Source organism: Papilio machaon, chromosome Z (genome assembly GCF_912999745.1).
Source record: "Papilio machaon chromosome Z, ilPapMach1.1, whole genome shotgun sequence".
Lineage (NCBI taxonomy): Eukaryota > Metazoa > Arthropoda > Insecta > Lepidoptera > Papilionidae > Papilio > Papilio machaon.
The window spans coordinates 1,438,817-1,544,628 of record NC_060016.1 but is presented as its reverse complement, the minus strand read 5'-3'; the positions used below and the strand labels follow the sequence as shown (position 1 = coordinate 1,544,628).

General features: G+C 33.6%; 7 protein-coding genes across 7 annotated transcripts; 5 read left to right on the top strand and 2 right to left on the bottom strand.

Annotated features, from left to right (window-relative positions):
* The first annotated feature begins 4,329 nt into the window (after positions 1-4,329).
* On the top strand, positions 4,330-8,560 carry LOC106715908 (guanylate kinase-associated protein mars). The gene is made up of 7 exons (XM_045686090.1): positions 4,330-4,486; positions 5,335-5,432; positions 5,847-6,429; positions 6,775-6,905; positions 7,408-7,566; positions 7,976-8,144; positions 8,355-8,560. Exons 1-7 carry the CDS (start codon positions 4,483-4,485, stop codon positions 8,558-8,560), a joined length of 1,350 nt encoding a protein of 449 aa, XP_045542046.1. The 5' UTR covers positions 4,330-4,482.
* Positions 8,561-8,726: 166 nt separating this feature from the next.
* Positions 8,727-10,121, top strand: LOC123723488. Its single transcript, XM_045686271.1, has 3 exons — positions 8,727-8,891; positions 9,194-9,354; positions 10,054-10,121. The coding sequence occupies exons 1-3, from the start codon at positions 8,762-8,764 to the stop codon at positions 10,111-10,113; spliced, it is 351 nt and encodes a 116-aa protein (XP_045542227.1). The 5' UTR covers positions 8,727-8,761; the 3' UTR covers positions 10,114-10,121.
* A 4,280-nt stretch (positions 10,122-14,401) lies between these two features.
* Positions 14,402-20,824, bottom strand: LOC123723445 (paraplegin-like). Its single transcript, XM_045686049.1, has 15 exons — positions 20,498-20,824; positions 19,840-19,992; positions 19,509-19,649; positions 19,080-19,217; positions 18,886-18,979; positions 18,047-18,180; positions 17,764-17,928; positions 17,183-17,334; positions 16,814-17,036; positions 16,589-16,722; positions 15,952-16,088; positions 15,433-15,635; positions 15,034-15,153; positions 14,777-14,959; positions 14,402-14,686 (listed from the first exon to the last, which is right to left on the bottom strand). The coding sequence occupies exons 1-15, from the start codon at positions 20,675-20,677 to the stop codon at positions 14,468-14,470; spliced, it is 2,376 nt and encodes a 791-aa protein (XP_045542005.1). The 5' UTR covers positions 20,678-20,824; the 3' UTR covers positions 14,402-14,467.
* Positions 20,825-21,116: 292 nt separating this feature from the next.
* LOC106715933 (chondroitin sulfate proteoglycan 4) lies at positions 21,117-43,163 on the top strand. The gene is made up of 25 exons (XM_045686006.1): positions 21,117-21,520; positions 21,644-21,780; positions 21,925-22,071; positions 22,326-22,469; positions 22,784-22,965; positions 23,421-23,628; positions 25,813-25,968; positions 26,217-26,444; positions 26,629-26,919; positions 27,290-27,487; positions 28,337-28,443; positions 29,157-29,292; positions 30,138-30,313; positions 32,901-33,060; positions 33,151-34,356; positions 34,430-34,611; positions 36,714-36,867; positions 37,372-37,866; positions 38,107-38,302; positions 38,374-38,529; positions 38,610-40,468; positions 40,644-40,882; positions 41,391-41,526; positions 41,804-41,963; positions 42,780-43,163. Exons 1-24 carry the CDS (start codon positions 21,466-21,468, stop codon positions 41,900-41,902), a joined length of 7,047 nt encoding a protein of 2,348 aa, XP_045541962.1. The 5' UTR covers positions 21,117-21,465; the 3' UTR covers positions 41,903-41,963; positions 42,780-43,163.
* A 6,898-nt stretch (positions 43,164-50,061) lies between these two features.
* Positions 50,062-53,995, bottom strand: LOC106715914 (alpha-tocopherol transfer protein-like). The gene is made up of 7 exons (XM_014509284.2): positions 53,890-53,995; positions 51,672-51,860; positions 51,259-51,418; positions 51,126-51,187; positions 50,855-51,048; positions 50,526-50,730; positions 50,062-50,279 (listed from the first exon to the last, which is right to left on the bottom strand). Exons 2-7 carry the CDS (start codon positions 51,853-51,855, stop codon positions 50,077-50,079), a joined length of 1,008 nt encoding a protein of 335 aa, XP_014364770.2. The 5' UTR covers positions 51,856-51,860; positions 53,890-53,995; the 3' UTR covers positions 50,062-50,076.
* A 6,318-nt stretch (positions 53,996-60,313) lies between these two features.
* LOC106715906 lies at positions 60,314-83,624 on the top strand. Its single transcript, XM_014509272.2, has 4 exons — positions 60,314-60,573; positions 82,051-82,224; positions 82,403-82,695; positions 82,918-83,624. The coding sequence occupies exons 1-4, from the start codon at positions 60,364-60,366 to the stop codon at positions 83,600-83,602; spliced, it is 1,362 nt and encodes a 453-aa protein (XP_014364758.2). The 5' UTR covers positions 60,314-60,363; the 3' UTR covers positions 83,603-83,624.
* Positions 83,625-84,097: 473 nt separating this feature from the next.
* LOC106715872 (galactose mutarotase) lies at positions 84,098-89,524 on the top strand. The gene is made up of 10 exons (XM_045686195.1): positions 84,098-84,411; positions 84,723-84,816; positions 85,034-85,197; positions 86,281-86,490; positions 86,638-86,725; positions 87,217-87,364; positions 87,628-87,733; positions 88,046-88,153; positions 88,626-88,736; positions 89,430-89,524. The coding sequence occupies exons 1-10, from the start codon at positions 84,109-84,111 to the stop codon at positions 89,520-89,522; spliced, it is 1,425 nt and encodes a 474-aa protein (XP_045542151.1). The 5' UTR covers positions 84,098-84,108; the 3' UTR covers positions 89,523-89,524.
* Positions 89,525-105,812: the final 16,288 nt, after the last annotated feature.

Below are 105,812 nucleotides of genomic sequence, written 5' to 3'. Positions count from 1 at the left end.
TTGTATACCTAGATTGCAAAGGTGGGCATTAACTCGTTAATCCGTTAATCGTTAATTAACGAAGTTAACATTTTCCTTAACGGATTAACTTTTAAGTTAAATTCAAAAAGTGTTAACGCTCTTGTTAACTTCCGTTAAATTCTACTTCCGTTAATTTAGTCCGTTAATTGTTACAATAGACACTTATTGACGTGTTGTCATTTTATTTAAATTATGCATCAGGCTACATTCGTAAGTTCGGCTATGTTCGGCGACCGTCGGCGAGTCGAATGGTGAACGAGAACGAGAGAGAACGAGAACGAGCGAGTGTGATGCATGTTATACAATACACCAAGCGGCCGGGATAGACGTGATCAAAAGCGTACCACAGAATCCTTGTTAGAAAATAGTGACGATTTAAACAAACTTACCTCTATCAACTATTGCGAAGTTTAGGCGCTAGCCACCTTCAAAGTTTATTAATTATTTCACATTTACACAAATATCTCGAAAAGTCTTTATTACATTTTATTCACATTAAAACTGGTTTTCATTTATTTAACATCACTTTTTTTAGAACAAGACTTTGTTGTTATAAAATCAACATAAGGTTCGAAAACACTTTACTTTTAATACAATAATTGTTATACGTGAGACGAGAAAATCTATTAAAAAAGATAAACTCTGCATTGAATTGCAATCAAAATAATCGAGTGTACATTACTCTTCAACGTCGTACCTAAAATACAACTAAACTTTGTTGCAGACAAAAATTTTTATTTTAATGTTGGAGTTTAAAGACAACAAAAAATGTAAAAAAAAATAGTTTATGGTTCATTTGAAAAAGCGTACAAATAGGATTTTTTTGTCATTGCGTAGATAAGAAACAAACAATGAAAAATAAATTTAAAAATTCGAAAGACGAAATGTGTACGCAATAAACGTTCCGCAAAAACAAAAGGGATTTAGGTGTTTATTACCGTCGTTTGTTTTTTTGGGGCTTCTTCATGGTCAACGAAAAATAATTTTAACAACAACAAAAATATGAACAAAGGATCAAATGGACAGCCGCACAGAGAATGCGATAACGAACTCGATGGTTTATGGCCCCAACCCTTCTAATGGTCGGGGATGCACGTGCGCTGCGCAAAGACAATAGCGAAGATAATTTGTTTGTTTACAAAAAAAGTATACGACAAAACGAGAAAGAATGAGGAAAAAGATAAAATAATTATGTTAGTGAAATAATGTTAAACTGTGTTATACTAAATTTAATATATGAAATGTCGCCACAAGTGACCTTTACAAAAAGACATCGATTTTTTTACGTATATCGAAAGTTTATTTTAAAATTAATCGAATGTCGTTGAAAATAATTCAAAATATATTCTTACTAATTAACTATAACGATTTTATAGGTGATAAGAAAGAGAGAAGACATCACCCGCGATCGGTTGTTTTCGTTATGTCGTGTAACTTATGTTCTATACACTGAGAGTAATTTAACTTGATTTAACATATAACAATAGATCGGACGATAGATCATTAGATGATAGAAGTTATCGAAGGCATCTCAGTTGTATGTTTTGATGCGTTGAGATGTATCACTGGATTGGTTATATAGTTTATTTATCAATGTTATAATAAGTTTCCTCTGATGTTAGAAGTTTTATTAATAAATCTATATTAATAAATAAAAAGTACGTAAAAAATGATAAGTCTGTTCGTGGGTCCTTAGCTAAAATAAAATAAAAAAATATTACCAAATTATACATAAAATTAAATGTTCAGTTGTTGGAGTATGAGCAAATGAATATCCGGTTGCAAATAGTAACAGATAAATGTAAATACTGCACAAAAGTTTTGATTGTTTTCTTTTGAATATTATCACATGTCTTACTGTTTAATAGATAATTTGTTTTGTCTAAATTTAGTTAGCTCTTTAATTCCGTGACGTCCTATTGTCGATAAAAAAATTGACTGAAAAAGTCAATTGTCCATCATTGTCAGTGAAGTATATAAGTGTGTGTAACTAGTGCATGCTATGTCATTATTATGGTACAGGCATTAGTACATCGCTCCTATTGTCTAAATTTTATTTTAGTATATTATATAACTAAACTATAGATAGGATTAGCGATCTCCCGAGATTTCGTAAGCGCAGTAAAAAAATAGCCTAAGTTCTATTGAAAGTCTCGACAAAATCGGTCCATACGATTCGGATGGCCATTTCCCGCTTGCGCCTTATACTCGTAATATAAACAAAAATTAACTTTAACTGTTAACTTTAACTTGCGTTAAATTTTGGTAAATTAAACGCTTTAACGATTAACGAAGTTAAATTTTTATTTAACGAATTAACGATTAACGAAGTTAACTTTTTGATTAACTGTGCCCACCTATGCTAGATTGTATGATGACTTTTGTAGTATTGAATTATTCAATGTGAAAATGAATTAATTCTGAAGACTGTTACTATTTTATTTGTATTATTATAATTATCCTCTATAACGTAAGAAATGTATCTTAAAATGTACAACATGTATTTGATGTAATACAGATTTTCGAAGATTATTGTAGATCTTATCCGTTAATTCCATACCTTCAAAAACAGTAATTAAATCAGATCTTAAACAGATGAAAGTGAGTAATTTTTTTTCGCCCTTTATACATCTTAATGGTAAAGATAATACTTCCTGGAAGTGCAAGAATATATTTTATATTACCATATTACAGTTTTCAGAAAAATTTACATCCTAGGTCTAACTACACTCTCACATTTCCAAGACTTTACTGGCCTTGTACTGGCTATAAGTACAAGCCAGAAAGTAGCCAGCGGTGCAAAAAACAACCTTAATAAAATTTCATTAATTTTAATTGCATCAGTATTTATCGGGGCATAATGCGTCGCAATCCCTTAAGCGGGCGACCATCATTGTCTAATCATCGAGGACATATTATTAGAAGTATAGGGCTTAGTGATTGTCTAATTGGCCACATTAAAGTGGGTTTCGACTGCCTTGACACTTGTTGTTGAGATAACAATATGTTTTTGTACAGATGTTTCTGTATTAGAAATCCACTGTAATCAATGACCAAAGACAGATATGGCCCGCTTAACGGGCTACAGTGCCTTAAACCCAGACCGTAAATTTTGAATGGCGAAGCACTTATCACTTACATAGGAATAGTATTGCTATCTCCGTTATATCAAAAATAATGAAATATGATAATGATAATATTGTAATACGAGCATCTGTCTTAACACTAAGATTCATTGTGATACTCGTAATTGTTTTAGACAACAATAAACATGCTTTGATACGAAATTAAACAATATTTCTTTAAGATAAATCACTTAATACATCCAATATATTTAGATATATAAAAATAATAAGCCAAAACACATTTTTATCGACACCGCTACTAACGTAACGTAACAAAATGGCCTGTTCAATTTATATGGAGAGCAGTGATCTATAATTAAAAATGTTCATGATTCATTTATTCGTTATATTTTTCAAAACAATAATTATTATATAGTAAAGTCTATCTCTCTACTCTATTTACAAGTTCAATAGACAACAGAGTTCGGTCATAATGGCAACACTAAACATAAGATGGATGACTAGTGACTACGAAGTAGTTACAATCAGTGTTACCAACCCTACTGTTTTAACAGTAGATTTGCTGTTTTCACATTGATTTCAATGTTTTGTTTCATTCCTATTTTCTACTGTTTCAACTAGCGTTCAGCTTCACCTATTACACGGCTATGCAAAAATTTTTTAAAAACCGCTACGTAATAAAACGCAATGACGCTAGATGGCAGTATCTTCTTTAGTTGGAATTCGAAGGAATTCCTGACCACATTGTATGTGTTTGACAATCATATTTTTATCCACGTGGAAATCCCAATTTATGAATGACAGCTACATGCCTATTGTATTGCGTATTGTTTTATAGTCACAACGCCTTGAACAGTTTCTTTGAATTGCGGCGTCTATTTAAAAAAAAACAATAATTACAAAGTTTTTGATAAAATGAGTAGTGATTCATCGACTGGGAAAAGTCCTCAGAAAAATGAGTGTGAAAATATTATAATGAAGCTGAAAAATCATTTTACTTTGATTTTTGTTGTTGTGATTATGTATGTGTGTTCTAGTAACTAAAAAAATTGTTTGTTATTTAATTATATGAGCAAAATTATGAAATCTGCCTTTTTCTCTTTACCTACTGTTTTCTACTGTTTTTTGGCGAGTTGTTGTTTCTTAGTTTTTTGAGGTTGGCAACACTGAGTTACATTACATACTCATTGGATTACTCTTTGCTCATTGGTATGTGGTTTAAGTTAAATCCGTTACGCCTGCGTCGTGTTAATTTAAAAATTGATTTTGTGATCGCTTCGGTATACGTCTGTTTGTTTTACGTTAAGAATAATCTCATCTTAATTTAAAGTAGTGCCTCGTTGCTGCCAATTTTGATGTGTGTGTTTTATTAACCATGGGTATGTAAATTATTGTGAATGTGCACAAATTATATTTATAAATCTTATAGAATTAAGTTACATTTTTCTGCTCTTTTTTAACCCCGCTATGTTCTTTAAAGCCACTAAAGGGATTTAAAAAACAGAGAATTTATTCTGGGTGGAAAACCAAAGAACCTGGGTGGAAAGAATATAAAAATATACTGTTCGTAAGAAACGGGATTCTTACCACGATTAGGCTGTTTGAGCTTATTTGAGCTTAATGTGCAGTGAGAACGCGGACAGTAGTAGTGGTCGCCGAATCAGAAAGAAGGTAGACCGATACGGCTATCTTAACATTTTTACACTACCGCACAACACCAGTCAACTCGTGAACATGGCGCATGCAACTGTGCCGAAATATCGGGAGCTCGAACAGCCAAATCGTGGTAAGAATTTTCTTACGAACAGTATATTAGTAAAAACCACGAAAGTCCGAAGTTAAATATAATAATATTCTATCCTATTCATCAAAACCAATTTATGTCGGTCCGCAGCATGACATAAAGCAGGAAATTCTTGTTAACATAAATAAATTGTTGAGAAAACCATAAAATAGCGAAGGCAATTTAAATAATTCGATTCTAAATTCAAAGTAATTTGCGAACCATTTTGCCTTCTATGGACCACTGCTTGGAAACCATTGCTTTTGAGAAACCCGAAATGACACCTCACTTATCAAAATCAAGTTATTTAGGCTAAAGGCAATCATAATAGAATTTACATATGTACCCATTAATATAAAATCATACTGATACATATGCGGCAATAACTTTTCTCCTGATAAACACAACAAAAAAAAGTTAAATAACATTTCACTTAACCTTTAGAATTCAGTTTTGACCTCCTGTCTATGCTGAAGAAGGTGAAGGTGGATCTAGCAAAGAAACAACATAAGCCTGCACCGCAGTTCAGCATTTCCGAAGGGGTAAGTTATTCTACATAATTGACTTAATCATTAAAGCTAAACAACTAGTTGACAAATTTTCCTTACCTCCTATATTGGATGTATTTGATTATATTAGCTAGCTCATTACATCAGATTTTTAACAAGATAACTAAATATAAAAAAATTTGTTTAACAATAAAACTATATTAGAAACTGTCTGTTAATCTGTTCTTGTCAATAGCTATTTGCCATCATTCTAGATAGTAATGGTTTTTGCTTTCCTAGCACCTCGGGCAAGATATCTGCAGTGCCCTCTTTTTTTACCATGCTTTTGTTGATATATAGGTCAAATGCTTAGACTGCATTAACAAACCATAAAAAAGTTAATTTTTTTATAAATATGTTTGCCTTTTTTGTTTGTCACTTTTTACTCCGATTTATATGCATTTTTAGGTATCAAAAAGAACACAATTACTAAATAATTTAAGGAGAAAGTCAAGATCATTGATTTTGGATGCCAATAGGCGTTTACAAGTGCCCAATAAGGAACGTGACACGTCCAAGAAACTTGAAGAATTAGAAAAACGTAAGAAAAGGCTTTTAGAGTGGAGAAAGGAAAAAGAGAGGGAAAAAAAAGAAGCTGCAAAAAAAGCAAAGCCTTTCCTAACTGGAATTGCTAAAGCTCCATTGAGTTATGTTCCACCACCACCACTACCCAAAGTTAAAAGTAAAGAACCTGCCTTCCAGGCAAAAGCTAAGGTTATGGATAAAACAAAAAAAGATTGTAAAATTTCAAATAACAATACAAATAACATTAAAAGTAATAAACCAATTTCAACTTTGCCAAAGAAAAAAGAGTCTAACTTAGCCCCTAAGTCTAAGAAGCCTCCATCATCTAATTCGGTACAAGAATGTTCAAAGAAACCGCAAATGGTTTCCAAGACGTCAACATCACAAGCCGGTCAAAGTTATCAGTCAAAAGGTAAAGGGATTGTGAAGACCAAGAAATGCTTAGATAAGGAAATAACAAAAAAAGGTATTTTTAAGTTTTTACTTTAATACTTTTTGTTTGACATGCTGAAATATATTAGACATGTAATACATTGACAGTGTTATAATATTGGATTGTGTTGTGCTTTAATTCAAATGATTCTATGGCGGACACGTCGGAGCGATGGTCAGAGCATCGGTGACTCAGGGGTTAAGCACTTGACTTGCAATCTCCAAGTCTTGGGTTCGAATCCCGCACTGGGCATGCATGGTTGAATATGGCCTAGTCACCTCTAACTTGGGTTAGGCTCCGATCCCCTTGGAGGGATGTATATTGAGCTGATAATGCTGAATGGTGGACACACAGTTAATTGATTATATTTCATACTAGGTATCTCCAAAGAAGATGTTTCTGTCTCAAAGTTTCGAGTACAATTAGATTCAGAGGTTGATCGAATTCTCAAGATGTGTAAGTCATGGGACAGAGTCTACAAGACAACAACCCTTCCTAACTTTGCACAGGTAAATATTTTTTATCAAATCATTTTTTTAATAAACATGTACATTTTATACTAAACTATGAATTTACTTATCTATAGTTTTAGATATTTAAATTGACTTCTTGTCTTGTCCACTAACAGTTTTGCCAAGTTTTGTCTTGTGTTGTGTATGAAGACAATGGTTAAACAATGAATGTTATTATTTTGTGAAACTGTCCTTTAATCGCTGAAAAGCCATTATAGTCTCCTGTAATACTTAAAGTATTTTTGGTTTAAAAGAACATGAAAAACAAAAACTGACTGAAAATTTTATAAAGTAGTTTTTCTCTTACCAATTGTTTTCCTATAAAGTTTAGAATTCAATGTAAATGCTATTTGCAAATTATGATACAAACATGTCTGCTTTTAATAAGTCAGCGATTACAGCATTATAGAGGTTAAAAATTGTTTGGATAAAATGAGAGAAGCCAGTTATAAATATATTTTAGTTTATCATATAATATGAATGATGATGTTTGTCACAGGAGCTAGTGATGTCGGCAACGGGGCAGGGCAGGCTATTGGTGTCGCAAAAGATGAAGCAGTTCCGCTCGTTGGTGGACTCTTGCAAGCAAGGTGTGTCCGGCCCCGGGCGAGTCACGCCGCAGGACCTGCACGGCTTCTGGGACATGGTCTACATCCAGGTTGTTGTTCTTTCACATCATACTCCTGACCTCTACATAACTTGTACATGTCTCTCCAAACAATATATCTGCTTAGTGCCCTCTGCCTGCATCCCCCAACGCCCCGCTACACCTAACATTAAGTTCTGCGCAGCGACTTGTACGAAATTATGAGCCACCAAGATATTTGAAAAAAATATACTAATAAATGCCAAAATTAACGGATGAGTATTTCAGAATATGCTTGCAAAATGTCCAAAGTAATGAAATGAAATTTGGCATCTCTATGCCAAATTTCTGAAGTAGCGCATAGGCTACTTAATCATCATCAGCTCACCATACATCCTCATCGAGGAGCTACTATTAATTTTGTATTTCGCTCGGACGAAGTCACGGGCACCAGTTAACTAATAAATGAATTGTTGAACAGGTCTTAGATATAAACAAACGTTTCAAACAACTGGAACAATTGAAAGCGAACAATTGGAAGGAGAATTCAGACGAAAATAAGAAGCAGTCTAAAAAGGAAAAAACCAAAGATAATTCAAAGCCTCAAAAGAAACCAGCAGTCCAAAGCCGCATTCGTGGGTTAATTTCAAGTAAGATTATAAACTATAAACAATGTTTTCAAATAAAATCACAACATTAAACATGATTTTTTTACTGTCCTTTCCTTTTCATTGTACCAAATACATTAATAACTAAAGTACAAACAATGTCTTTGCTTTCTTTGTGTAGCAACTAAAAATTGTTGTGGGTTGTATGTGTAAATTGGTAGATTTCTTTTCACTTTGTTTTTTTTTTTTCAGAAATGAGGAAGAATAAAAATTCAACGGATATTCCAGATAATGAAGATGTAAAAAATGTTAAGACCTTTGATGCTGGGTCCGCTGTCATACATTCACCAACTAAGTCTAGCACCCTTTGGCCTAGCCCTTCTAAACATAAAAATTCACTGTTAGTTGCAGCTTCTACCTCTGAACAACCATTCAAAGGCCAGGTAAAATATTCATAATAAAGTACGATTCCGATGGTAGACATCATTATTTTGCAGTATTTATTCCAGCAGTTTGCTTTTAAAACAATGTTAAAAGTCTAAATATCAAGTTATATTTTTTTTAATTCCACTCGGACTTTGTCGCGGTGGTCAGCTAAAAAGTCCTAAAGCAATTGTATCTTGAAACAGGTTGAAGACATAAATAAATGTTCCGGACAAATGGAACAATTGAATTTGGTGGAGAATTCAAAGGAAAGTAAGACACCGTCTAAAAAGGGCAAAACCACAGATACTTTAAATTTACGAAAGAAACCTACAGTGAAAAGCCGCATTCGTGAACTAATTTTAGGTAAAATCATAAATACTGTTAACAACATTTTAAAACAAGTTATGATTAAAAAATATTTTTTGTTTTGAATTGTGTTTTACAACATTGTTCTTTTAAACAAATTTAACTTATTAATATTTTTCTATGCCCTTTCTACTTCTATTTCTTTTATTCATTATAAAAAAATATCAATAAGAAATACACCGATTAATTTTTCGCTTTCTTTTTCTAGATGATTAAATTTTTTTATAAAACAGATCCTTCATCAATAATATCCACTGTAATAACTTTTTTGTTCACTTTATTAATTTTTAAAATTTCAGAAGCGAGAAAGGCAAAGAAAATGTCAGGTAAAGAAGATAAAAATGTTGACATATTTGATGCAGCCTTGCTTAGTGTACAATCACCAACGAAGCCCAGCATTTCACGTAAAAATTCCCGGCTAGTTGCTGAATCTCCCATCAGAACACCATTCAGGGAACAGGTAAAATAGTTATATTACTTATTTTGACTGCAGTAACACTTATATAATAAATTAGCTTTTACCCGCGACTCCGTCCGCGCGGAATAAAAAATAGAAAACGGGGTAAAAATGATCCTATGTCCGTTTCCTGGTTCTAAGCTACCTCCCCATCAATTTTCAGCTAAATCAGTTCGACCGATCTTGAGTTATAACTAAGTCGTGTTTCTTTTATATCGTCGACTTTCTTTTATATCTATATATATAAAAGAAAGTCGTGTAGTATATAGATTTGTTTCTGTTTTGTGAAAAACAAAGAAAGGGACAATCTAATATATAAAATTCTCGTGTCACAGTTTTCGTCACCGTACTCCTCCGAAATGGCTTGACCGATTCTCATGAAATTTTGTGAGCATATTCAGTAGGTCTGAGAATCGGCCAAAATCTATTATTCATACCCCTATAAAGATTTTTTTAACTGCGCGCGAACGGAGTCGCGGGCGACAGCTAGTATGTATTATATTAATACAAGTATCAGGCAGTGGACATTTAGCATTACATCTACTTGTTTGATTTCACCTCGATCACTTTAAAAATTAATTAATTTTATCTTATTTGAATTAAAAAAATGCCATTTAAGAAAAGGATGGTGATTTTAAATTTATTAATCTTATAGATTGAAGAAAAATGAATAGAATAATGTTTTTATTTACTAATTCACAGAATCGTGTATCAAGAGCTATACTTCGGGCATCTCTTATCGGAAAGTCTGTAGAAAATTGATTGGAGCGTTATAAAATTTTAATATATTAACTTAAGATATAGTATTTTTATCTCACGAAACTAAGCTTATATCTACGTTAAGAATGTGTGAAGTCGTGAATAAATATGATATTTATAATCTTTATCATACTGCCTTTGTTCTTATTAAGGATCAAGACAGTATTTACTCTTCCATAGATCTTTTACTGAAATTATTTCCTTTTTATGCATATTCTCTTTTTCAAATCATTCTATTTTACACTACATAATTTTATCACATGTATTTTTTCTATATTTTTTATACAATGCACATTTACGACTTCAGCCGTGTCCCTGACAGTACTGAGATCTTTTACGCTTGCACAAATATTCAGTGTGTATGTAAACTTAAACAAGTAAAGCATTCGTCGTTTCGTGTGATAAATATACTATTTTATAATTTAATTTTGTTTTTGTAATTACTTGACTTCGTATTTTTATTATATAAAATAAGTTTATAATTATTGTGAACATATAAATTGACGTGGTATTAATATTGTACCTATAAATGTAATTTCAATTCAGTCTGATTAAAAAATAAATAAACAAGGAATAATTATGGCTTTTTATTTCATATCTGATTTATTTGACAACAATAAAAACTCTCCCCTAGCAACCCACAATGACATACATATAAACTATAATAATAAGGCAGTTATTTTGGAAATTGCATGCATAGTGAGGAGGTTCCTGTCTCTGTAGTCCTCATCACTGGTTGCTTGAATCATGGAATTCTGTAGCCGGTGGTATACTATTTTTTTTTAATATTTTATTATTTTTTTATAAAACTAGCTTTTACCCGCGACTCCGTCCGCGCGGAATAAAAAAAAAAGAAAACAGGGTAAAAATTATCTTATGTCCGTTTCCTGGTTCTAAGCTAACTGTCCACTAATTTTCAGTCAAATCGATTCAGCCGTTCTTGAGTTATAAATAGAGTAACTAACACGACTTTCTTTTATATATATAGATGTATTATATACATAATAAGGTAATAAATTAATATGAAATGTAATAATAATAAATAACTGCTTTATTTTAACTCATACACAATTATGTGGTAGCCTTGAGTTCCTGAATTAGGGCAAAGGCCTGTGTATCACGAGCCAATCCCTTCTCCCTATCATTAAATTGATTTTACATTTAGTGACAAAAGTAAAGAAACAATTATTTATAATTTTGAAAATTAAGTTGAAAAAATTAGTGTATGTATGTTTGTGAGAGTGTGAGAAAAACTTTATACATATATCAGCATATAAAACCTTTTTATAAAAGATCAATACATGTTACACTGCCCCCCTCCTAGAGATATTTCTTCCCGAAAGGTCTTCAAGTGCTACATAGGACTGCATTCAACTAATTTACAATATTCTTATGGTTCCCTGCATACGACGCTAAGCAATTAAAGTGAACTATCCTCGGTTTTCCACGCGGCGACTTTTGAATTCTGTAACAAGTATCATTAATACGCTCTAAAACTTTATAGAGTCCTGCCCATGCGTTCTGTAAGCCGACAAGCCTCTTCTACGTTGAGGATTATAGTTATAGAGTAAATCTCCGTTTGAAACATAGTCGTTTCCACAGGTGGGCACAGTTAATCGAAAAGTTAACTTCGTTAATCGTTAATTCGTTAATTAAAAAATTAACTTCGTTAATCGTTAAAGCGTTAAATTCTCGAAAATTTAACGCAAGTTAAAGTTAATCGTTAACAGTTAACCATACAAAAATTATACATACTAATTTCGCATATTTATGTGGCGAAACTTGTTTAAAATAGTAATTTGACTATACATTCTATAACACATTAGTATTAGAGACAAGTACATATGAATGCATTATAGTGTATTTCATTACGAGTGCGGAAAGCCTGTCATTGCAAAGAGTTCCCGACAAATGTCTACAAGTTGACAGTTGGAACAAGTTGTAATGACAGTTTCGCACGTGTACTAAACAACTATTTTTGATACAGTTGCGAAAAAATGAAGCAATTTAATAGAATAATAAAAACACAATAAACTCAACCAACTAAAATGTTTGAAAAATGGCGCCAACCGTAAAAGAATACAAAAGAAGATTTTTTTTTTGTTTTCTTCACCCATTCTGGGTAGGCAAAGGGAACTATGCCCAAACAGCCAAGTCTTCAGTAGATTATTTTTATTCATATGAAATGAAAATGAAATTTAATGATATTAAATAAAATGAAACCTAACCTAATTAATTAAATCTGATATTGTAACAAATTAGGAGCTTCTTTTTAGAAATATTTGAATGAATCATAAAAACTTCAATGATTTTATTTTTTGTAAAAACTTCGTGGTTGGTTTTTTCTTTTTAATGGACGTTATTTTGACAGTTGGGAAAGAGAACCCACGAGTTTTGAAAAGCTAAAGAAAAAGCACGAGTAAAAAAGTGTTTTAATACAGTTGCTCAAAAAGTGGCGTATTGCAGGGACGAAGAGCGTTCGGAATGTGGGCTATTACATACTCTTGCTTTTATATACTCGTAATGAAATATACTATTTCGAACCTTCTTTTAATATTGTCCTGTTGGTCACGTCTTTCCCGGACGCTCTGATGCATCACACTTGCACGCGAACTTCACATATATCAATTATCAACTCGTTCGTTCACCATTCGGGTCGCCGACAGTCGCCCAACATAGTTAAACAAAATGACAGCACGTCTCCAAGTTTATAATTTAACGATTAACGGACTTTTATTAACGGAAGTTGAGTTTAACGGAAGTTAACAAAAGCGTTAACACTTTTTGAAGTTAACTTAAAAGTTAATCCGTTAAGCAAAATGTTAACTTCGTTAATTAACGATTAACGGATTAACGAGTTAATGCCCAGCTCTGGTCGTTTCTTTTTTGTAAAAGATAATGACAGGGATAACGATAACATATTTTCGTACACTTCGAAGATTTTGTCGTCAGAAACCAACGGTACATTTTCGATGACTGTCAAACACTGTATCTCTCTATAAATGGTCTGGCTATACGACGTAGTATTTTGTGCGTATTTGATTTTCGGCAATTTGGCGCCGATGGTAGCAATTTGTAGCAGTGGTGCACATACGAACTAATAATTTATATACTAATTAACATCAACGGGCGCTTTCAAATTGAAATTTAGTGACAGCAGTCACTTCCAAGCAATCGCCTCATCGATTTATAAAGATTAATGCTGTTAAATATAAGCAGGCGAGCGATGCGCGCGTCCAAATGCTTGCTTCGTGTTTCACCTCCTTCATCCCCCTAAAAAACACGAAAGTCCAAGAAAGCAGCGCCTTAAAAGAAATACTTTTTATATCTAATATATAAAATTCTCGTGTCACAGTTTTCGTTCCCGTACTCCTCCGAAACGGCTTGACCGATTCTCATGAAATTTTGTGACCATATTCAGTAGGTCTGAGAATCGGCCAACATCTATTTTGAATTTTTTTTTTTAACTACGCGCGGACGGAGTCGCGGGCGACAGCTAGTTACTGTATATATGTTTAAAAGATTTCTCGTTTTTAATAAAAACAATTTTATTTTGAAACAACACTTTTTTTATTTGTGATAGTACCAATGATAATAAGTTGACAATACAGAATGTTACATTTTTACATCTTTAATGGTGTGAATAGATGGACTAACCCCAAAAAACATAAAAATCATTAATAAAAAAACATGGTGTCTTACATCTATAGTATTTCAAAAATAAATATTATAGTTCATAGTAGTTATGGGGGGATAATTAACTACCAACTTCAGTGCGGTTAATTGGTCTGTACAATATACACTAAGGGTACTTAACGACCGTGGGAGCAATGCACCGACCTCTATAAATATGGACAGGTCGATGCTTTGAAGACTTACTTCTTTTTACCATTGGTTTCTAAGACCAAAATCCCTGTACAATACAAAACGTCATCCCTCTCATTATCTATATATATAAAATAAAGTCGTGTTAGTTACACTATTTATAACTCAAGAACGGCTGAATCGATTTGACTGAAAATTGGTGGGCAGGTAGCTCAGAACCAGGAAACGGACATAGGATAATTTTTACCTCGTTTTCTATTTTTTTTTATTCCGCGCGGACGGAGTCGCGGGTAAAAGCTAGTCTTAGATAAAGGAGATATAACAATATGTTTTATACGGAGATTTAAGTCTCGGAAACTAATTAAACTCACATAGTAATGTTATTGACCATATCTATTTATTAATTCTAATCTCACCACCGATAACAACTGGCTTGTGTTTAAGCCAAAATGAGACTGAGAAATAAATAAAATAATAAAAAAACATGGTATAGCCTGTCCATATATAGAGGGTCAGTGGAGGTATATAATGTTTATATAAGATGGTCAATGCCGGGTCGACTGTCTGGTTTTGCGGACGGTGCGCCGACATTGGGAGACTCCTGCGGTGTGGCGGCTTGCTCTAAACTCTTTAGATTGTTCTCAAATTCAACCGGGTCTATGAATTTCTTTCTGGGAAACGGCGGTGGACCCAATATTGCTTTCACATCCTCAAAATTAAGAGTCTCCTTCTTTAAAAGTTCTTCAGCGAGCTGAAATAAAAGTGTATAGTGAACATTAATATATATATATACTAAGTATCATTTAGTAATCAAAGAAGGTGATAATAAAGAAATATTTACATTGATTAATTTATCTTGATTTGCCTTGAGAATGTCTTCTGTGCGATAATATGCGTTCGCGATTAACTTGCGAGCTTCGAGATCGATGAGGTTCTTTAGTTTGTTGCTGAACGGACTCTTGCCGGTGTCTTTATCAGGGAACGAGACCAAACCAACTTGCGGTGACATGCCGTAGATTCTTACCTGACGATAAAAATATCGATTAAATGATCTGAACGTATAAATGATTACAATAGCAAAATAATAGTATATTAAACCTGAGCGTAGGCTATCTTGGTAACTTTTTCGAGGTCATTTTGTGCGCCGCTCGTAACCGAGTTGAAAGTGATCGCCTCCGCCGCCCTCCCGCCCAATGCCATACACATACGGTCGAACAACTGCAATATTTATTCAAATTATTGCAATAAATCATGGTTTTTAATTTATTCTTTAAAAAGTTTATACAGTATATAAAAAATATCACTTAGGTACAATACCCTAGTTGTAGATTATGTCATAAAAAGTACACCCTATACTTTTTATCTTTTGGCATTAAAAGGACAATTGTTGTCTGTTTCCAAAAGAAAATGACAGAGACAAAAATATTACAATACAAGTGTGTCTTCAATTAAAAGCTGTAAATTAAAAAAAAATGGAATTGAAGCTAAGGGTTATACCTCTTCCTTGGTGTGCAACTTCTGATCAGAGCCGGTGTACTGAGCAAAACCTAGGGCGAGGTTTGTTCGCGGCACGATGGTAACCTTGAGCAACGCCTCAGTATGCTCAAGTAGCCAGCCAGCGAGCGCATGACCCGCCTCATGGTACGCCACCACGCGCTTCTCCGCCGGCGACATCGCGTGACTACGTTTCTCTGTACCACCTATTTAACATTACTAGATTCATACAAGAACTGTTAGGATAGAACAATATAGTACTGCTATTGTTGGAACGCATACAAATACTTTCATAAGAGGACAAAACAGTGAGAAAGAACACTAATATAGTAGACTATTGCTGTACTGTACTACTTTTTTGCTGTCGCCATTTGCCTTTAAACAAATACATTACACGCAAGGCGGAACCAATATTCTATCCTTGTAACTAGCATTAAGCTTAAAACATAATATCCGATCAGAACCAAAAGTTATAAAATCATGACTCGATATGAGATGAACTGTTGTTTGCCGACAACTTACCGACAACTTTCTCAATAGCGTGCTGCAAGTCCTGCGCGCGCACGATGTTCTGTTTGTTGGTAGCCGCACGCAATGCAGCCTCATTGCACACATTAGCTATGTCCGCACCGCTAAAGCCCGGCGTCAAATACGCCAGCCTACATACAATTACATATATATAGTTACTATCTGCAGCCCGCGACTTCGTCCGCACGGAATTTAAAATAAACTTAATAATTAACAGACTATGTTCTACATCTGTGAAAAATTTATTACAATATCTTCAAACAAACATCCATCCATCGGTAAATTTAAACATTCTCATTTACAATATTAGTAAAAGTGGAATTAATAAATAGCAGTTAACAACCTTTGCGCTATTTTACATTGTAATCTGTATCAAATTTATTTTCTGCTTTCTAATTTTTTTATCTGCTTCGTTGAGTTGTTGTAGAGTTACGAGGTGTAACACCACATTAGTATAGACTAATATAACACATAAGAAATAATAAATAAGATATCAGTTGGCCGCGACTGTATAGATATACAGTTTAAGACTTCATTAAATTCCCCATGTTAGGTGTAAATTACGATGTTAGATTCGGGACATCCTAAATTCTAGCCTTACTGTGGTATGTTAAAATAATCTCATACTTACCGCTTAAGATAATAAGGCGGCAATTCTTCCAAGACGATGCTTTTACAATGCCGCTCGAAGATTTCCTCCCGCTCTTGCAAGGTCGGTAAGTCAATCAGGATGTGTCGGTCAAAGCGGCCCGGTCTTAGCAGAGCCTGCAAATTAAATTATAGAAAAAGGCAAGTGTTAAGTGAAAGAATAATTTTTTGACTTAACGTGTGGAAGGAGAGGGGGTCAAAGTTGTACCTTGTCGAGTACGTCAGCGCGGTTTGTGGAGGCGAGCACAACAACCCCGTCACGACTGCGCATGCCGTCCATCTCAACGAGCAGCTGGTTGAGGGTCTGCTCGCTCTCGCCACCGCCAGGCCCCCACGACCCGGTGCCCGAAGACCGCGCGCGTCCCACAGCGTCCATCTCATCTATGTAGATGATGCACGGAGCCCGCGATGCAGCCTCTTTGAACAAGTCCCTGAAATACAAGTTTAGTAATCCATTTTATAATAAAAAATGTTCCCTCGAGAGAACCAATTTTAACAGAGATAAACAAAAATAGTTTAACTTCGAATATTGCCTTCGGCCATTACAAATAGGATAAAAAGGATAAAGAAAAATTACCGGACTCTAGCAGCTCCAAGACCTCCAATCATTTCAATGAACTCCGAACCATTCATGGAAAGAAAGGGCACATTGGCCTCTGTGGCCACGGCCTTGGCCAGCAATGTCTTGCCACAACCCGGTGGTCCCAGCAGCAGCGCTCCCTTGGGCACCTGTAACACACCTACATATTTAACACTGGGCCTTCACTTCACAGCGTCTTATCTTTTACTATATTTCAAATGCACTTACACTTGTATAAATACATATCCATCACCCTCACATTCTATTAGACAACAATATGTATAAAGTTTAGTTTTAAGTTAAATAAGTTCAGTAAAGCAAACATTTTTAGATTATTCCAAGCCACCGGAGATCGTTGAAATAACGAAGTGATTGTTACTATAAGTAATTTAAAGGCTACAATAAAATTGCATCTTGCTTACGTTTAATGAAGGAAGAGAGAATTAATAGACTGGATATTTCCGTCTCATCTTATTCTAACAATCACATAATTAAAAAAAAATAGTTGTACATTGTGTCCTCTTCGTTGAATTCGATTATTATTAAAAACAATTAAGCTAGTTATAAATTCAACAAACCTTGGCCCCCAGGCTCTTGTAATGTTCAGGTCTCTTGAGATAATCAACAAACTCCATAACTTCGATTTTGGCCTCCCTTAGGCCTGCCACATCTTCAAACTTCACCCCTTTGCCTTGTCCACTCATTGAATCAATCAAGGTAAATTTGGCTCGGCTTAATTGGCTCTAAGATAATATAAAAAAAAAACAAATAGTCAATATAAAATGTAGCACATAGTATTAAGTTAATTGTAATCAGCTTTTTTTTTTTTTCTAAGAAATTGACAGTTACGACAATACTAACAAACCCTCCAAGATTTATGTTCATCCTCATGTTCTTACTGGAGTAGAGTAGTGAGATGACCAGTGCCGCAATCAGCATAGTTGTAATCACTTTGCTGGCTAACCCACCATTCCTATCATATATGACTCTAACACCTACAAAAAAAAAGTATATATATATCACTTAATTATGGCTAGTACATATTTTTAAGTGTCATGAATCTTGTCATGTTATTGATTGAAGTAGATTCAGAAGAATATTGGTTTTTCGTACATATTTATCATATGAACGTAATTCATATTTGTATTCTTCATCTGAGTGCCGGAGTTACTGATGGTTTTGATGTGAAACATCTATAGGATCACTTGTAAACCGAATTGTTGGCGTGGCGACGCTTGCCGTGGCGACGGGTCGCCAAGCTATACTAAGGTATACATACATATATATATTTTATGTGTTTAGTTTAATAATATTTAATATCTTATATATATATAAAAGAAAGTTGTGTTAGTTACACTATTTATAACTCAAGAACGGCTGAATCGATTTGACTGAAAATTGGTGTGCAGGTAGCTTAGAACCAGGAAAAGGACATAGGATAATTTTTACCCCGTTTTCTTTTCTTTTTTTTTTTATTCCGCGCGGACGGAGTCGCGAGTAAAAGCTAGTTTTAAATATTATTATTATCATTATTTTCATCATTATTATAAATATCTTTATCATTACTATTATTATTTATTTAATTATAATATTTAATATTTTATGCATATCACTTGCACACACACAATGTTTCACATCTGCCAGGTGTCCCATGACGGCTCACAAGTTTTTTTCTTTTTAATTAAAAAACAATATATCACCTTCTTTAACACCCAGGCTCTTTTCAATATCTCGTAGTTTCTCCTCAAATCTGTGGATATCACCTACATTCATGTGATGTACTCGATGTGTTGCCTGTAAAAGGACTTAGTAAGATAATCTCTACATTAGATAGGTCCTAAGTGACCGATTAAAGAATTCTGAATATGATAGTTATTTGAGTATTTGTACTTACCCTCTTACCCTTTATAATAGCACCTTCATAAAGAATGATAGTGACAACTTCTATATCAGGCCTAACAATTAGTTGTTCCACTTCCCCCTTGGCCAACATATTGTACACAAATTCATTCCATGAAACATATCGAACAACCTATAACATAACAATAATCGTATCATAGGTAAAAGTTCAGCAGTGTATTTATATAGTACTAGCTGTCGCCCGCGACTCCGTTCGCGCGCAGTTAAAAAAAAATGGGGGGGGGGTATGAAAAATAGATGTTGGCCGATTCTCAGACCTACTGAATATGCTCACAAAATTTCATGAGAATCGGTCAAGCCGTTTCGGAGGAGTACGGGAACGAAAACTGTGACACGAGAATTTTATATATTAGATGATAATGATTGAAGTAAATTGAAAATGTCTTCCTACAACAAATTATACCTCATTTGGTGAAGAACTGTCGGCGGGAACCATTAGACTACTCATTATGATAAAAATGCTTGTCGCAATCATCCAAAATGCGGCTTTCATAAATAATGAGGACAATGTGGCATCATCTTGTTTCTTCTTGTCCTTTTTATTCTATAAAATAAGTAACAAAAGTAAATTTGAATAAAAAAGATTGTTAAAATGTTTAACCCACAACAAACAAGTATTGCTTAGAAATTCATCAATCTGTAGGCATCCATCTATCAATCTCTGAATTTTTTTTTTTAAATGGCTTGAAATCACATGGGTAATAAACACAATGTTTTTTTTTTTAGTATCTCACCTTGTCGTTATCAACATTTGGCTGATTGTATCTAGTTGAGCTGGTGTGTATGCTTCGAGATGGATTATTGAATAGTGCAGAGATTTGTGGCAAGTTTGACCTTCTGAACAGTGCGAGAGCAGCTTTATATTCAGCATTGAATTTTACTAATTGCTGTAAAAAATAATGGAACACTGTGCAATATACAATTTAAAGTATTGTTAGGATGTAAAGACTTGCAGGGGGTAAGGCTTGATCTTTTCTGCAAACAAAATTTTAATGTTGCCAAAGGTAAAAAATCAACTGTCTTTTGTAATACAACGTTTATGGCAAAAAATACAAATTCTGATCATATACAGTGAAGCCATCATTAGTACATTTTGACTAATATATAAGTTTGCCACATGTGAAGACTACTTTATCATATTATCTCTACCGTAGGGAAAATACTTGCAGGTACAATAATCCAAGATTAGTAAGCCAATTGAAGAACAAAATTTATACAAATAGCTCTAATCAATAGTTAACTAAAATATTTGTAACTAGGATATATAAAAGTACAAAATTAGTTAAGTAAATTGAAACATTATGAATAATAATGCTATTTATTTCTATTTAAAAAAATACCCTCATATAAAATTTCATGGCGTAATATGATGTAATAAAATATTTTTCTTACCGGATGCTTCGATTTATGTGTTAAATTATGTAATGTGGACAATGATGAGCATAACTTAGAGACACTTATGCCACAATGTTTATTTATTTGCCTTTCTAAATAGCCATTTTTCTGATTGCAACGTACGTTTAATTGTATTTTACTGGCAGTAAAGTTTGATAATCTCTTCATTGATAGCATGATGGAATTATTAAAACTAAAACTTCAGTTGTTAAGTCTTGCTTTCCAAATAATCTACTAGCAAATTACAATTTTGTTTTGAATTATATTTTGTGTTTGAGGTTACGTTACGGGTTATGAATGACATTGACATTGACAGAAGGGAGATAGAGTATTGGATTGTGACGTCACCATTCCTCAAATCTTGCTCTGAGAAAACTTTTATTTTTCTATTATCAATAAAGTATACACGCACGTTTGATAAAGTTAATTTTTAAACAAATACGAACACATAGTATTAATAATCATACAGTGACATCAAAACATTTTCTTGTTTAAAAATAAGTCAACTTCGAAAACTTTTACTATCAGGTGGTATATCAGTATTACGTACTCTTTGGTTTCCACTGATGATGTCATTTTGACAAAGGATGAAAACTATCAAATCGATCAAGCTATTTATAACAAACTAGCTTAGACTTAGATTTTATTATTATTATTAGTTATGTGTACAGTATCCATGTTTGCAATACAGTTGGTTTTTGTTCAAATATTGCGTTGTTTTAACATAAAAATGCATTTACTTAGTGTATAATAAAACTAATTGCGGTTTGTAACACAAAGTCCGTGTAACGCCACGCCTCCAGCCTCACTGTGAATTTGGATTTGAACATGTCTCCATTTTTTCATATTTTTGACAACATACGATTACAAACTTTTCCATCACTTATTCAAGCATAACATATTTTTAATAAATTGAGTTTCGAGTCGGTATTGCGGTTACTTCTTACAGTTAAATTGATTTGATAATGGAGCTACTTCTAGTTGTGTCACTGTTTTCTTTGGTTCTGGCTTACGATAAAGGTGAGTATAACGAAACGATCACAAGTTTACATTGGTTTAAACTTGCTATCCTTACCTTGTACTGCTGTAGTTTTTATGTTTATAGTTTGTATAATTGTTAAAGTAAAGTAAACATTTGTGCAGCATCTTTCTATGGAGCAAGTTACATAGCATATCCTCTCCAAGAAGCCAAAGGAGCCACAGATATTAGCTTCAAATTCCGCACCCATTTGTCAGATGCTTTACTTCTTCTTGCTGCTGGAAAAACTGATTACTGTATGGTGAGTTGATTAAACTTTGATTTTTCATTGCTGTGCAAGCATAGACTTAATATTAGCATCTAATATATTTGTTGATAATATTTTACATTTGGCTACTGCTTTGTTTATTACAGCAACTATTAGTTTTATGTTATTTGATTGTAGATTCGTCTGGAGAGTGGCCGTTTAAAACTGCATATAAACCTTGGTGCTGGTGAAAGTGAGCTTTCCTCACCTAAAGGAATACATTTAAATGATACTCAGTGGCATCATGTCAATATTATTAGAAGGGAAGCAAATCTCACAATGAAGGTAAGTATTAATAAGTTTGGTTGTATGATTTCAGACATAACATTCCATGTCAATATAATTATTTAGTATGAAAATGAAGTCAGATATTGTTATTATCCATGATCATTAATTAAAGTTTAACAATATATTATTGTATTATACACAATTATCTTTATAACAAATATATAGATAAATATAAAACAGTGTTGCCAATATTTTACCCCCCTCATATTTCAAAGTTGTAATTTTTAATGCAATCTTTATCATTTTTTTAGATTGATGAAAGTACAGTGAAAAAGCGACTACCTGGAAGGTTTTTTGAACTGAACATACACTTTGGTATATTCCTTGGTGGACAAGGTGACTTCTCTGAATTGTTTCTTGGCCACATGGAAAATTTTCGTGGATGTATAGAAGATGTAAGTTAAAATTTTTTGAATAACCTAAAAGTATAACTATTTTATCAAAATAAATGCATGTTGTATTCCTTGTTTTGATTTGAAACCTAAATTAAGTAAACAAAAGATCATCAAATTCCTTACATGGCGTAAATTTATAAGAAAAAGAGAAGTAATATTGTAAAATAAGGCTAGCCAATGTTGTATAGCGTACCAAAGTACCGTTCCGTAGTGAAGTGTAACACCTGTAGTGTTTTATAATTTATGCATTTTAGCAAAATTACACTTTGCATATGTAATTTTTTTGTGGTTGCCATAATAATATTATTCCTTAGGTATACTACAACGGAGTTAAGATTATTGAGAAAGCACGAAGCCGCAGTGGTTCAGTGCATGTAGAAGGCGTTACTTGGAACTGCGCTCCGGAGTTCGACGCCGACATTAACTCGGATATAAGTTTTGTTGACGAAGGCGCTTATTTGATTTTACCGAGAATTAATTCAAGAGCTGGTGGGCGGTAAGTAAACATTATAAGAAAAATTTCATTTTCAGATTTTACCTTTATCTTAACACAAAACACTTTTAATATTGTTTTAATTAGACAGTTCTTGTGAAGTGAGGTTATAATCTCCGATTTAAATAAAGCAAAAAAAATATTTTAACACCAGAGTTATACTTTGTAATCTTTGTACTTATATTAAACTAGCTTTTACCCGCGACTCCGTCCGCGCGGAATAAAAAATGGAAAACGGGGTAAAAATTATCCTATGTCCGTTTCCTGGTTCTAAGCTACCTGTCCACCAATTTTCAGTCAAATCGATTCAGCCGTTCTTGAGTTATAAATAGTGTAACTAACACGACTTTCTTTTATATATACATAGATTTGTACTTAAATATTGCTTTTCTAATTAATTTTTAATTGATGCAATGATCAATAAATCTAGATATGAATTTTTACTGGCATGTTTTTAGATGGCAGATAGAATTCAAAACAACAACTCCAAATGCTATAATCCTGTATAATTATGGCGGAGGGCGTGGCTCTGATTTTTTAGCAGTTGAGATCTTAGAAGGAGTGGTTCGTGTAAAAATGGCAAAAGGACAGATAGTACACACAGTCAGAGTTAATGATGGCCAATGGCATAAGATACATTTGCTGTTTAACCCCTCGCTTATTGAGGTAAGATAGCTTGCGAATTTTTATTTTTATTTTGTGTAGTTTTTGTATATCTTATTGAAAAGAGGACAAGATGGAACATTTAACAAATGCTATTGATAAATCAAATTATTGGAATTAACTTTTAGGTTAAAATCCTCATCTTTGCACACATTTATTTATTTCCTTCGCTCACAATTTGTTTATTTTTAGTACCAAAATAAAATGCTTCTTTTAGTTAAACTTTCAAGTAATGTTTTTGTACGTGTATATTACAAAGTAGGTGTATAATACAAAGTATCAATCATATTTGCTTTCATTTTCATTATTTGCATTCATATGTTTGTGTAATGAAATTGCTTTACACTTTGCTTTTACCTTGAAATTTCGAGAAGACTATAAAAAGTCAACAAGAACGAAGTTGCAAGTGTTAATGGCTTTCTCATTTAGCACATCATATTCTGATAAGGTTGCAAGTAGCGATCGTAATTTAATGTTAACCATTTCAATGCCACGCTATCGCCTAGCGAGTTCACTTACATGCCAGAAAAAAACGAGGTAGCATGTAAAGTGTTAAGATAATGTGATAGGTTTGTGACTTGTTTTTTAAAAGAGGATATATTATTTTGATTTTGAGTTATTTCATTTCTATGCTTAACTGCCACACATTAAAGTTCACCTTAGTGTAATTTTGTATAGTAAGGGTCTCCTTAAATAACTTATTTTAAGATAGCATTGCGAATAAAATTAAGACAAGAATGTTATAATAAGTATAACGAGTTGCGATGCAGATGCAATCTTTACTTAAACATGGCTTGCGGTTGCGCTAGTTGTTAACCTAGTTTAAAAATGAAGGCTCATTAGAGTTTTCGTTCGGCCGGTATTTTATAATAAACTATTCCCGTTTGAAATAAATGCATCAAGAGTTTATTGAAAATTGAAAAGTGCTTTAGGAAATTTATACCTTTTTTTATTGGAATGATCATAATACTGGATAATGACGCGCAAAATTATTAAAGATAATACCTATATTAGCCAAACATTTATAGACATTAACTAAACTATATGGTCGTCAGAAAATTGCATAAAAAACATACATACGAACATGTTAAATATTAATAAAACCATCTAAGGTCACAGATATTTGCCTAGGCCAGGAATGGGGTACCAATGGCGCGACTAAATATTTTTGTCACGTCACTGATCAAAAAATGTATTATGCATTACAAAAAAAGTGCGATTGCAGAAAAAAAAATGGTACATCTATGACATTAATTTTTCTCTATACAAATGACATGTTAATACGTAAAGGTTCGTCATCTCTGCCTTATGCATTTACTTATTTAATATACATATATAACCAAAACAATTGCTTTTATAATTTGTCAATTTACCATCAGAGAGTGTCAAAATACTTTGAAGCTCAGCGACCTAAATTCCTAAATTTCCTGATATTTTTATGTTTTTTACACTATAGCAAAGTAATATGATTGGCAATAGCAAATAATATTTATCTCTTTGTTAACCTTTATTTACTACAAGCTGTCGCCCGCGACTCTGTCCGCGCGGAATTAAATAAATACGTAATATGTAGCCTATGTGTTCTTCTAGACAATGCTCTACATCTATACCAAATTTTATCAAGATCCGTTGAGCCGTTCCGGAGATACCTTGAAACAAAAATCCATCCATCCATCCAAACATTATAATATTAGTAAGTAGAATTTAAAACATTTGATGCGAAATCTATTAAATCCAAATTTTTTAATCATACCTAACAATTGTAGGCATTGATTTGAACTCATTAATTCAACTTTTTTTCGACATGCCCGTTTATTTTTTTTCTATACACTGCGAAATTTAAGTGTTTTACTGGCTATGTTAATAGTATGCAAGATTTAATCTCATCTGATAATCTTCAAAGTCTCTCTTCGAAGTAGGTCAAATAAAAACTATGTATATAAAAAATAGATTTTTTTAAGTTGGTCAATCACGTGACTATTACTTAACGCCTCGGTACCAACATATGATATATTGAAGTGGAATCATCTTGATCATCTTTTGATGAAAATTATTGAAAAGATTTGATCAAAGAGAATAGGAAACGTTTGCGAAGATATGCGCTGACTAGTTTTACATATGTAAAAGGCAAAGAGGTCTTTTACTAATATGTATATTTAAATAAAGTCATTTCTTTATTTTGTTCAGCTATCAGTGGACAATATAGCGATGAGTACTCGGATAGAAAGCGGGGGTATGCGGTATCTGGATCTCTCCGACTCATTCTATCTCGGAGGGATAGAGAGTGAGAAACGACAGCGTGCTTTCGCTAAAGGCATCAAGGCTGCCGATTCTAGTATAATGGTAAGTATAATTGAGCTAATAGATGTAATGTGTGCTCAAGTGGTTATCAATAGAGCCACTTAGTGGTTATTTCGTATGAAATAACTATACTAAAGGGCACTCTTAGTGAGCACTTAACATCTCTGAGAGTGGGAGATCCCATATCTGTTTGAGAAATTTCATTTTAATATAAAGCCTCTAGATCAAAGAGGCTTCGCATTTTAAGATAACAATGTGGACTGTTAAATATTTCTATTTTATATTAACAGGGTTGCATCAAACCTATTGAAGTGGATGATAAATTGTACGGCCTACCAAATGCAGTGGTGACATATGGTGTAAGCCCTAAATGTGTTTGGTGGTACCCATGCCACGCTAACCCCGCCAACCCACCTTGTCTGCTCAACGCCGTCTGTGAACAACATGGCCTGGACCATTTTACATGTAAATGTGACTCCGAACTTTGTATAAACCCTGACTACGCTGAAAAGTATAAGGTGAGCATTTTAAATGATAATTATAATGGCATTTAACTTGGGGCACGTTGTGCATATTTGTCAAATGAAAAGCTGGGTAGTATTTTTTTTCTCTTATTTAACGCATAGTTTGCGGATTACTAGATACACTTTCTCGTAGTAAGTGTGTAGTTTACTTCTTAATAAACTTTTCTTTTATCTCCAGGTGTTTTCAAAATCAAGTAGTGAACTGGAATTAGTTTCCTTGTACCCCCTGACAGTACAAGAAGGTGGGGTAGCGGTGATAACAACTCAGAATATAGACGTGGTACTGGATCATCACAAGTATGGAGTGAGGCCATCGGGTGTGGTACTACACGTAGCTCAGTCACCAATGCACGGACGAATCGCAGTTGATCTGTCACTGCAAAGGAATCTACCTCAGTATGCTAATTATATCGATGGCGAAGGGAAATCGAAACAGTTCTTTACGCTCATGGATTTGTCGAGAGATAAGGTATTTTTTTTTGTCCTACAGTCAAAAAGTTCAAGATTATATATGTAATAAGAATATGGGGATAGACAAAATGGTAACTTTCTCTAATGTTGTAGAAGGTTGGGCACATTTCTCAAGTGTGAAGTCAACCAAACCGCACTTGGATAGTATGTTTTACTATGGTATAGTCACCTCTCAGCTCAGTAGGCTCAGTGCCTCTCGTTTGGGACATATAGTGAGGTGACAGCGTTAACTAAAAAATATCTTTTTCACCATTTAGAACGAAAACAGTTCTAATCAGTCAAAAATCGAAAGATTTTTAATACTTTGATCCGTGGCGAGTTCACTTTTATACATCAAAACCGTGTTAACACAATAACTATTTCTTTAGGTGCGCTACGTTCATGACGGTTCCGAAAACCATCAGGATGCTATAGTGGTGGAAATGGAGCTGGTGCCGGAAGCTCGGTTCACCTTACCCAGTTACCTTCAAGGTCGGCATGCGTTTGCACTTCACGTCAATGTCACCCCAGTCAATGATGCTCCGGTACTGAACCTACCCCCGGGGAAAGTGTTACGGCTCACACAGGTTTGGTTTTACTTGGATTGATATAAGATAACCGATAATCGTAGAACCTTGTAGCAATAGATTACAGTCAATTATTAGTCTTTTAACATTTTTTTTGGTTAGGTTAGGTTATTATATCATGTCTGTAACCCAAAGGAGTAGGCAGAGATAGTGGACTTTTATTTGCTGCTGTCTTTTGTAAATCTTGCAAATATTTAAAAAAAAAAAAATTTCTTGTTTCAAAATATGAACATTAAAAAAAAAGTATTCTGTTATCATTTGAAATTGCCTGTTTTATCTTGTTTTCAGTTGTTGCAATGTTTATTTTTTTTATTTATAATTTTACTTTTCAGTGCGGCAAAGCGATTCGATTTGTTTATTTGGGTTGCTTATCGTAGTTGCATGCTTTGTTTGCTACAAACCTGCTGAATAACTGCATCTAACATATTAACATTGAGTGAGTATTAGTTGTTTATTTTTATCATTGAAAATAAAAATAAAATCTTTGACAGCTTCGAGAGTTCTTGTCTTCTGAATTAGGTAAAGATATATGCGTGATAAAAGTTTTGAATAAAGCCATACATTAGTCAAAGAGTTTTAAAGATCCTTTATTCCACTATATTAATAGTTATCTTTTTTTCAATGTAATTCCATATATGCATGGTAAATAATTCAAATATATTTTAGTTTGCAATAATTAACTTAATCCTTAGTTTTATTTGTTTTTTTTAAACATTACCTTATATAGTATATGAAATATATAGCACGGCATGTCACTTTTTAAATGATTTATTGTACTAAAACATTAGAAATCTAACTCAATTTTTAACATACATAAATTCGCAATATTATTAAATGTAATTTGTACAGGGTACCCGTAAAGTTATAACATCGGAGATACTAAAAGCTGAAGATCCGGATACAGCGCCCGAAGATTTACTGTACACTGTGTTACATGGAAAGAATGAAGCGAGCAGGTAATTTATGAATAAAAATCGATTGTACTAAAATTATGTAATTTATAGTGTAAACTAGCTCTCGCACGTGACTATGTCCGGAATTAGAACATAATTAGTATGTGTTCTACCTGACTATATCTGTGCCAAATTTCATCAAGACTTGTTTAGTCGTTCCGGAGATACCTTCTAACTAATATCCATCCATCTGTTCATCCGTACATGTAATCTTTCGCATTTATAATATTAATAGTATTTAATTTATCTAAATGCCTCGTAATTTAAAAATATACTGATGAATTAATAATTTGACGGTTTTCTAGCCAGATTCTTATATTCTTAGATATACTTTAGCCTAATGGTTTCTCTCAAATCAAACTAGTGTCATAATTTTTAAGAGTACGGACTAATGATCTAATCTTACCCTATTTTATAACAATATTAGTCAAAATATTAATGAAATTATAGTTAAAATTATGCAGAATATCAGCGCTTATTTCTGAAAAGTAATAAGCACAATGCTGTGTGAAAGCCTTGTCCATTCAGCATTGCAAATCTAATAGGATCTTTGATTTTTTATACTTGTTAATATGTACATGCATGTTGTTTTTTTATATATTTTATATATTTTATTATTTTATTTTATATATTTTCCTGTTTTTTCCCTCCTTTCAGTTTTTTTTTTTCACATTATTATTGTTTACTTTCTGAATGAAATATTTAATTAATTTCAGTGGTCATATTGAAATGTCAGGTCAGCCTGTTGATTCTTTTACCCAGCATGATATTGATGCGGGCGTTGTGTCATATGTCCACGGCTCAAGTGGGGATAAGCAGCTGAACAAAACATCCCTAAGATTGACGTTACAGGTAAGAATTAAAAAAAAAAAACTATTGTCATTAAATATGTAATGTATAGACACAAAATATAATTTAGAATTTCAATCAAAATTTAATTATATTAAGTACTAGCTTTTACCCGCGACTCCGTCCGCGCGGAATAAAAAAAAGAAATAGAAAACGGGGTAAAAATTATCCTATGTCCGTTTCCTGGTTCTAAGCTACCTGCCCACCAATCTTCAGTCAAATAGATTCAGCCGTTCTTGAGTTATAAATAGTGTAACTAACATGACTTTCTTTTATATATATAAATTAGCTGTCGCCCGTGACTTTGTCCGCGCGGATTTAAAAAAAAGCAATATGGAGCCTTTGTGTTCTTCTAGACTATGTCATAACCTGTGCCAAATGTCTCCATCAAGATCTGTTGACCCGTTCCGGAGATACCTTCAAACAAACATCCATCCATCCATCCATCCAGTTAGCCATCTAAACATTCGCATTAATAATATTAGTAAGATTGAGGAATAATAATATGCTAGAAATACATTATACATATATTTAATATAATAGTCTTGAAAAATTACTGTGTAAATTCTCATTTAGTTGTCCATTTTATAATCCATAAAAGTAAAGCTTATGTTATCTATCTATATATATAAAAGAAAGTGGTGTTAGTTACACTATTTATAACTCAAGATCGGTCGAACTGATTTAGCTGAAAATTGATGGGGGGGGGGGTAGCTTAGAACTAGGAGACGGACATAGGAACTTTTTTATCTTGTGTGCATTTTTTTTATTCCGCGCGGACGGAGTCGCGGGTAAAAGCTAGTTAGCAATAAAATTATCACTTAATATTGTTCCTTGTTATTTTGTAGGTATCAGATGGTATTGAAACCAGTGGTCCAAGTGTCCTACGTATATCAATTGTACCTCTACAAGTGCGTCTTGTTAACAACACGGGTCTGCAATTAGTACATAATTCATATGCAATTATCACAGCTGAAAATTTAACATTTGCAACCAACGCTGAAGAGAGCAATGCCCAAGTTCGGTGAGTGTTCAAACAAATAAACTGTCTATCTTTTTATTAGCAATTATATACTACTTATATATAACGGCCGGGGTGGCTCGCTATCAGAATTATTATTGATTGAGATCACTTGTGGGCGGCTGTGGGTAATATCGGATTCAAGGAATACACTGCTTATCACTTCTCAACTCGTTATAATTGATTCACAGGCTCATGTACAACAAACAATGCTTTAGCTACGAACCATATTTCCAGAATGACCAATGTCAGACATACATCGTACAAGAAGTCTCTTCGAATACAGCTCGTGTTCTAATTTCGATTTATTAAAGTTGATTTCTTCTTCAGAGAGATATATATATATATATATATATATATATATATGTGTGTGTGTGTGTGTAGTGTATATATATATATATTAGGGTGTTTCAATAATAAGACTTTTTTTTTTTTTAATGGTGTCGAAAAGTTGAAAGTACACATAAAAACAAAAATTTTAGCGCCTAGTAAAGCCCTTAATATTAATATTAAGGTTTGCCTCTATTCATTCGTAATTTTTCTATTTAAATAACACGGGAAAACCTTTTTTTTATTTTAAAATTTTAATTACTTTGGATTGGCTTGTTTGCGCTACATCTCAAAGCAAGGGTCTATAGGAAATTTCACGCTCTACAAAAAACGTCTGATGGTCAAAGTTCCTCAGATCAACTGTTTCAAAGATATCTGCGATCAAAAATAACACTAATCAAAAATTTCAAATATTTTCCAATAAAACTGCAAAAAAATATCATACCCTATATTTATCTTATTTTTTTCTGTAAAATCACTTGAATTTTGTTTGCTTGAGACGGTTAATTTTTTTTTTGCTTATTTACTCAATACGTAACTCACAAAAAGCACAAATACATATAAATATAAAGGTTAAAAATATCAAATAAATGATTTTTGGGTTTATTTTATGACAAATTTATTTAATTTTCCACCGAATACTAATAAATTTTATTGAACAATCAATTTTTTATAACAAAAAACAATATTCAACAACAAGTAATAAAATTTATATATAATATATTTACGCAAATTAAATTAATAATATAACGGATTTAAAAAACAATCAGTATCAATGAAGAAAGACAATGACGAGAAGATATAATAAAGCGTTAAAAGCAGAGCAACAAAGTGAAGTTGGTACCGAACGGCCAGTCTTACCAACACAGAGCTTATTAGCTACACTACTCAGATCAAACGATTATACTACTTTTGTCGACAGAGCTAAATAAAGCTCTGTCGAATTTTTTGAATGGAAAAATTGATCAAATTTTATAGTTGATTCAATTGATTTAAAATATTTACATAAATTTTTTATTATTTTGAATAAAATGCAATGATGAGTGCTTGGTTAGTTAATGTAATGAGGAACTTTACATTTTCTTCTTACAAAAATTTATGAAGTTTATGACACATAAAATAAATTTGCTATAAAATAAACCCAAAAATCATTTATTTGATATTTTTAACCTTTATATTTATGTATTTGTGCTTTTTGTGAGTTACGTATTGAGTAAATGAGCAAAAAAAAAAATTACCATCTCAGGCAAACAAAATTCAAGTGATTTTACAGAAAAAAATAAGATAAATATAGGGTATGATATTTTTTTGCAGTTTTATTGGAAAATATTTGAAATTTTTGATTAGTGTTATTTTTGATCGCAGATATCTTTGAAACAGTTGATCTGAGGAACTTTGACCATCAGACGTTTTTTGTAGAGCGTGAAATTTCCTATAGACCCTTGCTTTGAGATGTAGCGCAAACAAGCCAATCCAAAGTAATTAAAATTTTAAAATAAAAAAAAAGTTTTCCCGTGTTATTTAAATAGAAAAATTACGAATGAATAGAGGCAAACCTTAATATTAATATTAAGGGCTCTACTAGGAGCTAAAATTTTTGTTTTTATGTGTACTTTCAACTTTTCGACACCATTAAAAAAAAAAAAAGTTTTTTTATTGAAACACCCTAATATATATATACTAGCTGTCGTCTCTTAATTATTAGCCTATATGTTCTATCTCTATGTCAAATTTAATCGAAATTTATTAAGTCGTTTTGTTGATATCTTGAAACAAACGTAAGATTTGCTTCAAATCTAACTGACTAATGATATCTGTAGGTGAAAAATCCAATTTATCTTTTATTGTGATGTGTATTTATGAATTCCATATATATATGATGTAAATAAAATAATCTATATATGTTAAGAAAATAATTGGTAAATTAAATGGTAACTTAATATCCAGTTTAATTATTCATTTATGTGTAATTTTATGTTAGTATAAGGTTATTGTTTTTTGGTTTAATCTTTTTGTGTTAATAAAAAACTTTCTTTCTTCTTCTTCAATTGAATTTTTAGGGTTGCAGCCAAGATGTATGATATATTTAATAAAACACTCATAATAGCTCACTTAGGCTCACGCTTAACAAATAACGATTTTAAGTGTGGCAATTATTTTTATTAGTCATTTATTTGTTACGAAGTGTATTTTATCAACTGAATTTTATATTATTTATTCCTTTTACCGTTTAGAAATTAGTTTATATGTTATTTTTCAGCTATGATATAGTAAAGCCGCCTCAGTTCGGTGTTGTGGAGAGATTGAGAGTGTTGGATGGCACTTGGCAGACTGTGGACTCCTTTACGAGTGAAATGATCAATTTTGGTCGAGTACGGTATATGCATCTGTTGGGCAATCCTTCACATGACGAGTTTAAGGTTTGTTATTTATAATTCTTATATATTGCTTTATAATTTTTTTTTCTGGTTCTGTTTACTGATATAAATAACACTATATTTTTTTTTCAGTTCAAAGCGTCAGTGGGTGCGATACGAACAAATATTCTTTACGATTTTCGAATGACTTTCATTAAACTTGAATTGTATCAATCTACAAATGAAGAGTTGGTGTTGAATAATACAAGAGAAGCTTTCATATCGCCTCTGCATTTACGATTCCAAACCAGACCGATCCCACTATCGGCAGATAGAATCTTGTATACGGTACTCAAGCCTCCTAAATATGGCATTCTGCATCTGTCGTCGGGCAAACACCATCTTTTAATGTATGGTACTTTCACCCAACAAGATATAGACACAGATCAATTATGGTACAGATTGCACAGACGGGCCTATTCACATATACATGATGAGTTCGCGTTCGTCGTGGGCGCTAACGAATGCGAAAATGTGACCGGAGTGATGACAGTACGACATACACCGAGCTATCTCACATCGGACCACTCTCAAAGTAGACTGCACACTACATTAGAGAGGCTACAAGTCATGGAAGGCTCCAGAATGGCGATACCAGCTAGCCATCTCGACTTCCGAACGGACACCGTCACCAATTTGTTGTTCAACATCACCCATGCACCGAAACATGGCAAGATCGAAGTTATCAATGACAATCTCAAAGTGATCAGAGATAATACGACATATTTTACACTGCAAGAGCTCAACTCTGACCGTGTATATTATGCGCACGATGATTCTGAGAGTAGACACGACTCCTTCCATTTCATGGCTCTGAGCCCGGAGCCGGAAGACTTTCAGTACGTCGGCGTTTTCCACATAGATATTATATTGAAGAATGATAACAGTCCGGTCCGTGCCAATGAGAATATTTTCCACATAGTTCACGGCGGCGCGAGACTCATAACGGCGAGAGATCTCAGTTACACCGACGCCGACTTGGATACGAGGCCGTCGGACATCATTTATACAGTCCAGAGGTTCACAAAAGACCCACCCAACGGTGGTATCTTTCGCGCCGACAACCCTTCGGAGCAAATCGCTCAGTTTTCACAAGATGACATCAACAAGAACTTAGTGTTGTTCAAACATCAAGGCAAGGAATATGGCAAAATGGCGTTCTGGATATCGGACGGCTTGTTCGATGTCAACGGCAACTTGGAAATACAAGCGTCTCCTCCATTCATAAGGATGTATCCGACTAATGGATCGATCGTTGAGAATGGCAAGGCTGTTGTGATAACCACCAGAGATATGCAGGTAATTTTTCATTTCCTTTTGGTTCGTATTCATCAAAATAGCCATTTTTTTAATATTTTTCCTGTAAATTCAGGTGGATACAAATATGAATTGCCTCGAAGAAGACATTCGATACGAGGTGACACAGGAGCCAAAGCACGGTACTATGGAAGTAGGTGAAGGTGTAGGCGCGTCTACCTTCACACAACTTGACGTGGCAGCTGGCAGGGTTGCCTACAGACATACGGAGCCCAGCGTACCGAGTGATTGCTTCCGGTATATATTCACAAACCAATTCTATATTTCTAATTACAAGATTATTAACACACTTCTACTGTCATCGATAAAAAAATAGCCGTCTAGTATAATGAAATTCCAAAAGTATTTTAAAAATTTAATCTAACGCCGGAATAACGACTTGAACTATAATTCTATGTAGTCCTTGCAATAATATAAACTCAACTGCTCGTAAATAAACAAAAATGTCAGACGTTCCGCAATGACAAATGGAAAAAGACTGCCATGAGCAGCGCATGCTTCCTTATAAAATCTTTTGTGAGACTACCCTCAACAGTAATTCCGTTCCTAATACAGTATTATTCCAAACAACATGGACGCCGCTGTCCTACCTTATCATTTGACAAACTCACTAAACAAACTCACTAAAATAACTGATTAATGATAACAAATAATTTAAATGAATTAATATTTTGTAAATACTAAACCGGTAGTGTACATCTTCTCAAAAATCAACACTAGTAAAATTCCTGTCAAATTTGAATAAGCCTTTTGCAGATTGCAGACAGACAGGCAGACAGGATATTTTAAATATTGATTTTTTTGCAGCGAATATATGTAGTCATATTCGAGAAATAGATATTTTTTATATGTAAAATAAAGACACTTCAATTTTATTAGTTTTTTTTAGATTAAATACTGCATTTATTTAAAAGGGATTCAAAAATCTTAAAGCTTTTCGCGTCATCTATTTCAGACATTATTAATAATAGCACGAGAGCTCACGACCAAAACCATGTCTCATCGTTTTACGTCCAAAACTGTATAATACCGTTAGAGTAGATGAATCTGAACCCGGCTAAGTGCGCAGTACCGGCTAGAAACGTCGCAGTTTTATGGGGGGGGGGGGGGGGCATTTCTGCTACGTTAAAAAAAATAGGCAAACAGTTTTATCACAATATGTCTGATAATAAAAATGTACATAGGTTTTGTCATTTTATTACGAAAAAAATTGTTTTCAGACATTTTGCGCGTCACATGTGGCCTAAGCGCATTTTCGAAAATGTCAAAAAATTTACCCGACCTGTCTCATAGCAGCTTGGTTCATTTTTTTTAATCTTTTGTATGGCTGCCAGACTTATGAAAAAATCGTTTTCAGACATTTTAAATGTCACCAAAAAGTCCAAAAACGAAGAGAACGTTTGTGAGTCGGGCGGTAACGTGCGGTGCTTGCTACGTCCCTATCCCTGGCTAGCTACAGCGCAAGCGTCCATCAGCTGTTCTGACTATACGAGTAGCAACGGTTTCAACGACGCTCACTTTTCAATAAACACTATTTTTCAAACGTTATCCCAATTTCCTTTTGTCCTATTTATGAACAATGTCCTTTAATTTTAGTTCGATGGTTTCGAGTGAGCTCTTTATCGATCATCATCTAAGAATTTGCGAGTTGCAGCTTATTCATTTGTATAACAGATGTAAATACGCCACAATACGATTTTTTTATAATTTCTGACTCGAAAAGTTATTTGAAGTACGACACTAAATTTGTCTGATATAATTTTTTTTGCATCCAGGCAACTTTTCATGATGTAGAACAGTTTTCAGACAGAATGCTATGGAACATATCGGTAAAATCTTTCAACACGTTCAAAATGGTTTCAATGCATAAGCTGCTCACACTTTCTCCTGAAAAATGATTAATTCGCATCAACTGACCAATGTTCACTTGAAAATAAGATTTCCAGACGGTTTGCTATAGTTTTTTTGTTTACCTCATTTTTAATTTATTCAAATGGTGTCCTGGGTACGTGTGACACTTGTGGTGTCTGAAAATTGTGTTTTCAGTAACCAAAATTTATCGTTCAACTACATTCTGAAAATCAGACAGATTACTATGAAACAGTTCGGTAAAGTTTTTTGACATCTTCAAAAATGCGGTCAGGTCAGACGTGACGTAGAAAATTTCAGAAATTAGTATTTTTGCAAGCAAAAAATCTATCGATTTTATACAGTTTTCATCGTAAAACGATAGGGCAAAAATTTTGGTCGTGGCCTCTCTAACTATAACGTTATTTTAGAAGAATAGCGTTATTTGCTAAGAAATTATAGTCTCTTATAATATTATTTTTTATTTACAGTTTTAAAGTGATGTGTTTGGATACTTTTGGAGAGGGTTCATATCCGATTAAGATATTTCCATCTAGTTATTGGGAGCCTCTACGAGTGACAACAAATAAACCACTGATTGTCGAAGAATCAACTAGTGTTAATATAACAAAAGATATTTTAGAGGTATGTACACATTGAATATTTCAGAAATATTCATTTTTGTATAACACAATGTGTTTATTTTACTCCAATTCTATGTTACAATTTTTAATCGCTTAATTAGAATTATGTTTCAAAACCTATTAATTATGATTGATTGCTACGAAGTAATTGCATTTTTTAAATTAAAAGAATAACATTAATTAGCTAGCTGTCACCCGTGATTCCGTCCGCGCGGAATTAAAAACAAAACTTAATTAGTAGCCTATATGTTCTTTTAGACTTTGTTCTATATATATATACCAAATATAATCCAGATCCGTTGAGCCGTTCTGAAAATACCTTCAAACAAACATCCGTCCATCCATCCATGCAAACATTCGTATTTATAATATTAGTAAAATTAGAATCAAGTATTTAAATATAGTTCTTGTAAATGGGACAAGTATCTACCTTCTCTATAGGTTTAAAATAAAAAAAATACGTCAACACTGCTTTATTTTTTGTTTGTTTTTTATCCTTCTTTAGGTGATGCATCCTCAAATAGAGCCATCAAACATTTTATATCAAGTTACAGAAGGTCCGTACTATGGTTGGCTTGAAATTACATCTACTCCGGGCACAGTTGAACTGGAGAATTACAACGAAGAGCCAGTTCACACTCGAGTATTTGATCAATCTATTATAAATGTAAACAGATTAACATATGTACAATCAGGTGTAAATCGTACCAGAGATAGGATAAAAATGGACGTTACTAATGGAATAGTATGGCTTAGAGGCGTTGAATTGACCGTTATAATTATCCCTGAACATTTTTATGTCAGATCTTTAAACCTAACAGTAGTGGAAGGTGAAGCTGTAAGTTTAAAGCCGGGTTTATTTAAAACGATAACAGAATATTATCGCGGGAAAGTTGTATCTTATAAAGTGATTGAGAAACCAAAGTTTGGTAAGATTGTAATGGGTGATCAAGATATTGGACTTTTGCCGGTTTTGAAATTGAATTCTGGAAATATACAGGTGAGGAAATTATACATTTTCAAAGTAAATAATGATTGATTATTATAAAAGATTACTTCTATTTACTTTAATTGTATATAAGGATATATATCAAAAGTAATATTAATTTTTCTATATTTATATATTTTTTAAAAAATAAATTTAATATTTTTCAACTCAAATTTTATACATTTATTACAATAACGTCTTTTAACATATTTTTTTAAACCATTGGATTCTAACTAATCTTTTTTTTTTTAGTATGTAAACGATGGTTCAGAAGAATCTAGTGACGCAATCAGGTTAGTCGCAATAACTGAAGGTGGAAAGGAAAGTGAACCATTCTACTTGTACGTGAACATATCTCCAGTGAATGATGAGACGCCAATAGTGGCAGCGAATACCGGTCTCTGTGTATGGGAAGGTGGCACATTTACATTCACTAGGAACGAATTATGTAAGTTAATCGTTCATTCACCTTTCTAAGTTGTTTTTATTTGATTGTTTCAACTATAAGTTGTATTATAGATGTGAACGACATTGACACACCGCTTGAGAACGTAACAATTCGAGTGGTGGACATACTGTCAGGTTATATCGCTCTCAAACACGATCTGGACACCCCCCGGCACAGCTTCACACAGGCAGACATAGACAGGGGACGAGTCATCTTCGTACATACAAGTATGTATTATAATTCTGTGTATCGAGAGTAAAAGGAAACAGTAAAGAAAAAGCTAAAGGTGACTGTTTATTATTTTCAGATGGTACCAAAGGAAAAATGATATTCAACGTCACTGATGGTCTTCACGAACTGTCAAAGATCACTTTTCTTATATCGACGAAGTCCGTCTCATTAAAACTGGTGCGGAAACACAACCTGCGCGTGTTCCCACTCATGAGAGAGCCTCTCAACAACTACTTTCTAATGGCCAAGTGCTCAGACCCCACCAGAACCATAACGTACAAAGTGATCCGAGCACCAAATCTCGGCAGACTTATCATGCTAAACGGAGACAACCATCACAGAACCATTAAAATGTTCACACAAGAAGACATCAACAATACTCTGGTGTATTACGAACACACTCATCCCTTCTCCGATTTATATACGAACGACTCATTCGTATTTAGCATAGAAGCCGCTCTCGCGAAATCGATCACCGACCAAACGTTCAATATAGACATATCAGTGTCGTCTGGTGGACTCGCTAAATACGTGAATATACCGCAAACAAAAGTGCAAGAGGGTGATAAAGTGCCTATCGTTGTAAATGTTACTAATGTGATAAGTTATCTCGAGAGTCAGGCCGGCGTGAGGCAGCCGCAAGTGGAAGGGCAATGGTCGCAGCCCGCACATGGCGCACTCAATCCTTCCATGTCTTCCCTCACGCAAGCTCAAATGGAGACGGGCGTCGTTAGCTACGAACACGACGGCTCCGATACCTTACAAGACAAAATAGACATGTCTCTGTACCTCTTGCCAGATTACGTCCTCCTCTGTAACGTCACCATACCTATAACAATAGTGCCCGTCAACGATCAACCTTTCAGACTATTGACGGACACCCCACAAATACAAGTAGTTCAAGGAGAAAACTATACGATCACCAAAAACGACCTGTCGACAGAAGACGCCGATACGGAACCTTCGGGCATATTGTACGACATAATTAGCGGACCGACTCAAGGCAGAATAGTTATGCTCGATAAAAACCAATCGATGGACGACGCTCATTCTATTAACAAATTTTCACAGGAAGATATAAACAACGGTCTCGTGGTTTACGAACATTCCGGAATGTTACAAACTGCTACTTTCTACTTCAGAGTATGGGACGGTCAATTCAAACCTACCTACACCGTGTTCACAATAGATGTGATCAAAGTGATTCTGAATGCAACATCTCTTCATCCTATTTATCTACAACAAGGTTCCAATGTGGCTACCGTCACCAACGAACAAATACACGTAGATACGAACGCTAAGAAATCTAAAGTGTGGTATAATATTACAAGACAACCTCTGCATGGAATGATCTATGTCGGGAGGAGTCCGGTCACTTATTTCTCACACAAAGATTTAATGGATAAAGTTGTCATTTATATGCAGAACGACATGACAGTTGCCAACGATAGTTTTGAATTAATAGCGTATGCGCACAATACAAATTCAACTTTACCCTTCGCTATAGAGGTGATCGTTCAGCCTCTGATGATACTTGGAGAATTGAAGGTAGATGGAGATAAAGCGAAGCTAAATTTGAACATCATGGACGCTACTGAATTAGCAAAATTGACTGCCAGCGATCCGGTGTATACAATCATAAAGAAGCCAAGATATGGAACTGTTAAAAAGATTATCAGATCTTCTGGAGAGAAGACCAGTGCTAGAGAAAGGGAAGTGACATATTTCACGCACGAAGACGTGAAAGCTGGCGTCATTTACTTTGTTACCAAGAAGAAAATAACCGATTTGAATGGATACGAGGATAGTTTTCGATTCCTTTTAGCTGCATCGATATTTCAACCAGCAGCTGGTGATGTCAAGATATTAATCGGTAGTAGATCGAAGAAGAATTTACCCGGACCTAATGACCCTGAGAGTCACGAAGGTGTTCTGGTGAGTCAATCAATGCTATAAAGAAAATAACAATTTTCCAAAAAAAAAAAAACACGATAGTAAAAAGTAACAAATAATCTGAACAACTGCTATTAATTGAATTTAATCACAGTTTCTTAATTTATTCTTTATGAAATTTGTACACAATATAACCTAAAATCTTTTTTTTTTGTAGGTAAACAACGGTGAATCAATGTCGTATTACATGATGATAGTGATGGCTCTATCAGGCGTGGTGCTGGCTATCATAGTGATAGCAGGTCTGATCAAATGTCGGAGATATTTGTCTCGAGAGAGGAACGCACTTGTGAAGATACACGGCCAGGGTCAGGGTGCAGTTGCGCCTATACCACTGCCGCGCCCACCGGAACACTTGATGCCGTCGCCTACGCAAGCCACACCCCCAATTAAACGGTATATACTTATAAATATTTTTTTTATTAATTGAATTATAGAGATTTTTTAATTTTTCTGACTAATTGTTTTTGTGGTAAACATCTAATGGTCATTATTATAGTACTTTATTTGGTAAAATTTTGATGGCAAACGAGCAAACTGCCACCTGGATGCCACAACAGCGAGGCGACCTTTGCCCATAGACATCCGCAAATACAGATGCGTTGCCTTTAATCAACGAAAAAGGGGACGCACAAAAAGAGGATATTTCTCCTTCCTATGCGTCCCCTCTTCCGCCAAATCCACTTCCTAAGTCCCGACTAAAATTATGCCTCCGGTACCACACTCATCAGACTGTACTTGGAATTGCTTCCACTTGACGCCAGTCTTTTGTGTGGTCGTGGTATTGCACCAGGCGAGGCCCATTCGTGCACCAAACAAATATTGTTGTTGCGGGATCTACCACTGTAACATTCTGAACAATATTATCCTAAATTTCTAGTGATTAATTTACTAATTATTCTAGGTACGTACCATCAGAGCAGTCAGGTACGACAGGTGCAAGTACACCACTGCCGTCCGCAGGCAGCGTTGCCTGCAAAGTAACTCCCCTGCCGGACGCTCCACCGGACCTCAACGCACGATACCCATATGGCGCTGATGTGAGTTATTTTTCAGTTAAATCTTTATTAATTACTCCTTAAACTGTACTTAAATTATTATTTTTTCTTATGATACGAGTATTAAGAGCACCCGAAACTGACTTGCATGTATGCGTAGATGTATGAATGTAGAAGAAGCGAGAGAGGTATGTCAGGACAGTGCCAAATGGAGGTCCATAATCTTTGCCTACCACTCTAGGTTGTGGGCAACATCTTTTGACAGGTTTTCTTTAGGAACTTTATAGTTACAAGAATTATCACAACATGTGATTTGCAGGCGGAAGAATGGAGCAACTATGAGGCGAGTGAATCAGCGTATGCGGGCGTTGCGGTTGCAGCGAACCCAATGCTGCGCCGCAACCAATACTGGGTCTGACCCGCAACCCCCTTGACATCTGCGACACACGCGCGTACGCTGCCCTCTGCGCGTGCGCATCGTACGTATACCTACACTTTTTTATTTTAATAATGTATCTATGACTAATACATTTTTAATCATAAGTAACTCAACTAAAATTTATAACTTAAAGTTGAAAGGACAATGGGCATTTTGGGCCAAGATCTCAACAGTGATGAAAGCCATGCCATTTGAAAGATTATGGGGTGTTATTTAATTCATACTATGGCAGCCATGTCGAAATCGAGTGCGAACATGGTGTTTTCGAGCATTAAAAATATAATAATTACTATGGGAGTTAGTAGCATTAGCGTGTTGTGTTTTATATTTAAGAGAAAAAAAACAACACGTTTGTTTGTTTATTGCTCTATTATCATTTATTACATAGATTTAAACATTTTTTCGAACTACAATAATATTTGTTATATTTAATAAAATCTGTTACATTTTTGTTTTTTTACCGAAACAAAAATGTAACAGATGTTTGTATATTATTAAAATATTATTGTTTTTTTTCTCTTAAATATAAAACACAACACGCTAATGCTACTAACTCCCATAGTAATTATTATATTTTTGAATGCTCGAAAACACCATGTTCGCACTCGATTTCGACATGGCTGCCATAGTATGAATTAAATAACACCCCATAATCTTTCAAATGGCATGGCTTTCATCACTGTTGAGCATTTAGCCCAGACTCCATACAAATTTGCCCATTGTCCTTTCACAAAAGGTTAAGTTAAGTTACTTTTTTTTTCTCCAAAATGCATAAGTATTAATCTAAAGACAAAAAAAAATTACACAATTGAATTCACTGTTTACAAAATAAACTATTTTTTGTTTTTAATTCTAGCACCAGGAGCCGGGCATGATTATTTCCTTTCTTTAAACCGGAGTCAGCTTCGTCGTCGGCCTGAATTAGTTCCTACGCCTTTTTTACTTAGCAACTATGGCGTTAAGAAACACGTCATTTGCGAAGTTACCGTTTAACAAATGGACATTCTATTTTGTTACATTTAAAATCACTTAATGGTTATTACCACTCACAGTCGTTAAAGACGTCCCTTAGTACACATTTAAAGACCACTTTTGAGTTTAACAGTTAACTAGTTCAAGATATGTTGGAACATACTCTACGTTATAATTTGGTATGGAACATATTTAACGTCTCTTAACGTGTGTTTCTACTGTAGAAACAACTTTATAAAAACATACTGTGGATTGTGGACAAATATGTTTTTGTACGAGTGTTTTTTTGCAGAGGAAATTCACGATTATATTACAATAAAATGTACCTTCTTAATACTTTGAAATTTAAATATCTAATTTCTATTAATTAAAATGGAACACCAATAAAGCATATATGAGATGATTTTTCAAAGCAATAATTACGTGTTGTTGAATTGAATTATAAATATAATTTTTTTCTAATAATAAATATAATTAAATGTACGAATTTTCATCTATTTACTTAAAAAATAATGTACTTAATGATACAACTTTTACAATTTTATGTGAGAGAATTAATAAATTGTTACTAAAATACAATATTAATGGTCACTTTTTAAAGAATTAAGTATAAACGCGAAGTAAAACGCGAGTTTAAAAGCAATTGACTATATGTTCCTAGACTGTTTAAACTTGGCAATGGCTATAATACTGCCAATGTGAGATGTTTGTTAATTGAAAATGGAACGCCTAGAGAAATGTTAGTTTGTACTACTTTTAGATTTGATAGGTTTATTCTGAGGCAAATTAGTTGCAGGGTGGGGCATTAGACATAGTGAAAATAACAGATTTTTAAATCAGTGAAGTTACACTTGACACATACTGTTATCTCTTACTTTTTAAGGGGAATGTAAGAGATGGCAATATCTCTGTCGATATATACAGTAAATTCGCGAACATTTAGCGAGTTTTTTTTTCTCTAAATGTTGCCAAATCACGTGCCAAATAGTTATACACATGTTAAAATAGTTTGTTAGCAATTTACAAATGTATTACTTTCATTGTATTATTAGAATATTTAGTTTTAGATTTTGAAAATAAGTTGATTGGTACTGAAATTATTTAATATTTTAGTATGTAAGTGTAATAACGCCATTTTTTTTGTCACGTACATATATTTAAAGAAAGTCGTGTACTTTCTGCTGATTTTTTTAAATGTAATAATTTTATTTATATTCTAAATTAATGTAAACATATACAAGTTAATGTTGAATTTTCTTACATAAACCCTCATCCCCATATCTTCCCTATATCAATTAAAAAAAATCCTCCTACATCCCCTTCCCTTGGACTTCTCAATATTTACAACCGTGATTAACTTATTTAATACATTCCATAATATTTAATTACAAAAAAAATATTGTATCTTTATTTTCGCCTACATTCATTGGAAAAATAGAGATAAATTTCCCTTTATATCTCTCTATAACTATAATATAGTCTATGTTGTCTCTTTCATATAATTATTAAACATTTTTCCCGAACACTTGTATAATAATTCTCAGCCTATATTGTAAAATATCTATTTGCTAACTATTCGTAATATAATAAAGGTTATATGAATTATTTATTATCCAAAATACAATTATTATTTATGTATTATATATTTGTAAATTTTCTCTCATATTCATGAATTCCAGATTTACATTACATCATATTCCATTACATATATCTTATATATAAAATTCTCGTGTCACGGGGTTCGAACTTGAACTCCTCCGAAACGGCTTGACCGATTCTCATGAAATTTTGTGAGCATATTGAGTAGGTCTGAGAATCGGCCAACATCTATTTTTCATACCCCCCCCCCCCATTTAGTATTTTTTTTTAACTGCGCGCGGACGGAGTCGCGGGCGACAGCTAGTATAGTATATATATATATATGTATATATATATATATATATATATATATATATATATATATATATATATATATATATATTATATATATTGTTAGGACTGTTGAGGGTAGCCACACAAAAAAAAAGGTTTTATAAGGAAGTATGCGCTGCTGCTCGAGGCAGTCTCTGTCCATCCGTCATTGCGGAACGTCTGACATTTTTGTTTACTTACGTTCGGTTTGAGTTTATACTACAGCGAGGATTATTATGAAGTAGAGTTAAATTCATTATTTCGCTGTTAGTTTAATTCTTTTAAAATACTTTTGCATCAAATATCTTACATCAGAAGTGGGATAGGATCCACGTGATTCTATCCACTTTGCTCACTCTGTGTTTGTGTTTGCATTTTCGTAAAAAATAAATGCAAAGAGAAAAATGTCAGATCGTTACCGTGATAATTGTTGTAGTCGTAGCAAGTTGAGTCGATATCAAAGTCGTACCAGTGTTCGCGAATCAAGGGTAGCGTGGACCTAGCCGTGTATTCTGCATGGGAATATGTGAGTAGTAAGGCTCACGCATTGTCTGTGTATTTCACAGCAGACAGGATTGTGGACACGATCTATTCAATTTGTACTGCGGTAAGATCGAACCAATATTTTTATATTTCAAGTTTTGATGCCAAATAAGTCAACATCAGACTTTTCAATTAATTTAAATATGTGTTCTTTACTAAAGACTGAAATTGAATACCTCGATCAGTTTATTAGTGAGGGTCAGGTAAAGCCGAGTCGTGGCAAGATTTAACACGTTACATGCCAACATGATTTTTCCATTTTAAAGTGAACTTGTAAGGCTAGTCGGTTGCGCTGAGCGTGTTAAGCCATTACCTGAGTCAGATGTATGTCATTATGTCGTAATAGTCATTGATGCCCTTTATTAGTTCAGTTTGCTTTGTCCATGTATTGTCGAGATGCTCTGCGTTGCGTAGACTGCGGGATACTCAACTGCAGAAGTGAGATTGTGAACGGAATATGAGACGTTCTGTATCAGGAGATGCCTCTAGGGTATCTTCTGGGCTGACAAACTGCGGGTTGCCATTAATATCATGTAGAGGACGGACTGCGGGACGCTCCTATCGGCAACGGACTGCGGGACGCTTGCCCTACATGGTCTTGTGAAGTAAGGTGTTGAACGGACTGCGGGACGTTTAGCATCTGGCATACTGCGGGTTGCCATTAATATCATGTAGAGGACGGACTGCGGGACGCTCCTATCGGCAACGGACTGCGGGACGCTTGCCCTACATGGTCTTGTGAATTAAGGCATTGAACGGACTGCGGGACGTTCAGCATCTGGCATACTGCGGGCTGCCCCTGATGTCATGGCTCGCATGGTCATGTGTCGAATGTTTTGAAACCATAAAGAGTTATGATCAAATAACCGAGGACACCATTATTGATATAGATGCAGATTTGGTCGGGTCTTGTGTCCCACTATGTAGCTGTGTTGCGCACCGCGCCGCAGCTGCACGTGTCTACAAGCAGCGCGCCACAGCCGCGCCTGTCTACAATCAGCGCGCCTGAGCGGTGCCTGTCTACAATCAGCGCGCCTGAGCGGTGCCTGTCTACAATCAGCGCGCCTGAGCGGTGCCTGTCTACAATCAGCGCGCCTGAGCGGTGCCTGTCTACAATCAGCGCGCCTGAGCGGTGCCTGTCTACAATCAGCGCGCCTGAGCGGTGCCTGTCTACGATCAGCACGCCTGAGCGGTGCCTGTCTACGATCAGCGCGCCTGAGCGGTGCCTGTCTACGATCAGCGCGCCACAGCCGCGCCTGACGACGAGTAGCGCGCCAGTGCAGCGCCTGTCGCGAGCAGCGCGCCAGTGCAGCACCTGTCGCGAGCAGCACGCCAGTGCATCACCTGTCGCGAGCAGCGCGCCAGTGCAGCGCCTGACGACGAGCAGCGCGCTCGCATAGCGCCTGCCAACGAGCTGGTATCGAAAGACTCTATGCCATTGTTACAGACGAATTCCAGTGTTGAAGATGCTGGAAGAACGAGCCCGAGGACGGTCTCATGTCAGGAGAAGCCGTGTTAGGACTGTTGAGGGTAGCCACACAAAAAAAAAGGTTTTATAAGGAAGTATGCGCTGCTGCTCGAGGCAGTCTCTGTCCATCCGTCATTGCGGAACGTCTGACATTTTTGTTTACTTACGTTCGGTTTGAGTTTATACTACAGCGAGGATTATTATGAAGTAGAGTTAAATTCATTATTTCGCTGTTAGTTTAATTCTTTTAAAATACTTTTGCATCAAATATCTTACAATATATATATATATTTATACAAAATATATTTTACCATATTTATTCTCCAAGCCATGTGGAATTATGTTATTGTAAGTTACATACGATGATTGAAAAAAATGTAAACCAACTTAATTTTGTCATAAGTTCTTTCACCAAGTTGGAGAAGAATAATTAAGTTAATTGGATAAGAGTACAATTGAATCGGTCATTTCAAAAACCACTTAAGTCAACATTTTTTCCAACATGCTTTTTTTTACAGAAAATGGTTTTTCAAAGGTAGATGTGTATTCTGGGTGAAAACAACTTAAGTCAAAACATTCCTTCCTCTTTTAATAATACCGATTGATTGAACATTCATTCTCATTATTGAAGAAAATAACAACTTCTGTTTCACTTCCATCAACGAAAGCCTATAATTTGAAAGTGCCCATCAATAAAAATAAAATAGACGATTTAAAACTAGTTCAAGATAGCATTCCGGAAGAGCATATGCCATTTTATAACAACATTTTTAGCTGGCCAACTGCAAATGTTGAAGATAATCCAGATGAGAATGATGGAGAATATGACTATGTACCATAAAGATATTAAAACATGACAAATTAATACATGTGAAATATTAATAAGATTATTTTTAAGTGTAATTCTTAATTACAAGCAATAAAAAATATGATTACTACAATTTTTTTGGTTAAATTATATACCACTAAACCTATTTCTCGCTAAAACAACATAAGTCAAGAACTGTTTATCAGGTTTTTTTCATTATTTCTATTAATAAAGCGAAAAGATTATACGCTATTTTAATTTTTTACCCCTCGAATACTAAATTAACCATAAAGAAGCTCTTCAAAACTCATTTGTTTGTGTATGAAACAGTTTTTATTGATTTCTGAAAAATTATAATTTTGTGACTTATGAGGTTTTTGAAATGACCGATTCAATTAATTTAAACTGTATCATTACTTTAGGTCAAGAGCCAAGGTAAACGTATGATTTATCAACATTTTGTAATAAATCATTACGACGTACAAATACAATATAGCAATATTAAATGAGCGAGATTTTCAATTAGTATAGGGATTTTTTTTTTTTTACATTTACTTATGTTGTTTGGTATTTAATTGGATTTAGTAATGATAAGCATTGTGCCTGTAAAGATGTCAAATATGCGCTTTATGTAGGTTAGATGGGAAACTGTCGTAGAATTAAAAATATTAATTAATTAATTTAAAAATATATTTAAAATTCTAGATTCTAGATGAAAATCAAATATCAAATATAAAACTAGGTTAACACAATATTAAACAGTATGTTGCTATCTCGGTCTTTTCGATGGTTATGAATGAAATAACAATATTATCTGTATTAATGTTTTGTCAGTGAAAACTCGTTAAAGAATCAATGTATCTATCCATTCGCAATAGTATCTACTTAAGGAAAAATCTACGACAGTATTCGACCTAATCTCAACCATTGAAATTAGCAATAGTTTATTGTAAAATAATTCTGTGAAAGAGATACATTTATATTTTGGATTTTTTTTCATGATAGCGTCAGGAATTGATTAATTCCTGAATTGTTAATTCGCTAAGTATTGAGAATGTTCAATTGTTAAAAGGGTTTAAAAATATTTAAGAGGGTGAATACTGTCATTGTGCAATTTACAGCTGGACCCAATAATCGTTAACGGAGACGCGAAAGACGAGATTATATACGAGTACAAAAACGAAAGATAGATCAGTTATTTCCATATTATTTCGATCTTTAAAAATGCTGACACAAGCAAAAAATAGTTCCGTAATCGGTTATTGGGTTTTACCGTCAACAAGAGATTTTGTGGATTTTTGCACACGTAAAACGTTATGATAAAGCAATTACAATCGGTTCCTATTCTTTGTGTAAGTCAAAGGGCTTTCATAATAATAATGTAGTGTATCTAATTCTGCAGTGATATAATACATTTTAATTAGGCTACATGTATGTGGAATGGGCTTGTTATCCGTGAAGTAAATGCTGTTAACCCTATTGTCGATTTTTACAGCATTATCAAATACACGTCCCTAATTTCGAATGACAGATCTTGTATAAAAATGCATGTCCCTAGTTGCCTGAAACGGTTATGTTAGATCACGGTGGAATCAACACAGTTATTTCTTTTCCAACATTTCCAGTCTACTAGTGAGATATTTGAAGACTCTGTAATTTGCAAATCCGTTTTTTTTTAATGGGATGATGTATAAACTTACATAAAACAATGATCCGTAAAAAATTAAAATTACAGTAAAGAATAAAATTTAGCCTTTTTTTCACTAACTCATGACTTACACTGGCGAGGCATTCGTGACTTAACATCGTATTTAATTATAAAATTGTGTGCAAGAACCCTAATAGTTAAACAGCTGTTGATATTACTGGACGTTTTATTTAACTCGTACCAAATGTTGTAATTATAAAATATGAATGCATTTTGTATGACATTTGTTTCCTAAGCGCAGAGTCAATAACGATTTGTGTATTTCTACCAAATAGATATTATTATATGAGTTTCTAATAAATAAAATAAACTAACTCGCATTTTATTAAGTTTTTATTTTTGTACTTTAATTAAAATATCTATCAATTGTACCTTATTTAACATTATCATTAAAACTAATAACAGTTAAGTAGATTTTTGTTTCAAAACCTTTTTTTGAGAATATTTCTCCTTTTACCTTTCAACATATGTGAATTTCTTATGTTATAAATTTTATAAACTACCTACACCTATACAATTAAGTAGTAATTACTGTTGAAATCAGTCGTGTATTTAATACAGGTTTTTAATTTCAAATTCCGACTTTTACAAATTGACTTTAGTATTGTTCAATTTTTAAATGATACTCGTGAATTTGACATTTACATTCAGTTTTATAAAAAAATATAATATATAACTTTAGGAAGATTTCGATTTTTTAAAAATCAGAATTTGATTTGTTAAAGTTTGAAGTCAAAAATATATTAATCAACTTCTAGCTTTCTAAAGTTGCCAGTTAGACCCCTCATGGCATCACCGACTGCGTCGTTGTTGCACGAAGTGGTGCCACGCAATGCAGACACAGCACCCTCTCGCGCCGCTTCGCTGTACATTTCCAAACGCACCCCCATTTTGTCGTTTAACAACAAAATGTCGCGCTTATCTGATAACTCTTTCTTCCAGAGCTCTGTAATTAAAAAATGACATATTAATTACTAACACGACCATTGCTAGATCTCTTAATTAATCCTCTAATAAAGTTATAAAATCTATATTTCCTACCTCCAGCCAATAACTTTGGATACATCACGTGGTTGTGACGTGTTTATATACACCTATATTTTTATACATTTTGATGATTCGACTAGAGGTACCGCTATTAAAATATTACTTTGTCTACAGAGGTTGGTGCCAGTATTATATGAAATCTTACCGATCATGTCTTTCATCGGCATTATGCCTCCATATTCTTTTGGCAGCAGTTTCTTATCGATCTCCACGTCCTCTACCGCTGTGTACAGTCTCACTCGCTTCCTTATCTTTTCTGATATCAGACCCATACCGAAGTCGAGTGCGAACTTTACAGTTGGATGCACGTTTACACCGTAGATCTCCTTGTGCCTTAACGGGATAGTACGCTGAAAAGTTTTTTTAATACAGTTCTTCCGTAATTAGAGTCTGAATGGTTATTTAATCAAGCTCGGTGAATTTACACTAATGCTTAATTATGCTGGATGCAGCTTGTACGAATTTAAAAGTTACCTCGCCATTTTTAACAATTCTCACAGCCTCCTTTGGAGTGAACAATGTGAGATGAGGAAAGCCAACACCGCCGCCGTCTGCGAAGTGCACCAATCCGCGGACCTGTGTCTCTTCATCCTCCATTAACGTCTCATAGCATATTCCCATCACACGACACATATCCTGGTTCGTGTATTTATATGGATCAAATACACCTGTGAAATTACGCATGTTGGATATACTATATCGCTTACATATATGGGATAATATCGTTTTAAGTGAATATTCTTACCTGGTCTGTATATGACCACACGTCTACCCGCCTTGTCTTTGTATGGACTCACGAAGATATATCTGAAAAATTCAAATTATTTAAGTAAAACTTTTAATAAATTAGACCTATGAGAGAGTAAGGAAATAGTTACCCTAAATCAATGAGTTCTGCCATAGTTGGCAGCGTGTGGTCGAGCTGGTTGAAGGCGATGCCCCAGGACTGACGCAGCAGTACATAACGCTCGATCGCCTCTTGCGCCATCGGGACGCTGAATTTCTTCGTTCGGAGGAAGCGAAGCAAAAATACAGAATCTAAAAGATACAAACAATTAAATCAACTTAAAATTATATTTCGTAAAGGGAAATACATCCTTCTTGGAAGTTTTGTACAAGATTGTCCATAAACTGTAAAAAATCCCAGTTACTTTTTGTTACAAGAGTGAGATAAAAGATGTACACTCAGTGCAGAGAAAAAGAGAGCTACAAAGATTTCAGGTCAATATCACATTAAATTAGCCAAATACCGGCTTTAAAACCTAAAAACTCATTTTGCATTATAACATACCCATCCTAACAGCCATGAACTTTGGGTTCTGTTCCAACCACTTCCTAAGGGCTTCGAGTGCCTGAGTTCTTGCGTTGTCTGTTTCTCGGAGTTCCTCCAATGCCACCGCCCGAGTATCCGCAGATAGGGGACACTCGTATTTGTCTGATGGGGTCAGATAACGTTTTGTCAGGCGTTTTGACATTGCTCCTGAAAAAAATAAACAGGATATAATTATTATAGATAAAAAAGTTTAATTATTACAATATATGTATTATACTGATAGGATTATTCATTAACAAATCAGGGAACACTTCTAATAATAATAAATAAATAAATAAATAAATAATTAGGTAAACGTAAGAAGCTAGATTACTTTACTAACAGATTCATCTTATTTTGACATGTCTAGATTTATCATTAGTCTCTATATTATGTAGTAGTCAAAAAATAGATAGAATAGATAAAATTAAAACAACAGAAAAACATTGATTAGATTAACAAGAATTACATAAAACCTTTATCGCTACATAATATGGTAGTTAGATGTGAAGTTAGTCAACGCGCATAATTAAACTAACCCACATACAGGCCGCATGCAATAAAACCTGGCCGCATCGTGAAATAACCTGATGATATCAATAATGTGGTAAATTGAATAACATGTTGCGATATACATTTCTCCCTACTCCATCAATTTATATACAGTAGATCGTTCTGATAGTTCATTTGCGTATAAAGTACAAAATAAGGAGTGTTATTACAAAATAAGCCCCCTTAAAAAAATGTCATGTACTCAGATATGAATGATCGATTAAATTGAAAAAAAAAATCAACTTTTTGACTACAAAAGTCCTTATTTGATTAGCGATTTATTCGAATCACAAATTACATAAAAATGTTGCTTTTGAACTTGACATGGTTATGTGGAAATTTATGATGAATCATTGGTCGACCCTCTTTAAATTGTTGTGGTTCGTTACATTAATACTACAGGCCGGCTCCGAGCTTTAGAAGCTTCAGACGCAATTTACTTTCACGCAATCTTATTGCTACATTTGACATATTTCGCATCTAAGGCCCAATGTTTCGAAAACCTTTCTAACCACTAAGATTAAATAGAAAAGACTCATTTTCATTCTTTGGCCTGCTTCGACCTATAAAGTGCATCAATTCATAGCTTTTTTTGCGACTGGCTTGTAATTGTTTTTTTTTAAACACACTTTTCACTAAGTGATTTGAGTATCTGGCCGACACCTATTTTTATTATGAAAATAATTACATATATACCATTTCCAATGGCGCTGCTGTTTTTGCTCATAATATTAGCAGTCCTGCGCGAGTTGTCTTTTATTTATTTAAATATTCGCTTTGTGTGGATTTCCTAGTGGCCAGTTGTATTTAGACCGAGTAAATCAATATCGCATAATATCTATCTATCTATTCAGGCCCGTAACGCCAACTGCTGAGCATGGGCCTCCCCCACAGATCGCCACGACGATCGCATAATATATTGAGAAATATTCACAAGTGTATTGCATTCATTTCTTAACAGTAATAAAAAATACTAAATTTCATTCCTATATGTAAAAAAGTGAGGAAATTTCATGTAAAATATTCATTGAATGTAATATCCAGTTCCATTATAACATATTTTTCAATTTTATAAGAGCTGATCTCAGCATGCGTCGTAGTCCATCTATTCCCCATGAAATGTTACCCTCAAGGGGTAATAGATGTATAAGATTAACCCCGTAAAATCGAACACACAATTATTACTAAGGAGGTACGGTACACACACACATTCCGACGATAGGGCAGCAAAAAATTAACATTGTTTTACTACTTCTACGATCTGCTTCATTTGTATTACCTACATATTTTTGTTTTGTTGCTCAAGTAGAAATCTGAAGTTATAGACGGGCACTTATTATATATTCCAAGCAAAAAGTTTTATTGCGACAACTTAGTATTTAGATTTTTATACCTTATTTAGCATCCTAAGAACATCTTCACTTTAATCACATTTTGTTTAGTGGTTTATGAACGAAGTGTTTAAATTTTTATTATAGTCTAAATATATTAAGCGAAATGTCGCCACTACATAAAATTTACTGTTAATATAGGCAACATAATTTTTAAAAATAAAAAAATTACAATTTGAAAAATTAAAATAGCGCTATTAACATAAAAAAATCGCATAGCTTATATAGAATTCGCATTAATTCATTTGACTCACCTGTTATCGGTTCAGAATCAATAAAATTATAAATTAATAAATCAATGTTTAACTTCAACACGTGCTAACCCGACAACGCACTCCACTAGACTGCGATCTGCCGTCGACGGACACGATATTTTGCACAGAAAAGCACAGCACTTTGGGTTGTAATATTTTGGCTTCTCTTAGATTGTCGCATATATCGTAAACATTTTGAACATCAACATAAGTCCGCGCTGATTACAAAAATATAGGAACAAATAAATATAGAATATGTTATTTAGTGATACTGTAGATTTCTGGTAAAATATTTTTTTTAATCGGTGCAGTAATTTTTTGACTGTATTCATTACATACAACAATACAAATCTTTCCTGTTTTTTTTATTATTAGTGTAGGTACACAAAAGTCTTTTTTCTTTAAATACTTCGCAAACTTAGTAAGAGTATAATGGAATCTGGGGGAAGTGAAATTACAATATACCTATTAGACTACTAAATATTAGGATTTGTATAAACATTTCAGGTAAACGACCGTAAAACACTGGGGTATTATTAGCCTTTCCGAAAATCTTGACGGCCCAGGGTGATAGGCTTGCTGCGCAGTGCTCTCCCCCTTCATCACGTAAAAAAACTTCAAATAACTATTTAATACTTTTTAATTAATAGATAATCCTATTCTATCTATCTATTGAACCATTTTTCTGTTCTTACGGAATTCTTGAATTTATTAAGTCCACTTAAACAAATCACTTTGCAATATATATTAAAATGTTTACTACTTCTGCGACTGAACAAACGTAACAGTTGCATAAATTTTAAATTATAACATTTGAACATGACGTTGCATAGTTATTTTTCTTTTTTTTACAACAGATGAAACAGCAAGATATCAAAGCAGATTGTAAATAGGTGTTTTTTTTTAGATACCAGAAACATGACAAAAAGGATTTATGTTTGACACGTTCCTTACAAATAATAATGCAAATCGCCATTTTATGTATAAACATTACACTAATATTGTGTCCTTGTCTTACTTCTATTAAATATAATATGTAAATAATAGTTATATAATTATATATACTAATGATACTGCAATAAAAATAAAGATTTGTTTTGCTACTGAGTTCAGTATTATTATAATAATTATATTGGAAAATAATAGCATTAAATTACAGATTATTGTTGATACTGATTGATAGGATAAGCTATAACTAGAGATATTTAAAAAAAACATTTTTATTTTAAACTCGTGCACGGACGACTGCATATTGTGGAAGGCCTATGTCCAACAGTAGACTGACACAGGCTGATGATGTTTATGTTCTTCTCAAAGCCAATATACCTATTATCTTTGAAACAACACAACAGGATTTACTATTAGTAACCGTCCAATCTCTACCTATCTTCTACTTTGCGATATGTGTAAGATGTATCGTTACTTAGTCCAGAGGCTCTCAAACTTTTTTGACCTTAGATTCATTAGGTTCAATTATTCTAGACCATAGAATTTGTAATCCTTATCTTGCAATCCCAGTTCCGTTCCCAATCTAACTTTTTACGAAATGTTTATCAATTGACGGATTATTCCTCTGGAACATTTTAGTATTTTTAAATTACTATCAGTTCTTATTTTCTTTGTTGACCTCCACAAAAGCTTTGCGGAGCCTATGGGTTTCGTGGAGCACAGTTTGAGAATCGCTGACTTAGTCAATACAAAAGTTAACCTTCACCTGGTAGCCAAAATAAGATGCAAATATACAATTAACACGTGTCGAAAAAAGAGGGAAACCTTAACGAGATGAGACGGTTATGTAATGTTAAGTCTACTGTCCTACTTTGGCACATACTTTACTGGTTTTCGGTTCGATTACATCGATCTAGCGTAATTCGTATTTAAAAAAATGACAAATATCGATTGACAACTAAAGTTGGGGCGAGACGCTTAAAGCTTACAAAGTTCTCTTAACACGTTAGCTGCGAGGCCATTTTGGCGGAACTTTCAGCCAGTGCGTTTGAGGTCTGTTCGTGGCAAAGTTGAACTTTTTTCCAGTGCTATTGAGGCCTCTCCTGCCTCACAAAATTATGTTTTCGAAAAACATTTTTAAAAAGTCCAAATTAGACGATATTTGCTTGAAACTTCACTCTTATGAACTTAAATATGTGCATAATATGAATCTAGCTTCGCCTGGAGTTAGGACGTTTCGTTAATGAATAAAGTAAAATTAAAAATTTGTCATCGGTTCTGCCTCAAATCGCACTGAAAGGAAGGTCAATTAATGCCTCGACTAGTGATGGGATTAAAAGAGAGTTGTAGTTACGATAAATGTTTATTGAGTATTAATCACTGAAAATGTTTTTCATTAAAACATGGTAAACAAAAAGATTTGTCACACTGGACACAAAAAGTCACAATTTTTTTAGTTTTCTTAGCAGCTTGCGTGCCATTCAATGTCAATCTTAATTTTTCGTAGCAACCTACGCAGCGCTTTCTTTGACCACCTCTTTGGAACAAATTATCAGCACATCTGCCGATAGGAAATCTTGAAATAAAATATATATTTTAGATCTCTTGTGTGTGTGTGTGCGTGCGTGTGTGTGTGTGTGTGTGTGTGTGTGTGTGTGTGTGTGTGTGTGTTTGTGCGTGCGCGTGTGCCTGCGTGTGTGTTTGTTTGTGTGTGTGTGTGTGTGCGTGGCTTTGTCTGTGCGTGTACTTATCCATTCATCGATTTTAGGCATATATGGTACAAATTATGCCCTAGCGCGTAGTTATTTTACTATACCTGAAAGGAAAGGAAATTTCCTTTTTTTTTGAATTTGAGTTTTGTTGTTTATTTTGGATTTCGTAAGTGTTTTTGCGTTTACTTCTTTTTTTTTTACTCACAAGTGTGTTGAAAAACATCGTATGAGGGAGCATGATGATTGTTGGTCGCTCGGTTTTCTTGTAGAGGTCGCCTTTGAACAATGCCACCTCGCACGCAATAATCAACTTTGCTACCTAGTAGCATAACATACTAATATATGTCTTGTTTGCGTTTACGTTACCGCGTAGTACATATGTGAGAGTGTGGGTCTGTGTGTATGTATGTATGTACCTAGTCTTACTAATTTCAGTATAGCAGCCGTGGCCACCGAAGAAACAACTCGAACTTTCCAAAAGAAGATAAGACTTCCTACTATTAAGGAATCTGGAATTGTAAACTCGAAATATAAATATAACATTAAAATATATGAGTAATAGGTACATCAAGTCCCATGCTGCAGCATTAGCAAAACAATCCACACTTAAAAAAGGGCAAAATTGCAAAGGGGATTTTTGTTATTGAAATATTGGATTTTAGTCATGGTGTGACGAGAGCAAGCTTTTGCTCTCGTCTCAGCGAATAATCAGCAAAAACATTCAACGTTCTCTGTACAAAAACGATGATCAGCACACAATGGTAAAAATTGCCACTATGGACTAAACTTCGAATGGAACTGTGACTTGCTTAAAATAACAGTGAAGAATAATCCACAACTGAGCACACATTTTAAGGCAACACCCATGTGCAAAACAAAATAATGATGATAATTGAGTATTGTTAGTGGTGAATGTGCGTGCGTGCGTGCGTGCGCATATTATATTAAGTATAAGACGTATTAATCGTGCTATTTAAGTAGAATTAGTTAATAGTAGCTTGGCTATTAGTGTTGTGTTTCTGGCTCGTAAATACATTCTGTGTCCGATTTATGCACTTTTGGTTCATCATAGACATAGGCCACCCCCTTAAAATTCAAAGTTGCAGTAATTTAGGTTTTGTATGGTATAAGTAAAATTTTTACCGAGGTCAACATAGTTTCTCATAACTCCAATAAACATTTTCAAATAAGTCAGATGAGTACTTCATCTGACTTATTTGGTATTATTGGTTTAAAACGTTAAGGATTTTAAAGTAAAGTTCTACGCTCAATCTTTAATAAATCCTGCCAAAACGTCCTCGAAACTCGAAACGTTATCGAATCTTTCCACAACACTAAGCTAGGATGCGCGGCGCCCGCGCCGCCCGCGCTTCGTGTAGTGCGGCCATGAGGCCTACAAATTTTGAGATAGATTTGACCTCAATCCGCACTAGTCGTAATTAATTTCTTTTCAGTGCGTTTGGGGCCTGTAGGACCTCATTTTTATCTAATTACGCCATTGGGCTAGATATCGCAAGAGAAACATTTCTATATATTTGACTCTGTCGTACTCATAGAAATACTGATCTAGTAGCCTCCCGCACAGAGCGAAACAACCCGATTTTGACTGCCGCACCAGCGAGAAGTCACGCTTTGGGCCTGTTCTGCCTCAATCCGCAGTTAACGTGTTAAAAATGGGTGTTTTAAAATTTATATAGCTGTATAACCGTGGGTTACTACTGGAACTATAGAAAAACATCACGGTTTTTTTATTATCTGTTTTATTTCCAAAGAGAAAGAATGCATATCAACGTTTGTTAATCTTAATTTATCTAGACTTTACCTAGTCTAGGTTCTCTTGTTTTGTCAAACCGAGCGTTGGTTACTGTTGGGTCACGTGACCGATTGCACGTTACGCCTCGCGAGTCGCGAGTGACGACATCGGTAAAGCGTCAACGACTGTCCGCGAAAGGCATTCTCTTTCACCGGGCCAAGGTTGTCCGGACATAAAGGGCGGCCGTCTGTTACATTACATTACCAAATCGTTACACTTAAGTTAGAATAGATGCTATACAATCTAATTTTATGTAATATAACGTAACTATTTCACAAACCAATGCATTAAGTTAGAGTATTATTAAATTCCCATCAAAAGCGATGAAATGAAAAGATGGACGCTTAAAGTTAATCATTAATTTCTTATTTATTTTCATAAAAGCGAACAGTCGTTGCCATCACTACTTCTATTGTAGTCGCGAATCTTATTTCCACTGGCTCGACTGCGATCGCTATTCAAAATAGAGGTTTTAAGCAGCTAGTCGCTTAGGGAATAAAGGGTCTAAGCAAGGCGAGCTAGGCTAGCTCGTTAACTGAATATGCTTTGTAAAGGAAAATAGCGACAGTAGCATTTTTTTTTTATCTCAATGTCTTTAAGTGTGCCAGTAACCGTATCGAACAATGCACCGACAAACTACATACCTAGATACACTTATGTAATGTTATAATCTACGAATTGAGAAACTTAACCACTCTCGACCGTTTTTAATAACACTTTGGCAATATTTCAGTGTTGCAATACTAGCGGTGTCATACTTCTCGAAGTACATAGTTGCATGGTCAATATACTTACCACTACTTGTGGTCGAGGAGTACAAGTTGTTTTTTTTTTTATTGTATTTAAATAGCCTTTATACAGCTATTCAAAATACACAATAAGTTAACTTGATTATTTTTCTTTTTCTCCGATTAAAAATTGAGCTCATATACTGGGTCACAGTTTAATTTACGATTTCCGACGAAATGAAATATTTTATGTAGGTATCATCTTATTTTATGCACAGGCGGAAAACAACTTCATTATATTTTTACCAATTCACTTTTTCACATTACAAAATGTATTAGGCAATTAATAACAAGGTGAATTGCAAATGATGATACAAGTGAGGAAAAATGACAAAACACTAACAAAGTGCATGCAAACGAAGGTGTCGCAAAAAGTCGTGTGGCCTTTCAGTTTTGTAATCAACGGACAGCCCGCAAAGCTTCGCGGAAACGAATTATTGTACCTATTGCGTAGCTTTGATGCAGGGAGAAAAAGTCCAAATGTAAAAGAAGTCTAAGAAGACTATACAAAAATATAATTGAGTGACCCGTTTCAACTAAAACATTTTATAATTTCAAATAAAAACAATAACATCTTAAGCACACTTTGTCACTTGAGCCAAAAGTAAAACTGATTCGATACATATTCGAACAATAACGAATTCACATATCAATTGATTTACTTCTAGGAATATTTTAGTTTATTGGTTTATACAATTGGCTTTATTAGAATTTTTCATTGTAGTCCTTTATCTTCATTATAATCGACTTTGAATAGACCTTGAATTTTAAATGAATTGCACGCCCTCTTTTAGGATTTAGCGAAATTACTGTAACGATTTCAAGTAGTACTGTGGTGACAAAATGTATTAGAGAAATCGTCAAAAGAGGGCGCTAAAACATCTTTAACAAGAAAACCTAATTGATAAATAATTGAATTGATAATGTATTTTTAAAATTGTAATAAAACCTTTTAATAAATATACATTTATATTATACAATATAGAATACTTTTCTCCACAATTTATATTGTCGAGTGCACATTGATGAAGGTTTTTGCAGGCTATTCATTTCATTTCGTTCAGCGAGTCAGTATTATGTTTACCGCGATCGTTGACGGTTGAGTTGACCCGCGAAGCGACCGTGCGTAGTTTGCCGTTAAATTTAAAATTTAATTGAGATATCGTTACACGAGCTTATGTTTTCATCAGCCTATGTTGCATTTTGAAAAAATATGCTCGCAACGAGTCCGAATGCGATCGTTGAGATTTCGGACGATGATTTTTATAAATCAGTGGAATCCATAATGAGATGTGAGGAGTTCAAGAGTAATTTTGCGAGGAAGCTTTCTAATAGGTATATCTCCAGATCGCCGTCGTCTTTTTCGGGACACGAAGCATCTATAAGCCGACCATTAGACGACACCCAAGTTATAAAAACTCATGTAAGTTTTTTCTATGTTTTCTGTTACCTAACCCTTTAAAAAACTCCTGCGCTTCAAAATAGATACATACACGCGGCATGAATGAAACGAAGTCACATAGAATAAGTGATAATTAGTAGCGAATTTTTGCTTAATTGTATGGAAAGAAGAGAAAGTTTTTTGCTGAAATAGATCTTTGAACACAATTTAAAAAATTTGGCTCGATGTCCGCTTACTTTGCATCAAAGTTATTAATAAGTTATACGTTTTTGGTTTGTATTCAAATTCTCTTACAAACATATATAAACAATTGCTTTATTTCAGCATATACTCGTATTTAATATTTTATTAAAATACCTAAATGACCTTTTTTTATAAACATTTCTGCTAGTAACATTAAAATTAAGTTACCCTCATCTACAATCTGCATATGATTAGCACTAAAAATGTCTTTTTATTGAAAATCAAGTAAAAAAACAATCAATATTCAAAACAAGCGATTATTTGGTATGAATACTAACGGTACTCTATCTTATTCGTTTTGCATCTAATCTTATCACATTAACCGCTGAAATTAATATTATATTCTTGAGATAGATTCTAAAATCGATCATGTTATTGTTCATTAAAATTACCGCGGATAAGTATAAATCGTAATCGAAATGTATGTTCGAGATCGAATGTTGATTTCGGCCGTTAACGACAAAAACAAATATAGATTGTCTGCTACCGACAATGACAATATTATGTCCGTTATTATACGATACGATGTCACATAATTTCACCAATTTACATTTTTCATTTCTCTCCTTTTTTTGCTAACATTCCATTTTACTTCAACTTTTAGTAAGAATCCAAATACTTTTGGGACGTCTACTGTTGTAATTATTTTAACTCTTAAAAGAAACCACATTTTAGGCAATCTCAGATAATTTAATCGAAAATTAGATATTTTTTAATCAAAGTATTTTTGACCTATAACAGTCTATAGACAAACAATGAAATCAGTGTAAAAATAATTACACTGCTAATTACGTTTGCGAGTTCGTCTTCGCAAAATTAAAAAAAGTAGCGAGCAGCTACCCTCCCCTATCAAAATGCCGTCAAAATCGGTCCACCCGTTGCGGAGATTACTCGGAACAAACGCGACCTTGTACACAGATATACAGAAAAAAAATGTTTTTTTGTTATATTACATACAGACACTCATATTTTATGTAATGTGCCTTACTATCTTCCTAATATTATAAACTAGCTTTTACCCGCGACTCCGTCCGCGCGGAATAAGAAATAGAAAACGGGGTAAAAATTATCCTTTGTCCTTTTCCTGGTTCTAAGCTACCTGCCCACCAATTTTCAGTCAAATCGATTCAGCCGATCTCGAGTTATAAATAGTGTAACTAACACGACTTTCTTTTATATATAAAAGAAGATGTGAAAGTTTAGGTGGATGGATGTTTGTTACTGAACGACTAAATGTATCTTAACTAAAATTTGACATAGCTAAGTAAATAGTCTGGAATATTACGAAGGCTACTAATTAAGTTTAGTTTATAAGTCCGCGTGGGCGAAGTCGCTCGCGACATCTATTAGATAATAAAATAACTACGATTAGTCCAAATGTTAAAATAATTGTAATTTTTTTAGCTTTAAATTTGTAAATCCTATAAATATATAGAAAAGATTTTGTTTGGGAAGAATTACTTCTACTATAAATAAATAAATAAAAATGTATTTATTTCAAGTAAATCTTTACAATTAAGTTGCCGGGGCTTCCCAAAAAGTAGTCAAGAGACACTATAGGTTGTTAAGAATATTTAGGGATCAGAGTTCTTACGCAATAAGAGCGTTAGTAACAATATGTTGTGTCAGCATTATTGGATAAGTGTTTGTAGTACCTACTTATCTGATAAAAGATTTCTTATCGGTCTATGATACATGATCACCACTCAAAAAATACTATGAATTTCTGTAGCGTATTTCCTTAAGACATGTAGCTTAAAGTAATGTGTCCTTTCTTCGAGAGAATACTTATTATTTTTATAACTGCAGATAATAAATATTTTTTTGTAAGTTACTAGCTTAATGGGTAAGTGAAAAGTAAGTAGAATTGACATATTTTGAAATGGTTGCATCAAATGACTTGAAATTATGCTTCCAATAAAATTAATAGATGAAAATCTACGATTTGTTACTTTACGCAATGACTGAGTCAGGAATTAAAATTAGACTCACAAAATATAGATGGAGGAATACCAGGCATCATGTAGTCAGGCAAATGAGGTTATTTTACGTTATAACTATGTGCTTGACCCGTTTACGTTCTGCTGAACTATTTGCGGTTTACTAGTACTTTACTGTTGACGTAAATTATCTTAAAAACTTCGAATTATATTTTTAATTCAATAAAATGTTTTTGCGAGGTAATCTTTTACTTTTCTTGCTGATTTTAGATTTAGAATGAATGAATGAATTTTAATGTAAGCATGTAGGTAATAAAACATTTAATAGGCAGTGTAATTAGTTTAATTAACTATTTTTTATCATCCTAATTAATATTATATGAATTAACCAAAGACTTAATCATAGTTCTCCCCTCCAAAGGGAAGTTCCCCCACTTCCGGCGTATATTAATTATATTTGGAATATTGTTTACACCACTGCGGAAGTCATCACAGATTTTCATATTAATAAAACAACTTCGATATGGCTTCCTTGTCATTGCGAGGCTGCGGAGAAAGTTATTAATGTATTAAATAAACTTCTAATACATCACGTAAGCTCCCGTAATAAATCTATAAGTTTAATTTATAGTACTTAATTGGTGAAATACATAGGACGATACATACATAGCCCAATTTAATTTTAAAAAAATATTGACGAAGTTGCGGGCGACCGCAACTCTACGTCTTCAATATAATAAAACAAGGTCATTCACAACACATTCACGCCTGTGATCACGACACCATTGCCTTCACTTGCTTCTATAGAAGTGTGAAAAGAATTCACATAAGTAATTTCTTTAAACTCATGTATGCGAGTTTCCAAATATCCCTTTTCTTCCTTCCCTTAAATCCTCTACATGCAAAGTTGACAAGCAAGAACTCAGAGTTTATTTAATTTTAGCTGTCTCCGCATCCGTCCGCGCGGAAAAAAACTTTGTTAGTAGCCTATGTTTTCTTCCAGATTGTGTTCTACATCTATACCAAGTTTCATCCACACAGCCTTCTGGAGCTAACTTGTAACAAACATCCTATTCATCTAAACATTCGCATTTATAATATTAGTAAGATTACATATCTACTTCCTGAAGTAAGCATCACGCGGTCGAGTCTGTACACTCTCAACGTGAACTAATAACATCTAACTGTTTATCAATTATTCAATACCGAAGCGTTCCTGGTTTCTTGCGGCATTAGCGCCGCTACCTGATTGCGGTTCTCACAAGAGTGTTAACTACATTCAAGGAGATATAGCGAACAAAGGCTCGCTATCTCCCTTTCATATCGCGTGAACGCCACAATAGCACCGCTGCTTCCGCCGGGCTTGGCAGCAGCTCTCACACCTGTCGTACTCGCATCTTATTCTATGTAATTGATTTATTTGTTTAACCGTTATATCTTTTTTTTAAGCTGCAACACATCAACAGTTATTTCACTACATAATCCCAATATTAAAGCGTGAAGTGAATACTTTATGATAGAATTTATTTGGCCGTATGAAGGTCTATGTTTCTGATGCACATTTCTTACTCAGTTTGTCTTTAAAGCTTATAAGCTTAAATAAATTTAAGCGCCATCTAGTGATGTTGTATTAGCATGTAATGTAAATTCCCGATTAATATAAGTTTAATGTTCGTTTGATTTTGACTGAAGCCTAAATAGCTGGATTTTGAAGTTGTTTTAATCGTAAACTTCCGTAAATGTCACCGTCGATGGGTACAATCAGTCAGGCTTATTGATTTTTCCATTAGCTACTGCTACTGTATTTGCATATTTTTCCTTATGTTCATGTCAAAGGTTAGTTGTGGAATGATAAGCGAACGTAACGGGAATCGCGGTTGATAAACTGACGGATACAATAAATATTGCCTTAGTCACGAAGCGTCGTGGCGTCGTAAGACACGTGCCTCGCATACGATACAACTAGAATACGTGTAGCACGTGATTGTAGCCCTTTGCTTTGTTACTTCGGTATAGTCAAGTTGAATGCAACCAAGGAAATTGCTGTCAAATTACAAGATTTCCCTAAATCATCATCATATCATAACAGTCTTTCTTGTTTATAGTACTTTTATCTAAGTCCTGCCTGGCATCCTCACGATGAGACCATCAAACCATCGGATTGAAAGAGGACCAAAATAGATAGATGTCTTTTCTTCCTGCGCAAACAAGAGGCCGTCTAAGCGTTTAGTATGCAGTGCCTCAAATCTTTTGATTGTTGTTTACAATGGCTCTATTAAGAAAAAAAAAACAAAATTGAATGAGCTGGGAGCCATGCGTGTGTATCGTCATAGGTGGTATATGCTTTATTGAACGAGTCATTAAACTTTTACTGTTTACTTTTATTATACCTAGTTTTCATTCGTAATGAATGAATAATGTGATATAAAATAATTATCATACATTCATCTGAATGAATGAATACGTGCCAACAATTTGTTTTCATAGACATTTTTATGAATCACATGTATATAGTAAGAAGTTTAATTGACTATAGTAATAATATTCTAATAAATCTTATTTTATAATAATTACAAGTACAATGACTTGTTATGAAATATTATTAAAGTATTAATAAAATATGAATTTAACTTCGCATATCTTAAATGCTTATAAAATCGTGTGAAATCTCTTGATTTTATAACCATTCAATTAAGTCACAATTTCATCTATTTGAGGCATTCCTACTAGATGTATAAAATTATTTTTCTTTATGAAATATTGTAATATTATAATAGATTAATTTATCTGCTGGCATAGATATTGTAGTGGCCCATAGTACAATACTCCTGGCTTGCAGTACACCTTGTTCTACATACTATGTATGTATAATGTGATGTAAAAACTATAATCTCCAGTCTCGAAACATTATCCAAATTAAACTATTAGTATGCGAATAGTGACTATATATCCGGGTTAGAGTTTTATTGAATCTCATTTGTGTTACATAATCCTAATATTGTTACATAATGCTCTATATATAAACAGTTCCACAAGATTTTAAGATATAATTGTCCTGATAAACAGCATGCAAATGTACCAATGAGGTGTATCTAATGCGTTTATTCACATTTCCATATTAATGCTACGCACTTCTGTTATTTTTCTGGTCTTAGTAAATAGACTATATTGTTTATATAATATCAAACAAGTTTCTAACGATTTAAGTTGACTTGTCACATAAGATTCTTGACGAGAATAACGTCTATCCTTTAATAAATATATGAATACGCAGATGTAACACATTTGAGCAAGCCAGCACAGCGAAAGGATGACAGCTGACAGAGTTAGAGTTGATGACCACTCGAGTTATAGGCCACAGTTGCCAGCACTGTCCACCTTGGAAACGCCCCTTGGGTAATCGAGTATTTGAAAATATTGAAATTCAGGAGAAATTGTGGTTTATATTTGAAAACTGTTTAAATCCGCGTCATCTGTATTTAAAACATATCTTAAAATACAGATTTTTTTTAAATTTATATTTATAACATTTTGTAGTATGGAACAATAAATAATAGCATATTTACTTTTCATTTATTTTTGCAAAATTTATAATAATTTTCAAGACCTTCGATATTTAAGTAAGTGTACAAGGCTTTAGAAAATTTGAAATCATCGTTAATTTCACGCATTGTCAGCATGTTAATAACCATTCGTAATACGATTTCATGGTATTTTCATATAAATCCATGGTTAACGTACTATACAAAATCAACAAGAAGGTTTCAATTAAATTACGTTTTTCTTTTATTATTTTATTCTTGATTTTGAGTTATGGTTATTGACATCTCAACCCAATAGAACCCTCAACTTAACCGTTGAATTCACATCGTATCGCTGTGTTAAGTGGTCAAGTTTTATGACCTTTTTTTAGCGGTTGTATATCACTTCTTATATATAACTTTAGCAGTTATATATGATTTTAGCGGCATATACGAGTATATGTTTGGACATCAATCAAATACTAGTACCTCTTTAAGAAACGATACGTATTTGTCGAAACTTTAAAGGTACAGTTTTAATATAACTGAAGTGATCATTATTTCGTAGCTAAGAGCGATCTTGACCGACATGACTCTGAGTGATAGAGGTCCCATACAAGTAGAGTGGCTCGTTCAACTTGGCCCCAGCAGAGTAAGCCATCTGTTGCCATGACTTACACACGTAAGACAACTTACATGGACTTGTAATTACCATTTGAAGTAGTTTCACATATCTTCTTACACAATCTGTTTCAATACATTTGTAAAAGACTTGCTGAGACATAATTAGTGCGTTACTAATAACGATTTGTACTTTTTACTGGATTTAGAGTGCATTTTGTTTGAATGTTGGTATTTTGCTTGAAACCGTTATATTTGATTGTTGCGTAACCGTGGGTTTCTGAGATTAAAATATCCGTTTAAACATACTTTTATCTCTGTTATGTCAAAGATAATGACATGGATGACAATATTTTTTGTACAAAGATTTTGCTCTCAGAAACCTACGGTTAGTAACTTATTTAATATATAAAATTCTCGTGTCACAGTTTTCGTCACCGTACTCCTCCGAAACGGCTTGACCGATTCTCATGAAATTTTGTGAGCATATTCAGTAGGTCTGAGAATCGGCCAACATCTATTTTTCATACCCCCCCCCATTTTTTAACTGCGCGCGGACGGAGTCGCGGGCGACAGCTAGTGTAATATATAATTTCATAATGAACGTTCATTCAGATTTTAGCATACAATAATCATAATGCGTTTTGTTATTCCTTCCTTTCGTTACATTGTTCTTATGTCACATTCAAATGTATGTTACAGTTAGCAGTGTATATAGATAGATATGCAAAAATATGCATACTATTTTTATTGTAGATTTTTATTGGCCAACATACATCCATTGATGGACGAAAGCTTATCTAACGAATTACAATAAAATATTTAATAGACTAGTGGAAGTGCGGGGTTAAGATTCCTGATAGAGTGACAGAGTAACTCTAATGTACGACGTAAAGCGTGTCGAACATGGCTTCACCTACCACTTTTTAAAAAATATATTATATGGTGGCAAACGAGCGTGCGGCCACGTGAATACGACGAAATAGCGAATCGATCGCTGCCCATGGACATCAGTAGTTGTACATGCATTGCCTACCTTTAATCAACGGAGGAAGGGCCGCACAGAAATAGGATATTTTCCATTCCTATGCGTCACCTCCTTCGCAAAATACACTTCCCCTTGCCATTATTTCCTTATAAGAAAAGTGTGGGAAAGGAACGTGGCCTAAAATTAGGTGGAGTTTAAATGTTTCGGTTTCAATATTGATAAAGACTAGATCCAACTTCCTATGATCGTTTATCCGTTAGATTGATTGCACGGAATAACAAGTTAACAATTTTTTGTTCATACATCTATCAAACATTAATTATTCACATGATATTTTACAAGACATTCGTACCAATGTTGGCGTGTCTACACGTTGTTTTGGACATGTCTTAGTATGAAATATACTCAGCTCAAATTGATTTATTCCAAGTCGTTGCAACCGTTAACCGACACTATTTGTTTTTGCACATGCTCTGCTCTAACACAAGTATGAAAACATTTTGTTATCTCTTATTTCCTACGATACGTGTAGATAGAGATACGATAGAGTGTATATATAAATGATATATGTCTTTATAAAAGTGTCTCCACTGTGGAAACATTAAGAGAAACGAATGTGACCTGGTATTCAACACGGTAAGTATGTAGTTGCGTTGAAGTTAGATAAAGTATTACTGTTTCATCACTGAGCGATGTCTCCAAGTAAAAAAAAACTTCCAGATAATCTAATCAACTGCGTTGGAGCATTATGTCTATTAACAGTATCTTTTCGAAATAGGCTAATTGTAATTTGTAACAGGATAAAGGATTATTGATATACACTCCCGTAGAAAATTAGGTTTTAATACTGAATAACTTTGAAATAAACGGACTAAGTAAAGAGCCATCGTAGTATGAAATATATTTGACCAATTTCCCCGGGGATGTGTTAAAGATGACAATCACGAATGCGAGCTTGATGAGTCCTGTCTCTTAAAAATTATAATCGAATAATGAAGGAAAACGCTTTTTATATGAGTAAACTTTACTAGCGAGTGGCTATTGGCCATAATAATTGCTGAATTGTTATAAAAATAAGTCAAGAAATGTCACACAATATTGAGTATAATTTAATTGATAGCCCATAATCTGCAGCATAACGTTAACTAGTGTAGTGTAACATAAGTGCGTGTCTCAACGCGTATTAATATAGGTAGACATTTAATTGATTGTTGTGGGACGGAAAACAATTAACTGCTTTAGTTGATTTATATTGCAAATGAAATAACAATCAGTTTCCATTTCATTCATTTAAATGTAGTTTTTAAAGCATTAAACACTTTAGTAGTATAAGACATTCACTCTATTCACATATCTTACTAATATTATAAATGCGAATGTTTAGATGAATGGATGTTTGAAGTATCTTCGGAACGGCCCAATGGATCTCGATGACATTTGTCACACTAGAACATAGTCTGGAAGTAAACATAGGCTACTTATTAATTTCTTTTTAATACCGTGCGGACGAAGTCGCGGGTAACAGCTAATGTTTAATAAATATGTTTTATTTTTAACCGACTTCAAAAAGAAGAATTCGACTGTATTTTTTTAATTAACTAGAAGCTTACTTAATTTAAGTGACATTTGTTTAATTACAAATAAAATAAAAGCAATCTTCTAGATATTTAGTTGAAACCTACCTAATAGTTGAATGGTATCTGGAGAGTATGTACTTGAATGGATGCCACACAAGGTCTGTGTGAGCTACAGATATATTTAAATTCAACACAAGTTTCAATTAATTATCAGTGCGTTCATTCACTGTCACTTTTATACACATATTTTGAACCTTATTTCAATGGATTTGAGTCTAATGTTGTAGATATAAATACGAAACGTATTAGGTACGCAGTCGCCTTGTGGAGCAAGGCGAATACGTTTCCGATAATGTCGGTGTTGTGGAAACCATTGTTTTCTTTTATTAATTAGATGTATTTTTTGGAACGGGTAAAACGTGTGACTTTATTTACAAATGACAGACATAAACGTATTGTCAATGAAGTTAGTACTAAAGAATCTTTATAGAAAGTGGCAATAAAACAATTAGTAAAAAAAGGAAAAAATACAAATGCACTAAGTAGCCTGGATACTACCAAAATAGACGGATTGATAAAAGTTAATACCTATATTTGTAGCAAGTTAATTTGCAATACGATTCAATGAAATTGAAACATTTTAAATGTTGAGTCAGACAATAAAATTTTATATTAAACTATTTTTATTTTTAATTAAATATAATTTCGAAATGGTTGAGGCTTCTTGATTGCATTTCACAATATACCACGGCTACCGACTCGACGCTACGTCGAGTTTCGCGCGCGAAAGTACACGCCCGGTTGTTCGCAGGAAACGTTTTAAGACCTATAAACCTGCCGGGTGCGTTTCACATTCGTCGACTTATATTTAGTTCCAGTAACGCCTAGGAATAATACGGCTTCGTATATATTCTGTATTGTATACTTTGTGCACAAAACAGTGCACGTTTTTTTTTATTAATTTTGAGTTGTCATTGCAATTATTCCTTGGATGATAAATGAAGGTTTTTTATAATACTTTTTGAGATTACCGATTTGACATTCTTGTACTTACTTCATTATAGAAATTAATTTGAACGGCGTATAACTTAAGAAAATATAACACAAAGTTTAATCCTAGTTAATTACTAGGTACCAAAATGTAATCTCATTAGTAAACAATGAATAGATTAATTATAAGATAAGAAAAAGTTTAGCAACAATAAAATACACGGAAGGAAACTATTATACAATCAAGCAATTAAATGAGATTTTCAGATGCATTGCGTTCCCTTCCTATCATACAATAAACAATAATATACACGTGAAATGAATGTTTATTAACTTTTAAAGTATTTCAAGTATTTGTCAAGTAACAAATATTTGTACGAATAACGACAGTACATCCAGGACGCGTTTGCAAAGCAAACAAAAGAATTTTGTTGTGTTTATACCGTCAATTAACTCGAATTTCCATTGCCGAAATGTTGAAGAAATATTTTTTTATAACACTAAAGTTATAAAACATTCAACAAACAAATAAAGCATGTGAAAATAAAACAAGGGGCTGGGTCTTTTGCATTTGAACGGCATCCCGAGTATTGCAACAGGTAACGATTTTCATTAGTCTAGTGTACTGGGATTAAACTATATGTATATACTAGCTATCGCCCGCAACTCCGCAGACACTCCGCAGAATTTAAAAAAACTTAATAAGTAGCGTATGTGTTCTTCGGGACTACAGAGATACCTTCAAGCAAACATCCATTCATCTAAACATTCGCATTTATAATATTAGTAAGATTAATAAAAACATTATATTAAAACTATCAAATAATTTTTTTAGCCTCTTTCTTCCGTTCCTTTTCATATAAGGAAAAGATGGGAAAGTGGATTTAACGGAGGAGGGGACACATATGGAGACGGAATATTCTCTTTCTGTGCCTCTAAGATTCCGTCGATTAAAGGTAGGCAACGCGTCTTGTTAGCAACGCGGATGTCTATTGGCAGCAGTCGCTTCGCTATTTCGGTGAATTCATGTAGTTGTTTTCTCGTTGACCATATAATAAAATAAAATAAAATATTTAAATAAAAATAAAACATTTTTACATCACATTTTGAGTGTCTATATTTTTTAAAGTTAACATAATTTCTATACCACTAACCTCATATTATGAGATGAGAAGAATCATATAAAATGTTCGTCTTAAAAAATATCACAAACATGACGTACGATAACCTGCCAAACGGCAATTACACGTATGAGTGGAGTTAATACAGCGATGATCAAGGTCAATGACCCAAAGAAGATTACATCACAGACTTTGTTAGGATCGATTTATAGTTTTTATGTTTTGCCTGTTGTGTGTTTTCGGCAGCGTTACTTGCGTCTAAAAAGTACAAGATAACTTATTAGACGATTTTGTTGCTTTTTTTTTTTGTTATGTTGTCTTAGATTACTCAAATAAATTCCTTCAAGTTGCTTTTAAACGGAGAACATTGGCCGATCTCTTTGCAAATATTTCTCTCTAATAGTTATCTTAAAGAGATCACAAAATGATTTTATGTTTTCCGGTCATGCAAGATTACTGTGAGGCATGACAAAAAGTTATTTGACAGTTTAACATTTTACTTTATAAAACAAAATCAATCACAATAAGTACGCTTGAATGGCTTTATGCAAAAATACTAGGCAAATATTATAAACGCGTGTTAGTCGGTTCTGACAAGAAAAACAAATTTTATTTATGTAAATAAAATTTGTTCGGAATGTTTTATTTGTTTTATGTAAATAGAGTTTGTAGGAATGTAACAATAGGATTGCTCATATGATGTTCAATAGCAGAAACTTTTATCTGCAAGCAAACAAACACACGGCATTTATACACACGTGTATATAGTTAAAGAATTAAATTCACTTCCCACTTAGGGAGCCTAAATATCGTATGAAAAATATCACCATAAGAACTACCCGCAAGTGTGCATGTTGCTATGACAATTTCTCGACCTAATTGTAATATTATCATCTAAACCTATCGCCGGGTAGGAAATAAAGGTCCTCAACTGTAAGCAAGATCACAAACTACACATAAAATTCATGGTCTACGTAACTTACGGAAACCACTAAAGGGTAACTTTGAGCAAAATGCGATCTTAAATCATGTTTATTTATAGTTTTTTAAGTACAAAGTCGTGTAGACGATGCAAAAAGGCACATGAGTCATCCAGGCCGGATTCAGGCAATTTAAGGCCCCCACACACCGACTGTGAAATGCCAGGTGGTGCCAACTCGTGTGGAACCACTTATTATGTATCTACCAGGAGGGTGCCAAGCGACCATGGTGATTTTAAGTTCAACATAAAAGGTCGTTACCCTTTATTTGTGAAGACTTTTAAGGAATTATCAAGATCATCCAATAAATACGTATTATTTGGCTAATCAATTTTGTTGTAACTTTAAATTGATGTTTTTTCGTATCAGCAATGTGACAGAGGTCCTACTCTTCTTCTCTATCCCCATTCTAATAGAATTGGTCTGTACACTATTTGGCTTCGTCATCACGGATTAAAAAAAACATTTAATAAGTAGCCTATGTGTTCTTCCAGACTATGATCTATATCTATGCCAAATTTCATCGAGATCCGTTGACCCGTTGCTGAGATACTTTCAAAGAAACATCCATTTAAACATTCGCATTTATAATATTAGTAAGATGGCTTTAAAAAAATTAAATAGGGAAAGTAGGTGTGAGGTTGAATAAAATAAAAATAAAGAACTAATAAAACAAATAAACGTTCACTTCTAAAGTCCTTTTTGGGCTTTTAAGTTTTAATAGCTGTGATTTAGAAACATTTCCAATGTGTATTTGTAAATTAAACCGGTTGGAGATTGTTATTTTTTGTGAATCTTTACTTTGTTGTGTAATATGTTAATCATAAAATAGGTATAATATAATGGGAACGATTAAAGAAACCAGTGTCATATCTTTTTATCTTCTATCCTTATATAATTTATTATTTTACCAATCGCAAAAAGTATATGGGCCTAGCATGAATATATGTGACAATCGCCATCGTATTGTCTACGAAAAAAGCTATAAAAAAACTTGCGCACCACATTTTGTGTACCCGGCATAACGTACATTAAAAATCACATACTAATTTTGACATCTTATCCCTCACTATTAATGTCAAAATGGCTTTGTTCTCTTGCCTATTCATTTACTGATCGAATCAAGTCTTTTGCGTTTAATTGAAAATAACATTGAAAAATACAACGTTAGTAGATAATGTTATAGTTTTTAAAAACAATTAAATTGGTTAAAGCATTGAATAAGTGATTTCATTTGGTTTCCTAATAGATTAATCACGCAGGTCATTATGTTTCGAATGTTAGCAATGTTATAATTGACTTGCTGTCTTAATTTGATGACTTTTATAAAACATTTAACTTTAAAATCCAAATGATAATTAACATAACGTTTCATTGCTTCGGAATAGATCTTACTGTAACAATGAGTTGTTAAATGTTTACTTAAAAGGCACTAAGTGTAGATTTTTCATACTAAAAGAGAACCATTATCGTGATCATAAGAAGTTCCTGTGTGCATTAGTCAATGATCTAATAACAAGTTTTATAACTATCACAGCGAACTGATGAATTTAATAAAAGGTTGATTATCTATATATATAAAAGAAAGTCGTGTTAGTTACACTATTTATAACTCAAGAACGGCTGAATCTATTTGACTGAAAATTGGTGGGCAGGTAGCTTAGAACCAGGAAACGGACATAGGATAATTTTTACCCCGTTTTCTATTTTTTATTCCGCGCGGACGGAGTCGCGGGTAAAAGCTAGTCTTATATATATAAAAGAAAGTCGTGTTAGTTACACTATTTATAACTCAAGAACGGCTGAATCGATTTGACTGAAAATTGGTGGGCAGGTAGCTTAGAACCAGGAAAAGGACATAGGATATTTTTTACCCCGTTTTCTATTTTTTATTCCGCGCGGACGGAGTCGCGGGTAAAAGCTAGTTTCAAATAAAAATAACAGTCAATGTTATGTGTTATATATATATGTTTGTCTCTTAAATGTACGTTGAACCACTGGTGCCAGATAAAGTTTTGTGCTAAAAAAATGTGGTTACACCTTCAAAAAAATCAATTCATTATTATTATCGTTTCATATTTTTTTTTGTTTAAGTTCTTTCCGGTAAGTAATTAAGTAAGATTTTGAAAACTCTTCACGCTTTTAGTTTTATTAAAAAATTTTAAACAGACCTTGATGTACCTTTTCCAGTGGTACAAACATTCGACACAGTGAAAGTGTAACCCAAAGATTATGATTGAATATTTTTTAAATCGTACTTAAACAAAGGCAAACCATCTTTGTCTATTATAATGTTATTCAGCATGAAATATCTTCGATATGGTTGAAAAGAACTCTTAGTAAGTAGGTGTGTGTCACCGGGGCAACGCTTCATCGCATCGTTTTCAAAAAAATATTTAAAAGGTAAAAAAAGAAGAAATATAGCGAAAGTTTCCATTTGACAGCTTCCCTATTTAAAAAGTAATTTAATTTTATATTTTGCAGAAAAGTTGGTAGTACGTCTCATTATAAGATTTGAAACTATAATTGAACTTTACCTAAATTTACCCATTTTACCATTTAATTTAATGTTATGTTATAAATTGTTAGGCACATTGATATCGGGCGCAAAATACAACGAAAATCTTATACTTTTTATGACCTAGTAGACGATGACGATACGAAAACAATTGTCAAAAATATTCGTACTAGACCTACTGGGCTTAATCAACAAAAACTGATTGGTGTCCGAATTGATGGCATTGTGATACTTTAACATCTGCATGGCACTAAATGTATCGAATAATCGTTAAAATTCATATATGTGGCATATATGTTAGTTATGTGTGAAATATAGCGACTATGCATGAGCATATTGGTCATGAACGGTAACTGAATTAATGCAGAAATTGGTGCTTAAATTATGGCATAGAATTAGCTAATTTGTATCTAGAATAGATCCTGAGAATCCTGATGGGTCGCAGTTGATAATTAATTAATCTCTTAAAAAACTTTTAAGTTTACAAGTGGGGTGAATAGAAATTTACTACGATTCAAGACAATTCGTAAAGTGTAATAATCGTTATAAGAAAGATACTTTTTCTTTTTTGTTTAACGCCTGCAATTGACGGGCACTATCATTTTGAAATCACCATTTTAATGAACCTTTGTTTTGGCTGCCCTTCCGCCATAGTTCCGGCGGTCAATGGTGTACACGCATAATAAGTAATACGTTACCGGATCTAACATGAGCAGATGAAGCGACACGAACTGCTGACGTGATCGGCATACGCCAATGGCTCGTGTTCATAGTGCACGCAATCACACGCTTGATGATTGTTTTGTCAACATATGAATAACACAATTCATGCAATACCCTATAAATATAGGTGCGTGGTCTTTCTATGTGCCAATTGTGATGAAAAAAGTGCTCTGTTTTATCTGCTTGGTTTATGTATATTTCGCTCAGTCCTCGTATGCTAAGATTTTTTGAGGCTCGTAATAAAAGAGTCGAATATCCAGGAGCAGATCCGAAACAAGGTGCTTTCACCTTTCGTTGCCTTTCATGAGAGTGCTGTAATGATGAAAGAGAAGTCGAAGAAACTAAAAAAAGCCCATCACGATATGGAATACCAGTTAGGCCAATAGAGAGAATAACATAGAGCAGTTAGCGTATAATAAAATAATAGATAAATATCTTTGTAGGTTAAATATTTATAAACCTAAATATTATTGTATAAAAAATTGGTACTGTACCGATTGGACATACGTGTGTTTATATTCTGGTAGTAAGTTACTTAAGAAGTATGTATTATACATATACATGAGGACTAAGTAACCAAGTGCATTTGTATTGTAAATAAAGACATTGCCGGTGAGCTAACGTCAACGGCCGATTAATTTAAGCTACATTGCTCTGGTCATTTTTACGAATGAGCGAAATCTGTGATTTACACAGTACGTAATTTATTTACCAATTTCTAGTTTCTCTTTTCAGATTTATTACGATACGCGTAAGGTTAACTAATTCTAAGTGAATAAAACATCCATAAGCATAATTAGTGGAATTAAATTAGGCTGACGCTATTGAAATAATTTACTGTTATTAGATTAGAAGTCCTGATTGTTTAGTATTAGTATAGTAATACTAATCCGGATTATGGTTATCCATAATTTGAAGATAATCTGCGATTTAAAGAAAACCTTTAAATACAAGGCACATGCCTTACATCTTTAAAGGGGGTTTTAATATTGCATTTTGTTCACGTTTTAAGCATTTAAAGAGATTTGGTGATAACTGATGTTTGTCATCCATGACACATTCAAAAGGCAAACAACACGTATGCTAATAAGCAAAAACAAACAGAATAGGCATTGTATTTTGAACTAAACAATCACTTCTCCCTCAGATGTTGTGATTGGTCCTTGAAATATAAGTAAATACAAGAGTGTCTTGAATGTATAAAGATGTACTGACTTTGGATATCGCATTGGTGTTATTATGCTGTTCCTTGCGTCGTTTTCGTGATCCTATGTCCAATAGTGTCTGTGAATGTTAAATTGCAAATATTTACATACGGTAGGATCTTATAAAAATATTTTCTTTGTATGTTTACCACTGAACCGTTCTTCAGCTTACATTCATCCGTTAGTAATAAAACTGTTAACTTGTTGATTTTTTTTATATCATATCTTTTCAACCTAACCTAGTCGACGCTGAGAACGTGTATCTATTTCAACTTTGTGACTTTAGATTACCACTGTCGATAAACTTGTATAAGAACGTAAAGTCATCCTTTCAGTCTCTTTTAGGAACAGATAGAACTTGCTTTCAAAACATGCTTTAATTTATCACTATTTTAAAACTTACGCATAACTTAAGCACACTTTACCATACTCTGATTAACATACCGTTATTATTGTAGCATTTTTAATCGAGTGCAGCACTCGGTAGAGTAGGGTACAGACAGACAGACAATGAGTAAAGGTGGGGCGTAGCTTCCGAGGGCCGGCCGGATGCGGCGTCACGCGTCGTCGCCGGACCGAGACCAGCTTGCCTCACAGCTACTGTTAGGCTCATAGCACACGGTACACGTATTACACGTGTTATTAATGTATGATTCTTCTGTAATTCATTTAACAGTAAGAAATTACTATTTCTTAATCAACAACCAATTGTTAATTTGAATTTAAAAATTTTGGGCCAAGTAATTCAATGTTCTGAGCCAAAAAAATTGTCTTAGGTTATCGGTTCAAGTTGGAATTACTTAAGACCTCTCTTTTTTTTTTAATACATTTATTAATGAATTATTCTTTCATGGTGGTTTCCCTATTTGGCATTAATTTTCTTTTTATGCTTATAACTAGACGTCTTGTTAGAGGATGTTTATTATAAAGTTTGCCCAAATAGTTGAAGTTCCATTTCATATCTACCGTGAATACATCGCCAGTATTATCACTCTTTATCCAGCTTTATCTTTCTCTTTAGCAAATATTCTAAAATCACATAAATATAGTTCACCATAATAAGTCGCCATAAATATGAAAGTCGTCCGTCCGGAATCCGCTTAACGCTGAGTAAATCACAGTTGCGTAACCTCAGTGAAAATGATACGTTGTTGACGCGTGCTAGGGGCACATTGGTTTCCATTTGCCATTGACCCATATAAGAACAACAATGAAGAAAAAGAACAACATCGTAGTGTTGAATCTAAAAGTTTCCCGTTGGAATTCAAGGTTTAGAATATTACATCATGGAAGTAATGGCAAATGTGAGTAATCTACATAAAAATAAAGCACCATGTTTGTTTTAGTTAATTGCTTCACATTCATTCACACAATCGCTTATAGATGCGAATGTTTAAATGGATGGATAGATGGATGTTTGTATCTCCAGAACGGCTCATCGGATCTCGACGAAATTTGGTTTAAATGTAGAACTAACCTAGGCTACTAATTAAGTTTTTTATTTTATTTCACACGGACGGAGTAACGGGCAACAGCTGGTTATAAGATAAATAAAGCTTTTGAAAAGAGAACGTGGGTCCAGTTATTTAAGGTTATTCTATAGGCAGTTGTCTAACTAGATTTAAAAGTTTAGTTTTCAGGTAAAACATTTTTTACAACTTGAAATAGATGCTTTCTCTTGTAAGCTAATTAAAAATTTCACAGGACCTTTATATTGCAGAAGATAAAAGTGATGAAATTTTCTTATAACCACAGCTAATAATTACGATAGTCTATTAATCAGACTAAATGAATTGGCTATTTGATATCTTTTTGAAGTGTAAATGTAGACTGCTCCGTTGGCCTTGGCAAAGGGTTCCAAGTCACTGCCCGTGACACACGAGCCGATGGAAATTCTACACCTGTGACACACGACACTGTAACTAATCTTATCCACTGATGGAAATGGGGTCAGCAGATCAACTTACTTTTCTCTACATAACTTTGTAATTTATATTTGTAATAATTATTTCTACAAAATGTATTTGAAGCTGTGTTGTTAAAGGTCTGGTTTCTCTTCTCTAGTGATGCAACGGATGTTTGTTTCCGTTTCCGCAAGTGCGGAAGTTCCGCGTGCTTTTCAACATCCGTTTCTGCTTCTGCTTCCGCAACTTTTATAACGGAGATAAAACGGAACTTTACGACGGCTGAGAGATCCAAATGCGCGGCGCGAGACGGGCAGTCCGTGCGCGGCCTTTCAGCACTTGTCGCATTTGTTTGTTTACGTACTATTTTGTGAATTTAAGCGCGTAATATTTTCTGCTGCTATTTGAAACAATCAGTTTCTCTTGCTGGAGTAAACTGTCTAGTTGTTTTCCATATAAAATTTGACAACTGGCAAAATGTGACTATTTCATACTTACGAGTTATTAAATGTACTTTTGAATAAGTGATAACCATGTAATATATCATCATCATTATATAGTTAGAAATATATTTGTCGTTTGTCAACACGAGTGGTTTGGCGAACTTTAATTTGTAAATAGTGTAATTTTGTTTCCTGAAAATAAATTAAAAAAAACGCGTATTTTAACTTATTGCAGCGCAGTAAAAATACATACATTGAAGGCTAAATATCCAAGATATCCAATGCCTTAATAAATTAAAAACGAATACAAACTGTTTTTACCGAAAAAAATATTTTTGTAAATATGTTTTTTATTATTATTTACACTTCTGTTTCCGCATCCGTTTCCGTTTCCGTTTCCGTTTCTGCTAAAATTTATTTTTGACATCTGTTTCCGTTTCTGGTTCCGGTAAGACACTTCCGTTGCATCACTACTCTTCTCTTAAAAATTAATCTACTTGATAAATATACCAAATTCTTCAGTATTTGCTTGTGGTATGCGAACAATAACTTCATTCGCTCATTGAAATTCACCGTAATTTGTTATGAATACGCGCATAGTGACCTAATTCTGGAGTAATTCAGATTACCAGTACAACGATGTGGCCGTTATGTTAGTTTCACACAAGGGCAGAACATTGAGGCAGTACAATAGGACAGTGTACTATCAAAACACTATTGCCCCAAAGACCAATGTAACATTCAATTAGCGATATCGTTGATCGGTAAGTCAAAAATTTTTTATCGCTTTTACGCGCTATTTATGCTTCAATCACGCAACGCATTTGAAGTTTCTCTGGTGTTGCGTTTGACCATGGACGTCGATGATCACTTCGTTGTTATCGCCGCTCATTTGCCCCCTTCTGATTAAAAAAAAATCGAATGTTACATTGTTTACGGATGTCTTTCTGTCTCGGTGTATATGTTCAAAAAATAGTTGTACTGCATTTATGTACTGCCTCGGACTTATACCCTCGTGTGAAAATAGCATTAGTTGACGGTTTGCCGCTTAATATGAAGCCGCAGTTATTTCGTGTTTTGTTGTCGGTGTTTTTCACTGCGATAATTCTTTATTACATGGATTTAATCATTGCATTGTTATTTAAATTGCAAATGAAGTTACAGCTAGGTTAGTGGATGATTCTGAATGTAATCCTAAAATCTCTTTCAATAATACTGTTAAGTTTAAATGCGTCGATGAAAATAAGTAGCGCTAATTTATGCATACTCCGTGCCTCGGGGAAGACACGCGAGTTATGTGAGATTCTCTCCCCGAATGGGAGCATACCCACTAAACCTCCTTGTTCCCTCATGGCCATACTGTGGGGCGCCACGGGATCGCGTGAGCTTGCCACCGCGACGCTCCACTGAAAAACATACATACACCACCCCCACCCCGGGAATCGAACCCGGGACACACACGTCGCGTGTACATTTCGATCCACCGATACGGTGCCATCGAAATGCGCCACCGACGCTCAGTTCGGGAGATCCTAGATATAAACTTATTTGTCTTTAACGTAATATTTTTTTTATGAAATAAATATCATCATATTGGAATGTGAAAGATGTGGAACAAATATCAATACATATGTATAGGTACCAATTGTTTCGACAGTGTTTTGTTTTCAAACATACGTGCAGAGTATGTGTGCAGAGCAAGGGCGCTTGTGGCGCACATTTTATATTTGATTCCAACTACTCTTAATTATTAAAGTTTAAATTTATTTGTCCTACAATTTGTGAAAGGTTTTTAACAGTCTCGGAATTACTTTCCTAAAAATTTTAAATAGAAACGGTATCAACAAAAAGCAAATCCGCGAGATAGCGTTTAAAAAATGTTAGCACCAATTCGAGAGAAGAGCGGGCAAAAAATTTAAATCTATTTTCATTCAATAGTTAAATGCATACCAGTTCAGCCGGCAGTCTGATCAAGTTAACGGGTGCTAGGAACACTTTTCATTGTTCGCATAGAGGTCAATAAGCTACGCCCCAGCAAAAGCGTGGGATGAGTCTGACGTCACATATCCAATACATGTTTGTGCAAACGCACACACAAAAAAGTTGCTAATGAGTATTCCGTTCAGATTTTTTTGCAGTCTAGATACTGTTATGTAAGGTAAATTACAAGGCATAATGCAGTATTCTTTCTCATAAGCAGCCATAAATGTGAGTAACATCTGTTTGTTAAAATAGATATTTCGAATGTAAATACCAAACAAAATGAGCGTATAAAGCATTGTGTTCATACTAAACACCAGTGTGTTTACTATAATCTATCTATATCTATCTATATATATAAAAGAAAGTTGTGTTAGTTACACCATTTATAACTCAAGAACGGCTGAATCGATTTGACTGAAAATTGGTGGGCAGGTAGCTTAGAACCAGGAATAGGACATAGGATGATTTTTACCCCGTTTTCTATTATTTTTTTCCGCGCGGACGGAGTCGCGGGTAAAAGCTAGTGTGTTATAAATATTACTTTTATATTGTTTTAATGTTTCTTTCTACTTTCCAAATCATTACTACTTCCCATGATTAGCCTGTCCAAATTGCAGGTACAACAATGTGAAGTGAAATTACTACACGCGATATTCGACATCTTTTCCATTGAATTTCATCGTAATGATACATTACTGTTCGACGACACGCATTTTAATATAATTTTAATATTTGTTACAGGTTCCAGAAAGAATTGAGATTTGTACTCAACTTTCGAAAAGCGCCAGCACGGAGCAGACTGAAGAACCTGTGAAACCGCCGGACAAGCACAACAAGACGAACGAGAACATACGGAAAACCGAAATAAATGTTCTTAATATGGAGGTTGAGACATTGAGATGGCAATTAGCACAGGTAAATCAATCTTAAGTTTTTCGTATGATTGCGAATTTGGTGCACCATAATTTGTCACGTTTATTGCATTGCGTAATTGCTGAGCGTTGTGTCTCGCGAATGTGATAAGCTGAGCGTACATTGTATTCATATTATTGCTCGGTTTATAATTTGCCAATGTGAGCGTAATTATTTTCAGACTGAGGCGAACAGACAGATGCACATAGCATTACTTAAGCAAATAGTGACTTTCCTGAACAGAATGAAGGAGCATTTTGACGCCGAGAAAAATGAAGATTTACTTCGGAAGAATATTTCTCCCCGAATGCTCGCCAGATCTCTCAACTTCAATGACTTCCCGCGTGCACATTCCGTGTGGCACGTTAATAAAAATATAGAATATGCCATAACTCCCACCAAGAAGATAAGTACAAGGAAAATTAGCAAATCCATCAGTAACGTCAACGGATACAAAGATTGCAATGGACTTTGGTAAATGTTTATCCAGATTTTAGTATACTACAAAATAACTTTCTTAAATATACTTTTCAGAAATACCTAAATAACATTTTCATTTATAATTACCTAATTAAATACAAGTTATTAAGCAGAATTTGTAAAGTCTTTTAATTCATGTATTTATGCCGTGAATTTAAAAATAATCGTAGTAAAAGGTTACATAGCCATTAAATTCATGTTCATTTTGAATTTCAGGAGCCAGTCTAAATTATACCTTGTGCCTGAACATGAAGCATCGCAAAAAATTAGCGAAGAAATGTCGAGACTGATTACTCTTGCCAACACAGTGCTAAGCACGAAACTACCTGATCTCGCTTGTGCTTGCGTCGACAAAAACTCTGAGATAGATTTCAAATTTATAGAAAGTAAAAAAGAGAGACCGGCGTCACTAAATCTATCAAATATTGCCATGAGTTTTATTTTAGAAGAAGGTTCTAATGCAAAAATTGATGACACTAAATCGCATAATTGCATCACAAACAAAATAACAACAAATGGATCGAATTCTCTTAAACACGTTGAGTCCACTTCAACTACTTTAAGTGACTTGGGCGAAGAATTACCGGAGATAAAGATACTTGAGAATGATCACGCTGATAATAAAAGTGGAACAGAATCACTCAACGGAAAGGAAATTCAAGCTATTGGTAAATTAAATGACTACAATGGTGTATCGAACTTTATTGAAGATGAAAGTGGTTTTTCTTCGATGAGTTCATTTCAAGAAATAGGTATACCACTGATTAGCATAATACCTCCTTCGCCTTGCAAGGAAGTTGGTTATTTAGAAGAGATACCTAATATTATAGAAGAAAAGAAAAAATGGAAAACGGATAATATTGAAATGAACAAACAAAGCATGAAAGTGTTTTGGGTTTAATCTTTTAGTTGCAGTGTACAAATAATCATAACTCACTGATCGCAAACGCGATGCAGTTTCACAAATTCAGTTTTTATTTAATAAATTTGTGTTTACTTATAAGTCTGTAATAAAATGAATATTAATTGTGTTCGGATGAAATTATTTTAGAGTTAAAATAAAAACACATGTAATTTATATTATTTCAAAACGTTTGAGACATAAATGGCCTTGTAAATGTTTTTAATTCTGTTACCTGAAACGGCTATTAGATTATATTCTTATGATAACTTTGTTTTTTCTTATAAATTAATAAAAAATATACTTCCAAAGTTGTTAATTTTATATAACCTCTTTTTGTTACTTATTTCGCAATGACACAATGAACAATGACATAAAGAATAAAACTAATAATTTAACTAAATTTGTTAAAAATTTTAATGTCAGTCCCTTCATAAATTTTTTGTGTAAATAAATGTAAAAAATATTAAAAAAATATCACAGTTATATCTAAATTTTAAATTATAATGGCAGACGAAGTTGATGATAAAGCTAGTGGTGATGTAGCATCAGAAGCTTCAGAAGAAAAATCAGTTATTCCTGAACCGGAACCTGTTAAAGTTCCTGATGTGGAGCTAACCGTTGATGGTTTCGGTTTTATGTCTAAACAGTCATCTACAGATAAAAGTAAAAAGAATGGCCGTAGGAAATCTAAAGAATTAAAAGAAATCTTGGCTCCAGAAGCAGAAGCTAGTCCTTGCTCTTCAAGCAGTAATATCGATATTGTTAGGAGGTTCACATGGAAAACGAAAAACAGGATGACAGTCCAGGTCAGAACGATTACTATTTATTACGATTGCTTTAAAAAACAAAAGAAGAATCAATGGTTTCGGCTCAGGTCTATGCCTGAATACAAAAAAAATATCTCGCTTTTTTGTCCTTGACAAAAAAAAACTAGATGTTTTGCATTTGGTTTACTAAAACATTGTACGAATGTTGATAAATTCGTGCTAAATCTAGGTGGTTTGGTTTATTATTTCATTGGTTGTTAGAATTAGGTATTTAGGTCTGGTTAAACGCGGTTCGTAGACATTATATTAGGAGAGATGTTATAACAAAAGGTAATATTGATCACACACAGGTGATAACATATGGTGCGACAATAACGACTATACAAGTTCCAGACAAGAAAGGAGTTCCCGATGACGTCATTGCTGGTTTTGATACGCTTGAAGGTAAATAAAAATTCTTGGATTGTACAGCATAAAACAACAGAGGGTTTTTTCTTTTAGATTTAACCTTACCACTTCTGTTATACACTTATGTATATATTATATTATCTAGCCCGCTGGGCTTTTGACAATATTTATTATAAACAATATTTAATAATTAAATTGACGGATAAAATATCGCTCGTAAATGTCTTGCTAGTTAATTTCTCATCGTAAACAGAATACTTTCAACCACGGAACCCGTACTTTGGTGCTACTATCGGGCGATACGCAAATGTCATCCGCAACGCCACGATGTCTGTCCGGCCAATGGGCAGAATGTACATGCTGTCCACTAACCTGGGACCCAATCACTGCAATGGTGGCTACGTAGGTTTTGACAAGGTAAGCAAACAACATCATACGTTACTGACCAGTATAATTTTATATCTTATAGTTCTGAAATCATAAATTAATCATTTACATCCTCTAATCGCAATAAAAATGAGATCGAATGTCATCTATTAAATTGATATCATTCCTTTTTTCAGACGTCACTAAGTTTGAATTTTGAATTTTCATCTTAATTCATACTATCTATACTTACTATAGCTAACAGAGGCAGAAATGCAAATGATTTGTGTTCATCTGCCTGCCTACATTTGTTAGATTGTTATTTTACGTCTGCCGGGAGGCATGCGCCGAATCCTTTGTAGCAGCTGGCACGATATTTGATGTACAAAATTAAGATGACAGAATCACTTGGAAGGTTTTGTTGTTGGGCGCTTTCCATATGTTGTTTACGATGCCTCATAAAAGTTGACGGTTGATAAAATGTTACATGCTAAGTTTTTTCTTATTATAAATTGGAGAGCCGATGGCAATGAACGTGGTAATTAGAACAACTTTATCCCCAGATGTACCAAGGTTGTTTTAAAAGATCACAGGGCAGTGGCATTAAGACACAGCTCCCTTATTACATAAGTGTAACAATCAGAGTTCCCACGAAATAGTCCCACCGACTGCTACACTGTGACACAACCACTTTCGAGATGATTTCGACAAAGACGTCGTCTCAGTGAAAGGCGTCGCATTGTCAAAACGTAAAAAACATCTATTATTAAAAACAGCGTCCGCTAATTGTTCTATTTCAACTTACAGTTGGACATCTAAGTATAAAAACAATACATTTTTTGTTACGTTTCACTAATTTGAAGAATATCAAAGCGGATATAATGATCTCGTTTAAAGAAGCCGTTTCTGAAAGTTTATTACATTTACAATCAACTCATAGTTAATTGTTGTTTTTAACTGACTTCAAAATGGAATTGGTTCTCAATTCGTCTGCATGTTTTTTTGCTATTCCTGCAAGACTTGGTGTTTGAAAAGTCTTTCAGAAATAGCTTATTAATGTTTCAAATACCTAACTCCTGCTCAACATAAATTCGAACCTAAAATATTTTAAATTCTATCCTTATTAAATTACAGGTGAACTGGCGTTCGCATGTTGTGGGCAATAAAGTCTACATGAGTCACGTATCAGATCGGTTCCACGAGGGCTACCCGGGCACTGTGATGACGCAGCTCTGCTTCGAAGTCACATGCGATAATACAATCAACATCGAGATGAAATGTACAACAACGGAGCCAACCATAATCAACCTTAGTAACGCACAATACTTCAATCTAGCTGGACATGTAAGTATTACTTTTACTACATCGTTAGTCAACAGTTGATTGTGAAGCACGCAGAGTCCTTTAATGGTCAATTAAATATTTTCTTAGTGTAATTTTTCCTATTTCTTTAACATTGGTAAGTTGATTTTGCTTTATAACGTGTTACAGCACCGAGGCGCAGAGTCGATGTACGAGCACATAATTACTATCAACGCCGACAAATATACGCAAGTTGACGACGATGGATTAGTTACTGGTGAGTTGTAAAATAAAGAGGAATCTATGTTGTTATAAGTGAGTAGTAGTTTCGAAAGTCCTGGAGAAATTCGATCAAATAAGTGACATTTAAAAAAAAAGATACGAGCAGTATACTGACAATCATTTGGATTAGCACAATTGCTAACAAACATGTTTGCAAAGAGGAAGCGAGAGAGATTATCTTCCCCCAACCTTTTGGCTTGTTTGTTATTTAAGTGTTTAAGTATATACACTAAACGACTGTTTCAATTTTTTCAAAATTTTGTTTTTTTTATATCAAAAAATGGCAAAAGAGTAAGCGGCCACATTAATACGCTTAAATAGCGAAGCGACCGCGGCCCATAGACATACGCAATTGTAGATGCTTTGCCTACCTTTAATCGACAGAGGAGTTATAGTGAATTTGCACTACACAGATATGCACACATATAATGCATAGAAACATTGTTTATACAAAAAACATTTAAAATACTGGTATGTCGGTTTCAGGCGAAAAGAAGGTTGTCGGTGGGACGGCTTTCGATTTCCGAGTGCCGCGCTGTTTGAAGACAATGTTGCCGAAGATACCCAAAGGAGGGTATGATGTCAACTTCTGCATCACACAGGCCACTGCTCAAGATTTGACGTTCCATGCCAGGTTAGTTTCTTGGAGTATTTTGTTTGAGTAGTGTGCAGTTTCTAAGATTCTACGACGAAGATATTAATGCTTTAGAATTCGTAACACTTCTCTAAGCCCTAAATGTACATACTTTGTACGAGTATTCACGACCAAGAAGTGAAATCGTATACGTCCTCTACGTTATCCTAAACTTTGCAGAAAGTTTGTGAATAAAAAATTAAATGATTTTGCTTATTTAGACGTGGGGAAGTTTTTATTATAAGACATTTTTAATATTTCAGGGCACTCCATCCGGACACCGGGCGGGTACTGGAAGTGTACAGCAACCAGCCAGGCTTGCAGTTTTACACGGGGAACCGTCTGCCAGACCCGGATCGGATAGTTGCGGTATGTACCATGGATCAAACCCGTGTTTCTCTAAGCAACTAGTCTCCTGAACCAGCTTCTGCCATCATTGGCGGTGTGAATATCAGTCATTTGCCGGACACGCGTGCTCAGGATTTAAAAACCTTGTTATATATACTAGTGATTCAGATCAGTTTATTTTAGTTATATTTATCTTCACTTAATCAATAATCTTCTTAAATTACTCTTAATACTAGTATTCTGAATTATTGATATTGTGTAAATGTGGGAAATGCCTGACAATTTTTAACGGCAAATTTGTAAGTTGTAATGATTGCGTTGTGTTTTTAAAAGGCTTTGTCTGGAGGAGAGGAAGAAGGAGCGGAGCAGAGCGAGAGCGAGGCGAGTGCTGAGGACGAGGAGTTTAGAGAGGTCGACGGGGGAACTGATAACCAAGGAGATGTAAGAGAGATAAACAATGAAGTATTATAGTATGTACTAATTATTGAAGAGAACTTTTGCCACAGAGGACGAACGATGAATTGAAAGTTTCGAAAGAAGGAAACTTTGACAGAATCATTAAAATTATCAGAATAGCATCTCAGTAAAACGTCGTCTCTATGTACCCTATTCGTTAAGGAGCGTAACCATTATGTTTCGAGGTATTTAATAAGTTAATTCGGGCAATATAAGCATGCTTGATATATAAACTTCTATAAAATCTTAGTCTATATATATAAAAGAAAGTCGTGTTAGTTACACTATTTATAACTCAAGAACGGCTGAATCGATTTGACTGAAAATTGGTGGGCAGGTAGCTTAGAACCAGGAATAGGACATAGGATAATTTTTACCCCATTTTCTATTTTTTTATTCCGGACGGAGTCGCGGGTAAAAGCTAGTTGTATACTAATTATATCTTTTTATGTCACAGGGTAAAGAGCATTACGGTTATGTGCCGTTGGCTGGTAAAAATGGAACATTTTACAAGAAACATGGACTTTTCTGTTTACTGCCACAAAATTATCCAGATGCGATTAATCATGTGAGTTACTTTTACATATACATAAAAGTATGAACAAGTTTAGAAACTAATCTAGATTGAAAAATAATTAAGCCTGTAGAAATTATAACCATCTAGCTGTCGCCCGAGACTTCGTCTGCGCGGAATTAAAAAAAAAAAACTTAATATGTAGCCTATATGTTCTTCCAGACTATGTTTTATATCTACAGCAAATTTCATTAAGATCCATTTAGCCTTTCTGGAGATACCTTCAAACAATTTCCATCCATATAAATTTTTTATTTTTTTCTGTCATAAGAACTTTCTCCTGACAATAACAAACATAACAAAAAAAAGTTAAATCGGTCCAGCCGTTAACGTGTGATGGCGTGAACAAGGGGTATAGGGATTAATTTATATTTATATATTTTATATAGATATAAAAAAAATCTGTTTGGGATAATGTCAGTCAACCTTATAATAATTGCGAGTTCAAGATTTGGTAAATATTGAGTCAAAGCCAGCGAGGAACAACGCAAATTTTTAAATGATATACATATACTGCGAATGAAGGCATATACATTGATATTCCTGATTGGCTCATTTTTTTTTTTTTTTAAATGAACACACAGTCTATGGTCTTCCCACCATTTAGAAAAGAAACGAATGAGAGAAGACGTGTTAATATTATTTTTGCGTAACGTTTATTATTATGAATTTTCATTATTTTTTTAGAAAAATTTCCCCAATTCGGTGCTCAACCCTGGTGAAGTCTACGTACACAGGATACAATACAAGTTTGGAATTTTACTTGGTAAATATGTATGAGGGACAGAAAAAAAACATTATTTTGATAGTATCGTATAATTTTGTAAAATGTTTCAGAAATATATTATACAGTGCTGTTTTTTGCTGTGGTTTTATTTTAATACTAGTTGACAATTGTTTAATACTAGCTGTGGCCCGCGACTCTGTCCGCGCGGAATTTAAAAAATGTAATAAGTAGTGCACTTTCAGATAAGCTTTACATCTGTGTCAAATTTCATCAAGATCCGTTAAGCCGTTCCGGATATACCTTCAAACAAACATCCAACCATCTAAATATTTGCATTTATAATATTAGTAAGATTTCAAAAGCTAGAATTTATTTTTTATCGTTGGCTTCCACTGTCCTAACATCTATAGTATATATTGATATCAAAAGGTAAGCACTGATTTAAGGTAGGTCCGAAAAGTACAGGTCAATCGAGTGAAGGAATGCCTCCAGTAATAGGGACAGTAAATATATTTTAATAAAATTATGACGGCAGTGGAATTCTACTGTAATCAGAAACACTTTATTGCATTTTGATAAAAAAATATGGGTCACACGATTGGACTTATTGTGTGTCGTATATCTTGTTATGCTGCCATATATCTGAAGAGGTGAGGGCCACGACTCTTTCAATATCTATTAAGATTTCGATATAACCGTTGGTTTCCACTATTGGAACATTTTTATAAAAAAATAATTACATCGCTGTCATCATCATCTCCCTGGCCTTTTCCCACTCACACAAGGTTTTACAAACCTTAAAGTTTTGGCTTATTTTTTTACGGCCGGCCGCCTGCCTGTCGCCAACCCTAATTGGGACCTACTATAATAATTACATCGCTGTCATTTTCACTAAAAAAACAGTTATCATTAAATAATAGACGTGTTTCGGCAATGGAAAGCGGTAACACTTCAGACACTATTTTTTTAACTAAGACATTATAAATTAAATGAAAAAAAAAAGTTTCTTTCACACTTTTTCGCGAATCTGTTAGTTTGTAATGCATGTATGTCCATACCATTATGATCTTCTGTGCGCCTTTCACGATTATATGTGACAATCGCTTTCGTATCGACAAAATTTGCATTAAGATGTGTGCAGCGCCGCCCTATTTAAAGTACACCAAAAATCTCATACTAATTTTGACATAATTGACAATGAAGATAAAAAGGCGATTGTCACAATCGTGCTAGGCCAAGTGAAGTCTACGGCCCTTCTTATAAAAGGCAACGCAAATCTTCGAAACCCGGCGATTTTAGTCGCCAAGCGACTTAAATGTTAAAGAGGTTTATACATAGTGCGACTCGCTGACATTTCTGTCATCGCCAAAGCCAGTCGTCAAACTGTCAAGATCGCCGTGAGAAAAGTAGCTGGAAACAAGATGGCGGATAAAATCCATACAGTTATCGTTGTTATGTTTGTACTGACTGAATAGACGATTCGTGTCGACGATTTAACATTGTTATTACTTTCGACGATTTATGTTGCCTTGTGTACGAAGGGTCTAATTGTTGAACTGATTATGAGGAGTGAGGTGATATTTATATTATATTTATCCTCGGAGCGTAGTTTTAAAATCAGGCTTGTCGGAATTTTAAATTATTAATATAAATATTGTAATTTTGCCTTAGAAACGAATAGAGATTAAATATAATACTAGTATATATTAGGTATATAATATTTAAAACATAATCGCTATCTATTACTAAAAAAAATTAACAGCACGTCATGTCTCGGCGTTACGAACAAAACTGTATCATTGGCTTATTCGTTTAGAAGTTTAGAGTAAACGGATTGATACATAACATCCCGTCTGTTAAAATATGTAAAATGTATTTGGAAATGGTATTGTTCCTTAGTGCGATTGGAAATAGCCATTTCTGTTTAGTAAATAGTGGTAATTGGCTATAAAATAGTGTTTGGAAGCAAAGCTTGGATTGGACCGATGATTCATATGCCCGATTTACTTAACCGGGAACTGTATAGGAATTATCTACTCACTTTTTTAGTAGTATACGTTCAAAACTAGATAAACTTGTGACTGTTGATTTTCATTGCTTGTTAAAGCCAGTATCTTTATGTATCATATTAAAAACGTTCACAAAACTGTAAATTAGCATATGTGACCTGTGAAGTTAAGAGTTCAAGAGTTATCTTGGTACGAGAGCGTTATTGACGTATAAAAATCATATTAAAATTGCTACAAACCTAAGACCGCATAAATGTAATAATCAAGAGCATACAAAAGACAAACTTTGGTCAAAATTGAGTCACCTTTAAACCTTATTAGAAATGTTTTGCATAGTTTATAACTTGACAGACGAAGAAAATGCCCATTTAATAGCGATCTTATCTAGGTCTTTGAGCTACAATAGACACTAGTTGCAATTAAACTTTAAGTTTTTAGTTTCGTATCGTCTTACATTTATGAAATTGAAAGCGCGAAATTAATTACATTGTATCGGTTGCTTTATGTTAACCACAACAATCTTATTGCTTGTACATAAGGATTAATTTGAAGTGCCATAATTTATGGTGATTATGTACGTCTGGTTTTAGAGCAGTTCGCGATAAGAGCAGAAGGGTCAAAGAACTCCACAGAGTAGACTGACGCTGAGGCTCATTCGGTTCGGATCTGCAGTACCACAGTGGACCCTATGTTGTAAAATATTTTTCAAAATTATTTATAAAAAAATCATCATACTGATATGTAACGTCCGTCAAAACGGTATCAAAGCAATAAATTAAGTATATTTATAACACGCAAATTAACTCGTGCTCATATTAATTATATTTTCATAAAGAAAAGTTTTTGAAACAACATTCAAAGCGTTCGTTAAACGATCAAATTTCTTGTCAAATACGTGTTTGTTAAATGATACTACCACGCGCAACCTTTTCATCTATATTTAAAATGTTTTATCAAAATAAAAAAAAATGTTTCCGGTCGCTTTTAATTTTATATTCGATATTCGATTGAAACAAAGGTAAAACTGTACGCTATGTGCACTGAGGAATCCGACAGGAAACGTAATAGGAAATTTTCTAAGTACAAGTTCGATATGGCATTAGAACGTCTTATAGAAATGAACAACATGGAACAGTGCAGTTAACATTTAACGAGTGTTCACTATAAATACGTACTCTTCGAATTGACCTACTGACGTTTTCCCTCTCCTTAATTTTCAGTCTTGGGAACTATGTATCGTCTGTCTTGTAAACAAAAGAAATGCTAACTTTATTTTATACCAGCACTAAGCAAATCTAAAGTTTTTTTTCCTAAGAGTTCAGATTCTACATTTGACTGCTCACATATGCTGACTCGAGGTTCGTGTCTCATAGTTTGTGTATTTTCACTGTCTTGTAAAGTAACCAATTGATTATAGACTTATTTACTACTAAATGGAAAATAAAATCGTTCAAAACAACTGAAGCTTATAAAAGCGCGTTAAAAACAATAGACAATAGAATAAAAGTGTTACATACTAAAGAGATGATTAATTAAAAAGTATAGTGCACAGCAACTTTTCCATGTTCTTACTTAGGATTAAAACTGTTGATGTGGAACTTTGTTTATATTAATTAAAATGTCCTTTCCTTTCCATCCTCATTCCTCGCCATGTTTTACCCGACTGACTCAATCAACTCAGGGCTCAGGGTAATGTTTTTCGCGCATACGTAAGTTGCTATTAGCGCATATGTAGATTAATATAAGTAAATTGTATTGTAACTCTTTGGGGCATTAGTGGCTGAACTGATTTTAACGAGGGATTTGATAAGTTTAAGCGAGCGTATGTCTTTCTTAAAAACCGGCAACGCATCTGCAATTCTTCTAGTGTTGCGGATGTCCATGGGCGTCGATGATCACTTTGGTGTTCGCGCCGCTCGTTTGCCCTCTTCTCTTATATAAAAAGTGTTTTTTCCCTAAGTGTGTTACACTCGGGTTTTTTGATCTTTTAAGGGTTCCGTAACTTGAAAGGTAAAAAACGGAACAATTATTAGATCACTTTGTTTGTCGATAAAACAATTGTTTTAATTTGGATGAAAGATAAATGTTGACTTTTTTATATTTTTTACTTAATTTTTTTTGTTGCGACGCATCAAAGGCAATATGCTAGCCTAGTAACGTATTTTACAAACAACGACAAACTTAGCGACAAACTGTCGAATGAGATGTAGAGAGGGAATTCCCCGAAGTCTCCTGTTAGAAGAATGCTATAAGATTACATTACTTTGTTCCTGTTAAAAGTATCTATAAAATATTAGATCAATTCTTGTTAAGACACACTATCCTAGGGGGTTCCCGTTTTGCATTTAGTACAAATTGTTATTTCATAATAACCTAACAATAAGAAAATCAAAAAACCCTACTGACAGATGCTCTAATGGATGATTTGGCGTCATCTATTGGCTGCTTTTTAAAACAAAGATTGTTTTTTTTATTTAAACTAAATAAAGTCCAATTTTACATAAAACTATTTAATAATTAATTGGTAAACATTGAAAATATATAAATGTAAAAAAATGTGATGTATGGCGAAAAACATTCGAAATAGCTTTTTTACTAATTTAGAATTTTATTTCATACATAAACTGTATGTCTTTGACGTAATATGCTTTCCAGGAAAAAACAGGAATCGAATGACGCGAGTCTTGTCCAAATCTGTTCAGTAGTTTAGCCTCTAGGTCGTCACAATCGAATTAAAATACATACTAACTCACATTCAAAAAAAGTAACTTACATATTCGATATGAAACATTACCCATTTGTCAATAGGGTAATTACTCAATTGCCATCGCCATTCTTATAGCACTTTGTGCTTTTTGAGTAATTTATTATGACTGCATGTCATATGCATCTTCAACTGATGTCAATAGTTGAATTTTAAACTAGTCTGTTCCATTATCATTAACTAAAATAGGAAACGACTAAAACACTCACGTACTTTTGTCCGGCGAAAAAATACCAGTCCAATTCACCCTGATGAAGGGCCCTCGATAGGCTCGAAACTAGTCGGTGTCGATACTGTACAAATGTACGTTAGTGTTTTAGCCGTTTCCTATTTTAGTTAGTCTGTTCCAGCGATCAACCAAATATACCACTTGTCTTTCAACTGTAATGTCATCACACACAGTGTCAATCTGCAGGATATGGGCTTTCTCCAACGCATGTAAATGCTTGCGTACTCTCATATCTGTTTTGTTGTTATTACCGAATCTTGTTTGTAAGCTCGCCTATTTTTTTTACTTAACGGGTATCACCTTACGCATTTCGGATACAAACTTTCCTCTATTCTGTGGAAGTTTTTGATTAACGTTGGTCATTTAACATCAATTGCAGACTTGTTTACTTACTACTTCTTTGAACAAAAACTAGTTTTATAACGTAGCACTTCATAGTAATGTCAACACTCAATCTGACCATCATGAATAGAATTATGGAGACATTGTATTTCATATTTATAAATAAGGTGCCCATTATGTCACTGATTGGGTTTCCTAATTCAATTAATTCTCGCGACAAACTTCCTTTTCACGTTATTCTGATAGAATTTGATAATGTTAAAGTTATAGTCTAGTGTAGAAGTCTCTTCTTGGGTTAAAACTAACATTATACTTATTTTTATGAGAACTTTACTCATTTAACTATAGCACCTATCATTAACACTTCGGGATAATTCAATCGAACGTAAAAATCCTCAAAATTGGTCCTATTCCTGGATGAAAATGGGTGTTAAAAGGTTATACTAGTATATAAGGAAACATTTTTAATTAATTTCATGACAGACAAAATCTCTTCTTTGTTATTTATATTTGTTAATTTCAAGTTATGACTAAAAAAAAAAAACTGTCTTTGCCACTATGTCGTTTCTTTCAAGGTTAATGTAGTCAAGTTTTGATTTATCAGCATGCAAGTCTGCAGGAAAGAGAAGCATTTTCCTTGTAGCCCTCTCGTTCGCCCCACTTTGCACACAGGTGAGATTATACTTTCGGTTGCAGTTTTTGAATACAAAAAGATGATAATTTTACGCCTCCGCCATACAATGCCTTTTTAAAAAGTTTGCAATTTACTTCTTCTAATTAATTAAAATCACAACTTTCGGTACTTAACATTATATCGGTAATTTTTTTTACAGAAAAAATGCAGTTCATACGATATCGAACACATTTTATTATATCATTTCCCTTATCTAACACAAATATGACCTAAAACCTATTGCACTTTGTAATCATTGTGAAATTGTAGTGACCGTGTTATACTTTTAATGTTACTTAAAAGCATGCTTTTAAAATTGTATCATAGATAACTTGATATTAAAACTAAATTATATATGTCGAAGATTGAGGTATTAAAAAAGTTTTATTTCATTTGAAAATTCAGCGACGAAGTGTGTTAAAGCGCAAGTGTGCTGTGAGGTTCGTTCATGAGGCGTGCAGTAGTCGCGGGCTGGCTGTTCGTCGTTCGCTGTTCGCTCGCTCGGCCCAGCGCGCTGAATATTCGGCATTCGCGGTCCGACGCTTGCGAGGCACGCACGGTGCCTACGCACTCGCCGCAACGCGCACAAAACTTAGAACCATTCCAGTCCAGAAGTAACTTGCCACCATGAGGGTCTGTTCCACAGCCCTCCTCTTAGTTTTCACACTTCTTATACAGGTAAGTTATCTTAACCGACACTTAACAAAGTTTAAGAACTTTTTAAACTTCGTTCGCGAATTTCTTTCCTCTCCCGAACTTGGTAGAATCTTGACCAGTGACCATTTGAACTAACCTAGCTAAAAATAATAAACCTGGAGTCGCCGGAGCCGGTTCGAGGTTGTTTCGCGTATTTTATAACTTTACGGTGTTTTATATTCTACATCGCCAATATTTTTTTACTGTCGATGGTAATTTTCTATATAAAATGTTTTTTGGTTACACAAAGTTTTGTCTGGTAGGTTATACATACTTCGGTCAAAGTACATAACACTGTTTTAGTAGTTAATAAAAACTTTTTATACTTTAAATGTAATTTACAAAAGTTGTATTAATATTTAAAGTTTTATTTTTATAACAAACAATTTATACATTATGTGTATAAAATATTATTTAAAATACAAATTATTTCAGATAATCATTGTAATAAACAAAAAAAAAGTTAGGAAAAAATGTGAAGATATAGAAAATTAAGTATTTTTTATCCCATTTAAAAATATTCACAACACCATTATAAAATTTAAAATCATTTATTATTATAATTATTTTAAAACTAATCTAGAGCAAAGTTATTTTTCATATTTTTAGTTGTACCAAATAATTTAATAGTCGTAAATTAATTTTAAATACAAATACAGCTTTTTTTATAACTTCACGGAAGATTGTTTCGTATGTTTTATATGAAGGAAAATGATTTAACATTAAATGTGAGTTATAGACAGAAGAATCAGCGTATTTAATGTACATTTAAATAACTAAAATCACCTACATAAAAGTATGAGGAAATTATTTGTTCTAGCTAGAGGATCTATTGCTGAAGCTTTTATAGTCATACTTTGTTACCTAAAGTTACTCGAAATTATTTATTTCAGTCAATATCCAACTAAAAGTAATTGGAGTAAACTATAGAGGTGATGATGTTGACGAAATTTTTCTTTGATATTATAATATTTAAAAATAAAAGTTTTGTCCGTTGAATGCGAAAGAATGGCCCAGGGTTTCAGATTCATCTAACGGTCTTAGGGTTTCCTTTGTCATAGTAGGATCCTCCACAAATTGAGTTCAGTAAAACATCGCAGCGGCGACGGTAGTTTCCTGATTACATAGACTCGATTGTAGATGTATTACTTGAAAGAAAAGAAGCGTGAAATGGTTGTACTCAAAACTCCTCGTAAAGAGTGTCATAGATGTAACTAATGCCTTTGTACTTACACTTTTTCTTCTATATTTCTTCGTGTAATTCTCTAAGAGCTAAAAAAGTCTTGAATATTTGAATCATCGGTTTTAAAAGTATTTCTTAGTAAATGTATTTGAATTTTGTACTAAGTTTACGCTGAAGTCCCATATCCTAATGAAATTGTCGCGTACGAGAGTTAGAAGTGACGAAGCTCATATAGATGAAATTCACTTGGTGTTGTATTAGATTCAAATGTAAAGCTTGCGAACTCGTAGACCATCATTAGAAATAATAACATATATTTTTGATACATTTCACGCCATGCGACTTTTATATTATTCCATTAATTTCCATCGAATTACATAATAATTCTTTGTATTACATTTTTTAATTTAATTTGTTTTATTTTATGAAGGCGATGCGACGGCCTCGGACGGTAAAAGATGATCTCGACCGTTGATACTTTTGTTTTTTTTCTTGAGTGATTAGGAGACCCCGTACACGGACAGCTTGAAGCAGTCAGTAACGGTAGCTTTAAGTGGCCGGCAGCACGCTGGCTGCTTGAAGTCGCCGCTGCAAACTACTTAAAGTTGTGCGTGTACAGTGGCCCTTATATCCAACACAAACGATCACCAGCTTAAAAATCTAATAAAAATAAATACTTAATGTATCTTTTGTTTGAAAATTGTAATACGATAGCTTCCTAATGGGACTTATTAGCCATCTATTGTGTTGTTACAAAGATGTCATCACGTACAGAATGGCTTATTTTGCTCTTAAGAGACATGTTTTCGCCTCGTTATATGGCACTCTAAATAAAAGAGATTATTATATTAATGTCCATATTAAAGATTGATTTTGTCATATTTGTCGGATTTGTAGATATATAGGTACGTGTTATAAATGAGGCTTAGTTATTTATTATTATATATTCGTTCCCGTGAAGTTAAATCAAATAAGCTTGTGTTTTTCAAATTATAATCGAAGTTCAAAATTTCATCCAAACCCATTCTTTCTTTCAAGAACATACAATACATCTATATCCATCCAAACTTACGCATTAATAATAATAATCACTTTAGTAATGAGGACATTCAATATTTGTCTTTTAATTTTACTTAAACTAGTTTGTCTTCTTTAACATAGAACGGTGTACTTATATATTATAAATGAGATTTAAACTTTGAAACTATCGATAAACGATCGAAATACATGTTCCTTTGTCACATGATGCCTCTGTGTCAGCTAGAAGGCTATGTACATAAACACAGATAGTATATATAACTATATACATTTACTTTATCGACGTTGCATTATTTTTAATAATAGAAGACAGCGAAATTGATATTTTTTGCTTGTGTTTATTAGCTTCATTATATTAACTAAGTAATTTTATAATATTCATAAAATGGGGAAAATATTAATAAGTATGTTCGAACGATTTCATTAAAAAAAATCTTTTTAATTACACATATACTCAAGACGGCAACCCAAATGGGTAGTCAGATTAAACTAATTTAATTCTAGAATCTTAGTCGCGACTTAATTTTTTTTAATTAATCTCTTTTTAAAATAAATTTAAATGAAATACATTTAGGTAATGGATTGTGTGAAAAATTATAGGTGTATAAATGGGGTGAATTCAGATATGACCGAGTAGTACATACTATGCCCACCCTCCGTAATGATAAGGGCAGTTTGATGATGATGATTTTGGGAATAGAAATTATTTATGAAACATAACTTTTCAATACTGTAGGTAAATAAGTAGAGACAAATTATATTTAAAAAAGGACTCACCAAAAGTTGCATGCGTTTCAATGATTATGTTTACCAGTAGAGCTTTATCATCGGACGATTGGGGCGATGCAAAATGCCCATATCAAATTGTAACGGACGTATTTCCTTAAAGTGAGTGCAATCAGGCTACCTACATAATGTATCATAAATACGCGCCGCACCGCGAACTCAATTTGCCATCTTGAAAATAGGACACTTCTTAAAAGCTTTCCTCCTGAACTCTTTATGCATTTAACGGGTTTGCCTCTAACACATGAACGGAGAAATGACAATGGGCTTCTCAATATTAATTTTATTACACAAATATATTACAAATATGATAAATTGTGTAAAATCATCTCACTATCAATCACATTTCTATTTGGATTAATTAATTATGATGATTTAATTAATCTAATAAATTTGATTAAAATTCATCAAAAATCATACTGATCTCGATTTACATAATCAAGATCTTTCCTTAGCGACCATTTAACTTCTCTGAGTGTGGTTATTAATAATTTCAATGTTATGAGATAATCGTTAATCATTTTTGTGACTCTTCAAATTAATTTTATTGCAGTTATTTGATAAGGAGTGTATGAGAATTAGAACAAGTGCACGTGACTTATCACTTGACTGGTTGGACGTAAGGTGTTCGCAGAAGGAATGCACTGACATTGCAAATAATTGAGTACTGCTTTTAGATTAATATGTCTTTACTAAATTATCTAACGGCCAATCAAAATCCTTAGTGATTAGTTACTTTAATAACTTTATATAAAACGGAGTATAAAAACTATTCGATCGCCCTCTAAACTGTCATTTTTTTGACTGCAACTGCCATCTTTACATCGGTTGAATTTGTAATAATTTAATTAAAATGTTCATACCGCGGATAAGCAAAATGCTACAAGATCGAATAACGGTTCTTTTATTTATTACTCTCAACGTACAAATAACTTCAAGAGAGTGGCTGTTATTATTCTTTTATAGTATCCAATGTTTAATCTGTCTACATTGATATTAAAACGTCAACGAAAAAATATTATTTAAAATGTAAATGAGGATAACTAGATGGACTAAAATAGTTTAATTTTATATTAATGTTATATATATTATTGCTTTTGAATGTCGGATAGCAAACGAATCGCTAAGCACCATAATTAATGCTTACTTAGAAAATTTCCTTGTTATGCGCACTTACTAACTATAGCGAACATGATTCACGCTCCTTATCTAATTGGAGACCTGCGTGCATTAAAAATCATAATTAGACAGTATATTTAGTTAGATATTGAAGATAGGAAATATTTGGCAAATTGCCAATTGCTTTTATTTACTAAGGAATTTATTTCCACTTTGAAATCAGATCTCTATTGTTCTCTTGAGCTTTATAAAATACTCGTAGAATAGTATATAGACTAGATCCTAAGCTTGTGGAAAATCTTGATGCAATTTTCAATATGTTATTAACGTATCTCATTAGGATGGCTGGACAGAGTATTATGTTGAAAATATTATCCGAACATAAATTTCGCTGTAATTAATTGATTGAGGAAAATTTTTGCGTGAATAGTAATTATGTTCATTATATTGTGACTTGTTTTTGTTACAAGAATAGATTTTGATATAAACCACTATAGTATGTATGTGGCTGTATGCCATTCTATTCGTAGTTCCTCCAAGAGTTATGTCGGATTTATTTTTTTAACGGCGTATTACTTGAAAACTACTAGCTGTCGCCCGCGGCTCTGTCCGCGCAGAATGAATAAAACTTAATCCGTTTAGCTGTTCTGAAGATAATATAAATGAAAGTCGTGTTAGTTACACTATTTATAACTCAAGAACGGCTGAATCGATTTGACTGAAAATTGGTGGGCAGGTAGCTTAGAACCAGGAAACGGTCATAGGATAATTTTTACCCCGTTTTCTATTTTTTATTTCGCGCGGACGGAGTCGCGTGTAAAAGCTAGTTAGTAATAAAAATCTATCCATCAAATCATTCGATTCAATCATTCATTCAATAATATGATTGAAATAATGATGCCTTATTTCCTTTTTTTTTTCAAATAATATGCGGACGTTATCGAAAAACTTATAAACATTTCTTTTCCATTTTTTAAGAAAGCTAAAATCTTGTTTGGTCCATGATAATAGTCGAACTATTAACACTAGAACTATCTAAACCACGAGCGGTTAACCTTTAGAGTATTTATTGGCGCTTTAATTAAAAATAAAATATTTAAAAAACTTTGTTTCCATGTACTTTCCTCAACGTTCTTGCTAAACAATAAACGTTTTGATTACATATTTGAGTATGTTGAAATTCTAATTACCATTCTGCAGGATATTCGGACTGAAATAAGCTTCTTTATTGTCCTCGACAGATGCACAAATTGTCGCTTATGAAATACATTAACCGTACAATTCTACTGCTTTAACACGTGTATAAAAACATATTCATGTCTCTATTTCTGCAAAGAGAATAAGAGTAACGGAAATATGTTAATATAGATGTGCGCCGACAGTGGAAACCTACATTTAAATTGAAATTCATAAATGTTAAATGCAGGTATTACAAATATTTTACATGGAAAATTTAATTGATTCGTTTCTTTATCACAACGAGTCTCTGTACACAATTCTGGGAAATGTTATTTGAATTTACACATTTCATATATCCCTTACGTATCGATAATTTTCAATGATGCGCTCAAACTGTGTATTTCCTTTTTTTTGTTTACTAGTGAATTATAAATATGTTATAATTAATTAATAATATTATAAATGGGAATTATTAAATGGATGGATGGATGGATGATGTAGTACATAGTCTGGAAAAACCCTTTTTTTTTTATTCCGCACAGACGGAGTCGTTGGCAAAATGTTAAATGTGATCTCTAGTCAATGTACGTCTGTAAAAGATCCGCCTACTAACTCACACAATAGATACTTAAGATGTTACAAGTAATTAGTTATTATTACGAGTAGCTGCCAGTTCGTTTGGCGTGAAGTTTGTTGTCAGTATTGTGCGCTTGCAACGGATATCTTACTGTTCACAACCAGTTTATTTACCGTGATCTCTTCTTACCAAAGCTTCTAGATTTAATTTCGTTTCGCATTTTAAAAGCAATAGGAAAGAAAACGTTCCAAAAAGACGAAGATGAAACATTCCTCCTTACAATTACGAACCTAAATGACCTTTTTGTACTTTTGTTTATCATTGTGAAGTGTATTATGACAAAATGTATATCAATTTTAAGAGATGTCAACATATCGGGACCGAAGCGGTGACCCGGTCAAATCCGCAACACATATTTATCATTCTTATCTTGGCTTCCCGGCAACTATAGAGATATGTAGATGCCTGAATTAGTACAGATTCAATGTAATTTTGAAGTGCATCTAAAATAGATTACGACTAACAATTGTTACATGCACATAGTCATAACACTATGCTTGCATATAGCGCATGATAAAAAACATAAATTAAATTGCAACAATTAAAAGTATTGAAGCCAAAAGTATTGGAAGTCTCGGACCCACCTATGTCAAAAAAAAACCAATTGTTACATAGATAGATCTCAATAAATAAAAATAAAATATGTGTACTTTTTTACTCATAAGATCTTTAAGTCATTAGATACGATTTATGAAAATATCGGTTTTACAAGATGATGATGAATTGATAAAATCTATTTTTTTGCCGATTGAAGTCGGCTAAAAAATAGATTTTATCAACAAAAGGAGGTTAACAATTCGACTGTATTTTTTATGTGTGTTACCGCGAAACTCCGCCCCTGGTGCTCCGATTTTGATAAAAAAATATATTAATCGAAAGGAAGTGCTTGCAGATGGGTCCCATTTTTTTTGTTTTTTTATTTTTTAAATAACTAGAAGACTAGTAGATTTTTGAGCTTATCTCTAACATTACTTTGATACTAACAATTCTGTCACCGTTTAAAATCTATAACTAACCAAACGAAATACCATATCTGAAAGTAAACATTTGATTTCTATATAAATATAGAATGTTGCGGTCTCTGTGGTACCATTATTATTTTAAATAAAAGAGTTTAATGATGCTATATTTTAAAGTTAATCAACGATCAAAAAAATTATCTCTAATTTCATTTACGTATTGGAAAGTTCCTGGAATAATTAAAATGTTTGCCATTTTGCATCGAGTGGCGATTGAAACTTTGTATCATGGGATCTCTTTATAGTAATCGTGTACATTTTATTTTGTATTCGAATGTTATAAGAACTGAAAGGCGTTTACAAAAGAAATAGCAATTGCTTTAAAATATTTACATTTATTCCACTACTGTTAATTTTAGAGTCAGTATGCGTTCCTAGAATATCAAAACGTGTGGGGATATGCCCCTCATGTGATTATCATCTTCGAAGAAGTGATTTTAAAAATGTATTAAGTATAACGGTGGCTGTATACCTAGTCCGTTTCTGTATCGTCAAAGTATGTAACAATTCACCGGGTCGGTTATAAATTGAATGTGGCGTGATCCTCGTACACTTTCAACCGAACTCCCACAAACTTGTTTCTATTTTTGAACTTTACAACTGTACTTAAATGTGTACGCAAAACCTAACAAGTAGGGTCTAAGTGTAAGCAAATGGTTTACAAAAGGAACCTGATAAGTAACGAAATGACAGGAGTTAACAACATTTTTAATGGCAAAGGAAGTATATATAATTAAAAAATATATATTATAGAGATTTATGTAATTTACTATCACATTATGTAATGAGAAATCAGATATTTTTGATATTTTTATAAAAGTACACAAAATAATGCAGTAAATTTCAATTTAGTTTGTTACAAAAATTGTAGTGAAATGTTTGACATGCAGACATTTCAAATATATGAAAAAAAAAACACAAAATAGATACGAAATCGCATTTCAACTGTTTTTTACCAGCGTTTATTAAAATAAAAAATGTGAATATGTTTCGTTACGGATTTCGGTTACCGGAATAAAACCATTTTGCTTATATTGATATGTTTTTCGGAGTTCTTTGACCTTAAACTAATTCGATGAAAAGTCTAAAAAATCAAATCCGACTTTAATCTGACATAAAAAACGCCTTTTAAATCACTACAAAAAACATAGATTTTTTGCTAATGTAGAAGTTTAGGATAGCAAGTTATTTTATACGTTAATCGGGTTATTGGAAGATATTAAATACTCAACTTTGTGGCGGTTGGAAAAATATTTATCTTGTAAAAATACGTACACATTGTAAAGTTCTACACATGTTCTAGTTAATATTGATGTTGAATTAAATCGATTTAATTACAATCATTAAACTACTACAAACTACTTATTCCTGACTTATCGCGTGTTCTAAACTTATTTACTGGTATGTCGGTCACTTCCCGATATTAAGAATATGTTTTTTTTTCATCTCAACAAAGGTCAAAGACGATAAATTTATTTCTTTGTCCTGGTCATACGATTAAAATACATTTATTATTTATTTATTACAGATAAAATATTATTAACATAAAGAATATATCAATATATAATGTATATATAATACATAAACATAAATATTAACTATACTCTGAGTTTCACAAACCTATTCTGGTATCATCTGAACATTCAAGTTTTATCATAGATACAAAGTTTTTTTTTATGTTTAAAAACACAATTTAATTTTCTGGATGGATTTTCTGGTGGATACTAGCTGTCGCCCGCGACTCCGTCCGCGTGGATGAAAAAAAAAAACTTAATTAGTAGCCTATATGTTCTTCCTGATTATGCTCTAATCTGTGCCAAATTTCATCGTGATCCGTTGAGCCGTTTTCGAGATACCTTCAAACAAACATCCATCCATCTTAATACTCGCATTTATAATATTAGTTAATTATATTTAGTGCACTGGATGCCGGCGGCACAGGACCGGGCATTGTGGCAATCGATGGGGGGAGGCCTACGTGCAGCAGTGGACAAACTCAGGCTGATTACAATGATGATGATAATATTTAAAAAAAAAAATAATGTTATTGATAGCTAATAGAAATTGCCAATAAACATATATGTCACCGCAATAACGGTAACAGTTAAATGCCAACTGGTACTATTTTTAAGTCGACCCGAATGATTGCCTGTAAGGTTATCTACGATGATAACATTTTGGGACGCTATCGTTTTGTGTCAATCTCGTATTATTAGTTACACTTGTCGTGATAATTAAACGAATATAAAATTATCTTTTTTTAATTTTTGAGTCTAATTATCTGAGTGGTTATCGTTGTGGCCTAACCCTTGTACGGTTTGCACAATACGATGATAACAGTTTCGCTTCTTACGTGATAGGAAATATCAAGAATAAGAAAAAAAAAAATTGTAATGTGTATGTTGTGTCGGAGGCCAAATTTTAGTCGAATAAAAAAAACGAAATTCGAAACTAAATTAATTCACACACCTACAGACACACTCCGAATCAATTAGGTCCCTTAACAGTCGTTTATGGCAGATTTCTAATGCAAAATCCAAACTAAAAGTGCGACTGTTAATAAAATAAGGGCACGCTTAAAAACAGTTTTAATTTTATACTGTGAATAAAAAGTGCTTAAATTTGGTATGACGATTTCTCAGAAAATATTTTACAACAAAATATTTATT

Excerpts from the sequence above, each read along its gene's own strand:
- LOC106715908 (XM_045686090.1), top strand. Across the intron at positions 5,433-5,846 it reads AGTTCAGCATTTCCGAAGGG|GTATCAAAAAGAACACAATT; the intron begins GTAAGTTATTCT and ends ATGCATTTTTAG. Across the intron at positions 7,567-7,975 it reads GGGACATGGTCTACATCCAG|GTCTTAGATATAAACAAACG; the intron begins GTTGTTGTTCTT and ends ATTGTTGAACAG.
- LOC123723488 (XM_045686271.1), top strand. The coding sequence starts at position 8,762 with ATGGAACAATTGAATTTGGTGGAGAATTCAAAGGAAAGTAAGACACCG. Across the intron at positions 8,892-9,193 it reads CATTCGTGAACTAATTTTAG|AAGCGAGAAAGGCAAAGAAA; the intron begins GTAAAATCATAA and ends TTAAAATTTCAG. Across the intron at positions 9,355-10,053 it reads GAACACCATTCAGGGAACAG|AATCGTGTATCAAGAGCTAT; the intron begins GTAAAATAGTTA and ends ACTAATTCACAG.
- LOC123723445 (XM_045686049.1), bottom strand. The coding sequence starts at position 20,677 with ATGCTATCAATGAAGAGATTATCAAACTTTACTGCCAGTAAAATACAA. Across the intron at positions 18,181-18,885 it reads GAGCCTGGGTGTTAAAGAAG|GTGTTAGAGTCATATATGAT; the intron begins GTGATATATTGT and ends TTTTTTTTGTAG. Across the intron at positions 14,687-14,776 it reads ATCAAGATAAATTAATCAAT|CTCGCTGAAGAACTTTTAAA; the intron begins GTAAATATTTCT and ends CTTTTATTTCAG.
- LOC106715933 (XM_045686006.1), top strand. The coding sequence starts at position 21,466 with ATGGAGCTACTTCTAGTTGTGTCACTGTTTTCTTTGGTTCTGGCTTAC. Across the intron at positions 23,629-25,812 it reads TTAACCCCTCGCTTATTGAG|CTATCAGTGGACAATATAGC; the intron begins GTAAGATAGCTT and ends TATTTTGTTCAG. Across the intron at positions 41,527-41,803 it reads GATACCCATATGGCGCTGAT|GCGGAAGAATGGAGCAACTA; the intron begins GTGAGTTATTTT and ends TGTGATTTGCAG.
- LOC106715914 (XM_014509284.2), bottom strand. The coding sequence starts at position 51,855 with ATGTCAAAACGCCTGACAAAACGTTATCTGACCCCATCAGACAAATAC. Across the intron at positions 50,731-50,854 it reads GAATTGTTAAAAATGGCGAG|CGTACTATCCCGTTAAGGCA; the intron begins GTAACTTTTAAA and ends AAAACTTTTCAG. Across the intron at positions 50,280-50,525 it reads GCCGATGAAAGACATGATCG|AGCTCTGGAAGAAAGAGTTA; the intron begins GTAAGATTTCAT and ends TTTTAATTACAG.
- LOC106715906 (XM_014509272.2), top strand. The coding sequence starts at position 60,364 with ATGCTCGCAACGAGTCCGAATGCGATCGTTGAGATTTCGGACGATGAT. Across the intron at positions 82,225-82,402 it reads TGAGATGGCAATTAGCACAG|ACTGAGGCGAACAGACAGAT; the intron begins GTAAATCAATCT and ends AATTATTTTCAG. Across the intron at positions 82,696-82,917 it reads AAAGATTGCAATGGACTTTG|GAGCCAGTCTAAATTATACC; the intron begins GTAAATGTTTAT and ends TTTGAATTTCAG.
- LOC106715872 (XM_045686195.1), top strand. The coding sequence starts at position 84,109 with ATGGCAGACGAAGTTGATGATAAAGCTAGTGGTGATGTAGCATCAGAA. Across the intron at positions 85,198-86,280 it reads GCTACGTAGGTTTTGACAAG|GTGAACTGGCGTTCGCATGT; the intron begins GTAAGCAAACAA and ends ATTAAATTACAG. Across the intron at positions 88,154-88,625 it reads GAACTGATAACCAAGGAGAT|GGTAAAGAGCATTACGGTTA; the intron begins GTAAGAGAGATA and ends TTTATGTCACAG.